The sequence below is a fragment of the Ovis aries genome, chromosome 2 (genome assembly GCF_016772045.2).
Source record: "Ovis aries strain OAR_USU_Benz2616 breed Rambouillet chromosome 2, ARS-UI_Ramb_v3.0, whole genome shotgun sequence".
Lineage (NCBI taxonomy): Eukaryota > Metazoa > Chordata > Mammalia > Artiodactyla > Bovidae > Ovis > Ovis aries.
Genome location: NC_056055.1, coordinates 210473843 through 210618021, shown reverse-complemented (window position 1 = coordinate 210618021; position 144179 = coordinate 210473843). Strand labels below are relative to the sequence as shown.

At 39.1% G+C, this 144179-nt stretch overlaps 1 protein-coding gene across 2 annotated transcripts; it reads right to left on the bottom strand.

The window, feature by feature from the left end:
- Positions 1-40587: 40587 nt before the first annotated feature.
- On the bottom strand, positions 40588-138258 carry PTH2R (parathyroid hormone 2 receptor). 2 transcript variants are annotated; one of them, XM_004004878.6, is made up of 13 exons: positions 137902-138258; positions 131837-131939; positions 117314-117424; positions 117081-117202; positions 108308-108405; positions 107216-107405; positions 106153-106306; positions 101419-101479; positions 89083-89149; positions 48605-48699; positions 44555-44693; positions 43004-43045; positions 40588-41775 (listed from the first exon to the last, which is right to left on the bottom strand). In XM_004004878.6, exons 1-13 carry the CDS (start codon positions 138007-138009, stop codon positions 41380-41382), a joined length of 1686 nt encoding a protein of 561 aa, XP_004004927.4. In that variant the 5' UTR covers positions 138010-138258; the 3' UTR covers positions 40588-41379. The 2 variants fall into 2 exon arrangements, with proteins under 2 accessions (XP_004004927.4, XP_042100056.1); XM_042244122.2 differs by lacking the exon at positions 137902-138258 and adding an exon at positions 132896-133092.
- Positions 138259-144179: the final 5921 nt, after the last annotated feature.

Sequence of the window (144179 nt, the reverse complement as noted above, 5' to 3'; positions counted from 1 at the left end):
TTATATCTTGAGGTTCCCACTCCTATCCCAGTTAAGCCATCTATTCCGTACATTTGTAAGGACCTAAAAACGTTTTCTAAAATTCTCTTTTATTTATCATATGAAAGTCCTCTCAAAGATAGAGATTTTCTAAATGATTCTATTCATACATTCTTGAGTGAGGAGAGCCCTATCCAGGGTCAGCATCTGAGACTAGAAAAGCTGAGTACCTTGCTCTATTCAATTCCCTCTGTCATCAAACTACAGGCTTAAACATATCCCTTCTCAAATCTGTGTCTGAAGGGCAGCTTGATTTATACAGCTTTCAGCACAATTCACTCATCAGTTATTTACCTGGGGCATGCCTGCTGGACAAAGGCTGACTACTTCTCAATCCAGCTGTCAGAAAACTAGGGTTATTTTATTACTACATATCTGGGTATTTAGTTATATCTCATATTGTCAATGGATAGAGAATTAGAGATGACAGTTTAACAAAGCAAAAGACAACATGGCCAGGAGAGGAAGAATTTATGCAGAGTTTGCTCAGGATGAGTCGAATGAGTCTAAGCTCCTACCACTACAGCCTCTTCTTGCATGATTTGAAGTGCCCTGATGAGCAGAAGGTGAGCTGCACTGGATATAGTAATCTTAGGAAGGGGCATAGTGATTTAACCCTACCATGAGAAGAGGAAATATGCCACAAAACATATTAACTTCCAAGATGCTAAAGTAGTATATATACAGTTCAAGTACATGAGACTACACAATTATGGTTAATAAGAATCCTATTATTTTTCACTGGAAAAAGAAAGGGGAAAAAATCATAACCTGAACCACTTTACCCATTGTGAAGAGCAGGGAAAAAAACAGGTAGTTGTAATATCTCTCCAGAAAAACTTGTTTGGTATTATAATTATGTGCAATAGAGAAAATGTCCATTTGAATTTTTCAGACTTTCCCTCTAACATGTTAACCTCACCACACTGTCATAACATTTGGTTCAGAAATGCTTATAAACAAAATAAGCCATCACTTGCAACTCACTTTGATTAATCTTGTTTTGAGATATTTGAAACAGCATTAGGCTAGTGATTAGAGTATACTGGATGATAATGACAAGAAAAAAGGAAAGAAAAGATGCTGATATATAACTCTCTACTAGCCTAGACTCTAATTCTCTGTTTAGACACAAATAGAGAAAATACTTGATCTAAGCAAAACCAACTAATAGCATAGGAAATTTAACTGGGGTCTAAAATCATCATCTTTCAGAAACAAGAAGTCAAGTTTGTCTACCATGAGACCTAAAATGCTGCAGCTCTTCTTTCCTGGAACCTAGACACCAAGTACTTGAATTAGAATGTTACTGGTCCTTTGAAGGGACAGCATGGTGAGATGACCTGAGCCCAGCCCATTCTCAGGTCTACGACTTACTCACTGTGTCACCACGGACAGCTCGCAGAACTTTACTGGACTCTTTTCTCATTTGCAAAATGGCAAGGATACTTGTCTTGAGATAGTTTATATGAAAGCACTCCATTACCTAAATGAAGGATTGAAATTAGTTTATAAATAGGGGACAGAATAATGGGAGATGAACAGAAAAAAGTAAGTTAAATCTGATGAGAAGGAATTTTTCATTATAAATTATGTATTATAATGATAAAGCATTATAATTATAAAGCATTATAAAAGATAACGACCAAATAAGGACAAGCATTCATAGGGACTCATATGTCACAAAGATAGCCCCAATTTATATCTGCTCCTTTTGCCATATGATTTTGCAGTTCCTTTTAGGCTGTATTCCCCACTATGTGCATTTAGTTTGCCCTTGTGACTTTTTAAGACCAAAAGAATGTAAGAGGGACTTTATTCTCTAGGTAATGGAAAAGATGTTGATGACATAATTTAAGAAAATGATTTTGTCTACTCATATTTGACTATACTCATAACTAAATATTGAGTCAATAAATTATTGTTGGACTGTTAATCAAAAGCACAAAGATTCTAAAACTCTTGACTTTAATAATCTCTTGTATTGTACATAGTAAAATATAATGTTTCCTTTCTCTAGACTCTGAATGACCCACTTCTCTTTTTTCTCTGAAGGAAAAAAAGAGTATAGAGAACTTTGAATCAAATTTCAAATGAAAGTGGAATCAGTTAGTGAAAAATCATCTCTTTGATGTAAAAACTCACTGATCTTGTGGGTATAAAATTCTCAAGAGTTAAAGCAGATATTGAAGTCTTGAGATGTATAGCCTGGCTTCCCTTCTTAGAGAATGATAAGTAATAGCAGCATCTCTGCTTTGTTAGTAAATTTGTTTTTTAAAAAGGAAAGCAAATGTACCAGAAAAGTCATTTCTAAAGATTGATGGGAATGATAGCCTTACTTTTATTTCAAAACTGGCTCATTAACTAGCCATTACTGAACTTCCCTATCTATACCCCATTGTGAATGAATGACCTGGACCCTTTATAAACCATTAATGATATTCCTAGGGGAAAGGTTCTACCTATAAAATTTCTTTTAAACAAGATATTCCTAAATTTCTTCACATAAATAAACCTTGAATTTATGGATTCAGGGAGCATGTCTGATTGGAGAATGCAGTAGTCACATAGGCTGTGTGATTAATGAAGTTTAAAATGGAGACTTTTATAATGACTCCTCTGACAAACAATGGTTCTATATACATTGCTCAAAATTTTTGAAACAAATCCATATTAATGTAGAGAAAAGGGATATTTTGGGGAACTGAATATGATGGTTTCAAATGCCTCTAGGGAAAATAAATTTCATCTGTGCCCTATTCTTGCCTGCATCTAGTTAACCATTTGTAAGGTTTCACGTTGGCTAGTTTCAAGTTTCATATGAATCTGCTTTGACTATTCAATATATTATGCTAATACAAGAAAACAATTTAAGAAATACAAAATAGTTAAATATAAGTTTCAATACTATTCAAGGTATCATATAAACATATAATTATTTAGATTCTCTTAAAATTCACCAGGAAATGGCTATACCTCTCCTATCTCTTTCGGGGATGTAGCCAATGAAAAATTTATCTTTCCAACTTCATATAATTTGGACTTTATATATCATGAAAGTAATTAGTAACAAAAATCAAGGGAAAACATTCTACAATGTCATATTTGCAAGTGGGCTGACATAATGATCAACACAAAATTAAAATAACAGGTTTTTAAATTATTGCAGCTGGAGAGCAAGTAATTAATGTCAGTGTATAACTGCAATGCTATCTAATGCACACAACATCTGAAATAGTGAAGTGCTTTATTAGCAAGAGAGGTCAATGACAGCAATGGTAAAAATATTTTGATTTCAAAATCTGGGAGAAAACTGAAAACATAGGACATCTAATAATGAAATGCTAAGAAGATCCAGCTTTTTGGTACTTTCATTACTGATAACTTACTTTCATGAAAAGCAGTAGCATCTTAGTTCTTCAAAATATACTTTGCTTCAGAAAAAGATTGAGGGTAATACTAAAGAATCCCTAGATTGTTAATCAAGAGATGCAGGGATTTTAGTTTCCCTTCTTGATGAAGGAGTTTTAGGGTCCTGAGCTTCAAGGCCAGCCACACTGAGAATGAGCTTTTAATCATAGCCATTATAAGTTCTTTTCTATCAAAACAGCTTCTTTTTCTTCAAACAAATGGGGAGGCAGAATATACATTATTGTTTGTTTTACATCTCTAACTTTAAGTGTGAGCCAATGCAGGGCTCACTATGGCTAACAGTCCAAAATCCATTAGATGATTTAATTAAACCCATAATGACACACACTTTTCCGTTTCTATTGACAATATAGATACATAATCCAATCAGGGCTAAGGTGAAGGAAAGTCTGCAGGAGGCTTCTGAAAAATATTTCCTCACTCTTAAGTAGTGGAGGGACTTCCCTGGTGGTCCAGTGGTTAAGACTTCATCTTCCAGTTCAGGGGTTATATGTTCCATCCCTGGTTGGGCAGCTAAGACCCCACATACCTCGTGGCCAAAATCTCAAACTTAAAACAGAAGCAATATTGTAACAAATTCAATAAAGACTTTAGGAATAATCCACATCAAAAAAAATCTGTTTAAAAAAATGTAGTAGAGAGCATTCCTCTTATTCTTTGCCTATTTTTCTATGATACTTTTATCTTTTTCTTGTCAATTGTTGGATTTTTTACACATATTAGGGACATAAAACTAATTAGATATCATAGTTCTTTTGCTTTGATATGAATTAAAATATTTGTTTAATTTGTTTATGGTTGATTTTGCATTGCAGTTTCTATAATAATCAATCTTTGAAGTGTCTGGCTTTTGTGTCAGAAAGACCTTTCTCACTCTGGTGTAATAGAAGAATTTTTCTCATAATTTCTTCTCTTATGTTTTAATTTTTAAAAGTATTTTATCAATTTTGAATTTATCCCAGTGTAACATATGAGGCGAAACTGAAATGTCTGACTTTCTGCAACCCTGTGGACTATAACAGTCTATGAAATTCTCCAGGCCAGAATACTGGAGTGGGTAGCCGTTCCCTTCTCCAGGGGATCTTCCCAACTCAGGGATCGAACTCAGGTCTCCTGCGCTGCAAGCACATTCTTTACCAGCTGAGCCACCAGGGAAGCCCTATGATGAAACAATAACATGAGATAGTAACCCATATAATATAAGAATCCTATCTTCTTAGTATTATCCAGACTCAGAGCTTTAAATTTTTATTCTTTTTTTCATAGTTAAATATACAATTACTCATCCTAAAATTTCAAATCTTTAATGCCCCCTCCATCTTTGCCTCAAGAATGTTGATTAGATCTATGCAACAAATTATTTAAAATAATAATCATATTTTTCCATTTTCTAATCATTCATTTTCACTAAACAGTAAGGGGAAAATGAGATAAAATATTCAAAAAAATTGCTTGGACAGTATTCTATCAATATGGCAATGCTGCCACAACTGAATTGTTCCCTGGAAGACGTGCTACCAGTATTATAATTTGAAATGCTTGTTCATGAAAGATGAAATGTCACTTGGGCAAAAAAAGAAAGGTAATTTAGGGGCATTATTGAATAATGTTAATTTGGGTCATTCAAAAATCATCAAAAGCAAAATTATATGTACACGAGATAATATATATATGATTTATATTTTCCATAATATTAATAGCTTTAAAGTACATCTGAAAATATTTAAAATTGACTGTAGGTGCAAGGCAACAAAACTCATTATCTCCTGAACTCTGCCAGGTTTAACTGATTCCTCTATACCAGACAGAACTGAGTTTCATGTATTTCTCTAAAGATGGCACGTCTAATGGTTGAGCGAAGGCACCTCTTATACCAACCAAACTATGGATGTCCTGAGTTATCACTTGTCTCCCACCAAGGAGAATGCTTCAGTACTACTTCCTTCAGTGTTACTGCCCCCTAGTTCTTATATCTGGAACTCAGTCAGTTCCCCTGAGCATTGTTTCTGGGATGTTTCATCTCCATGTTAAGTTTAGAGTTTGAAATTCTGAGATGGTCCACATGTTGTTTTTAATTCCCCTTTGAGATCAATTTTGCCATTTATCCTCTTATCCTATGGAAGACAACTTTATGAGGAAATTAAACCACTTTCGCTCATGCAATAACACATATCAAATCCTTAAATAACCTTGCTGCCCAAAGAAATAGAGTGAGAGTGAGGGAGGGAATGAGAGTGGTTCTCAATTTCATCTCCCAGTAGAGGTGGAGTCAGCAGTTTTCTACTGAGATCTTTCTGTTGGTTCCACTTTCTATACAAAATTCAAACTTCATCTTCTTCCAAATTCTTTTTCTGGAAAACCACATCCTATGGAATTTAATCAGTGGGTTTGAATTAAATTACATCCTTTTCTTCAAAAGCGTTTTTCTGTGCTCATAGAAAAAATAAACATAAAAATAAATAAACATAAAGAATTAGACTACACTATGTGCCCATGTTATAAGAAACTACTCGTGGGGATGTACCGCCATACAATCATGAGAAATTATTCACTGAAGTCATAGAAGTCCAGACAAATTTCTAAGAACATATTTTTTAATCCGATCTTTAGTAATCCAGAAATTAAGCAGTCCAGAGTGTTTTTCATCAGTAGCAGGAAATCAGTTAACATACTTGAAAATGTCCCTCTGCTTCTTACATAAGGGGATAAAATCTTTTTAAAATTAGTGTAGAGTTAGAAGTTTATTTTTTGGTGATAACAGCATTGATTCAACTGCTTACACTTTTCTTTGACAAACTCATTTGATGGATTTGACATGCAATGATTCTCATGAGGAAGAATGAAATTTTTCTATTGCTAAGGAGATAGCAATTGAATCTCAGATGACAGAGAAGACTTAGAAACACACTAAACATTTCACAAGTATTGTTGTGGTTGTGTTAGTCGCTCAGTCATGTCCAACTCTTTGCAACCCCATGTACAATAGCTGGCCAGGCTCCTCTGTCCATGGAATTCTCCAAGTTAGAATAGTGTAGTGGGTTGCCATTTACTTCTCCAGGGGATCTTCCCAACCCAGGGATTGAACCTGGCTCTACCCGCATTGCAGGCAGATTATTTACCATCTGAGCCACCAGGGAAGCCATTCACAAGCACAGATTGGCAATTTTGAGGCAAATAAGGAAATTCAAGGAAAAAAAGAAAGGAGGCAAATGAAAAGGGTCATGGCATCTGTTCCCAAAAGAAAAGTAAAGTCAAAGTGAAAGTCGATCAGTCGTGTCCGACTCTTTGTGACCCCATGGACTGTATAGTCCATGGAATTCTCCAGGGCAGAATACTGAAGTGGGTAGACTTTCCCTTCTCCAGGGGATCTTCCCAACCCAGGGATCGAACCCAGGTCTCCCACATTGCAGGCAGATTCTTTACCAGCTGAGCCACAAGTTAATTTCTCCCAAAAGAAAATGGGACCCAAATATGACTATCTCAGTCTTCAGAAAATTACAAGACCTAAAGAGAACCGCACTGAGATATCAGTTTATGCCATTAGAATGGCTATTATCAAAAAGGCAAGAAATAACCAAAGTTGGCATGGATGTGGTGAAAAGGAAACACTTATACACTGTTGGTGGGAATGTAAATTGATGCACCCTCTGTGGAAGATAGCGTGGAGATTCCTCAAAGAATTTAATATAGAACTACTATATGACCCACAAATTCTGCTTTTGGTATTTATCTGAAGAATGCAAAAACATTAATTTGAAAAGATTCATGCACACTGTGTTCCTTACAGTATTACTTGCAATCAGCTCAGTTATAGATGCTCAGTCGTGTCCAACTCTCTGCCACCCCAAGGACTGCTGAACGCCAGGCCTCCCTGTCCATCACCAAATCCCAGAGTTTACTCAAACTCATGTCCACTGAGTCGGTGATGCCATCCAATCATCTCATCCTCTGTTCTCCACTTCTCCTCCTACCCGCAATCTTTCCCAGCATCAGGGTCTTCTCAAATGAGTCAGCTCTTCGCATGAGGTGGCTGAAGTATTGGAGTTTCAGCTTCAGCATCAGTCCTTCCAATGAACACCCAGGACTGATCTCCTTTAAGATGGACTGGCTGGATCTCCTTGCAGTCCAAGGGACTCTCAAGAGTCTTCTCCAACACCACAGTTCAAAAGCATCAATTCTTCGGCGCTCAGCTTTCTTTACAACCAACTCTCACATGACTACTGGAAAACCATAGCCTTGACTAGACAGACCTTTGATTATAAAGTAATGGCTATGCTCTTGAATCTACTGTCTAGGTTGGTCAAAACATTCCTTCCAAGGAGTAAGCGTCTTTTAATTTCATGGCTGCAGTCACCATCTGCAGTGATTTTGGAGCCCAAAAGAATACAGTCTCTCACTGCTTCCACTGTTTCCCCATCTATTTGCCATGAAGTGATGGGACCAGATGCCATGATCTTAGTTTTCTGAATGTTGAGCTTTAAGCTAACTTTTTCACTCTCTTCTTTCCCTTCATCAAGACCCTCTTTAGTTGTTTACTTTCTGCCATAAGGGTGGTGTCATCTGCATATCTGAGGTTATTGATATTTCTCCCGACAATTGATTCCAGCTTGTGTTTCTTCCAGTCCAGCGTTTCTCATGACGTACTCTGCACAGAAGTTAAATAAGCATGGTGACAATATACAGCCTTGACATACTCCTTTTCCTATTTGGAACCAATCTGTTGTTCCATGTCCAGTTCTAACTGTTGCTTCCTGACCTGCATACAGATTTCTCAAGAGGCAGGTTAGGTGGTCTGTATTCCCATTTCTTTCAGAATTTTCCACAGTTTATTGTGATCCACACAGTGAAAGGCTTTGGCATAATCAATAAAGCAGAAATAGATGTTTTTCTGGAATCCTCTTGCTTTTTCAATGATTCAGCAGATGTTGGCAATTTGAACTCTGGTTTCTCTGCCTTTTCTAAAATCAGCTTGAACATCTAGAAGTTCACCGTTCATGTATTGCTGAAGCCTAACTTGGAGAATTTTGAGCATTACTTTACTAGTGTGTGAGATGAGTGCAGTCGTGTGGTAGTTTGAACATTATTTGGCATTGCCTTTCTTTGAGATTGAAATTAAAACTGACCTTTTCCAGTCCTGTGGCCCCAGCTGAGTTTTCCAAATTTGCTGGCATATTGAGTGCAGCACTTTCACAGCATCATCTTTTAGGATTGGAAATAGCTCAACTGAAATTCCATCACCTCCCCTAGCTTTGTTCATAGTGATGCTTTCTAAGGCCCACTTGACTTCACATTCCAGGATATCTGGCTCTAGGTGAGTGATCACACCATCGTGATTATCTGGGTCATGAAGATCTTTCTTGTACAGTTCTTCTGTGTATTCTTGCCACCTCTTCTTAATATCTTCTGCTTCTGTTAGAGCCATACCATTTCTGTCCTTTATTGAGCCCTTTGCATGAAATGTTTCCTTGGTATCTCTAATTTTCTTGAAGAGATCTCTAGTCTTTCCCATTCTGTTGTTTTCCTCTATTTCTTTGCACTGATCATTGAGGAAGGCTTTCTTTTCTCTCCTTGCTATTCTTTGGAACTCTGCATTCAGATGCTTATATCTTTGCTTTTCTCCTTTGCTTTTGGCTTCTCTTCTTTTCACAGCTATTTGTAAGGCCTCCCCAGACAGCCATTTTGCTTTTTTGCATTTCTTTTTCTTGAGGATGGTCTTGATCCCTGTCTCCTGTACAATGTCGTGAACCTCCATCCATAGTCAATCAGACACTCTGTCTGTCAGATCTAGTCCTTTAAATCTATTGGTCACTTCCACTGTATAATCATAAGGGATTTGATTTAGGTCATACCTGGATGGTCTAGTGGTTTTCCCTACCTTCTTCAATTTAAGTCTGAATTTGGCATTAAGGAGTTTATGATCTGAGCCACAGTCAGCTCCTGGTCTTGTTTTTGCTGACTGTATAGAGCTTCTCCATCTTTGGCTGCAAAGAACATAATCAATCTGATTTCAGTGTTGGCCATCTGGTGATGTCCATGTGTAGACTCTTCTCTTGTGTTGTTGGAAGAGAGTGTTTGCTATGACCTATGCCTTCTCTGACCTCGGACGCGGGGTAGCTCCTCCCAGCCGCCGCCACTGACCTTGGACGTAGGGTAGCTCCTCTCAGCCGTGCCCCTGACCTCGGACACGGGGTAGCTCCTCTCAGTTGTTCCTGTGCCGTCGCAGCCTGGCACTCTAGGCTACTGCCCCTGACCTCGGACGTGGAGTAGCTCCTCTCGGCGGCGCTTAGTGAGCTGGCTCGCAGCCACCTGCGCTTAGCCAGCCTGCCTCCAAGGTCAGGGGCGGGGCCGGGAGGAGACACCCTGAGTCCGAGGTCAGGGGCGGCCAGGAGAAGTCACCTCTCGCCCGAGGCCTGGGGCGGTGACCCTAAGGAGCCACCCTGAGCCCGAGGCCAGGGGCAGCAGCTGGGAGGAGCCACCCACGCCCAAGGCCAGGGCCTGCGGCCAGGAGGAGCAACCCAAGGAGTGGTGGCTGTGCAGCAAACGAGGGCCTAGAGAAGCTATCCCACGTTGAAGGTCAGGAATGGTGGCAGTAAGGAGATACCCCTCATCCAAGGTAAGGAGCAGCGGCTGTGCTTTGCTGGAGCAGCCATAAAGAGATACCCCACGCCAAGGTAAGAGAAACCCAGGTAAGATGGTGGGTGTTGCAAGAGGGCATCAGAGGGCAGACACACTGAAACCATACTCACAGAAAACTAGTCAATTTTATCACACTAGGACCACAGCCTTGTCTAACTCAATGAAACCAAGCCATGCCTATGGGACAACCCAAGACGGGCAGGTATTGGTGGAGAGGCCTGACAGAATGTGGTCCACTGGAGAAGGGAATGGCAAGCCACTTCAGTATTCTTGCCTTGAGAACCCCATGAACAGTATGAAAAGGCAAAATGATAGGATACCAAACGAGGAACTCCCCAGGTCATTAGGTGCCCAATATGCTACTGGAGACCAGTGGAGAAATAACTCCAGAAAGAATGTATGGATGGAGCCAAAGCAAAACAATACCCACTTGTGGATGTGACTGGTGATAGAAGCAAGATCCGATGCTGTAAAGAGCAATATGCATAGGAACCTGGAATGTCAGGTCCATGAATCAAGGCAAATTGGAAGTAGTCAAACAAGAGATGCCAAGGGTGAACGTCGACATTTTAGGAATCAGCGAACTAAAATGGACTGGAATGGGTGAATTTAACTCAGATGACCATTATATCTACTACTGCAGGCAGGAATCCCTCAGAAGAAATGGAGTAGCCATCATGGTCAACAAAAGTTCGAAATGCAGTACTTGGATGCAATCTCAAAAACGACAGAATGATCTCTGTTCGTCTCCAAGGTAAACCATTCAATATCACAGTTATCCAAGTCGATGCCCCAACCAGTAACGCTGAAGAAACAAGTTGAACGGTTTTATGAAGACCTACAATATCTTTTAGAAATAACACCCCAAAAAAGAAGTCCTTTTCATTATAGGGGACTGGAATGCAAAAGTAGGAAGTCAAGAAACACCTGGAGTAACATGCAAATTTGGCCTTGGAATGCGGAATGAAGCAGTGCAAAGACTAATAGAGTTTTGCCAAGAAAATGCACTGGTCATAGCAAACACCCTCTTCCAACAACACAAGAGAAGACTCTACACATGGATATCACCAGATGGTCAACACCAAAATCAGATTGATTATATTCTTTGCAGCCAAAGATGGAGAAGCTCTATACAGCCAACAAAAACAAGACCAGGAGCTGACTGTGGCTCAGATCATGAACTCCTTATTGCCAAATTCAGACTCAAATTGAAGAAAGTAGGGAAAACCGCTAGACCATTCAGGTGTGACCTAAATCAAATCCCTTATGATTATACAGTGGAAGTGAGAAATAGATTTAAGGGTCTAGATCTGATAGATAGAGTGCCTGATGAACTATGGAATGAGGTTCATGACATTGTACAGGAGACAGGGATCAAGACCATCCCCATGGAAAAGAAATGCAAGAAAGCAAGATGGCTGTCTGGGGAGGCCTTACAAATAGCTGTGAAAAGAAGAGAGGTGAAAAGTAAAGATATAAGCATCTGAATGCAGAGTTCCAAAGAATAGCAAGAAGAGATAAGAAAGCTTGTTCAGCAATCAATGCAAAGAAATAGAGGAAAACAACAGAATGGGAAAGACTAGAGATCTCTTCAAGAAAATTAGAGATACCAAGGGAATATTTCATGCAAAGATGGGCTCGATAAAGGACAGAAATGTTCTGGACCTAACAGAAGCAGAAGATATTAAGAAGAGGTGGCAAGAATACACGGAAGAACTGTACAAAAAAGGTCTTCACGACCCAGATAATCATGATGATGTGATCACTAATCTAGAGCCAGACATCCTGGAATGTGAAGTCAAGTGGGCCTTAGAAAGCATCACTACGAACAAAGCTAGTGGAGGTGATAGAATTCCAGTGGAGCTGTTTCAAATCCTGAAAGTGTTGCACTCAATATGCGAGCAAGTTTGGAAAACTCAGCTGTGGCCACAGGACTGAAAAAGGTCAGTATTCATTCCAATCCCAAAGAAAGGCAATGCCAAAGAATGCTCAAACTACCACACAATTGCACTCATCTCACATGCTAGTAAAGTAATGCTCAAAATTCTCCAAGCCAGACTTCAGCAGTATGTGAACCGTGAACTCCCTGATGTTCAAGCTGGTTTTAGAAAAGGCAGAAGAACCAGAGATCAAATTGCCAACATCCAGTGGATCATGGAAAAAGCAAGAGAGTTCCAGAAAAACTTCTATTTCTGCTTTATTGATTATGCCAAAGCCTTTGACTGTGTGGATCACAATAAACTGTGGAAAATCCTGAAAGAAATGGGAATACCAGACCACCTAACCTGCCTCTTGAGAAATCTGTATGCAGGTCAGGAAGCAACAGTTAGAACTGGACAAGAACAACAGACTGTTTCCAAACAGGAAAAGGTGTATGTCAAGGCTGTATATTGTCACTCTGCTTATTTAACTTCTATGCAGAGTACATCATGAGAAACGCTGGACTGGAAGAAACACAAGCTGGAATCAAGATTGCCAGGAGAAATCTCAGTAACCTCAGATATGCAGATGACACCACCCTTATGGCAGAAAGTGAAGAGGAACTAAAAATCCTCTTGATGAAAGTGAAAGAGGAGAGTGAAAAAGTTGTCTTAAAGCTCAACATTCAGAAAACTAAGATCATGGCATCTGGTCCCATCACTTCATGGGAAATAGATGGGGAAACAGTGGACACAGTGAGAGACTTTATTTTTTTGAGCTCCAAAATCACTGCAGATGGTGACTGCAGCCATGAAATTAATTTTCTTCCAATTGCTCCTTGGAAGAAAAGTTATGACCAACCTAGACAGTATATCAAAAGCAGAGACATTACTTTGCTGACTAAGGTCCATCTAGTCAAGGCTCTGGTTTTTCCTATGGTCATGTATATATGTGAGAGTTGGACTGTGAAGAAAGCTGAGTGCCAAAGAGTTAATGCGTTTGAACTGTGGTGTTGGAGAAGACTCTTGAGAGTCCCTTGGACTGCAAGGAGATCCAACCAGTCCATTCTGAAGGAGATCAACCCTGGGATTTCTTTGGAAGGAATGATGCTAAAGCTGAAGCTCCAGTACTTTGGCCACCTCATGCAAAGAGTTGACTCTTTGGAAAAGACTCTGATGCTGGGAGGGATTGGGGACAGGAGGAGAAGGGGACGACCCAGGTTGAAATGGCTGGATGGCATCACTGACTCGATGGACGTGAGTCTGAGTGAATTCCGGGAGATGGTGATGGACAGGAAGGCCTGGCGTGCTGCGATTCATGGGGTCGCAGAGTCGGACACAACTGAGCGACTGAATTGAACTGAACTGATGCGTTCTCTTGGTAAAACTCTATTAGCCTTTGCCCTGCTTCCTTCTGTATTCCAAGGCCAAATTTGCCTGTTACTCCAGGTGTTTCTTAACTTCCTAATTTTGCATTTCAGTCCCCTATAATGGAAAGGACATCTTTTTTGAGTGTTAGTTCTAAAAGATCTTGTAGGTCTTCATAGAACCGTTCAACTTTAGCTTCTTTGTCATTACTGGTCAGGACATAGACTTGAATTACAAATGGATAGAGAAGATGTGGCATCTATATACAGTGAAATACTTACTATTCAGCTATTTGAAAAAAAGATGAAGTCTTGCCATTTGCAACAATATGGATGGACCTTGAGTGTATTGTGCTAAGTGAAATAAGTCAGACTGAAAGAGACAAATATTGTATGGTTTCACATGGCAGATAAACAAAACAAAATAAGTGAACAAACCAAAATAAGCAAAAGCAAGCATGTAGATCTAGAGAACAGAGTAGTTACCAGAGGAAAAGGGACAGAGGCAGGAACACTAAATGGGTAAAGACAATCAAATATATGGTGACAATTACCCAAAGTGTGGTCAGCACACTATAGGGTATACAGAAATAGAAATATAATTTTGCACACATGCAACTTATATAATGTCGTAAACCAGTGTTACATCAATGAAAGACAAACTAAAATATGCACAACATATATAAATCAATCAACAAATAAATGAGCTATCAAACCACCAAAAAAGACCAAGATCTGAAAGAAAAGTTGATCATAATTGTTCTTAAAATATATGATGTGTTGAAGTGTGAAGGACTTCCAACCCTCCACATAGTTAATGTCTCTAGAATGAGGGTTTGCTGCTTGGCTCCACATCTCAGATGACTACTTAGATTTGATCACTAGTGTTTATACTATTTCCCAATTTAGACACTGCCCATATCAGTACTTTTCTCTTGGGATCTACTGGTTGGCATTCTCCCAGACAATATCTATGGGAAGAAGAACACTTCTCCTTTCTTGGGTCTCCTTCCAGACATAGCTCAGCTCCTATCTAGAGAGGAGCAAGTGCAGGCAGATAACTCCATTTAAGAGTCTTAAAGGGCTTCCAGGCGGTGCTACTGGTAAGGAACCTGCCTTTCAATGCAGGAGACCTGAGAGATGTAGGTTGGATTCGTGGATCGGAAAATTCCCTGGAGGATGAGATGACAACCCACTCCAGTGTTCTTGCCTGGAGAACTCCATGGACAGAGGAGCCTGGAAGGATACAGTCCATAGGTTCACAAAGTCAGACATGATTGAAGCAACTTAGTGTGCATGCATGCAGGAGTGACAAAATAGGTTTATAGAGGGTAAGTCATCTTACTTCTTTTATCTGTAACCGGAGGGATTTGGAGATGATTAATACCAGAAAAAGGCAGAGGAACCAGAGATCAAATTGCCAACACCCACTGGATCATTGCAAAAGCAAGAGAGTTCCAGAAAAACATCTATTTCTGCTTTATTGACTATGCCAAAGCCTTGGACTGTGTGGATCACAATAAACTGTGGAAAATTCTTCAAGAGATGGGAATACCAGACCACCTGACCTGCCTCTTGAGAAACCTGTATGCAGGTCAGGAAGCAACAGTTAGAACTGGACATGGAACAACAGACTGGTTCCAAATAGGAAAAGGAGTACGTCAAGACTGTATATTGTCACCCTGCCCCTTTAACTTCTATGCAGAGTACATCATGAGAAACGCTGGTCTGAAGGAAGCACAAGATGGAATCAAGATTGCCGGGAGAAATATCAGTAACCTCAGATATGCAGATGACACCACCCTTATGGCAGAAAGTGAAGAAGAACTAAAGGGCTTCTTGATAAAAGTGAAAGAGGAGAGTGAAAAGTTGTCTTAAAGCTCAACATTCAGAAAACGAAGATCACGGCAACTGGTCCCATCACTTCATGGCAAATAGATGAGGGGAAACAGTGGACACAGTGAGAGACTTTATTTTTTTGAGCTCCAAAATCACTACAGATGGTGATTGTAGCCATGAAATTAAAAAACACTGCTTGGAAGGAAAGTTATTATCAACCTAGACAGCATATTAAAAAGCAGAAACATCACTTTGCCAACAAAGGTCCATCTAGTCAAGGCTATGGTTTTTCTAGTAGTTATGTATGGATGTGAGAGTTGGACTATAAAGAAAGCTGAGCACCGAAGAATTGATGCTTTTAAACTGTGGTGCTGGAGAAGAGTCTTGAGAGTCCCTTGGACTGCAAGGAGATCCAACCAGTCCATTCTAAAGGAGATCAGTCCTGGATGTTCTTTGGAAGGACTGATGTTGAAGCTGAAACTCCAATACTTTGTCCACCTGATATGAAGAGCTGACTCATTTGAAAAAACCCTGATGCTGGAAAAGATTGAGGGCAGGAGGAGAATGGGACAACAGAAGATGAAATGGTTGGATGGCATCATCGACTCAATGGACATGGGTTTGTGTGGACTCCAGGAGTTGGTGATGGACAGGAAGGCCTGGCATGCTGTGGTTCATGGGGTCACAGAGTCAGACACGACTGAGCAACTGAACTGAAATGAATACCAGAAAATAACTGAGAATAACTGACCCAAAGGAGTGAAAGTTGGTAGGGGAGAGCCCAGTTTATCCTACATATTACAATTGTTTGTAACCCTCCAAAATTCAATTTTAATCAGCAAAACCTTACTCCTTATTATTCAATTTCTCTCATTGGGGACAAATTAAATTTTAATTTAATTTTTCTTCCTATGGGGCTGACAATGAAAAAAAGACTGAGAAATATTGGTAATAGTTTATAAAATACAATATAATTGTATATGATATCAGTCAACTATATATGAATACTCACAAACCATATTGGCTTTACATACCGTATCACTAAGAATTACCTGGGTGACGAATTTGTCTTGATCTTCTTTCAGATAATTTTGCTGATCTTCCTTTTAATCTCTCATGTCTATGCTAAAATCACTGCCATTTTTTTATCAGAGAATTTATTAGTGACAGGGAAGTCTCAGTCTCTGCTTATGAAACTGCTTTAAATTCTGATTTACACAACTTTAAAGAGATAGGAATGACTTTTCTCTCTGTGCATCACTATAGCTTATTTCTCTTTCTCTATTTCTTCCCCCATCCCCTTCCTTTAACTACTAGCTTTGCTTTCTTATACCACAGACGTGTGGTTTCAAGCTTGAATTCACTTTCAAAATGCTTCCAATTAGGCAGAACTATGGATGCTCATGAACTTTCTATGCCACATCTTCGACCAGACGTGCCCACTCCTGCTGTTTGAAGTTTAACTCCCAATCATTTTATTCTTAATTCTGTGTAAGCTACATCCAGTGTCAAAATGTTTTTGAAAAATGAACAATTATTTTTTGGAAGATACTTCTGAAAGAAAAAAATAATCAGCTTGCCTAAACCAAAATAATTTTTCCCCTTGAGATGACTTTAAAATGAGTCTTTCTATACTGGTCTAGACCTGGCCAATTTTACCAAGATTTTAAGCAAAGAACAGTTTTGCTAACTACTTGATTTCACTGAGTCATCCAATCTCTATGGTATCACATATTTAAAATTTATTGGTATCACATTATTTAAAATTCATGAAATACATACTTCACAGATATGTTTCCAAATCTGTATCTTGAGAAAGGGAACACAGAAAACAAAACAACACACAGACTCAGATGCATTTATACAGACTTATAATTTGAAATCATAACTTATAATTTGAATTTGAGGGAAGCAATAAAAAGCTCAAATTTCTGAAAAGTCAAATTTCCATTAAGTTTAGAAAGCAAGAGGACTGCAAAAACAATCTAGTAACACAAATCTAATCAATGTTCATGCAACTTCCCCAAAAGAACATAATTAGCAGTTTATTCAGTGTAATGTTAATTGCAACAAGTAAGTTTTATAATACTTGGTAAGGACTTCCCTGGTGGCTGAGCTGTAAAGAATCTACCTGCAATGCAGGAGACCTGGGTTCAATCCCTGGCTTGGGAAGATCTCCTGGAGGAGGGCATGCCAATCCAATACAGCATTCTTGCCTGGAGAATCCCCGTGGACAAACGAGTCCGGCAGGCTACAGTCCATGGGGTCGAAAAGAGTCAGACACAGCTGAGACACTAAGCACACAGCACACAGTTCATTTAATAAGCATTAGTTTTGTACCTACTGTGCATTACCATATTTTGTATTTTAAGGTCAACAAATTTGAGCATAAATCTTTCTACAGAATATTTTAATATTTGGAAGGAACAAATCTGACTAAAATGCAACAGATTTTTTAAAAAGTAACTTGATCAAAAAAGAAATTGGATGCCTAACACAATGGCACCCCACTCCAGTACTCTTGCCTGGAGAATCCCATGGACGGAGGAGCCTGGTAGGCTGCAGTCCATGGGATCGCGAAGAGTCGGGCATGACTGAGCGACTTTACTTTCACTTTTCACTTTCCTGCATTGGAGAAGGAAATGGCAACCCACTCCAGTGTTCTTGCCTGGAGAATCCCAGGGATGGGGAAGCCTGGTGGGCTGCCATCTATGGGGTTGCGCAGAGTCGGACACGGCTGAAGCGACTTAGCAGCAGCAGCAGCAACACAGTAAAGAAATAAGCAACAGCAGTGGCAAATGAGGAATAAAGGTAGTGTGGAAGTGACAGCATGTTAAAATATGTTTGGGTCATAATTCTGAATACTCATGTCATTTTACTATGCAATTCACATAACACCAAGGGAATAATTTGGAAATGATAGTGTTAATTTAACTTACATAGCAGTTTATGTTAGATTAGAATAAAAATATATACCTTATGTTCAAAATATTTTTATTTGTTGATTTTTAACAATGATATTCTCAAAACTTTATACTGTTTAGGGCCATGGAGACTATATTAAAATGTATGCATGAGCCAATAAACCCAGAAGTATATTTATTCAGATATTTATTTTAAAGAGAAAAATAGTTTTTCCTTCTGCTTTAATTGGTAGGAGACATTCTCTAGAGATTCAGTTCTCAAACCTTTTGGTTTGGGGATCCCTTTACACTGTTAAAAATTGAGAAACCAAAAGAACTTTTTTTTTGTCTCAGTTATATCATCAATATTTATCATACTAGAAATTAATACTATTGCATTTAAAAATATTTATTTATGTCATTGAAAATAACGGAAGTATATGTATTCTCTATAATATGCAAAATAGTAAACATTTTAATGAAAAATAACTATATATTTTCAAAAAAGAGAGTAGCATTATCTTACATATTTGTAAAATCTATTCAGTGTCTACTTTAACAGAAGACAGCTGGATTTTCATATTTGTTTTTACATCAAATTTGTTGAATGTGTTTTTTTTGTTGTTGTTGGTGTGTACAAAGAAACTGAACCTCACAGACTCTGAGTAAAGTCTTGGGGATGCTCTGGTGGTCCTAAGAACACACCTTGAGAACAGCCACTCTAAAGCAGACCAACCAGCTAAGGTGGAGGAGTTATCCCTGTGATACAAAATAAAAGAATGTTTTCTTTACCAGGAGTTGTGCCCATTTCAGTTCATGCTGGAGCAACAAATTGTGCCACTGACAGCAAAATTAGGCCTGTATTTGCCCATGTGGGTGTTAGCTGGGAGCAATGTTTGCATAATTCCTGTCCTTTTGGCAAAATGCCTGCTGAAAGAGAGGAGCAGCTGACTAAAACATATGTTTTCTAGTTTCTTCAACTTCTACAGTAGTGGGAAGTAATATTGTTGCACCTGCATGAAGAGAAATTGATAAAGTGCACAAAAACAAAACAACCCACAGAAAGGTAAATACAATCTAAAAACTGAATTATTGGATAATTTCACTCATTAGAGAAAATGCATTTAGGAGCATGATAGAATATTGGAGTAGATGTATGCTGAACATGGATATTTCCAGTTCTTATGCTATCACAGCTTCCTCTTTGTGAGGCAATTTCTGCTGAGAGTGATATGATGAATAGCATCATCTCTAAAAGTCCTTTAGCTGATTGATTGATAGTAAGAAGAAAAATAAAAATATTGACAGATGTTTAGAAAAGGGAACATTAAAAGCCTACATCCATGTGCCCTAATTTCATGAGAGGCTGTCCATTTTCCTTCACAGTTTAAAATCACTTTCTTCCTTGATTTAACAAGCATTTAAAATATGAAGCTTTTAAAAACTAGAGAATACATTTAGCATTCCTTCATTTTTCCAACAAAATATTACTGAGGAGAGCCATACCAGAAGACAAACAGTTTTATTTATAACAGAGAACACATGTAATTACACATAGCTTGGTCGTCTTAATCCATTTACAAAATACTAAGCTCTTTTGTTAACCAAGGACCAAATAAAGAGTTAATTGAAAGTATTACTCAAATTTTCAACAGAGATGGAAACTCAGCTTATTTTCATCCCCTTGTACCTAATATTAAACATGATCACTTTGCTTCAAAATGGAATCTTGATGGCCCTGTATTTGAGTTTTCAAAAGGAAATCACTTTTTCTACATGTTAATATCAAAAAAAAGATTCACTGCTTCAATAGAAAATATATCAATTCTATGCACTAATAATATCACATTCATACCTTAAGCATTATCATTGATCTTTGTATTAAGAAATGTTCTAATTAAATTTACATTTTATTAATTTTTACCTTAAGGAAACAAACTATTTCTGACAAAAGGTCTGATTATTATTTATATAGGGAGCATTTGGGTAATCTAAAATCTAGACTAATGACTACAGGCGAGCAAATCAAATATTTACAACCTCCAATGCTATTGTGTGATCGCCACTGCCTGACAGACTCAAAGTGCCCTCGGTTGCTGCCCAGGAGTGCAGCAGATTGTGCTACACAGGGATGCCTGCTCTGGGCTCCAGGAGAACTCTTATTCCACCCAGCAGTTCCCCAGTGTGGTGACCAGTAGTGAAAAACCAGGGCGTGCAGTGGGGCTAGTCTTCCTAGGAGTCATAACATAGTATGTTAACAAAGCTGAACAAAGAAACACTCTGCTAAGTTTGGGATTTTCTCAAATTGTTTTCTAAATGGAAATGGAAAGATTGATGTCATCCAGATAAAATATTTTTAGTCATGAAAGATTTCAGATGGAATGCTGGAATATTGACTCACCTGTTTTAAAATAGAATACCTTGCAAGCTTATGGGAGCTGCATGACCAGCTTGCTCCAGGGCTGAATTAGAACAAGACTTATAAATCCCAGCCCTGAATATCTTCCACTTAAATGAAGTTAGCACTTTCTTTTCTGGTTGAAGTCCCATTGAAATAAAGAGTTAGCAATTATAGCATATCAGTGATCTATGTGAAATTATTAATAACCTGTGGATGCATGCGTTCATGCTCAGTTGCTCAGTCGTCTCTGACTCTTTGTGGCCCCATGGACTGTAGTCCACCAGGCTCCTCTGTCCATGGAATTTTCCAGGTTAAGAATACTGGAGTGGGTTTCTATTTCCTATGCCAAACCTGTGTGTAATGAATTTCAAATCCTACCTTGTCACTTTGTGGGCACCAATTTCTTTATGAGAAAGTGGAGCTGTGGTGAGGATTAACACAAGTAAAACACAAAGTACCTGGTACAAGGCATTTTCTAAATAAGTGGTATTATTTATTGTTTACAAAAGAAATATTTTATTCAAGCTATATATAGATAAGATCCAATGGTACACACGTAAACAATGATGCTAAAGAAGGCAATATTTCATGTCTCAGCAGCTGCTCCATTAAGCCATGAGTTTTTATGTCTAGCATAGAACTCTGAACCCAGTGAGAGGATCCAATAGAGACAGATTAAAGAAAGATGATAAAAATATTTTCCCTTTCCATATAGACAAGCTTTCTGATTTAGGGACTTTCTGGGTGAGGCACTCATTGGCCATATCTCCTATATTTAAATATATTTTACATTTTATTCCCTATTCACATTCAGGTATTTCATTTCATCCAGATTTCATTTACATGAATGAAAGGGCAACATGAAAAGAAGTAAATGACCAGCTCTTACTATATCCTCATCATTCTGAATTGTCTTGATTAAATCTCATTACTATTATTTTGGGATAATGACTCAATTTTTATAGACAATTAATGTCACTGTGCATGAGCCTGAATATATGTTGTAGTATTCTGCTTTAGTTTCCTTTCTATATTTTAATGGCATCTTTCAATAAGCCAATAATTTGCCATTGTGCACATGATTTGATGAGGACAAGTCATTTTCCATTACAGTGTCAATGTAACGTGTTCCAGGTAATTCAGATGTTTAAATTTAAGCAGCAATTTTAAAACTAATCACACTATGGAAATATTCTCACCGAATGTGACAGCTCTTAAAATTAATTCATTACAACATATTTCTGTGTTAATTGAGCTTTCTTTGGTTAGTTTTCAATTTTCAACTTTTAATAAAATCCTTATATATTTACCATGTTTATCAATTGACACTGAATTTAATCAATTATGTCAACTTTATTATATGTACCAATAGCTCTCCCACAGACATTATTTAAAAGCATACCATACAAATACAGACACACACTCTGATACTTACACACACACATACACAGTTAAAATGAGGAAGAAGGAAATGGTTTATACCTATTTCCTTAGTATCTGAGTTTAGTCCTTATTAATTTAGAGTCATAACTTCTTTCCACGACTAGAGTGATTATGTTCTTTTTATATTTCTCAGAAAGAAGTGTATGGATATTGATCCAACAGTACTCATGTAAACAATGTGACATTAATAGATATGTAGAATAAAGTGGTGCTCCTTGACATTTCCTAAAACCTCTTCATCATCCAGGTTCCTAATTGATACTGAAATCACCATTCAGTTTTAATACATGATGTACTTACTCTAATATGAATTATGCATTGTTTGCATATGAATTACATATTAGTGTTCACTTTCAAATTCTAAAGGAACCAGTACAAAGTTTAATTCTTCACTTTACTGCAGCTCAGGATACCCAACTTACCAGTATTCAATCGCTGTGACAGTATATTTGAAGAAAAAAGTAAAACACACCTTATCTTGTCTATTACCTTTGAGTGAAGGTTGTGTGGGAGATTAGTACAGACAAACCATGTTGTCATGTATTTTCTTGGTTCGCAATTCCATGCCTCACTACATTCAATTCCTCTCTTCAACTACTTTTCATTCAGATGTTTAAAACAGATATTAGACACAATACATTGCCATATTTGCTACTTTCTTTTCAGGAAAAGTATGCTTTTAAAAAAGTTACCATGGTTACATGTGGGTCAGTAGCTAGGCTGGTTCTTTTTTAGCTTGCTATAAACCAAATAGGACTGAAATTTATAAAGTGGATGAAGCCTCACAACTTGGAATTTTCAGGCGAGGGCTGTTTCTCTACAAAATATATCTAACTGCTTGCTGTTTACTTTACTATTCCTATTCTACAGTGCCTATCTTAAATCCAACTTCTCTCAGAAAGGTCTTTCCAACTACAAGAAATGTAACATGTCTTTCCCTGGAGCCCTCTTTGGAATTTTTTCTGTCCATTATTTCTCAAAGTGTGCCACTTTCTCCTAAGAAGTACCTGATATGGTTGCTAATTATGCCAACTTCTAAGTTTCACTTGAGGTTTAATTAGTTGGAAACTCTGTTGTAGAATATGGTAATCTAAATAAAATATTTAACAAATGTTCAGAAAATTTTTCTTAAAAAACACATTCTTATGGATTTTTTGAAGTAAAATTCCACAAATGTCATATATCTTACAATATATCATTTTGTGCTTTAGCCAGCAAATAGGTTTTAAAGAAATCTTATGTGTACAATTTTAACAAGTGTAAAGACCCGTGTAACCTATGCCCTTATCATGAATAAAAACATTTCCACAACACCCCAAAAATCCTTCATAGCCATATCCTGTCAATTTCCCCTTTTCCAGAGTACTACACTGATTCTGGGTTTTTGAAATATTTTATGTGATTTCTATCAATGAAAATGCTACCTGAGATTGAATAAGGCTTATATAGGAAAACAACAAAACTCTGAGGAAAGAAATCAAAGAACTAATTAAATGGAGAGATGCTCCATGCCCATAGATAGAAACACTCAATATTGTTAAGATGTTAGTTCTTCCCAACTTGATCGATAGATTCAATGCAATCCCAATAAAAATCACAGAGAGCTATGTTGTAGATGTTGCCAAACCAATTCTAAAGCTCATAAGAAAGGGAAAAGACAGAATAGCCAAAACAATATTGAAAAAGAAGACGAAACTCAGAGGACTGATACAACTTGATTTAAGACTTACCATAAAGCTATAACAATCAAAACAGAACAGTATTGCTGAAAGAATACACAAATAGGTTAATGGAACAGAATAAAAAGCCCAGAAAGAGACCCAGACAACTGATCTTTGACAAAGGACCATAGGCAATACAATGAAGTGAAAATAGTCTTTTCAACAAAAAGTGCTGGAACAAATGGACATCCACATGTGAAGAAAAAAAATGAATCTAGACACAGACCTTATACCCTTCACAAAAATTAACTCAAGATGGGTCATTGACTTATATGTAAAAGGCAAAATTATAAAATTCCTGGAAGACAACATAGGAGGAGAAAAACTATATGACCTGGGGTTTAATGATTAAAAAAATTTTTTTTTCTGGTTATTGTAGACTCATCCAATAAAATACTACCCAGCAATAAAAGGAACAAACTACTTATATCTCAGCAACATAGATGAATCTCAAAAAGCATTCACTAAACAAAAGAAATCTGCACGGTATATGATTACATTTGTATGAAATACTGGAAAAGTGCACCTCATTTCTAGGAACTGAAAGGAAATCAGTGGTTGTCTGGTTCCATGCTGCTGCTGCTGCTAAGTCGCTTCAGTCGTGTCTGACTCTGCGCAACCCCAGAGATGGCAGCCCACCATGCTCCCCTGTCCCTGGGATTCTCCAGGCAAGAATACTGGAGTGGGTTGCCATTTCCTTCTCCAATGCATGAAAGTGAAAAGTGAAAAGGAAGTCGCTCAGTCATGTCTGACTCTTCACGACCCCATGGACTGCAGCCCACCATCCATGGGATTTTCCAGGAGTGACATAATATTGACTGGGAAAGATCACAAATGAACTTTCTGAGGTGATAAAAATATTCATGAGTGTGGTGGTAGTACACAGTTTTATGCTTTTATCAAAACTCTCTGTACAGTCTACTTAAAATAGGTACTTAAAATAAGTACATTAATATGTGCATAAAATAAGTCAATGATATGACGGATAAGAGTTTAATATCCAACATACATAAACAACACACACAACTCAACATCAAAAAACAAACAACCCAATTTTTAAAAATGAGCAGAAGAACTGAATAGATATTTTTCCAAAGAGAAAACACAGATGGCCAACAGGCATATGAAATGATGCTCAACACAGCTAATAATCAGGGAAATACATGTCAAAACTACTATGAGATATTACCTCACACCTAACAGAACAGCTATCACTAAAAAGAACACAAATAACAAATGTTGGTGGGGATGTGGAGAAAAGGGAACCCTTGTGCACAGTTGGTGGGAATGTAAATTGGTGTAGCTACTGTGGAAAACAGTATGGAAGTTTCTTTAAAAACTAAGAAGAGAAATATTATATGACCCAGCAATCCCACTCTGTAGTGGAATATGGGGTAAGTATATAGCAAAACAAAGCAAAACACTAATCTAAAAAGATACATGTACCACAATGTTTACAGCAGCTTTATTTATAATTGCCAAGATATGGAAGTAACCTAGGAGTCCAACAACAGATAAACGGATAAAGAAGATACGGTGTATGTATATATATGTATATGTGTATATATATATATATAATAGAATATATATTATATATATATATATATATATATAATAGAATACTACTGAGTAGAATACTACTCAGCCTTAAAAAGGAATGAAATTTTGCCATTTGCAGCAACATGGATGAACTTAGCATTATGCTAAGTGAAATAAGTCCAACAGAGAAAGGCAAATACTGTATGCTATTGCTTATACGTGGAATCTAAAAAAAATTCAACAAACTAGTGAATATGACAAAAAAAGAAGCAGACTCACAGACAGAGAATTAATTATGGTTACCAGTGAGGGGGAAAGGGCAATATAGGGATAGGGAATTAGGAGGTAAAAACTATTGGGTGTAAGATAGGCTCAAGGATGTATTATAAATGCAACATGGGGAATATAGTCAATATTTTATAGTAACTGTAAATGGAAAGTAACCTTTAAAATTGTATAAAAATTTCAAAGAATTTAATGCACCTTTAAAATAGGTACATTTTATTTTTAAAAAAATCTTTTTTAAAGTGGGGTCACTGGGAAATTTAGCATGAAAAATGTAAATTTTCACTGCTACTTTTCTAGTAATGTCTGCTTTTGTTTATTTTAATATGAAGACAAATGCTTTTAAATAAAATGATGTTACAATCATAATGGTATACTTTAGGGAAAATAAAAATTTGAACATAAAGAAAATAGACTATAGTAGCTCATTAATAGTGGGGGAGATTTAAACTTACCTGCAAAGCAACAATAGAGACTCAGATGTAGAGAACAAACTTATGGATACCAAGAGGCAAAGGGAAGTAGGAGGAATTGGGAAATAGAGGTTGACACATATACACTTGTTGTTTAGTTGCTCAGAGAAGGCAATGACACCCCACTCCAATACTCTTGCCTGGAAAATCCCATGGATGGAGGAGCCTGGTGGGCTGCAGTCCATGGGGTCGCTAAGAGTCGGATACGACAGCCAACTCTTTGCGACCCCATGGACTATAGGCTGTCAGCCTCCTCTGTCCATGGGATTTTCCAGGAAAGAATAAACTGGAGTGGGGTGCCATTTCCTTCTTTAATATATACACTACTATGTATAAAATAGATAACTGTGTGTGTGTGCTTAGTTGCTCAGTTATGTCCCACTCTTTGCAATCCCATGGACTATAGCCTGCCAGGCTCTGCTGTCCATGGGGATTCTCCAGGCAAGAATACTGGAGTGGGTTGCCATGCCCTCTTCCAGGGTATCTTCCTAACTCAGGGATTGAACCCAGGTCTCCCAAATTGCAGGCAGATTCTTTACTGTCTGAGCCACCAGGGAAGCCCAAATATATAACTAATGAGAACCTACTCCACAGCACAGGGAACTCTACTCAATACTATGTAGTGACCTAAATGGGAAGGAAATCAAAAAAAGGGGATGAATGTATACGTATAGCTGATTCACTCTGTTGTACAGCAGAACATTGTAAAGCAACTACGCTGTTTAGTTGTTAAGTCATGTCCGACGCTTTGCAACCCCATGGACTGTAACCCAAAAGGCTCCTCTGTCCATGAGATTTTCCAGGCAAGAATACTGGGGTGGGTTGTCATTTCCTTCTCCAGGGGATCTTCCTGACCCAGGGATCAAACCTCATCTCCTACATCTCCTGCTTGTCAGGCAGAGTCTTTACAACTGAGCCCACCTGGGAACCTCAAAGCAACTGAACTCCAATAAAAATTAATTTACCAAAAGCAATGGGCAGGTTCAAACCACTGAATTCTTCCCTTATCCTATTAGAATATGCAAGCAAACCACAAGAAGCAGCATATGATCTTAGAGGCATAGACCACACAGTTGAAGTGTCATGCTATGAGACAGCATATTTTTGTTTATCATTCTGTTTTGTTCTAACTTTACACACATTTTTAATGTATTCACAAACTCTGTAGCTATCCAACTTTAGTTTATGTTTCATGATTTACATGATTCATTATATGCTGTATTTCATGCTTAATCGCCTTTTGGAGAGTTACATATTCTTTCTTTCTTTTGAACATCACTATTTTTCATTGTGATGTGTCTGTTTGTGATATGCCTTTCATTTTCTTATGCTTTCTGCAAAAGAAAAAGAATAAAGGAGGTGGCATTTAAATTTAAAAGCTATTAATTAACTATATCTACCTACATACATAAAATTCATAGTCATATATCTATATACATCTTGCTATTTGATGACACTTTCTTAGAAACTTAAGGAAAATTAAATAATAAAGGGGAAAAATAAGGTGACACTAATTAAATGTATATTCATTTTCCCACTGGGACCACAGTGTGAAATACCTGTCTTAGCATTCTGAATGACTGCCTGAAATAAAATTTGGTCTGTCTAAGCTTTCGAATATTTCAATATTTGAAACTGTCATGATTCCTCATCATTTTGCCTTCAAATATTATTTTTTTCATAGTTACAACATTACACCCACTGAATAGTCCAATGTCATTCTTGCTTCAGTGCTTTCTGTAAAATAACTATTGATAAATATTTACCAATGAAAATGATCTTATTTGCCTTTATCATTTCTTTTCTAGTGTTGTTTATTATTAATATGTGAAGCATCTTCTCAATGATAAAAATTGCTTCTACTCCTGAGTCTCCTAATTTAGATGGCAGATTTTTGTGTGTGCAACCTTCTCTAGTTATTTCTCATCACCTATCTGCCAGTCTGGCTTTAAGAAAATTTATAGAAATCCTTATATGCATATAACTTTCATCAATGGCATTAAAATAGTCAGATTCTGTACAGAATTCCTGAATTTATTGTTACAAACAAGGCAATTTTAAGATACACTGAAAAAAGTTGCATTAACAAGCATGCATGTGGTAAGACAACAATAAATTATATACCAAATTTGAGGACATTTATGCACTTAAAGCTTTACTTTAGAAAACTGCTTATAGCCCAGAAAGTGGGGAGCTCAGAGGCAAGGATGTTTAAGCCTGACACAGTCACATGAAAGGTGAGATGGGATGGGACACAGGGTAGGAAGACAGTGCGTGGTTCAACCGGTGATGAATGTGGGGACTGGAGGTAGACTTCAAACTCAGGACGCTGAGATGTCAAAGCAGAACTGGGAGAGTGCATGAGAGTCTAGATTTTGCGGGTGAAAAGAACTCTCAAAAACTGTGAGAGCTTCTGGAATAGGAAGTCTGAGTTTTTCACCCCTTTGTTTGCTGTATCTATCATAGAGCCTGGCACATAAACGACCTAAGTGTTAGTTGAATGACTAATATGTGAATGAAGTGGAAATCCATCTGAGTTAAAACAAGGAGTAGGATGTTTTTCTTGGGGGAGGTACACCAAGCTTACCTTTCTTGCTCATTATCTTCAAAATAATACTGATTTTCTTTACATTTTTAGAATGTTCAAAACTCTTCCCTGCTGAAGAATTTGCTCATGCTGAGCCATCTTCCTCAAAAACATTTCCACGGCAGTCTTTTCGGTCTCAACTCAGAAGCCACATCCTCAGAAAAAGGGCTTCCCTGACCTACTGTATCTTAAGCATCTCCCTCAATATGACTCTCTGTCTTTTCACTCTTAATTTTCTTCCTAGCAGCTAATTTAATCTGAAATTATCTCATCTATGAAAAACTTCATTTGTTTACTATGTTCTTTTCCCTAAGAATATAATCATTTTGAGAACAAAAACCCTGTCTATCCTGTTCATTGCTTTAATTTCATTTCCTTGAACACAATGTGAAATATTTGTTGAATGAATAAACTTCTGATAAAGTATGACTTTTTATATCAATATTCGTTGGACTGAAAAGGTAGAAAAACCTCAAGTAGCAAAAAATAAAATAAAATTTATTGGTTTCATCATTAAAGAGCTAATATATGAGTTGAAGAGATTCTTACCACTAAACAATGCCATGAGGATGCAGGCATCAGCTTTGTCTCTTTGGGGACAGCTCCATTGCCAAGTTCTGTGTAATGGCAGCTTTAGTAAGCAAGTGAGTTGCTTTTCCCCAAGAGCTCAACCTATTTCTTCTTGTTTATACCCTTGTCACCAACCTGATTACCTGCCAGAAGAAAGAAGCTGTTTAATCAAAACCTTACAGATGACTCCTGGGAGTCACAAGAGGCATCAGTCCCACCCAAGTCACCTGCCTGAGAATGGGGTAGGGTTGGTTTCCCAAAGAAAATTTGAAACGTTATTTCAATTTTATAATACAAATTCTGATTATATTATTATCAGAATGAAAGAGAACAGATACTGGGCAGTGAACACAAAATACTCTTCACAATATCTTTCGTTGAATCCCTTTGCCATCCATGTGAAGTGGAACTAAAAAGCCTCTTGACGAAAGTGAAAGAGGAGAGTGAAAAAGTTGGCTTAAAGCTCAACATTCAGAAAACGAAGATCATGGCATTTGGTCCCATCACTTCATAGGAAATAGAGGGGGAAACAGTGGAAACAGTGTCAGACTTTATTTTTGGGGGCTCCAAAATCACTGCAAATGGTGACTGCAGTCATGAAATTAAAAGATGCTTACTCCTTGGAAGAAAAGTTATGACCAACTTAGATAGCATGTTGAAAAGCAGAGACATTACTTTGCCAACAAAGGTCCGTCTAGTCAAGGCTATGGTTTTTCCAGTGGTCATGCATGGATGTGAGAGTTGGACTGTGAAGAAAGCTGAGCACCAAAGAATTGAAGCTTTTGAACTGTGGTGTTGGAGAAGAGTCTTGAGAGTCCCTTGGACTGCAAGGAGATCCAACCAGTCCATTCTGAAGGAGATCAGCCCTGGGATTTCTTTGGAAGGAATGATGCTAAAGCTGAAACTCCAGTACTTTGGCCACCTCATGCAAAGAGTTGACTCATTGGAAAAGACTCTGATGCTGGGAGGGATTGGGGGCAGGAGGAGAAGGGGACGACCCAGGATGAGATGGCTGGATGGCATCACTGACTCGATGGACGTGAGTCTGAGTGAACTCCGGGAGTTGGTGATGGACAGGGAGGCCTGACGTGCTGCAATTCATGGGGTCACAAAGAGTCAGACACAACTGAGCGACTGAACTGATAGCTGGATTCAAACCTATCATTTTATTTGATGTTATTTAGATTTATGCAATGCTGCTATTTCTGATCAGAATCAGGAAAACAAAAAGGAGTGTTGAGTCTGTTACTTAATATTCTTTTCATTGTTCATTAATATTTCTGTAGCTCCTGCATGCTTAGTCACTCAGTGGTGTCTGATTCTTTGCGACCCTTTGGACTATAGCCAGCCAGGTTCCTGTCTTTTGGGATTTTTCAGGCAAGAACACAGGAGTGGGTTGCCATTTCCTCCTCCAGGGGATCTTCCCTACCTAGGGATCAAACCTGTGTCTCTTATGTTTCCTGCCTTGCAGGCAGATTCTTAACCCACAGAGCCATTGTGCTGGCTACTACTCTGCCCTAAGACCTCCACAGGGAAGGAGATCAAGATCGCCATCCCCTCTGAGGCTCATCCCATCCTTTATCAGTCTTAAATTACTGGACCACGACTCTTTCCTTTGAGCTGAGACCAGATAATACTTACCAAAGTCTCAGTGGTACAGCCTGCAAAGCTCTGGAGAAATCGTTGCCAGTGCCGTGGCACGCAGTGATTTCTCTGCCTAGGAGGAAATTTCCTCTTTATTTCTTCTCCCATCCTCAGACTACCTTACTTAAAGGGCTCTCAAATTCAGCATGCCCAACACTGAACAAACCAACTTCGCTGAGTAGTACTTCTGCCTGCCTTCTACACTCTAGATACGGTACAGGTTTCCCCCTCACTATCCAAAAGTAGAATGTTTTTATAAGCCGAAGTGGTGTTAAACAAGGAAGCATGTTCCCTAGTGCCGGGAGCCAGCATGGGGAACCCCGCCCGTGGCAAAGGTCATGAGGAAGAGGCCTGACATGCAAAGGCAGGATCAGGCCTCGTGAGGCCCCCCTGGAACTTCTCGAGCATCTACCCCATAACCAGAAATCTGTCTGTCTTATCATTTTGTGCCTTTCACCAACTCTCCTGACATTAACAGGGGGCTATCCCCGACCAACTTTCTCTGGAAAAGGTTAACTTAGAGCTCCAGTTAATAGTCTCCTGCATATAAATGGAGTGTCTCAGCTCAAACCCCTCTGATGGCTCTCTGACTTGCCTGACAGGTTTCCCCGGACTTTTACAACTATGCATGTGATTGTTTATAGCCCCCCCAACTGTGAGAGGCACGGGAAGCCTAAAATATAGAGCTTTTCAAAGAGTTAAAAGCTATTAGAATAGTGCTGGTGTAAGATTTCACTGTTGAGCCAATGCTTGCTGCCAAGTTCTCATATCCCTTATCCACTGTGCACCTGGGAGTGCATTAGTTAACATAGTTGGAATGTAGGAAAAACAAGTGTAGCCTTGAAATTAACCACATCAGATCTTTGAGCTAATTGGTTCTTTCTTGTAACTCACTGCACCTTTACTCTGTGAGAAATGTAACTCTGTTCGGCATTTTCTGAGGCTGATATAGACTAGAAATATAAAGAAAAAACACTTTGAGGGAAAATAAGTTTTCTGGTTGAGCAGCCTTTATCAAAAGAGGGTCATAAAATGTTCACAGGCCTCTGAGGCCAGAAGATAATGTACACAACATCATTTGTGGGAAAGGTTTGCAGAAAAAATCCTAGTTTCAATAAGGGCAAAACTGCTGGAATGTTTGGGCTGACTCTGTATGACCCTGCATCTTTCATTTCCCTCTATGTACAAGTTGAGGTATAAAAGTCCCTTTTGAAAATAAAAGTAATGGGCCTCGCTCACCAAAGAAGCTTGGTCACCCCATGTTTTTCTTTTTTTCTCTCTTTCTCTCTCCCTCTCCCTCCCTCCCTCTCTTTTTCAGGCTGATCCCTTGGAACACAGAGGCTCTCTGCATTCACTTTCCTGCCTGGGCTTCTAAGACTTTATTAGCTTTCTGTGTAAACCAAGGAATATCAGCCTCTTTCTCTCCTCTATTTTCTTATCTGCAACATTCTTTCTTTCTCTCTCTCTCTCTAAATCACTCTTCGCCGACGCCGTCACACTTCAGATACCCTGGATCCAAGCTGGGGCAGGACCTCGGCACCCTAGGACATATCTTACCAAGGGATACACGAAATAAACTGCAGTAAAACACAGATGCTCGCATCCAGTTCAAAGCTGGCAACTTGATGCTGAGATGCTGAGTGTAATTCCTGTGAAGTGGCGTGACAGTCCCACTCTCACTGCTCAGGGTATATGCTGCCTCTGGCTCCAAACAAAGCCTGAATATTATTTTTGCTTTTCACCTTTTTTCATAAAAGTGAAAATTCTCTTCAAATTTCTTTAATTAATACTAGATATATTTATGGGCTTCACAGGTGGCTCAGCTGGTAAAGAATCTGCCTGCAATGCAGGAGAACCTGGTTCAATTCCTGGGTCAGGAAGATCCCCTAGAGAAGGGATAGGCTACCCATTCCAGTATTCTTGGGCTTCCCTGGTGGCTCAGATGGTAAAGAATCTGCCTGCAATGCAGGAGACCTGGGTTTGATCCAGGTCTGGAGAAGGGAACAGCTACCCACTCCAGTATTCTTGCCTGGAAAATCCCCATAAACAGAGGAGCCTGACAGAAAGAGTCAGACAGGACTGAGTGACTAAGCACAGAACACAGCACAGCACAGATATATATAGATGAGCCAAAGGATCCTGGTGTGTGATTTTTGTTATATGTCAACTTGTATTTAAAAATTTAATGGAAATTAGACTAGTGTTTATACTGATTTCTTATATTTATTCCTAACTTGCTAAAATGAGATTTTTAAAAAGATTTTTCTTTTCAAATGGTTTTGTATTTATAAAAACGTTACAAAAATAAGTACACAGAGTTCCAGTATACCCCTTACCTCAGATTGGGTTTCCCTCTTTGTTAACACTTTTTATTACCATTGTACACTTGTCAAACCTCAGGCACTAACACTGCCACATTTACTATTAACAAAACTCCAAATTTTGTTTGGATTTTACCAGTTTTGACATTAATCTCTTCTTTCTGTTCCATGATCCCATTCAGGGTTGACACCTTGCATTTAGTTGTCCTGTCTCTCTGTCCCCTCTGATCGTGACAGTTTCCTCCGTCTGTTCTCTTTTCCTGACCTTGACAGTCTTGAGAAGTACTAGCCAAATATGCTCTAAAACATCCCCAACCGGGGTTTGTCTGTTTTCTCATGACTAAATTGAGGCAAAATGAAAAATTTCAGGGAAATAGCACTTGTTTAAGGGGTCCTATTTTAAGGAGTCCTTTTCTTAGTGTGTGAAAATAGCCTGTGAAAATTTTCTTGGTTTATTCTGCCCATAGTCAGACCCCAAAATAAGATCCAGCAAGATTAAATCATATGTTGCCATTTTTTATTTTAAAGAATTGTTGAAGCATTCTTTTCACATTACAGTGGTTTTGAAAATGTTAGATGTTCTGGCCACCAGTTGGGATGGAATTGGGAGTGCCTCCACTGCCCCTCAATTAACCTGAATTGGGGGTACCTGACTCTTGCCTGCTCAAGTTGGCATTTTTCTAAGGCACTGATCTCTTTTACCAGGCTCTGAGGAGGTCAAAGTCAGACTTTGGAAAAGATTTTGGTCATTAGGAATCTGCTGTATGTGCTAAAATGGTGAAAAGAAAATGTTACACAAACTCAGCTTTGTTTACCAAATGTTTTCCTATTTAGCCACTTTAATCATTAACCAAACGAGCCACATAAGCTCCCCAAATGAAATGTGCTTTAAGAAGAGATTAAGGGTCTAAGTTGGAGTTGAATTTAAATACTAACATCATTAAATTAAGAGTCAATGAGAGAGAAGGAAGTTTACCATTTTGCTTGGTTCTGCACCAATTATAAATTCTTCCATTGCTCTGAGTGACTTTTCAGTTCAGATCAGTTCAGTCGAACACTCTTGTCCAACTCTTTGCAACCCCATGTACTCCACTAGGCCAGGCTTCCCTGTCCATCACCAACTCCCGCAGCTTACTCAAACTCATGTCCATCGAGTTGGTGATGCCATCCAACCATCTTGTCCTCTGTCATCCCCTCCTCCTCCCACATTTAATCTTGCCCAGCATCAGAGTCTTTTCAAATGAATCAGTTCTTCACATCAGCTGGCCAAAGTATTGGAGTTTCACCTTCAGCATCAGTCCTTCCAATGAATATTTAGGACTGATTTCCTTCAGAATGGACTGGTTGGATCTCCTTGCAGTCCAAGGGACTCTCAAGAGTCTTCTCCAACACTGCAGTTCAAACGCATCGTTCTTCAGTGCTCAGCTTCCTTTATAGTCCAACTCTCACATCCATACATGACTACTGGAAAAACCATGTCTTTGACTAAACGGACCTTTGTTGGCAAAGTAATGTCTCTATTTTTTAATATTCTGTCTAGGTTGGTCATCATTTTTCTTCCAAGGAACAAGTGTCTTTTTAATTTCATGGCTGCAGTCATCATCTGCAGTGATTTTGGAGCCCAAAAAAATAAAGTCTCTCACTGTTTCCATTGTTTCCCCATCTATTTGCCCTGAAGTGATGGGACCAGATGCCATGATCTTACTTTTCTGAATGTTGAGTTTTAAGCCAGCTTTTTCACTCTCCTCTTTCACTTTCATCAAGAGGCTCGTCAATGTTTCTTTGCTTTCTGCCATAAGGGTGGTGTCACCTGCATATCTGAGGTTATTGATATTTCTCCCAGCAATCTTGATTCCAGCTTGTGCTTCATCCAGCCCAGCATTTCTCATTATGTACTCTTCATATAAGTTAAATAAGCAGGGTGACAATATACAGCCTTGACGTACTCCTTTCCCATTTTGGAATCAGTCTGTTGTTCTATGTCCAGTTCTAACTGTTGCTTCTTGATCTGCATACAGATTTCTCAGGAGGCAGGTAAGGTGGTCTGGTATACCCATCTCTTTCAGAATTTTCCACAGTTTATTTTGATCCACAGAGGCTTTGGAGTAGTCAATAAAGCAGAAGTAGATGTTTTTCTGGAACTCTCTTGCTTTTTCAATGACCCAGTGGATGCTGGCAATTTGATCTCTGGTTCCTCTGCCTTTTCTAAATCTAGCTTGATCTGGAAGTTCATGGTTCATGTCCTGTTGAAGCCTAGCTGGAAAATTCTAAGCATTATTTTGCTAGCTTTGTGAGACGAGTGCAATTGTGCAATAGTTTGAACATTCTTTGGCATTGCCTTTCTTTGGGATTGGAATGAAAACTGACCTTTTCCAATCCTGTGGCCACTGCTGAGTTTTCCAAATTTGTTAGCATATTGAGTGCAACACTTTCACAGCATCATCCTTTGGGATTTGAAATAGCTCAACTGGAATTCCATCTCGTCCACTAGGTTTGTTCTTAGTGATGCTTCCTAAGGCCCACTTGACTTCACATTCCAGGATATCTGGCTCTAGGTGAGTGATCACACCATCGTGATTATCTGGGTCATGAAGATCTTTTTTGTACAGTTCTTCTGTGTATTCTTGCCTCCTTTTCTTAATATCTTCATCTTCTGTTAGGTCCCTACCATTTCTGCCTTTTATTGAGCCCACCTTTGCATGACATGTTCCCTTGGTATCTCTGATTTTCTTGAAGAGATTTCTAGTCTTTCCCATTCTATTGTTTTACTCTATTTCTTTGCACTTCACTAAGGAAGGCTTTCTTATCTCTCCTTGCTATTCGTTGGAACTCGGCATTCAAATGGATATATCTTTCCTTTTCTCCTTTGCCTTTCATGTCTTTTCTTTTCTCGGCTATTCTAAGGCCTCCTCTGACAACCATTTTATCAGTGAAAAAATGGAAATCCCACATAAAGGTTGTCTTTAAGTGCCATAAAGATGAGTAATCTAAAGGCAAAGTTGTTCAAAGCCATTTCTGCAACAAGAGATAGGCAAACTTTCCACAGTCTCCTAAGGCAGCCTAAGAACAGGATTTAGAGGTTATCAGGACATTTTACCCGTATACACAGAATAACAACACTTACATAATGGCTTGGAAATCTATGTGTCAAATAGAAAAGTAATGTTTCCTATGTTTAAAAATACTTTGTTCAGAAATGAAATACATCATGGGATGCAGATTCTCCTCTACATATTTACTGAAACTACGTTACCTCTAATAGATGTAAGTCATTGATGTTGCACTTAATACTTTATAATAACATTACTTTATAATAAGAGCACCTATTATTTCTCCAGGATTGAAGAATTCAAAATAAAACACGATTTGTGGACTTCCTCTGTTAGAAAACTGTGATTTCATTTGTAAAAATAAGTAACTAAGAACCAGATCATATGAAAGATTGGCGCACTGCATGTTAACTGGTAAAGAATGACCAGATTCCTTAGGAGTCAGTGCTTTTAAAGAAACTCATCCACATTTGTGCCTTTAATTATATGATCTTTTCTTTTTTTATCCCCCCTTATTATTCATAATGAAAACATGACCACATTTACTATGAGGTGAGGTGAGGTGAAGTCACTCAGTCGTGTCCAACTCTTTGCGACCCCATGGACTGTAGCCTACCAGGCTCCTCCGTCCATGGGATTCTCCAGGCAAGAATACTGGAGTGGGTTGCCATTTCCTTCTCCATATATCAAATAAAAATGTTAACAAAATACTCCTTTACATACTCACTGTCAGTAAAGTTTGTGTACATTCTTTAAAAAACAGAATGGGATTTAGATCTTTATAAACTTGAGTTAGATATTTTGGGTGAAATTTTAAAAAGAGCATAAACTGAAAAGTTATTTTTCATTTTGATAGTCATGATATACTGGTTAATAAAAATGCTTGGATCTTCCCTGGTGGCTCAGTAGTAGAGAATCCACCTGCCAACGCAGAAGACATTGGTTTGATCCCCGGTCCAAGAATATCCCACATGCCTTGGAGCAACTAAGCCCATGAGCCACAACTATTGAGCCTGTGCTCTAGAGAGCTGCAACTACTGAGCCCGTGTGCTGCAATTAGTGATGATGCTGTGAAAGTGCTGCATTCAACATGCCAGCAAATTTGGAAAACTCAGCAGTGGCCACAGGACTGGAAAAGGTCAGTTTTCATTCCCATCCCAAAGAAAGGCAATGCCAAAGAATGCTCAAACTACCACACAATTGCACTCATCACACACTAGTAAAGTAATGCTCAAAATTCTCCAAGCCAGGATTCAGCAATACATGAACCGTGAACTTCCTGATGTTCAAGCTGCTTTTAGAAAAGGCAGAGGAACCAGAGATCAAATTGCCAATACCCACTGGAAAAAGCAAGAGAGTTCCAGAAAAACATCTAATTCTGCTTTATTGACTATGCCAAAGCCTTTGACTGTGTGGATCACAATAAACTGTGGAAAATTCTGAAAGAGATGGGAATACCAGACCACCTGACCTGCCTCCTGAGAAACCTATGTGCAGGTCAGGAAGCAACAGTTAGAATTGGACATGGAACAACAGACTGGTTCCACATAGGAAAAGAAGTATGTCAAGGCTGTATATTGTCACCCTGCTTATTTAGCTTATATGCAGAGTACATCATGAGAAACGCTGGGCTGGGTGAAGCACAAGCTGGAATCAAGATTGCCGGGAGAAATATCAATAACCTCAGATATGCAGATGACACCACCCTTATGGCAGAAAGTGAAAAGGAACTAAAGAGCCTCTTGATGAAAGTGAAAGAGGAGAGTGAAAAAGTTGGCTTAAAGCTCAACATTCAGAAAACTATGATCATGACATCCGGTTCCATCACTTCATGGGAAATAGATGGGGAGACAATGGAAACAGTGTCAGACTTTATTTTGGGGGGCTCCAAAATTACTGCAGATGGTGACTGCAGCCATGAAATTAAAAGACGCTTACTCCTTGGAAGAAAAGTTATGACCAACCTAGAATGCACATTGAAAAGCAAAGACATTACTTTGCCAACAAAGGTCCATCTAGTCAAAGTCTCATTTTTCCAGTGGTCATGTATGGATGTGAGAGTTGGACTGTGAAGAAAGCTGAGCACTGAAGAATTGATGCTAAACTGAAACTCCAATACTTTGACCACCTCATGAGAAGAGTTGACTCATTGGAAAAGACTCTGATGCTGGGAAGGATTGGGGGCAGGAGGAAAAGGGGACTACAGAGGATGAGATGGCTGGATGGCATCACCAACTCAATGGACGTGAGTTTGAGTGAACTCCGGGAGATGGTGATGGACAGGGAGGCCTGGCGTTCTGCGATTCGTGGGGTCGCAAAGAGTTGGACACAACTGAGCGACTGAACTGAACTGAACTGAAGCACCCTGGAGTCCATGCTCTGCAACAAGAGAAGCCACCACAATGAGAAGCCCATGTTCCACAACTAGAGAGTAGCCCCTGCTCTTCACAACTAGAGAAAAGCCCATGCAACAATGAATTCCCAGAACAGCCAAAAATAAAATTAAATAAGTAAATAAATACATTTTTAAAATGCTTTATCAAAAACTATTGTCATATTATTTCTTTTTTGCATGTCCTTGATTATTGGTAACTCTACCATCAAAATAGTTGGAATTATTAATAATTACTTTTTATTTCTTCATTGAGTTGGCATACCACTAGGCTCTTGATAAAGAAAATTTAAAAGGGTCACATGGGTGAGAGAACAATCAAGAATTTTAGAGTTAAAGTGAACTGGGTTCAAATCTTGGCTAAGCCACTGTGATTTTGAGCAAATTGTTTTATTTCTGATTATCATGACATTTTTGAGATGGTGATAACTGCATCACAGTGTGTAATGAAGACTATTTGACAAAATATACTGAAAATACCAAGCTTAGTACCTAAAACAAAGCCAATGCATACATATATAATTCTTTGTATATGTTATTTCTAAACTGACCATCCATTCAGAATTGAACTTCCTGGGAGAAATTGCTTCTCTGTTTGTCTCAGGGAGAGGGTTCAAGAGTGGAGGACACATACAGGGCAGGCTGAAATCCAACTCATGGGCCAAAATACTTAATAACTAGAAAAGATGAGAATGTCTTTTAATAAACTCAACCATATAAATATTTATATTTATAAAAATAACTGCTGGTAAGAAAGTGACTTCTAATGACTATATGACCCAAGAAAATCTATAGATTCAATGCAATCCCTATCAAATTACCAATGGCATTTTTCACAGAACTGGAACAAAAAAACTTTAAATTTGTATAGAGACACAAAAGACCCCAAATAGACAAAACAATCTTGAGAAAGAACAGAACTGGAGGAATCATAATCCCTGACTTCAGACTATACTATAAAGCTACAATAATCAAAACAGTATAGAACTGATACAAAAATAGACACATAGATCAATGGAATATGATAGTAATCCAAGAAATAAACCCACATACTTATGGTTAATTAATCCATGACAAGACAAGAATGCACAATAGAGAAAAGATAGTCTCTTTAATAAGTGGTGCTGGGAAGACTGGACAGCTACACATAAAAGAATGAATTAGAATGCATGTAAGAATTAAAGATTTTAAAATTTAAAAAATAAAAAACTAAAATTAAAAAAAAAGAACATTCTCTAACACTATTATAAAAAATAAACTCAAAATGGATTAAAGACTTAAATGTGAAACCAGATAATATTAAACTCCTAGAGGAAGGCATAGGCAGGACACTCTTTGACAAAAATCACAGCAATTTTTTTTTCTTTTGATCTTTCTCCTAGAACAATAGAAAGAAAAACAAAAATAAACAAATTGGACCTAAACAAACATAAAAGCTTTTGCACAGCACAGACAACTATAGCAAAAAAAAACAACCTACAGAATGGGGAAAAATATTTGTGAAGGATTTGACCAACAAGGGATTAATTTCTAAAATATGCAAATAGCTCAGACAGCTCAGTATCAGAAAATAAACAATCAATCAAAAAAAATGGGCAGAGGACCTAAACCAACATTTCTCCAAAGAAGATATGCAGATGGTCAACAGGGACAGAAAAAGATGCTTAAAGTCAGTAGATCTGGGTCTGAAACCATGTTCTCTCAATCACTAGTTGTGTGACTTTGGGCAAGTCAATCTACTTCCATGAGTCACAGTCATTTGTAAAAAGCAGGACAGCAATAAGATTTACTCCATAAACTTTGTGGTGAGGATTAAATAGGTTAATGTGTGTAAAAACCTAGCAGGATATGTGTACCCAACATGCACACAATAAATATCTCACTGCTACAATATACTGACTTGTCAAGCTCAGTGAAGTTCTGGGGCTACATGCTGATCTCTGTAGGTTTGAAGAAGGGACATTTGACTGATTCCTGTAAACAAAGTTAGATGCTAAGAGAACATTTTAAAAAGTGACTCAAAATGTATTTTTAAAACAAACTTTAATTTATCCCACATGCCATTGGGAATACAGTAATAAAACAAAGAAAAACTAATAAATTCAGTGTGACCATCACTATAAATGATTACAAACAAAATCTGTTTGCAGACATAAGCTCACTGACCAAGAAAACCTTGTGTTAAGGCTTACAAGAGAGTGAAGACTTGAGATTTGGCTGGTCACAGAGGGGACATTCAAAAGGAGGAATATGTGCAATATTCTTTTTTGAATAATTTCCCTTTTTCCTAGAATGAAACAAGTTTCTCACACATTTATTATTTTAACAAAATCCAGACAATTTATCTTCCAGTGTGTACTTGTTCTGCACTCTTTAATCTTTCAATGTACATTTTTAGACCCTAATTGTTCCTATGCACAGACAAAATGAATGGAATGATAGAAGTCCCTTAAAGTGGAAAAGAGAATACTGATTTGTTTAAAGGCAAATGTCACACACCAAATGATCTTGATCATATTTACAGTGATATTTACAAGAGAAAACTAGAACCAAGCAACTGAAATGTTTCTCTACCCAAAAAGAGCAGAAGAATGAACATCACAGAGCAAGTACTGCACATCAATTCGAAAAGAATTTGATGCCAAAATAAGGTAATAAACTGCTCCACTGACTTTCTCCTTTTGTGGCTTTAGTATTTACAGGAGTCAATTCTTGGCGCCTGAAAATGGGCTGTGAACACCGGAGCCCTGCCTGCTCACAGGCCTAGCTCCTTTGACACAACGAGATGAACCAGCTCTTCAAAGACACAGATATGGATTCACAGAGCATCCTCGGTTTCTCCTTGGGTTCCTTCCAGACCTGTGTTAAATTCTAATGGCCTGGAAGACTCCTCCATTAGAATCTCATCTCCCTGCCTCCCGCCACTTTCCTTGGTCTCTTCATGGATCAATTGTGGTAGGCAGTCCTGCTCCGAGTTACTCCAGACGTAGCCAGGTAAAGTCACGTGGCTGTCGGGCTGTCGGCTGGCTTGTTTGGCTGCTTTGCCTGAGATGAGCACCACGCGCGTGCTGGCCGCCATCTGCGACTGACTGCTGGTGCTGTGCGTCAACGTGGTGAGCACGGAGCCGTATCTGTGGCCGCCGCACGGGGGCGTCCTTTTCCAGTCCGCGGAGAGATTCCACCGACTCCACAACTTCTTCACCTCAGACTGAACCTAAACGCCACAAGGACCATTTCATGCATCAAAAACCTTCAGAGGCCCTGCAACCTTATTGGATGGATATGTGCCCTGACTTCATTGATAGTAATAATCACTAAATTTCCACTGTATACCAGGGACTTTACATATACAGTTGACACTTCAACAACACAGGGATGAGGGGTGCCCACCACCTGCAGCTGAAAAATTCCCTATGAATTCTCAGTTAGCCTATATCTAGAGTTTCACATGGGTGGACTCAACCAACCCCAGATGTGTGGTACTGTAGTGCATATATAGTGAAAATGTATATTTTCAACTCTGTATTCTCTCAACCTCTTCCTGAGAGGTGTTATTACTGGAGATGAGCAAACTGAGGTTTAGAGAGAAGCAAAAAGATTTGTCCAAGGTTAGTGCTTTAATAGAAGTTGAAATGCAGCCAGTATAAATGGCTCATGGGAGAGGGAGAAAAAGGGATCTGGGCTGGAGGAACAATATGGATACATAGTGCCAGCTGAGGCTGTGGAAGGGCATGGAAGCTGCTTATCTGTGAATGGAACTGTAAACCTATCACTCTGCACAAGCATAATGAAGGAGAGCAACCGGGAGGAGGACTGGACTATGAAAAGTGGGCACTGCAAGGGCATTCTTAGCAGGGTAGGGCTCTTGTTTCCATTCTTGCTGTTGAAGATTGCATTCTGCTACTGCAACTTTCCAGAAGGGAGCTTTTTGAGAGTTCCATGGGAAGCAGTAGAAACCTGATAAGCTGACGTCACCTAGAAGATTGGTACCATTCTTTCTCTCCAGGCAATTCCTAAATGAACTGAAATTGTCCCATCACCATCAGGTAGTTTTAAAAATGTCACAATGTTCTAATGGGTTATTCCCAGAGAGTTATATTTGATTTTCTTACAGAACTTGAAATTAAATGTAAGTTGAAGCACTGACTGGAATATGATGTTCACTGTCCTTCCAAGTATCAATCTGCATTCCAACAAATTGGATTTCTGACATCAAGGTCTGCAACTGAACTGACATTGAAAAGTGCTGGAAGAGGAAGACCTTGGCTTATTTACATCAATTCTTGGTTTCTCAAAATAATTTATGATGAAAATATCTTCTTTCTCCCTGCCCATTCTTTCCTGTAACCCCTGGAGATTCTAAAGAGATTCAGGTCATATTGTGATAGCAATTTATACTCAGAGTTAGACCTACAGGAGGTCTGGGGTTCCTTCAAACTTACCTCTCCATTGCAATAGCAGTAGATGATAGACACAAAGAAACCCTGGAAGAGAAAATAGAATGTTTTAATTAATTAATTTTAATTATGAAGATTATAGCACTAAAGCATCTTGTGTCAAAATGCATATGTTGAAAAACAGGGTTTTTTTAAATGATTCCTCCAGAAAATTATACATTATTCTCTCCTAATATTTCAAAATCCTTAAATATACATGAAATTTGTCTGAGATCTTTCCTTGGTATCAAATTAACCAAATAAATAAATAAAATACTTCAGGATACATGAATAACTGACTTTTATCATGTTAATTTCATGTTTGCCATTCAGAATCACCGAACATCCCCTAGCTGGTAAGTGAAATTTATACACTGTGAATGTTGACAACTGTAGGCATAGGGTATATTATAGCGAAAACACAAACTTTTTTTCCCACTCATTCAAAAATATTTGTTGACTTTACACACTGTGAAATGCTCAGTGTTACAGAGATAAACAATTTAATCAAGACAGATAAAGTCCCTGTTCTCTTACAGCTTATATTCTGGAAGAGAATACAGATGAATAAAATATAAACAAATAGCCACAGAGAAGAATGTAAAATGATGAGATAAAGACTCTTCAGGCAAAACAAGTGGTGTTGGAAGAGAAGAGTGGAGAAGATCTATCAGAGGGGGAACTCGATGAAGACCTCTCTGAGAGGGTGACATTTAAGCTGATTTGAGTGCGAAGAAGCCAGACAATATGAGTATTAGAGGGAAGAGCATTCCAGGCAGAGAAAACAGCAAGTACAGCCCCTGAGGCAGAGGTGAACCTGAGGAACGGAAACTGTGGGTGAGCCAGTGTGGCTCAGACCTAGTGGGCAGCATGGAACATGGTGTGAGGTGAGGCCACAGCTGGGCAGGGTCCCTGCACCGTAGGGCTGTGCACACAAGGAAACAGTGTTTGGATTTCATTCTGACTGCAATGAGAAGCCTCTGGATATGTTCAGCTGATAAGTGACATGGTCAGATTTATCTTTAAGAGTCTTCAGACTATTCTATGAAGACTAGGTTGAAGGCAGGAGGTGGCAGCAAATGAGTAGCAGGAAGAAGAGTTAGGAGGAGTGTGTAGCCGTCCATGTGAGGGATGATAGTGTCGTGCTTTCTACTGAGATCAAATGTATGGAAGCAACCTCTTCCTCTTTCTTTTCTCCCCTTCCCTTTTTTCCCCTCACCTGCCTATCCTGTCTTTTGTTTTCACTGATTTCCATACACACACACAGATTCCTGCTCCAACAGGGTTACATATGTTACAGAAATATGCTTTCTTGTCTCACAGCCCAGGCTCCTGCTGTGGTAAGAGGTTAACCTGACCTCCGGAGGATAGAAAAGTACAGGTGCCAGAAAATAGCCCCTTTCCTGGCCCTTTGGAGACGGGTGGGTGGTGCATGAAAGTCAGAGAAGAGGCAGAGAAATGAGCTTGCAATTTGGCAGCATCGGAGGGGGGTTGGACGAGCGGAGGTGGAGAGGAGGGCAAAATATAGGAATCACATTACTAGATGGCACTCTCTACCTGAAAGGAGTTGAAAAAGAGCTCACAGTGCATCCGAATCTCCCACCCCAGTCCCGCAAAGGAATGGGGCAGACACACGAACACGATGTAATGCACACCAAAGACCAGCACCAGCACCAGTGTGGATTTGGCGAGTTTCCTGGAAGAGAACAGCAAGTCTTTTAATTAGTCAATATAGAGTGCTCTTCTGTAGACACTGGAGAAGGAAATGGCACCCCACCCCAGTATTCTGGCCTGGAGAATTCCATGGGCTGGATAGTCCATGGGTCACAAAGAGCTAGACACGACTGAGCGACTTCACTTCACTTTTCTGTAGACGTGTGCATGCTAAGTTGCTTCAGTCATGTCCAACTCTTTGAGACTCTATGGGCTGTAGCCAGCCAGGCTCCTCTCTCCTCGGGATTCTCCAGGAAAGAGTACTGGAGTGAGCTGCCATTTCCTCCTCCAGGGGATATTCCTGACCCAGGGATTGAACCCACATTTCCTGCATTGCAGGACGATTCTTTACCACTGAGAACTGGGGAAGCCCTCTGTAGACACAGCTTTCTGGGAAAAAATAAAGCTTAGCAGGACTGCTGCTGCTGCTGCTGTCACGTCAATCGTGTCCGACTCTGTGCGACTCCATAGACGGCAGCCCACCAGGCACCTCCGTCCCTGGGATTCTCCAGGCAAGAACACTGGAGTGGGTTGCCATTTCCTTCTCCAATGCATGAAAGTGAAAAAGTGAAAGTGAAGTCGCTCAGTCGTGTCTGACTCAGCGACCCCATGGACTGAAGCCTACCAGGCTCCTCTGTCCATGAGATTTTCCAGGCAAGAGTACTGGAGTGGGTTGCCGTTGCCTTCTCCGTTAGCAGGACTAACAGGGACTAATTTCCCCATCTCTGCCCCACTGCTGCTGCTGCTGCTGCTGCTAAGTCGTTTCAGTCATGTCCGACTCTGCGACCCCATAGACGGCAGCCCAACAGGCTCCCCTGTCCCTGGGATTCTCCAGGCAAGAACACTGGTGTGGGTTGCCATTTCCTTCTCCAATGCGTGAAAGTGAAGTTGCTCAGTCGTGTCCAACTCTTCACGACCCCACAGACTGCAGCCCACCAGGCTCCTTCACCCATGGGATTTTCCATGCAAGAGTACTGGATTGGGGTGCCATCGCCTTCTCCGTTCTGACCTACTACTTCTGCTAATTTTTCCCTGCCTCCCTCTTCTTCCTATTACTTCTATTCTAAATCAGGCAGTTTATTCTCACTTCCAGTGATTACTATCCCCTGAAAGAAGTGAAAGTTGATCAGTTAGGTCTGACTCTTTGCAACTGTGGACTGTAGTCTGCCAGGCTCCTTTGTCCATGGCACTCTCCAGGCAAGAATACTGGAGTGGGTTGCCATTTCCTTCTTCAGAGGGTCTTCCTTACCCAGGGATTGAACCCAGTTCTCCTGCTTTGTAGGCAAATTTCTTTACCATTTGAACCACCAGAGAACAGCACAATTATCCCCTAAGTCTTTCTAATCTCATTTCTACTTTTTGCTTAAAGGATACTATTTTCATGAAATTGTAAAATGCCTTTTTTTTCTGTCCTAAATCTTCAGCTTCAACATTTGAGATGTAAGAAGTGGCTCTTTCTCTAAGAAATATACCTCTTTCTCTAAGAATCATTTAATACCCCAGTAATCTCAAAGTAAAGTCAATCCTAAAGGAAATCAGTCCTGAATATTCATTGGAAGGACTGATGCTGAAGCTGAAGCTCCAATAATTTGGCCACCTGATGGGAAGAACTGACTCACTAGAAGAAACCCTGATGCTGGGAAAGATTGAAGCCAGGAGGGGAAGGGGACAGCAGAGGATGAGATGGTTGGATGGCATCACTGACTCAATGGACATAAGTTTGAGTAAGCTCTGGTGAGTTAGAGATGGACAGGGAAGCCTGGCATGCTGCAGTCCATGGGGTCACAAAGAGTCAGACACAACTGAGCGACTGAACTAACTAGAAAAATCTCAAAGGATTGTAACCTTCCTTCCCTCACTAGTCTTTCCTTCAGTGTTCCTTTCTTTTGTCCTTCCTTCGTTCTTTCCTTTCTTTCTTTCCCTACTTACTTATGTTTTTCTTTTTGGAGGTAAGCTGACTACTCTATCTAGTTTCAAAGATAATCCACTCTTTGTTCTCACCAGAGTTTTTCAAGTCTCTTGGGCAACTTTCTACTGAAAGTATAATTTCACATCATTCAGAAATAAAGGAAATAATAGCTTTTATTCAGAACTAGTAAGCATCTTTCAAACACAAGTGCACTTTTTCATTTTATGAAGATTGAAAGGCTACTTACATTTTTCCATTTCTATCATCCTTTGACCTTTGTCTTCACCAGTGGGATGTGACATGGGACAAGCTATACTAGTATAGCATGGACCCTTTACTATAAATGCTTAGGCACATTTTATAGTACCACCACTTCCACCATACTGAAAATAACTGGAGCTAGCAGCTGATCACTCATTCACACTGTGCGTCCTATTCTAGACCTCGGTCCATCTGTACCTGTAGTCTTTTCTGCCTGACAGTAAATGCTTCCTACATGGTATAGGGGAATGTTTGTGAGAGAAGATGGAAATTCTGGCTATGATTTCTTCCTTTCTGTGTCTGAGATAGCATTTCATGACAACGTGAGGCAGAACATTGCAGAAACTAATCCACATGCTCCTGACTAGTGGGTGTATATGTTCAGTTGCCTAAAAGCCACTTCCAAAATGACTTAGAACCTCTGAAATGATCATTGGGAGAAACAGACATAGTCTTAAAATAGTTTGATAATAATTATAAATACTTAGGATATTCCTGGTGGCTCAGACAGTAAAAAAATCTGCCTGCGATGCGGGAAACCCAAGTTTGATCCCCGGGTCAGGAAGAACTCCTGGAGAAGGAAATGGCAACCCTCTCCAGTACTCTTGCCTGAAGAATCCCACGGACAGAGTAGCCTGGTGGGCTACAGTCCAAGGAATCACAAAGAGTCGGACACAACTGAGTGACTAACACTTTCATATTCACGCTGCTGCTAAGTCACTTCAGTCATGTCCGACTCTGTGCGACCCCATAGACGGCAGCCCACCAGGCTCCCCCGTCCCTGGGATTCTCCAGGCAAGAACACTGGAGTGGGTTGCCATTTCCTTCTCCAATGCATGAAAGTGAAAAATGAAAAGTGAATAAATACTTAATTTGTCCTTTTTTCCAACAAAGACTGAATAATAGACCTCCTTCAATCAGTACATTTGAAGGTTCTTAAAAATTAATTATTTGGGAGGTGCTAATTTGATGGGAAGGCTTCTCAGGTGGCATAGTGGTAAAGAATCTACCTCCCAGTGCCCGAGAGGCAGGAAATGCAAGTTCAATCCCTGGGTCAGGAAGATCCCCTAGAGAAGGATACGGCAACCCACTCCAGTATTCTTGCCTGGGAAAATCCCATGGACAGAGGAGCCTGATGGGCTACAGGCCATGGGGTCGCAGAGTCAGACATGACTGAGCACACAACACACATAGTCTGATGGGCAGACTGGAACCAATATAGCAAATACACTTTCTTGATTTTTGTTGTGTGTGTGTGCAGTCGCTAAGCCCTGTCTAACTTTTTGTGACCTCCTGGACTGTAGCCCACCAGGCTCCTCTGTCCATGGGATTTCCCAGGCAAGAATACTGGAGTGGGTTGCCATCTCCTCCTTCAGGCGATCTTCTTGACCCAAGGATAGAACCTGCATCTCCTGCTTGGCAGGTGGATTCTTTACCACTGAACCACCAGGTAAGCCCTGGTTACAAAGTTTATTATAAAATCCCAATTGCTAAGAACATATTTTTAAAAACATGCTTAGAATTTAAGCATATGGTAAGGTTTGTTGTTATTTATATTTTCCTAAAATATATATACTTTTCTGATAAATAGCACAATTAAACCAAACAAAAATACATGTTCCCAATTTAGTCTCTTAGAGACATTTCAGATCAATTGATACCTGTCCTTTAGTCTAAATAGTAACCAAAATATCTTCTTTTACGGATGTCTGTCCTGGAATTACCTGTATTGTTTTCTCGTGTCATGCCCAACCACATTGGTCTCCCAGATTTTAGTAGCCAGAACTCTAACGGTATTCAGAAACAGGATAAAATTCAGCTGAAAAAGAAGATAATATTACAAAGAATTATAACTTAGTCTTCAAGTTGTTTGCAAAAATTTACATAAATTGAACTTCTTTGTATTCAAAGACTGAAAGTTACTGATTCTGTAAATGTGAATGAGGGAACCTCAGATAAGATATTAGAAAGATAGTGATTCTTGATTTGCCCTTATGATAACACAGAGAAAATTTCAACAACACTAGAAATCAGAAATACCAGAGGATAATCTGCCAGAATCCATAGGGGATTTCCAGGCCAAAGTTCAGATGAAATTCTGTGGAAGACTGGTTAAAGTTACATATAAATGTAACTGACTGCCTTTTCAAAATGAATTACCCATTTCTGTATCTATTTTAGGGAGAATAACAGGGTTGCTCTGGGGATGCTGTCTCTTCTATGACGTATGAAAAGCACTGGGTGAAGTATATATAAGGTTAACGGGGCGGGGGGGAAAGCCAGGTAAGATGCTGTAAGAAAAAGTCCCTGTGTTGGCAGTTAAATTGAGATATGAGCACCACCAGAGACAATCAAGTTCTGGCTTTAAAAAGGAGGGAGTGAGGAAAAGATATTTTATGTCCAAGGGCCTCAAGGATTAGTGAAGAGGTCCAAAATGAAAAAGAAGGAAAGATCTCCAGGTCAGGGTTCATAAAGAGGTGGAAGCCCGAACCCTTCACGATGTCTATAGTCCAGGAAGTGCCAGTACTCAGGAATAATGGAAATGTGGGTTACCAAGAGTGGGTTTGTGTTAACAGCTCAAAGGGAGGACCTATCAACTCTGCATCCTGGGATAACTTATCCTGCAGAGTTTTCAGTCCTTTCTGGTATTTGGAGAATTTCGGTTATTGGGTGATTTATGTGCCCCATTACCAATCGAGTTTATCATCCGCATCAGCCTTTACCATTTTTGCCATCCTACCACTGACTACTCCATAGGCAACTCTCACCAATTTCACAGTTTCCCACAAGAATTGGGGGTCTTGAGCCCCATATCCTAGAGAACAAACAGAGCTGTGCTGTGAACTTGTAGAATAAGGATGTCTTCAGGTTAATAAGAACTACTAAGTATTGAACACTCTCTCTAGTTTAAATGTTCACATAAATATGAGACAGGCATATTTATTATATATAAACAAACTCTAGCTCAAGGAGGTTAGCTGATTTAACCTAGACTACCCAGCTACCAGCTGGAATTTGAACCAGGTCTGTATGAGTCTGTAATATGGAATTCTTAACCATTATCTTTATTTTTTAATTAAATTGAATTTTTAATTTATTGAGGTAACATTAGTTTATAACAATACATAAGTTTTATGTATACAACGTTATATTTCAGTTTTGGTATATACTACAGCATGTTTAACATCAAAAGTCCGTTTCTATCCTTCGCCTTTACCCCTTTCATCCTCCTCACCCTCTTCCTCTCTGGTAAACTCTGTATCTAAGTATTTGTTTTTATTTAGTTTGGTTTGCTCATTTACTTTGTTTGAGGGTTTGTTTTTTTTAAATTTTTCTGTATCCCACATACAAGTGAAATCATTCAATATTCATCTTTCTCTGTCTGACTTATTTCAGTCGGTGTAATATCCTCAAGGTCCATCTGTATCACAGATGGCAAGATTTCACCTTTTATAGCTGATGTATATTCCACTGTGTGCTTGTGTGTAGATAAATATAGACATATAAGTATCACATCTTCTATGTCTATTCATCTATCAGTGGGCACTTGGGTTGTTTCCATATCTTGACTACTGTAAAAAAAAAAAAATGCTGCTAGGACTATAGCGGTGCATATATCTTTTTGAATTAATGTTTTTGCATTCTTTGAGTAAATAGCCAGAAGTGGAAAAACTGGATTGTATATGATAGTGCTATTCTTCATTTTCTACGGAATCTCAATACTGTTGCCATAGTAGCTACACCAATTCACATTCTCCACATTCTCTCCAACATTTCTTATTTCTCCTTTTTTGATAATAGCCATTCTAATGGACATGGAATGATACCTCACTGTGGTTTTGATTTGCATTTCCCTAATAATTAGTGATATTGAACATCTTTTTGGTGCTTGTTGATCATCTGTATATCTATTCAGCTCCTCTACCCATTTTTGTTGTTGTTGCTGGTTAGTTGTGTAAGTTCTTTATATGTGTTGGATATTAGTCCCATTATTAGAATAATGATATATGATTTATAGGTATTTCCCCCATTTGGTAGGCTGTCCTTTTTGCTGCTGATAGCTTTCTTTGCTATGCAGAGGCTTTCTAATTTGATATAGTCCCATTTGCTTATTTTTGCTTTTGTTTCCCTTGCCTGAGGAGACAGACCCAGAAAGAAATTGCTAAGATCCATGCCAAAGAGCATACTGCTTATGTTTACTCCTAGGAGTTTACGGTTTCAGGTCTTACATCCAAGTCTAATCCACTCTGAGTTGATTTTTGGGTATTGTGTGAGATAGTGGTCCATTTTCATTTTGCAAATGGCAATCCAGTTTTCTCAACACCGTTTTTGAAAAGACTATACTTTCTCCATTGCATGTTCTTTGTTCCTTTGTTGTAAACTGGTTGTCAATATATGCGTAGGTTTATTGCTAGTCTTTCAATCCTGTTCCACTCCACTGTGTCTGATTTTCAGCCAATACTCTTCTGTTTTGACTACTATAGCCATGTAATAATTTTGAAATCAGGGATAGAGATATTTCCAGCTTTGTTCTTTTCTCTCAGGATGTCTTTGGCTATTCAGGAAACTTTTGTGGCTCTACATAAAATTTTTTTAATTTTTATGTTCTAGTTTTGTGTATAATGTCCTTGGGATTTTGATGGGGATTGCATTGAATATGTATATTTCTTTGGGTAATGTAGACATTTTCACAATATTATTTCTTCCAATCCATCAGCTCAGTCTGTTTTTCCATTTCTTTGTGTAGTCTTCGATTTCTTTCACCCTGTCTTATAGTTTTCAGTGTAGATATTATTCACCTCCTTGGTTAAATTTGTTCCTAGGTATTTTATTCTTTTTTGCTACAATTGTAAATGGGATTGCTTTCTTAGTTTTTCTTCTTCCTAGTTCATTGTTAGTGTATAGAAATGCAATGATTTAGTATATTGATTTTGCATCCTGAAACTGTACTGAACTTACTAGTTCTAACAGTTCTTTTATGGAGTCATCAGGGGTTTTTATGTATAAAATCATGTCATCCGCAAATAGCATTAGTTTGACTTCTTCCTTTTTAATTTGGATGCTTTTTATTTCCATTTCTGGCCTAACTGCTCTAGCTAGGGCTTCCAATACTATGTTTAGTAACAGTGGGAAGTGTGGGCAACCTTGTCTTGCTCCTGCTCTTAGAGGGATAGGTTTCAGTTTTTCACTGTTGAGTATGATGTTAGCTGTGATTATCATATATGGTCTTTATTATGTTGAAGTACATTCCTTTGATATTTTTATTTTTATTCCTTTGGTTTTTTATCATTGGTGGACATTGAATCTTATCAATTACTTTTTATGCATCTATTGAGATGGACAGGGAGGCCTGGTGTGCTGCAGTCCATGGGATTGCAAAGAGTTAGACACGACTGAGCGACTGAACTGAATTGAGATGATCACATGATTTTTATCTTTCATTTTTTTAATGTGGTACATCATGATAGATTTGCAGTCATTGAACCATCCTTGAATCCCTGGAATGAATATTACTTTATATAATGTATGCTGCTTTTAATATGTTATTGTATTAAGTTTGCTAATATTTTGTTGAGGGTTTTTGCAATATTTTATTGGGCTTCATTTGTTCTTCTTTTCTAGTTCATTTAGGTGTAAAGTTAGATTGTTAGACTGTTTGAGATTTTTCTTGTTTGAGATATGCCTGTATTGCTACAGACTTCCCTCTTTAGTACTACCTTTGCTACATCACATGGATTTTGGTATGCTGTATTTTCATTTTTATTTATCTTAATTTTTTTTCATTTCTACTTTGATTTCTTCTTTGTTGTTGTTGTTCAGTTGACTGATCATGTTCAACTCTTTGCGACCTCATGGACAGCAGCACAGCAGGCTTCCCTGTCCAGCACCAACTCCTGGAGCTTGCTTAAACTCATGTCCATCGAGTCAGTGATGCCATCCAACCATCTCATCGTCTGTCTTCCCCCTTCTTCCCCTGCCTTCAAGTTCCCCAGCATCAGAATCTTTTGTAATGAGTCAGCTCTTTGCATCAGGTGGCCAAAGTATTGGAGCTTCTGCTTCAGCATCAGTCTTTCCAATGACTATTCAGGATTGATTTCCTTTAGGATTGATAGGTTGGATCTCCGTGCAGTCCAAGGGACTCTCAAGGGTCTTCTCCAACACTATAGTACAAAAGCATAAATTCTTTGGCTCTCAGCCTTCCTTATAGTCCAACTCTCACATCCATACATGACTACTGGAAAAACCATAGCTTTGACTATATGGACCTTTGTAAGCAAAGTAGTGTGTCTGCTTTTCAATATGCTGTCTAAGTTTGTCATAGTTTTTCTTCCAAGGAGCAAGCGTCTTTTAATTTCATGGCTCCAGTCACCATCTGCAATAATTTTGGAGCCCAAGAAAATAAAGTCACTGTTTCCATTGTTTCCCTAACTATTTGTCATGAAGTAATGGGACCAGATGCCATGATCTTCATTTTGTGAATGTTGAGTTTTAAGCCAGCCTTTTCACTCTTCTCTTTCACTTTCATCAAGAGGCTCTTTAGTTCCTCTTCACTTTCTGCCATAAGGGTGGTGTCATCTGCATATCTGAGGTTATTGATATTTCTCCAAGCAGTCCTGATTCCAGCTTGTGCTTTATCCAACCTGGCATTTTGCATGTTGTACTCTGCATATAAGTTAAATAAGTAGGATGACAACATAAAGCCTTGACGTACTCCTTTCCCAATTTGGAACCAGTCCGTTTTTCCATGTCTGGTTCTAACTGTTGCTTCTTGACCTGCATACAGGTTTCTCAGGAGGCAGGTCAGGTGGTCTGGTATTCCCATCTCTTGAAGAATTTTCCACAACTTTTTCTGATCCACAGAGTCAAAGTATTTAGTGTAGTCGATGAAGCAGAAGTAGATGTTTTTCTGGACTTCTCCTGCTTTTTAATTTATCCGACAGATGTTGGCCATTTGATCTTTGGTTTTTCTGCCTTTTCTAAATCCAGCTTGAACATCTAGAAGTTCTCAGTACACATACCACTGAGGCCTAGCTTGGCGAATTTTGAGCTTTACTTTGCTAGCATGTGAAATTAATGCAATTGTGCGGTAGTTTGAACATTCTTTGGCATTGCTCTTCTTCAGGATTGGAATGAAAATTGACCCTTTGCAGTCCTGTGGCCACTGCTGAGTTTTCCAAATTTGTTGGCATATTGAGAGCAACACAGCATCATTTTTAAGATTTGAAATCACTCAGCTGGAATTCCATCACTTCCACTAGTTTTGTTCGTAGATATGCTTCCTAAGGCCTTACTTGACTTCACACTCCACGATGTCTGGCTCTACATGAGTGATCACACCATCGTGGTTATCTGCATCATTAAGATCTTTTTTGTAGAGCTCTTCTTTGTATTCTTGCCACCTCTTCTTAATATCTTCTTTGACCCAACAGCTATTCAGTAGCATGTTTTTTAGTCTCAAAATGTTTATTATTTTTTTCAGCTTTCTTCTTGTAGTTGATCTCTAGTTTCATACCAAAGGAGCTTCCCTGGTGGCTCAAGAGAGTAAAGAATCTGCCTGCAGTGCAGAAGACCTGGGTTCGATCCCTGGATAGGGAAGAGCCCCTGGAGAAAAGAACCACAACCCACTCCATTATTCCTGCTTGGAAAATCCCATGAGCAGAGAAACCTGGTTGGCTATAGTCCATGGGGTCACAAAAAGTTGGCAAGACTGAGCAACTAACACTTTCATTTTTCATGCCAAAGAGATTGATAAACTGTTTATGTTTCATGTCTGTGCTCTAGATTTATGTTTTCTGGTCACCACAAGTGTTCTCTTAGCTTCACGGACTAATATACCCCATTCCTTCCTCAGATTTGGGAAATTCTCAGCTATTATTTTTTAAATATAAACTTTCTTCTCCCTTCTTCCATTCTTCTCCTGCTGGGATACCAGTAACATAATTCTTTCCTTCCTAACAGTTCTTATAGAATGTCTTATTTTTTTAAGATCTTCATTCTCTTTTCCCTTCTGTCTCTATCATTTCCAGATTTTTATCTTCAAACTCATTAGTTCTCTCTTCCATATTGGCTGCTGTATTTCCAATACCTTCTTCATCTCATTTAGAGTCCTTCAGGTCCAGAATTTCACTTTGGTTCTTTTTCAGAGTTCCATTCTCCTTGGTAAAATATCCCTTCTGGTCATCAATTTTATTTCTGAGCTTACTTAACTGTCTTTCTATATTTTCTTATAGCTTGTTGAGTTTCTGCATGACAACGATTTTGAATTCTCTATCAGTAAAATCACAATATTCTGTGACTTTAAGTTTGGTTTTGGGGGGTCTGTGATTTTTTTGTGTGTGATACATTGTTACCATGGCTCTTCATGGCTCTTGATGAGTTGTTCTTCTGCCAGCACATGTGAAGTAGTGAACACTCTTCTTTAGGTAAAGTTTTTTGTTGTTGGTTTTTTTTAAACTTGATTCTAAGGATTCAGTGGATTAGTAATTAGTAGAGGCCTCACAAGTTTCTGGTCTCTTACCTGAGCTGCTTCTGGTTATATTTGAGAATCAGCCTTTTCTACCTTCCATCAGCTCTATCAGAGGTGTCACGCATGTCACTGCTTGTGCCCTTGGGGTTATTAGCGCCTTGTTGCTGCTGGCATTGTTACCTCGGACATTAGGGTGGTGGTCACTTCTGCTAGGCCCAGGGTCTCAGTCTCTATTATCCCTGGGGATAGGGGTGACAGGGAGCCAGGGTCACAGCCCCTTTGCCATGGCCAGGGTTGTCAGGCACTACCACTGTGGGTAGGGGCAAATGGAGGAGCCAGAGTAATCGGTATGTCCCAAACTGGAGGGACAGTGTCATAAGCCCACTGCCACTACTGCCTGGATCCCTGTGGCAAGGGGCACCCCTTTGACAGGGAGGCTGGAGTCATATGTTCTGCTCCCTCTGATGCTGCCAGGCTCTCTGGGGCTGCAGGCTCAGCTGCCATGGCGGGGGTTCCAGGATCACAGACATCACCTCTGCTGTTCTCCTGGCTCTGCCTCCTCCATGTGTTCCAGTCCACCTACCTTTGCAAAGGTGCTAAATCACTTCAGCCATGTCCAACTCTTTGTGACCCCGTGGACTACAGCCCACCATCTGCTCTGTCCATGGGATTTCCCAGTGAAGAATACTGGAGCTGGTTGCCATGAACTCCTCCAGGGGACCTTCCAGACCCAGTGATCAAACCCACGTCTCTACATCTCCTGCATTGGCAGGTGGGTTCTTTTACCACTAGTGCCACCTAGGAACTCTGGTGTCCTGCTGTGTTGAGCAGAGGCACCATTGTTGAGTTATGGATGTTTTTACTGGTTGTAAATTGAAGAGAAAAGGCAAAGAGAGTGCCACACACCACAATGATGCTGATGTCATGCTTAATCACAATCTTATACCTTCTTTTCAGGAGGATAAAAAGATGCAAAACATGAGAGCTAAGGATTTTCATTTATCCTCTCCCACCACAATATTTGGTTCACATCTATAGAAACGTTTTCAGTAAGAAGGTAAGAAGATACTGCATGTGTATCATATGAGTGCTACTTTCTGAATGGCTAAACTTACTTCATTCTTCATTAATTCCTCTTTCCCTAAGACTATACTCCCTGGTAATACAATGCAGATGGAAGTGATACTGCGCAGGTGTGAAGGTCCAAGTGCTAGGAGCTGAAGCTGGCAGAGCCATGGAAACAATACTAGCTGGGTACTGCCACTTGCCATTCCCTATTCCTAGAAAATAAATAATTGCAAATGGCTACAGATGAGCCAATCTTTAGCTCCATCTATATTAAGATGCCCATGATCAGGGACTCTGTACTCAAGTTAGTAGACCATACTAAGTAAATGCAGCAAACTTAGGGGCAGTTCCAAGATGCTGGAGGAATAGGGTGGAGAGACCACTTTCTTCCCCACAAATTCATCAAAAGATCATTTGAATGCTGAGCAACTTCCACAAAACAACTTCTGAATGCTGGCAGAGGACACCAGGCACCTAGAAAGGCAGGCTGTTCTCTTTGAAAGTAGGTAGGACAAAATATAAAAGACAAAAAGAGAGACAAAAGAGTTAGGGACAGATACCTGTCCTGGGGAGGGAGTCGTCAAAGAGAAGTTTCCAAACAGCAGGAAGCCCTCTCGCAGGTGGGTCTGTGGGGAGTTTTGGAATCTCAGAGGGCAACATAACTGGGGGAAAACACACACACACAGAATAGGCACCTAACCGCAACTGCCAGCAGAGAAGTAGCCCAGACACTCGGCTGGACAGAGAGATGCGGGCACATCATCAGTCCTTAGGGTAAGGACCAGGCCTAAATGCCCTGAGGACAATCTGAGGGAGCTAACGTGAGATAGCAACCCAAACTGTGGGATCGCCAGAGAGGGGAAAAAAGAAGAGAATTTACCCTCAAAACGCTCTAACCTAATGCGCAACCTGGCCCACTCACAGAACAAAAGATTGAACAAATACCAAAGGAGAGCTAGCCAGCTGTGTACAGGTCCCTCCCCACCCTGGAGGCAGAGAAGCAGGCATGCCACAGCCAGAGCCGGAGAGCAAGGGGCTGCTCCAATCTTGGCCCCAGAGACCGGCATCCTTCACCAAACTGTGAGCAGGCTCCCAGTTGCTAACCACATATTCCTGGGATCCTGGATGGTTGACACCTGCCAGCAGGGTTGCAGCCTGAGATCAGCTCCCCAGAGGATTCACACAGCACACCTGAGATGGTGCTCTTGCGGTGCACCGCGAAACCAAGTGGCCGGGATGGAGGAGGTGATTAAGATACATGGCCCACCTGGGACAGTATGCTTGCCAAGCACCTGGTCATCTGAGCTGCTCGAACCTAGGAAGGGCACAAAATGCATGTCCAACCGAATCTGTGCCCTTGCAGAGTACCCAAGAACCTAAACCTGAGCAGCTTAGGCCTGGAAAGTGCATGAAATGCAGGGCCTGCTTTGGACAGTACCCCTGCAGAGCACCCTGGAGCCTGAGCAGCGTAGACCCGGAAAGCACACACACCGTGAGCTGGGGCAAACCCAGTGTGGTCCATACACTGTGAGCACTCCCCACACACACCCGCAATATTTGTTTGTAGTGTTTCTCCCTTCCCACAACACAAGTGAACAAGTGAACCTAAATAAGTGACTACCTTCACCCCCTTGTGTCAGGGCAGAAATTAGACACCAAAGAGACTTGCAAACAGAGGAAGCTAAAATAAAGAAGAGGGAACCACTCTGGAAGTGACAGGTGCAATAGATGAAAACCCTGTAGTTAACATTGACTAAGCCCCTGATGTGAAGAACAGACTCATTTGAAAAGACCCTGGTGCTGGGAAAGTTTGAAGGTGGGAGGAGAAGGGGATGGCAGAGGATGAGATGGTTGGATGGCATCACCAACTCGATGGACATGAGGTTGAGTAAATTCCAGCAGCTGCTGATGGACAGGGAGACCTGGCATGCTGCAGTCCATGGGGTCACAAAGAGTCAAACACGACTGAGTGACTGAACTGAACTGAACTGAACTGAAGCATTGGAAGGGGCCTATAGACCTTGAGAACAAGTACAAGCTGGAACAAGGAACTATCTGAAACTGAACTGACTCCACACTGCCCACAACAACTCCAGAGAAATTCCTAGATTTATTTTTACTACTATTATTAAATTTTTTAGATTAAGTTCTTTATTACTCCTTTAATTTTCATTTTTATAACCTACTATTACCTTGAAAAAAAAGACCCTATTTTTAAAGCACATTTCATAGAGCCGGCTAGCTCTCCTTTGGTATTCGCTCAATCCTTTGTTCTGTGAGCAGGCCAGGCTGCATGTTTAGGTTAGAGCCTTTCACGGGAAAGGCTTTTTTTCTCTCTGGTGATCCCACAGTTTGGGTTGCTATCTCACATCAGCTCCCTCAGATTGTCCTCAGGTCACTCAGGCCAAGTCCTTACCCTAAGCATGCAGCCTGAGCCTCCCCATCCAGCCCCCACTTGCTGGTGGCGGACATGAGCATCTGGGCTACTTCTCTATGGGGAGTCGTGGTTAGGCACATATTCTGTGGAGTTTTTTCCTCCTGGTTATGCTGCCCTCTGAGATTCCAAAACTCCCCACAGACCCACCTGTGAGAAGGCTTCCTGCTGTTTGGAAACTTCTCCTCCTTCACAATTTCCTCCCCAGGATGGGTCTCCATCCCTAACTCTTTTGTCTCATTTTTTGTTTTTTATATTTTGTCCTACCTCCTTTTGAAGAGACCAGCCTGCATTTCTGGGTGCCTGGTGTCCTCTGCCAGCATTCAGAAGTTGTTTTGTCAAAGTTACTCAGCATTCAAATGATCTAATGGTGAATTTGTGGGGGAGAAAGTGGTCTCCTGTCCTATTCCTCCACCATCTCGGGACCACCACACATAGTGACTTGATTACTGCCTAGATTGCTCTCTCCCTTTTTGACTCCCCCTCTTCTCCTCCTGGTCACTTCTATCTCTCTCTTCCCTCTTTTCTTCTCCATGTAACTCTGTGAACCTCTCTGGGTGTCCCTCACTGTGGAGAATTATTTCACCATTAACCTAGATGTTTTATCATCTGTGCTGTATGCATGGAGAAGTCTTGAGGCTACTGTAAGAATAAGACTGAAAGCCAGAGGCAGGAGGCTTAACTCCAAAACTTGAGAACATCAGGGAACTCCTGATTCCAGGTAACATTAATAGACAAAGCTTAACCAAAAGCCTCCATACCTACACTGAAACCAAGCTCTACCCAAGAGCCAACAAGTTCCAGAGCAAGACATACCTTGCTAATTATCCAACAAAGGAGGAACACAACCCTGAGCATTAAAAGACAGGCTGCCCAAAACCATGTCAAACCCATAGACACCCTAAAACTCACTACTGGACACTTCATTGCACTTCAGAGAGAAGAGCTCCAGCTCCACCCAGCAGAACACATACACAAGCTCCCCTAACCAGGAAACCTTGACAAGCCACTAGTCCAACCACACCCACAAGGAGCATGCTCCACAATAAAGAAGAACCACAAACTTTCAGCTTACAGAAAGAACACCCCAAACATAGTGATTTAAGCAAAATGAAAAGGCAGGGAAATATTCAGCAGGTAAAGGAACATGATAAATGCCCACCAAACCAAACAAAAGAGGAGGAGATAGGGAGTCTATCTGGAAAAGAATTCAGAATAATGATAGTAAACATGATCCAAAATCTTGAAAACAAAATGGAGTGACAGATAAATAGTCCAGAGACAAGGACTGAGAAGATGCAAGAAACGTTTAACAAGGATAGAAGTAAAGATGAGTCAATCAATACTGAATAATGCAATAACTGAGATCAAAAGCACTCTGGATGGAACCAACAGTAGAATAACTGAGGCAGAAGATAGGATAAATGAGGTGGAAGATAGAATGGTGGAAATAAATGAAGCAGAAAGGAAAAAAGAAAAAAGAATGAAAAGAAATGAGGACAACCTCAGAGACCTCTGGGACAATGTTAAACACTCCAACATTCAAATCATAGGAGTCTCAGAAGAATACAAAAAGAAAGGGCATGAGAAAATACTTGAGGAGATAATAGTTGGAAACTTCCCCAAAATGGGGAAGAAAATAGCCAACCAAGTCCAAGAAACCCAGAGGGTCCCAAACAGGATAAACCCAAGGTGAAACACCCCAAGACATATATTAATCAAACTAATGAAGATCAAACACAAAGAACAAATATTAAAAGCAGCAAGGGAAAAGCAACAAATAACACACAAAGGGATCCCCATAAGGATAACAGCTAATCTTTCAATAGAAACTCTTCAGGCCAGAACGGAATGGCAGGACATACTTAAAGTGATGAAGGAGAAAAACCTACAGCCCAGATTACTATACCCAGCAAGAATCTCATTCAAATATGAAGGAGAAATAAAAAGTTTTACAGACAAGCAAAAGCTGTCAGCACCACCAAACCAGCTCTTCAGCAAATACTAAAGGATCTTCTCTAGACAGGAAACACAGAAAAGGTTTATAAAATCGAACCCAAAACAACAAAGTAAATGGCAATGGGATCATACTTATCAATAATTACATTAACTGTAAATGGGTTGACTGCCCCAACCAAAAGACAAAGATTGGATGAATGGATTAAAAAACAAGACCCCTATATATGCTGTCTATAAGAGACCCACCTCAAACCAAGAGACACATACAGACTGAAAGTGAAAGGCTGGAAAAAGATATTTCATGCAAATGGAGACCAAAAAAAGGCAGGAGTAGCAATACTTATATCAGATAAAATAGACTTTGAAATAAAGGCCATGAAAAGACACAAAGAAGGACACTACATAATGATCAAAGGATCAATTCAAGAAGAAGATATAACAATTATGAATATATATGCACCCAACATAGGGGCACCACAATATGTAAGGCAAATGGTAACAAGTATGAAAGGGGAAATTAACAATAACACAATAATAGTGGGAGACCTTAATATCCAACTCACACTTATGGATAGATCAACCAAACAGGAAATTAGCAAGGAAACACAAACTTTAAATGATACAATGGACCAGTTAGACCTAATTGATATCTATAGGACATTTCACCCCAAAACAATGAATTTCACCTTTCTCTCAAGTGCACATAAACATTCTCCAAGACAGATCACATCTTGGGCCATTTATCTACCCTTGGTAAATTCAAAAAAACTGAATTCATTCCAAGCATCTTTTCTGATCACAAACCAGTAAGATTAGATGTCAACTACAGGGGAAAAAAACTATTAAAAATACAAACAAATGGAGGATAAACAACACATTTCTGAATAACAAACAAATCATGGAAGAAATCAAAAAGAAAATCAAAATACGCATAGAAAGTAATGAAAATGAAAACACGACCACCCAAAATCTATGGGATTCAGTAAAAGTGCTAAGGGGAAGATTCATAGCAATACAAGCTTACCTCACAAAACAAGAGAAAATCAAATAAACAACCTAACTTTACACCTAAAGCAACTAGAAAAAGAATAAATGAAGAACCCCAGGGTTAGTAGAAGGAAAGAAATCATAAAAATTAGGGCAGAAATTAAAAAGAAACAGAGAGGAGACTATAGCAAAAATCAACAAAACTAAAAGCTGGAAAGATAAATAAAATAGACAAACCATTAGCCAGACTCATCAAAAAAAGGGGAGAGAGGAAGAATCAAATCAACAAAATTAGAAATGAAAATGGGAAATCACAACAGACAACACAGAAATACAAAGGATCATAAAAGACTACTATCAGCAACTATATGCCAATAAAATGGACAACTTGGAAGAAATGGACGAATTCTTAGAAAAGTATAACCTCCCAAAACTGAACCAGGAAGAAATAGAAAATCTTAACAGACCCATTATAAGCATGGAATAGAAACTGCAATCAAAAATCTTCCAACAAACAAAAGCCCAGGACCAGATGGCTTCACAGCTGAATTCTACCAAAAATTTAAAGAAGAGCTAAAACCTATCATACTCAAACTCTTCCAGAAAATTGCAGAGGAAGGTAAACTTCCAAACTCATTCTCTGAGGCTACCATCACCCTAATACCAAAACCAAAGATGCCACAAAAACAGAAAACTACAGGCCAATATCACTGATGAACATAGATGCAAAAATCCTCAACAAAATTCTAGCAAACAGAATCCAACAACATATTCAAAAGATCATACATTATGACCAAGTGGGCTTTATCCCAGGGATGCAAGGATTCTTCAATATTCACAAATCAATCAATGTGATGCACCACATTAACAGACTGAAAGATAATAACCATATGATTATCTCAATAGATGCAGAGAAAGCCTTTGACAAAAGTCAACTCCCAGTTATGATAAAAACTCTCCAGAGAGCAGACATATACAGAACATACCTCAACATAATAAAAGCCATATATGATAAACCCACAGCAAACATTATTCTCAATGGCAAAAAACTGAAAACATTTCCCCTAAAGTCAGGAACAAGACAAGGGTGCCCACTCTCACCACAGCTATTCAACATAGTTTTGGAAGGTTTAGCCACAGCAATCAGAGAAGAAAAAGACATTAAAGGAAACCAGATTGGAAAAGAAGTAAAATTCTCACTGTTTGCAGATGACATTATCCTCTATGTAGAAATCCCTAAAGACACCACCAGAAAATTACTAGAGCTAATCAGTGATTATAGTAAAGTCGCAGGGTATAAAATTAACACACAGAAATCCCTTGCATTCCTATACACTAACAATGAGAAGATAGAGAAATTAAGGAAACAATCCCATTCACCATTGCGATAAAAAGAACAAAATACTTAGGAATAAATCTACCAAAAGAAACAAAGGACCAATATATAGAAAACTATAAAACACTGATGAAAGAATTCAAAGATGACACAAACAGATGGAGAAATATACCATGTTCATGCATTGGAAGAGCCAATATAATGAAAATTAGTATTCTACCCAAAGCAATCTATAGATTCCATGCAATCCCTATCAAGCTATCAATGGTATTTTTCAGAGAACTAGAACAAATAATATCACAATTTTTATAGAAATACAAACAACCTCAAATAGCCAAAACAATCTTGAGAAAGAAGAATGGAACTGGAGGAATCAACCTGCCTGTCTTCAGACTATACTACAAAGCTACAGTCACCAAGACAGTATGGTACTGGCACAAAGACAGAAATATAGATCAATGGAACAAAATAGAAAGCCCAGAGATAAATCCATGTACCTATGGACACCTTTTCTTTGACAAATGAGACAAAAATATACAGTGGAGAAAAGACAATCTCTTTAGGGAAAACTGGTCAACCACATGTAAAAGAGTGAAACTAAAACACTTTCTAACACCATACACAAAAATAAACTCAAAATGGATTAAAGATCTAAATGTAAGACCAGAAACTATAAAACTCCTAGAGAAAAACATAGGCAAAACGCTCTGACATAAATCACAGCAAGATCCTCTATGACCCACCTCCCAGAGTAATAGAAAGGAAAGCAAAAATAAACAAATGGGACCTAATTAAACTTAAAAGCTTTTGCACAATGAAGGAAACTATAAGCAAGGTGAAAAGACAGCCTTCGGAGTGGGAGAAAATAATAGCAAATGAAGCAACTAATGAAGAATTAATCTTAAAAATATACAAACAGCTCAATACCAGAAAAATAACCCAATCAAAAAATAGACCAAAGAACTAAACAGATATTTCTCCAAAGAAGACATACAAATGGCTAAAAAACACATGAAAAAATGCTCAGTGTCACTCAATATCACAGAAATGCATATCCAAACCACAATGAGGTACCATCTCATGCCGGTCAGAATGGCTGCTATCAAAAAGTCTACAAACATTAAATGCTGGAGAGGGTGTGAAGAATAGGGAACCCTCTTACACTGTTGGTGGGAATGTAAACTAGTACAGACACTATGCAGAACAGTGTGGAGATTTCTTAAAAACGAAAATAGAATTGTCATATGACCCAGCAACCCCACTGCTGGGCATACACACCGAGGAAACCAGAATTGAAAGAGACATGTGTACCTCAGTGTTCACCGCAGCACTGTTCACAGTAGTTAGAACATGGAAGCAACCTAGATGTCCATCAGCAGATGAATGGATAAGAAACCTGTGGTACATATATACAATGGAATATTACTCAGCTATTTTAAAAGAACACATTTGAATCCGTTCTAATGAGGTGGATGAAACTGGAGCTTATTATACAAAGTGAAGTAAGCCAAAAAGAAAAACACTAGTATAGTATATTATCGTGTATGTATGGAACTTAGAAAGATGGTAACCATGACCCTATATTCAAGACAGCAAAGGAGACACAGATGGAAAGACTTTTGGACTCTGAGAGAGGAGGCGAAGGTGCGATGATATGAGAGAATAGCATTCAAACATGTACATTACCATATGTGAAATAGATCACCAGTCCAAGTTTGATGCATGAAACAGGACACTCAAAACTGGTGCACTGGGACAACCCAGAGGGATGGGATGGGGAGGAAGGTGGGAGAGGGGTGCAGGATGGGAGACACATGTACACCCATGGCTGATTCATGTCAATGTACTGCAAAAACCACAATATAGTAAAGTAATTAATTAGCCTCCAATTATAATTTAAAAATTAATTTTAAAAAAGCTTAGGAAGAGAATCAAAGATGGCAGAGGAATAGGACGGGAAGACCACTTTCTCCCTCACAAATTCCTCAAAAGAACATTTCAACGCTGAGCAAACTCCACAAAACAACTTCTGTAGGCTGGCAGAGGACATCAGGCAACCAGAAAAGCAGACCATTGTCTTCAAAAACAGGTAAGAAAAAATATAAAAGACGGAAAAGAAGACAAAGGAGGTGGGGAGGGAGCTCCATCCCAGGAAGGGAATTTTAAGAAGAGAGGTTTCCAAACACCAGGAAACACTCTCCCTGCCGAGTCTGTGGCGAGCCTTGGAAACACAGAAGGCAACATAACAGGAAGGGAAAAATATATAAATAATTAAAACCAACAGATTACAAGCCCAACAGTAACTCCCCCAGCGGAAAAGCAGCACAGACGCCTGCATCCGCCACAAGCTAGTGGGGGCAGGGCAGGGAAGCGCGGGAGGCGCGGGCTGCAGTGCTTTGTAAGAATCGGGCAGGAACGCCCCACGAGCAACCAGAACGATCTAACTGGGGCTAGCAAACCAGACTGTGGGATAGCTACTGCACAAAAAGCTCGAACATGAGACACCGCCAGGACCGAGCACAGAACAAAGGACGGAACGGAAAAAGCCGGCTGCAGACCATCCCCCGCCGGGGACAGGCAGCCAGAGCCGTAAGGACTGGAAAGGGGCAATTGCAGACCCGGAGAGACTTTACTTACCTAACTGCAAGCAGGCTTCTTTGCTAAGACTTCTGGGGGTGCTGGACAGTCACCATATGCCTCACAAGGGGCGCCAGCGGTCCACCCAGAAAACTGAGCAGCAGAGGCAGAAAAGGCGACAAGTCCTAGCGATCGTGCTCGCCAAACTCCTGAGCTACTTGGACCTGGGAAGGGCACAAAATTCAGTCCCAACCGAATCTGTGCCTCTGAGGGCTACGTGAGCGCCAAACCTGAGCAGCTTAGACCGGGGAAGTGCATGCAGCCTAGGGCCGGCCTCAGACGGTTCCCGGCTGAGCTTCGTAGAGCCGGAGCGTTTGTGCGCCGCGAGAAGGGACAGGTCAAGCAGGGCTGAGACACTGTGTGCACACAACAGTGCTATTTGTTTGCAGCATCCCCCCTCCCCACAGTGCGACTGAACTAGTGAGCCTAAAAAACCAGCAAACAGAAGAAGTTAAACAGAGGGAACCACCTTGGAAGTGACCCCACACTGCCCACAACATCAGAGAAGGGCCAGGTATATTTTTACTAGTTTTAAAATCATTCCTTTTTTTTTCTTTTTTTTCCTAACTTTTTTTTATTGTTAAGTCTTTTATTTCTCCTCTAATTTTTATTTCTATAACCTACTATTACTATTTTAAAAAAAAAGAAGAAGACTTTTTTTTTTTAAGGCAAACACCATATATAGTCTTTGGATGGTTGTTGGTGCGTTGTTTTTGTTTTTGTTTTTTTCTTAATAATTCTTCGTTTTTTTTTCTTTCTTCCTTTTTCCTTCTGCTTCTTTTCTTTAATATTGTATTTTTGAAAATCCAACCTCTACTCTAGATTTTTAATCTTTGCTCTTTGGTTTTTGTTGTCAATTTTGTACATTTAAAAACCCAAACTTCACTACCCAATATTACCTGAGAGCAAGATTTCTGGCTTGACCACTCTCTCCTCCTTTGGACACTCCTTTTTCTCCACCAGGTGGCCTCTGTCTCTTTCCTCCCCTATCTCTTCCCTATCCAACTCTGTGAATCTCTGTGTGTTCCAGACGGTGGAGAACACCTAAGGAACTGGTTACGGGCAGGATTTGTCTCTCTCCTTCTCATTCCTCTCTCTTATCCTCCTGGCCACCTCTGTCTACTTCCTCCCTCTCCTCTTCCCCGTATAACTCCGTAAATACCTCTGAGCGGTCGAGACTATAGAGCACACATAAGGAAGTGACCACTGGCTAGCTTGCTCTCTCCTCTTTTGATCTCACTGCATCTCATTCCAGTCACCTCTAACTACCCCCTCCTTCTTCTCTTCTCCTTGTAACTCAGTGAACCTCTCTGAGTGTCCCTCAATGTGGAGAAACTTTTCATCTTTAACCTAGATGTTTTATCATCGGTGCTGTATAGATGGAGAAGTCTAGAGGCTACTGTAAAAATAAAAGTGAAAACCAGAAACAGGAGGCTTAAGTCCAAAGCCTGAAAACATTAGAGAACTCTTTAATTCAGGGAACATTAACCAATAGGAGCTCATCAAATGCCTCCGTACCTACACTGAAACCAAGCTGCACCCAAGGGCCAACAAGTTCCAGAACAAGACATACCACGCAAATTCTCCAGCAACACAGGAACACACCCCTGAGCTTCAAAATACAGGCAGCTCAAAGTTATTTCAAAACCTTTGATGTCTCATAACCCATTACTGGTCACTCCACTGCACTCCAGAGAGAAGAAACCCAGCTCCACCCACCAGAACTCCAACACAAGCCTCCCTAACCAGGAAACCTTGACAAGCTACTGATAGAACCCCACACAGTGAGGAAGCTCCATAATAAAGAGAACTCCACAAATTACCAGAATATAAAAAGGCCACTCCAAACGCAGCAATATAACCAAGATGAAGAGACAGAGGAATACTCAGCAGGTAAAGGAACAGGAGAGTTGCCCACCAAACCAAACAAAAGAGGAAGAGGTAGGGAATCTACCTGAGAAAGAATTCCAAATATTGATAGTGAACATGATCCAAAATCTTGAAATCAAAATGGAATCACAGATTAATAGCCTAGAGACAAGGATTGAGAAGACGCAAGAAAGGTTTAACAAGGACCTAGAAGAAATAAAAAAGAGTCAATATATAATGAATAACACAATAAATGAGATCAGAAACACTCTGGAGGCAACAAATAGTAGAATAACGGAGGCAGAAGATAGGATTAGTGAAATAGAAGATAGAATGGTAGAAATAAATGAATCAGAGAGGAAACAAGAAAAACGAATTAAAAGAAATAAGGACATTCTCAGAGACCTCCAGGACAATATGAAATGCTCCAACATTCGAATTATAAGAGTCCCAGAAGAAGAAGACAAAAAGAAAGACCATGAGAAAATTCTTGAGGAGATAATAGTTGAAAACTTCCCTAAAATGGGGAAGGAAATAATCACCCAAGTCCAAGAAACAGAGAGTTCCAAACAGGATAAACCCAAGGTGAAACACCCCAAGACACATATTAATCAAATTAACAACGATCAAACACAAAGAACAAATATTAAAAGCAGCAAGGGAAAAACAACAAATAACACACAAAGGGATTCCCATAAGGATAACAGCTGATCTTTCGATAGAAACTCTTCAGGCCAGGAGGGAATGGCAAGACATACTTAAAGTGATGAAAGAAAATAACCTACAGCCCAGATTACTGTACCCAGCAAGGATCTCATTCAAATACGAAGGAGAAATCAAAAGCTTTACAGACAAGCAAAAGCTGAAAGAATTCAGCACCACCAAACCAGCTCTCCAACAAATTCTAAAGGATATTCTCTAGACAGGAAACACAAAAAGGGTGTATAAACCTGAACCCCAAACAATAAAGTAAATGGTAACAGGATCATACTTATCAGTAATTACCTTAAACGTAAATGGGTTGAATGCCCCAACCAAAAGGCAAAGACTGGCCGAATGGATACAAAAACAAGACCCCTCTATATGCTGCTTACAAGAGACGCACCTCAAAACAAGGGACACATACAGACCGAAAGTGAAGCGCTGGAAAAAGATATACCATGCAAATAGAGACCAAAAGAAAGCAGGAGTGGCAATACTCATATCCGATAAAATAGACTTTAAAACAAAGGCTGTGAAAAGAGACAAAGGCCACTACATAATGATCAAAGGATCAATCCAAGAAGAAGATATAACAATTATAAATATATATGCACCCAATATAGGAGCACCGCAATATGTAAGACAAATGCTAACAAGTATGAAAGGGGAAATCAACAATAACACAATAATAGTGGGAGACTTTAATACCCCACTCACACCTATGGACAGATCAACTAAACAGAAAATCAACAAAGAAACGCAAACTTTAAATGATACATTAGATCAGTTAGACCTAATTGATATCTATAGGACATTTCACCCCAAAACAATGAATTTCACCTTTTTTTCAAGTGCTCATGGAACCTTCTCCAGGATAGATCACATCCTGGGCCATAAATCTAAACTTGACAAATTCAAAAAAATCGAAGTCATTCCAAGCATCTTTTCTGACCATAATGCATTAAGATTAGATCTCGATTACAGGAGAAAAACTATTAAAACTTCCAACATATGGAAGCTGAACAACACACTTCTGAATAACCAATAAATTACAGAAGAAATCAAAAAAGAAATCAAAATATGCATAGAAACTAATGAAAATGAAAACACAACAACCCAAAACCTGTGGGACACTATAAAAGCAGTGCTAAGAGGAAAGTTCATGGCAATACAGGCATACCTCAAGAAACAAGAAAAAAGTCAAATAAATAACCTAACTCTACACCTAAAGCAACTAGAAAAGGAAGAATTGGAGAACCCCAGAGTTAGTAGAAGGAAAGAAATCTTAAAAATTAGGGCAGAAATAAATGCAAAAGAAACAAAAGAGACCATAGCAAAAATCAACAAAGCCAAAAGCTGGTTCTTTGAAAGGATAAATAAAATTGACAAACCATTAGCCAGACTCATCAAGAAGCAAAGAGAGAAAAATCAAATCAATAAGATTAGAAATGAAAATGGAGAGATCACAACAGACAACACAGAAATACAAAGGATCATAAGAGACTACTATCAGCAGTTATATGCCAATAAAATGGACAACGTGGAAGAAATGGACAAATTCTTAGAAAAGTACAATTTTCCAAAACTGAACCAGGAAGAAATAGAAAATCTTAACAGACCCATCACAAGCATGGAAATTGAAACTGTAATCAGAAATCTTCCAGCAAACAAAAGCCCAGGTCCAGACGGCTTCACAGCTGAATTCTACCAAAAATTTCGAGAAGAGCTAACACCTATCCTACTCAAACTCTTCCAGAAAATTGCAGAGGAAGGTAAACTTCCAAACTCATTCTATGAGGCCACCATCACCCTAATACCAAAACCTGACAAAGATGTCACAAAAAAAGAAAACTACAGGCCAATATCACTGATGAACATAGATGCAAAAATCCTCAACAAAATTCTGGCAATCAGAATCCAACGACACATCAAAAAGATCATACACCATGACCAAGTGGGCTTTATCCCAGGGATGCAAGGATTCTTCAATATCCACAAATCAGTCAATGTAATTCACCACATTAACAAATTGAAAAATAAAAGCCATATGATTATCTCAATAGATGCAGAGAAGGCCTTTGACAAAATTCAACATCCATTTATGATAAAAACTCTCCAGAAAGCAGGAATAGAAGGAACATACCTCAACATAATAAAAGCTATATATGACAAACCCACAGCAAACATTATCCTCAATGGTGACAAATTGAAAGCATTTCCCCTAAAGTCAGGAACAAGACAAGGGTGCCCACTTTCACCGCTACTATTCAACATAGTTCTGGAAGTTTTGGCCACAGCAATCAGGGCAGAAAAAGAAATAAAAGGAATCCAAATTGGAAAAGAAGAAGTAAAACTTTCACTGTTTGCAGATGACATGATCCTCTACATAGAAAACCTTAAAGACTCCACCAGAAAATTACTAGAGCTAATCAATGAATACAGTAAAGTTGCAGGATATAAAATCAATGCACAGAAATCCCTTGCATTCCTATACAATAACAATGAGAAAACAGAAAAAGAAATTAAGGAAACAATTTCATTCACCATTGCAAAGAAAAGAATAAAATACTTAGGAATATATCTACCTAAAGAAACTAAAGACCTATATATAGAAAACTATAAAACACTGATGAAAGAAATCAAAGAGGACACTAATAGATGGAGAAATATACCATGTTCATGGATCGGAAGAATCAATATAGTAAAAATGAGTATACTACCCAAAGCAATTTACAAATTCAATGCAATCCCTATCAAGCTACCAGCCATATTTTTCACAGAACTAGAACAAATAATTTCAAGATTTGTATGGAAATACAAAACACCTCGAATAGCCAAAGCAATCTTGAGAAAGAAGAATGGAACTGGAAGAATCAACTTGCCTGACTTCAGGCTCTATTACAAAGCCACAGTCATCAAGACAGTATGGTACTGGCACAAAGACAGACATATAGATCAATGGAACAAAATAGAAAGCCCAGAGATGAATCCACACACATATGGACACCTTATCTTTGACAAAGGAGGCAAGAATATACACTGGAGTAAAGACAATCTCTTTAACAAGTGGTGCTGGGAAAACTGGTCAACCACTTGTAAAAGAATGAAACCAGATCACTTTCTAACACCGCACACAAAAATAAACTCAAAATGGATTAAAGATCTAAATGTAAGACCAGAAACTATAAAACTCCTAGAGGAGAACGTAGGCAAAACACTCTCTGACATAAATCACAGCAGGATCCTCTATGATCCACCTCACAGAATTCTGGAAATAAAAGCAAAAATAAACAAATGGGATCTAATTAAAATTAAAAGCTTCTGCACAACAAAGGAAAATATAAGCAAGGTGAAAAGACAGCCTTCTGAATGGGAGAAAATAATAGCAAATGAAGCAACTGACAAACAACTAATCTCAAAAATATACAAGCAACTTATGCAGCTCAATTCCAGAAAAATAAACGACCCAATCAAAAAATGCGCCAAAGAACTAAAAAGACATTTCTCCAAAGAAGACGTACGGATGGCTAACAAACACATGAAAAGATGCTCAACATCACTCATTATTAGAGAAATGCAAATCAAAACCACAATGAGGTACCACTCCACACCAGTCAGAATGGCTGCGATCCAAAAATCTGCAAGCAATAAATGCTGGAAAGGGAACCCTCCTACACTGTTGGTGGGAATGCAAACTAGTACAGCCACTATGGAGAACAGTGTGGAGATTCCTTTAAAAATTGCAAATAGAACTACCTTATGACCCAGCAATCCCACTGCTGGACATACACACCGAGGAAACCAGAATGGAAAGAGACACATGTACCCCAATGTTCATCGCAGCACTGTTTATAATAGCCAGGACATGGAAACAACCTAGATGTCCATCAGCAGATGAATGGATAAGAAAGCTGTGGTACATATACACAATGGAGTATTACTCAGCCGTGAAAAAGAATTCATTTGAATCAGTTCTGATGAGATGGATGAAACTGGAGCCGATTATACAGAGTGAAGTAAACCAGAAAGAAAAACACCAATACAGTATACTAACACATATATATGGAATTTAGGAAGATGGCAATGACAACCCTGTATGCAAGACAGCAAAAAAGACACAGATGTGTATAATGGACTTTTGGACTCTGAGGGAGAGGGAGAGGGTGGGATGATTTGGGAGAATGGCATTGTAACAGGTATACTATCATGTAAGAATCGAATCGCCAGTCTATGTCCGACGTAGGATACAGCATGCTTGGTGCTGGTGCATGGTGACGACCCAGAGAGATGTTATGGGTGGGGGGGGGGGGGGGGGGGTTCAAGTTTGGGAATGCATGTACACCCGTGGTGGATTCATGTCAATGTATGGCAAAACCAATACAGTATTGTAAAGTAAAATAAAGTAAAAATAAAAATTAAAAAAATAAAATCTTTTGGTTATCATGTAAAAAAAAAAAGCTTAAATGAGAAAATAACTGTTAGAGCAACATTCCGTAAATAAAACATACGATGTACTTAAGCACAGTGCAATGCACATTTTTAAGTCTCTTCTGAGTGGCTGGCACTATGATAGACCTAAAGATAGATGAAGTAATATGCTTAACAACTCAGTCTTTGTCTGTCTTTCACTCCAATAAGACAATAATCTAGACAAAACTGATTTAAACTGTAGGTGATCTTGTATTCAATGACAGTGAAAGGGAACTTTGGCCACCTGATGTGAAGAGCTGACTCATTTGAAAAGACCCTGATGCTGGGAAAGATTGAGGGCAGGAGAAAAAGGGGATGACAGAGGATGAGATGATTGGATGGCATCACCGACTCAGTGGACATGAGTTTGGGTAAACTCCGGGAGTTGGTGATGGAAAGGGAGACCTGGTGTACTGCAGTACATGAGGTCACAAAGAGTCAGACATGACTGAGCGACTGAACTGAACAGAACTGACCTGAAAGGGAACTAATACTTATTTAGTGGATACCAGGCTCTTTATCCACAAACATTATTCATTAAACCTTGTAACAGTGTTAAAAAAAAAAATGGAGCAATATCCCAAAAATGTGATTAAAGAAGACAGCCACCAATCAGTCCATCAATTTGATAGCTAAAATGACAATCAAGTAGATTATGGAAAGAATTAAGAAAAGTACGTCAAGGCTGTATATTGTCACCCTGCTTATTTAACTTATATGCAGAGTACATCATGAGAAACACTGGGCTGGAAGAAGCACAAGCTGGAATCAAGATTGCCGGAAGAAATATCAATAACCTCAGATATGCAGATGACACCAACCTTATGGCAGAAAGTGAAAAGGAGCTAAAAAGCCTCTTGATGAAAGTGAAAGAGGAGAGTGAAAAAGTTGGCTTAAAGCTCAACATTCAGAAAACAAAGATCATGAAATCTGGTCCCATCACTTTATGGGAAATAGATGAGGAAACAGTGGAAACAGTGTCAGACTTTATTTTGGGGGGCTCCAAAATCACTGCAGATGGTGATTGCAGCCATGAAATTAAAAGATGCTTACTCCTTGGAAGAAAAGTTATGACCAACCTAGACAGTATAGTCAAAAGCAGAGACATTATTTTGCCAACAAAGGTCAGTCTAGTCAAGGCTATGGTTTTTCCAATGGTCACATATGGATGTGAGAGTTGGTCTGTGAAGAAAGCTGAGCGCTGAAGTATTGATGCTTTTGAACTGTGGTGTTGGAGAAGACTCTTGAGAGTCCCTTGGACTGCAAGGAGATCCAATCATTCCATTCTGAAGGAGATAAGCCCTGGGATTTCTTTGGAGAGAATGATGCTGAAACTCCATTACTTTGCCCGCCTCATGCGAAGAGTTGACTCACTGGAAAAGACTCTGATGCTGGGAGGGATTGGGGGCAGGAGGAGAAGGGGACGACAGAGGATGAGATGGCTGGATGGCATCACTGGCTCGATGGACGTGAGTCTGAGTGAACTCCGGGAGATGGTGATGGACGGGGAGGCCTGACGTGCTGAGATTCATGGGGTCACAAAGAGTCGGACACAACTGAGCGACTGAACTGAACTGAACTGAAGATTAAGAGGACTTGCTGCCTTAAAAAGCAGGTAAACAAAATAAACACATGCATGCACACATGCACATACACTCACATAACAGCTGAATGAAATTCAAAAAAATAAGTATAGACTATAGGTTAGTCAAAAACTGAGTTATTGACTATGTACTATCCTAAGTATTTCAGGTGAATCGACAGTCTTCACAACAGCTCTATGAAACAGGCACATTATTCTCCCCATTTTGCAGGTGAGGAATCTGAGTCACAGCTTACACAAATTAGGTATGGTCACACAGCTGGCAAGTTGCAGATCCCTAATGAAACCCATGCAGCCTAGGTATAGAATGGACTCAACCACTGCACCAAACTGCCCATAAAATAGAGTTAATGGTGGACTGAGATAAAGAAATTTTTTAAAGAGTAGAATGAATTAAGAAAAGTTTGGAAAGATTCTAACTTATCAGTTCAGTTCAGTCTCTCAGTAGTGTCCAACTCTTTGCAACCTCATGGAATGAAGCAGGCCAGGCCTCCCTGTCCATCACCAACTCCCAGAGTTTACCCAAACTCATGTCCACTGAGTCGGTGATGCCATCTAACCATCTCATCCTCTGTCATCCCCTTTTCCTCCTGCCCTCAATCTTTCCCAGCATCAGGGTCTTTTCAAATGAGTCAGCTCTTCCCATCAGGTGGCCCAAGTATTAGAGTTTCAGCTTCAACATCAGTCCTTCCAATGAACACCCAGGACTGATCTGCTTTAGGATGGAATGATTGGATCTCCTTGCAGTCCAAGGGACTCTCAGGAGTCTTCTCCAACACCACAGTTCAAAAGCATCAATTCTTCTGCATTCAGCTTTCTTTATAGTCCAACTCTCATATTCATACATGACCACTGGAAAATCCATAGCCTTGACTAGACAGACCTTTGTTGGCAAAGTAATGTCTCTGTTTTTTAATATGCTATCTAGGTTGGTCATAACTTTTCTTCCAAGGAGTAAGCATCTTTTAATTCCATGGCTGCAATCACCATCTGCAGTGATTTTGGAGCCCAGAAAAACAAAGTCTGACAGTTTCCTACTGTTTCCCCATCTATTTCCCATGAAGTTATGGCATGATCTTCGTTTTCTGAATGTTGAGCTTTAAGTCAACTTTTTCACTCTCCTCTTTCACTTTCATCAAGAGGCTCTTTAGTTCTTCTTCACTTTCTGCCATAAGGGTGGTGTCATCTGCATATCTGGTGTTATTGATATTTCTCCCAGCAATCTTGATTCCAGCTTGTGCTTCATCCAACCCAGCATTTCTCATGATGCATTCTGCATATATTACTTATATATGCTGCTGCTGCTACTAAGTCGCTTCAGTCGTCTTCGACTCTATGTGACCCCATAGACGGCAGCCCACCAGGCTCTGCTTTCCCAGGGATTCTCCAGGCAAGAACACTGGAGTGGGTTGTCATTTCCTTCTCCAATGCATGAAAGTGAAAAGAGAAAGTGAAGTCGCTCAGTCATGTCCGACTCTTCGCAACCCCATGAACTGCAGCCTACTAGGCTTCTCCGTCCATGGGATTTTCCAGGCAAGAGTACTGGAGTGGGTTGCCATTTCCTTCTCCAACTTATAATGATAATTTCTCAAATTATTTATAATTTTTTTTAATTTCATTCAACCGTTAAGTGAGTGTATGTGCATGTGTGCGTGCATGTGTGCATTTTGTTTACCTTTTAAGGCAGCAAGTTCTCTTAATCTTAGTTTTCCTTAATTCTTTCCATAATCCATTTGATTGCCATTTTAGCTATCAAATTGATGGACTGATTGGTGGGTGTCTTCTTTGATCAACTTTTTGAGAGTTTGCTGGATTTTTTTTTACAGTGTTACAGGTTTAATGAGATAATGTTTGTGGACAAAGAGCCTGGTGTATCCACTAAATAAATAAGCAGGGGACAAGATACAGCCTTGACTTCCTTTTTCTATTTGGAACCAGTCCATTGTTCCATGTCCAGTTTTAACTGTTGCTTCCTGACCTGCATACAGGTTTCTTAAGAGGCAGGTCAGATGGTCTGGTATTCCCATCTCTTTCAGAATTTTCCACAGTTTATTGTGATCCACACAGTTAAAGGCTTTGGCATAGTCAATAAAGCGGAAATAGATGTTTTTCTGGAACTCTTTTGATTTTTTTGATGATCCAGTGGATGTTGGCAATTTGATCTCTGGTTCCTCTGCCTTTTCTAAAACCAGCTTGAACCTCTGGAAGTTCATAGTTCACATATTGCTAAAGCCTGGCTTGGAGAATTTTGAGCATTACTTTACTAGCATGTGAGATGAGTGCAATTGTGTGGTAGTTTGAGCATTCTTTGGCATTTCCTTTTTTGGGATTGGAATGAAAACTGACCTTTTCCAGTCCTGTGGCCACTGAGTTTTCCAAACTTGCTGGCATATTAAGTGTAGCACTTTCACAGCATCATCTTTCAGGTTTTAAAACAGCTCAACTGGAATTCCATCACCTCCACTATCTTTGTTCGTAGTAATGCTTTATAAGGCCCACTTGACTTCACATTCCAGGATGTCTGGCTCTAGATGAGTGATCACACCATCGTGATTATCTGGGTCGTGAAGATCTTTTTTGTACAGTTCTTCTGTGTATTCTTGCCACCTCTTCTTAATAACTTCTGCTTCTGTTAGGTCCATACCATTTCTGTCCTTTATTGAGCCCATCTTTGCATGAAATGTTCCAGTGGTATCTCTAAGTTTCTTAAAGAGATCTCTAGTCTTTCTCATTCTATTGTTTTCCTCTATTTCTTTGCATTGATCACTGAGGAAGGCTTTCTTATCTTTCCTTGCTATTCTTTGGAACTCTGCATTCAAATGGGTATATCTTTCCTTTTCTCCTTTGCTATAACCAGGTTTTAAAATCAATATTAGAAACACAAACATTAGGTCTAACAAAGAAGGAAAATGGATTTTGCAATTTAGAAGACACTTGAAGAATCTCTCCAAATGGAGGAATGAAGAACAAAGACTTTTTTGATGAGAGTTAGATGTCTACATGGAGGGCACAAAATTGAAAGATTATTTCCTTTTCTGAAGAAAATTATAAATAGAACAAATCAATAAAGACATAAAAAGAAAAAATCCTGCTCTAGAGAAAGATTTGAGCTTACAGAAGGAAAAATGACACTATATATTGGGAAATGGAATGAAAAATAACAACTCACATTCTGGGGAGATTTTAAAATTTCTTTTAAATAAAGAAATATCATTTAGAGAGAGAGAAATCACTTAGAGGATCCTTGCATATCTCAAGTAACCTTCTTGAAGGGAAAATTTTGCTTAATGTCATTAATAAGCCAGTGAAAGAAAGTGAAAGTGGCTCATTCGTGTCTCACTCTTTGCCACCTGTGGACTATAGTCCATGGAATTCTCCAGGGCAGAATACTGGAGTGGGTAGCCTATCCCTTCTCCATCAGATCTTCCCCACCCAGGAATCGAACTGGGGTCTTCTGCATTGCAGGCGGATCCTTTACCAACTGAGCTCTCAGTTCAGTTCAGTCTCTTAGATGTGTCTGACTCTGTGACCCCATGAATCGCGGCATGCCAGGCCTCCCTGTCCATCAGCAACTCCCAGAGTTTACCCAAACTCATGTCCATCAAGTTGGAGATGCCATCCAGCCATCTCATCCTCTGTCATCCCCTTCTCCTCCTGCCCCCAATCCATCCCAGCATCAGGGTCTTTTCCAATGAGTCAACTCTTCACATGAGGTGGCCAAAGTATTGGAGTTTCAGCTTCAGCATCAGTCCTTCCAATGAACACCCAGGACTGGTCTCCTTCAGGATGAACTGGTTGGATCTCCTTGCAGTCCACGGGACTCTCAAGAGTCTTCTCCAACACCATAGTTCAAAAGCAACTGAGCTCTCAGGGAAGCCCAAAAGAGAACTCCAAGGAATTCAACAAAAGCATTCCTTGGAGGGATTTCCCAGGCAAGAATACTGAAGTGGGTTGCTATGTCCTTCTCCAGGGGATCTTCCTGACCCTGGGATTGAACCTGGGTCTCCTGCATTGCAGACAGACTCTTTATCGACTGAGCCACCATGGAAGTCCTGTAGCACACAGAGTAAGCCAGTAGCACACAGAATACATTTTATGGAAATGTGGCTTTAGAATAATGCAAATATAAACATTAGATTCTCTCTCAATTACGTTTTTAAAGATTTATTCAAAGTGAAGCATAGATAAATTTCAAATTCAAAATTTCAGCCATGAAACCTGTGGCTCCTTAGGCCATCTCAAAGACGGCTCCTAGAATCACCTTTGCCAGAATATTCTCCCCACTCCCTCTGCTCTCCCATCCTTACTGCTGCTGCTGCTGCTGCTGCTGCTAAGTCGCTTCAGTCGTGTCTGACTCTGTGCGACCCCATAGATGGAGGCCCACCCGGCTCCCCCGTCCCTGGGATTCTCCAGGCAAGAACACTGGAGTGGGTTGCCATTTCCTTCTCCAATGCATGAAAGTGAAAAGTGAAAGTGAAGTCGCTCAGTCGTGTCCGACTCTTAGCGACCCCATGGACTGCAGCCCACCAGGCTCCTCCATCCATGGGATTTTCCAGGCAAGAGTACTGAAGTGGGATGCCATTGCCTTCTCCCTCATCCTTACTAGGACAGCTCATTCTCAGGCTTTAGCCTGAATGTCACTTTCTCTCAAAAGCTATTCCTGACACCCCAGTCCCACCCTAGCATTTGTCACATTTAAATCTTATCTCACCCCCATGGGCTTCTCAGGTAGTGCAGTGGTAAAGAATCTGCCTGCCGGTGCAGGAGACACAGGCAAGGCAGGTTTAGTCTCTGGCTCAGGAAGATCCCCAGGAGAAAGAAATAGCAACCCACTCCAGTATTCTTGCCTAGAAAATTCCATGTACAGAGGAGTCTGGCGGGCTACAGTCCATGGGGTCACAGAGTCAGACATGACTCACTTGCATGCATTAACCGACTATGGTTAAGTTTAAGGAGAAACTGGTGACTGTTTTCCCACCATCTCAACCCCACTGCTCACACAGCATCTGCAGTGTTCTTGGTCTTAAACAAGATTTGTTAAATGAGTGAATGAAATGTGCACTCTCTAAACCCTACTTATATTAAGGTAAATTAGCACATCCACTTCAGTGTAGAATTTTCACCTCTAAATGTCTATCACAAAAGATTTTAGTAGAGAAAGAAGTCAAAATTTATGTATAAGAAAGTCCACTGTTTTAAAATATCTTTAAAGATATCTGAAACTGAAACTGTTAGTCTCTCAGTCCTGTCCAACTCTTTGTAACCCCATGGACTGTAGCCCGCCAGACTCCACTGTCCATGCGGTTCTCCAGGCAAGATTACTGGAGTGGGCTGTCATTTCCTTCTCCAGAGGATCTTCCTGACCCGGGTCTCCTGCACTGCAGGGAGATTCTTCACTGTCTGAGCTAAAGAATATGTAAAGCTATCTATTTACACTTAAAATTTTCATCAGTGTCTTTGGATACATAATGGGGAGGGTTCTCTTTCTCCCCATTCCTGACCTTTCCTTCCAGGGAAGATAGCTCAAGTGATGTGCACCTCTGTTCTCCCCACTCCACCTTACTGTCTCCATCCCTGGAGAAGATGGACTAAAGTATTTGATGAGTGAATGCGGGAAGAATACTAAATCTGTTTAATTCAACTCATCCTTCTTTACTTTGGCAGCTTGCAGTGAGCAGACTTGCTCTGCAGCATCTCAGCATCTGAACATCCTGTGCTTGAGTGGGCAGATACTGCCTAATTACGGACTTCTTCAACAGGCCCACTGCACCGACAGATTAAGATCACCCCAGACTCCAGCAGCTCTAAGGATTTTGCTTTGGTTCTCTCTCTCCTCCTTTGTTTTATATCTCGACTTGTTTGGAATCTGAGCAGCAAAGAGGGATGCGATGTATTAGCTGTCCTCAGAGATCCTCTGAACACATCACACCTCACCCCATATACTGGTTTCTTTTTCAGTATCATGAACATAGGAAATGTGTCTGCTTTGTTTATATGTACATCAGTTCTAAATATTAAACTTTTAATGATAGATAATAAACTCCTTAATCTTTATCAATTATTATCATTTGGTTATCTTTATAACAGGCATGATGATAAAATATTTAATTCAATTCTTATCAGTTGGAATTCAATTTGTAACTTATGGGTAAATGCTTGAGCTTTAATTTCACTTGAAGTTCTATATTTGACTTATTTAGAAGAGGAAAGGGATTATGGAGCAGAGATTTTCCTCTGGGGGGAAGAAAAAACAATTTTGTATTTGCAATTCCATCAAAGATTAGAAATTAAATTTCATTCACTTTACTTTAAATTCCTTCCTTATCAGTCATTCCTCTCACCCTCCCCTCTTGTGCTTCATCACTGAGTTTTCTTTAATAACCACTGGGCGGAAATGAATCATTGACTCAACAGCAGCTGAGGTGCTTGTACTCTGCTTGTCCCCTTCTTTTTATATTTCATAAAGTGCACTGGGTATTATTTTTTTTAACTCATCATTGTAAAATTTTTCTTAAAGGAACTAGTAAAAGTACCATCTTATTCCATTTTCTGGAATTCCCCGAAATATCTTTTGACAGGTACATGAACAAAACATGTATAAGAAAAAAATGAAAGTCTGGAGCCTCTTCATTTAACTCTAAATAGCATACAGTCTCTTCAAGGGCCACGACTTACTCACTCAAATTAGATCATTACTCATAGGATGAGCAAGCCCATGACAAACATCACAAACTCCTTGTTGGCCAGAGATTAGTCCTTAGCTTGGGTACACAATGGTGCTGTAATCCATGACAGACATCTAAAAACAGGCAAATATACCAATAACAGAAAGAAAGGGGGGAGGGGAGGGGAGAGAGAGAGGGAGGGGGCTGAAGGAAGGAAGGAACTGTTGCCCTGTAATTTCCTAAAATCCATCAACATGTATAAACCAAACTATATGCTCTCACAGTTAGCAATTTTCTGTAGGATTATTTAAAGATCAAAATCTCTGAAATAGTGTTGACAGATTATCATCAGGCAAGAGATCTCCAAAATGCTTTCCAACATGTACATTTTTTAATTTTATGGATTATTTGGGGGGTGTTACCAGGAAATAAACTGCTGCCTGTAAAAAAACAAGTACATAAATTCTAGCATCTCAGCAAGTAACTGGCCCTGATTTCACATTTCAGTCTCTTTAATAAAAGTTTTGGATTGCTTTAAGACTGAATTTTGGATTTTCTATTTCACCCCTCCCACAGTACTTAGATGTACGTACCATAAGAAAAGTAACTCAAAGAAATTTATACCCTACGAATATAAAAGTTGTATGGCATGTATGCTCAGTCATATCTGACCCTTTGCAATTCCGTGGACTATAGTCCACAGATTCCTCTGTCCATGGGATTTTCCAGGCAAGAATACTGCTGCGGTTTGCCATTTCCTACTCGAGGGGATCTTTCAGACCCAGAGACTGAACCTGCATTTCCTGTGTCTCCCGCATTAGCAGGCAGATTCTTTACCACTGAGCCACCTGGGAAGCTCCCAGGTTTAAAAGATGTATTATTAAATATTAACTAAATCAGTAATACTTTTTATCAATGACACGTACCTTTTCTTGGTTCCTTAAAAATAAATAGTTTTTATTACATGTACATTTTGGTTCTGCTAAGATGAAGCAAAACATTGTACAGAAAAATATTTTGAGAGTTTGTGACGCCTCAAAAGGAATGGTTTTATGTGAATGGAAGAGATGGGACTGACTCCTATCAGAAAAAGAAAAAGCCTTGGATTGCTGTCACCCTCCTCACGGTCACCAGCTACTGAAGCACTGATGTCCCTTTGCTGCCCACCTTAGTTTAACACTCTTCATGGTTTTTCCAATTTTAACATAATTCTTTAATGCTTGTATCTTTCTTTGGAAACCTACATGAAGAAAATGACCTCTCATAGTGAAATCTAAGGACCTTCAAAATATTGTAATTGATGTGAGAGTTAATCGGATAGAATTATGTACTTAAAAGTGAATAGCTAATAGCTCTCTTAAACAGATGTCCATACCTCCAGACTAGTTCATTTAACCCCTGTTCTTGATCTTTCCTTCCAGGGGAGGCAGCTCAACTGATGTGCACTTCTGCTCTCCCCACCTCCCTTACTCTCTCCAGTCCTGGAGGTGATGGACTAAAGCATCTGATGAGTGAACGTGGGAAGAATACTGAGGTTGCTTGACTCAGCCCACCCTTCTTTATGGAGGGAGCCTGCGGTGACCAGACTTCCTCTGCAGTTATCTCCAGGGTTAGGAGCACCCTGTGCCTAGACACCATCCCCGTTATGTCAAAGCCCAAATCTAATCTGATCACTAACCTGCTTAATATCTTCCAAAGTCTCATTACAATTTTAAGGAAAATTCCAGTGTCCTTTTAGCACAGAATACAAGGCCAATCACAAATCAACCCCTCTCCACTTTCAGTCTACTCTCCCGCATCTTCCACAAATGCACCCATCCAGCCAGCCACAGAAAACATGACCCGTCCTTTTATATTTTTAAAATTCCTGATCACATGAAACATAGCTAGTCTTCCACAACTACTGGTTACACTTGTCATGTCTTTTGCAGCCGCTTCAAATTTAATTGTCAAGGGAATTTGTCTATTTCAGCATTTTCCAAGTGGCTTAGAGTGCCATCACCATAATTTTGCTATATCAATATTATTCATCCACTATTATTTACTTGATACCCTTCTTCAATCTACTTTTATTAAAGTTTAAACTTTTAAATTTCATATCATTACCATAAATGGAAATCCAGTAGAAGCTGCTATAAGCAAGTGGCAACTGTAAAAATAAATACAATGGAAACAAGTCACATGAAATTTTATGTAGACTGGGTTGTCTGTCCCCCACCTCCATCCCCCAAAGGAAGATATCACACATAATAGAAGAGTATTAAAGACCAGTACCAAAATGAGACTGTCTCTGAGATGTGTTCAGAAGAGTTGGAGAAGGACCAATACTCTCAATATATGACTGCACATTACTTAATAATATTGCATGTACTACTTAATCAGTCCTCTATGTCCAAGGGTATGTGCTCTCAATCTGGTAAACACTGGCTGAGCTTAAATTCAATTACCATGAACAGAGAAATCTGTGGGCTCTGTAACTATAATGCATTGCCTGAATTTGAGTACTCTTGCCTGGAAAATCCCAAGGACGGAGGAGCCTAGTAGGCTCCAGTCCATGGGGTCGCTAAGAGTAGGACATGACTGAGCGGTTTCACTTTCACTTTTCACTTTCGTGCATTGGAGAGGGAAATGGCAACCCACTCCAGTGTCCTTGCCTGGAGAATCCCAGGGACAGGGGAGCCTGGTGGGCTGCCATCCATGGGGTCGCACAGAGTTGGACACAACTGAAGCGACTTAGCAGCAGCAGCAGTCAGCACTTTATAAATGTATAGTTAGTTAGTTCAGTAGCTCAGTTGTGTCCGACTCTTTGCGACCCCATGAATCACAGCACGCCAGGCCTCCCTGTCCTTCACCAACTCCTGGAGTTCACTCAGACTCACATTTATCGAGTTGGTGATGCCATCCAGCCCTCTCTCCTCCTGCCCCCAATCCCTCCCAGCATCAGAGTCTTTTCCAATGAGTCAATTCTTCGCATGAGGTGGCCAAAGTACTGGACTTTCAGCTTTAGCATCATTCCTTCCAAAGAAAACCCAGGGCTGATCTCCTTCAGAATGGATTGGTTGGATCTCCTTGCAGTCCAAGGACTCTCAAGAGTCTTCTCCAACACCACAGTTCAAAAGCATCAATACTTCAGCGCTCAGCTTTCTTCACAGTCCAACTCTCACATCCATACATGACCACTGGAAAAATCATAGCCTTGACTAGACAGACCTTTGTTGGCAAAGTAATGTCTCTGCTTTTCAACATGCTATCTAGGTTGGTCATAACTTTTCTTCCAAGGAGTAAGTGTCTTTTAATTTCATGACTGTATCACCATCTGCAGTGATTTTGGAGCCCCAAAAAATAAAGTCTGACACTGTTTCCACTGTTTCCCCATCTATTTCCCATGAAGTGATGGGACCAGATGCCATGATCTTCGTTTTCTGAAGGTTGAGCTTTAAGCCAACTTTTTCACTCTCCACTCTAACTTTCATCAAGAGGCTTTTTAGTTCCTCTTCACTTTCTGCCATAAGGGTGGTGTCATCTGCATATCTGAGGCTATTGATATTTCTCCCAGCAATCTTGATTCCAGCTTGTGCTTCTTCCAGCCCCACATTTCTCATGATGTACTCTGCATATAAGTTAAATAAGCAGGGTGACAATATACAGCCTTGACATACTCCTTTTCCTATTTGGAAACAGTCTGTTGTTCCATGTCCAGTTCTAACTGTTGCTTCCTGACCTGCATACAGGTTTCTCAAGAGGCAGGTCAGGTGGTCTGGTATTCCCATGTCTTTCAGAATTTTCCACAATTCATTGTGATCCACACAGTCAAAGGCTTTGGCATAGTCAATAAAACAGAAATAGATGTTTTTCAGAATAGATGTTTTTCAACTCTCTTGCTTTTTCGATGATCCAGTGGATGTTGGCAATTTGATCTCTGGTTCCTCTGCCTTTTCTCAAACCAGCTTGAACATCTGGAAGTTCATGGTTCACGTACTGCTGAAGCCTGGCTTGGAGAATTTTGAGCATTACTTTACTAGCATGTGAGATGAGTGCAATTGTGCGGTAGTTGGAGCATTCTTTGGCATTGCCTTTCTTTGGGATTGGAATGAAAACTGGCCTTTTCTATATATTATAAATGTATAAACCTAAGGTATTAATAGTTATATAACTGCTCTTGGACTCAAACTAAGAATAATGAAAATCCCAGTCTCAAAGCTGTTTTCAGGTTAAGGAAGAAAAGGTTTTGTGATAAAACCTGAAGCAAAAAAGACCCTAAAATATTCATTTATCAAATAAATAGAAAGTAGATCCAACCAGTCCATCTTAAAGGAGATCAGTCCTGGGTGTTCACTGGAAGGACTGATGCTGAAGCTGAAACTCCTATACTTTGGCCACCTGATGCGAAGTATTGACTCTTTTGAAAAGACCCTGTTACTGGGAAAGATTGAAGGCAGGAGGAGAAGGGGATGACAAAGGATGAGATGGTTGGATGGCATCACCAACTCAATGGACAAGAGTTTGAGCAAACTCTGGGAGATGGTGAAGGACAGGGAAGCCTGGCATGCTGCAGTCCATGGGGTCACAAAGAGTTGGACACAAATGAGCGACTGAATAACAACGGTTTTAGATTTCATGAGTCCAAAATCAAGTGGGTGGTTTCTTCCAAACTTGTACTTGTCTGTAATTATCTCTAAAATTCAATTCTATTGATATGACTTCAAGTCAGAAACTATGAATTCTCATTCATACTATATGCAATGCAAGACTAAAAAACAAAATTTATCCTGAATTTAACATATAAAAGCTATAAATGCAGCCATAAAAATAAAAAGATTATTTCCCTATAATTTTGAGGAAAAAATTTTTACATGCTTTGGAAATGTAAGTGAAAAAAATATGGTCCAAAAATGCAGGTTATAGTCTTTGTTTTGTCTCACTGGCTGTGTGACCTTTATGTGTGTGGACTTTAGTTTCCTTTTTAAGAAAATAAAAAGATTGTGTGACATGAACTCAAAAGTTCTGCAATTATACTGGCTTTGCGCTCTTATTTCACTTCTTACTTCTTACTGTTTCTGCAGATTAATTACTTTGTACACAAGTTTTATTTTTTTCAGCAAGTGTTTATGAAGTGGCCACTCCATTTCAGGCAAATTGCTGGACATTAGAATATAGACATAGAGAAAAATATGGTTCTTATTCTCATAAACCTTGCAGTTTAGTGGGCAAGAAAGGCATTCAACAAATAAGCCAAAGCATTATACTAGATGATGATCTTGAAGAGGAAAAAACCTCACCAGGCTCTGTGGGATATAATACTGCTGCTGCTAAATCGCTTCAGTCACGTCCAACTCTGTGCAACCCTATGGACTGCAGCCTGCCAGGCTCCTCTGTCCATGGGATTCTCCAGGCAAGAGTACACCAGTGAGTTGCCATGCCCTGCTCCAGAGGATCTTCCCAACCCAGGGATTGAACCCAGGTCTCCTACATTGTAGGCAGATTCTTTACCACTGAGCCACCAGGTAAGCCCTCGGGTTATAACAGGTGAACTAATTTAGATGGACAGTATAAGGGAGGCCACAATGGAGAGGTGACATTTAAAGTGAGGAGTAGGAGGCAGCACCTCCCAGCCTTTCGGGAGTATAGTGCAAAATGAAGAACAGCCCTGAGAGGGGCAGACGTGGAAAAGTTCAAGGAACCGAAAGAGAAACGAGGCAAAGGCAGAGCACATAAAGGCATGTGGGCATGAATGAATGTGGGTCTCCTCTGAACTATCAAGAATGCCAGCTTTTATCATAAGTGTATGGAGCTCACTAGGTAGGGACACTGGCCCTGATGTTCAAATCCGAGCCCTACCACTTACTAGCTGAGTGACCTTGGGCAGTTTCCTCATTTAGAGTTATTGGTAGGATTAGATCAATGTAAATCAATGTGATCAATGTAAAGAGAGTATATAAAACAGTGCCCAGTGGTGGTAAGCTCTTGGCTATGTATGTTGTTATTATTAGCATCATCTTTCAGGCTTCAGAAAAGCTCAGAGGAAGGAGAACTGCACTCCAGGAGCTGAGACCTGGGCTCTAGGAGCATCTCTTCCCATACAGGCTGTTTCCACCATAAAATGAGGAAACTAAAAGGAATTGAGATAACCCCTAATTGTAATAAAGAAACAAAAAGGTAGCTTCAAGTGAACAGAAAAAAAAAAAAACCTGATTTTTGAAATTAAATGGATGTTCTAATAGGGAAAAAAGATTTAAGAGTTTTTGATTTGTATAATTTTAGTTCTAGAAGATGAAAATGACATCCCACTCAAGTATCCTTCAAAATGTATTGACTGTACCATCATTTCTGGTTCCTTTTCACCAATGGTGAATCTTTCAGAATCTCTGTAATCACCTAGGGGCTTCCCAGGTGGCACTAATGGTAAAGAATCCACTGGCCAATGCAGGAGACGCAGGTTCGATCCCTGGTCAGGAAGATCCCCTAGAGAAGGGAATGGCAACCCACTCCAGTATTCTCGAAGAGGAAAAGTTAAAATTATACATAACCTCCTGCTCCTTCTGCCTCTGTAACTCAGCTTGCTCCTTGCAAAGTCTGGATCACATAGGTCACATAGTCTCAGAAAGTGGGAACTTACAATACTAGGAACTGGAGCTTATCTCACACACCCATGTCCTGCTGTTTGCAAAAGCCCAGCCCCTGTAAACCTGCTTAATCATGCCTGTCTGTGTAAAGGTCAGGCATTCCCCTCCCCATCTTGACTGCTGTTCCCCCCACACTCGCAAAACCCCTTAGCTTAAATCAGCCTATTAACAGCTAGTGTTGCCCATTATAGTCTGTCCATAAAAACTCTGTAACCCCTTTGTTCAGGGCTCAGAGCTTACAGTGTTAACTCTGTTGGGCCTGCTGGCATAATAAACATGAGTTCTCCAACTCTCCAAGTGTGGTGCTTGGTTTCTCGATTACTGGTTTCTGCAATATTCTCACCTGTAAAATCCCATGGACAGAGGAGCCTGGTGGGCTACAGTCCATGGGGTCACAGAGTCAAATATGACTGAACGACTTTTAACTCCCTCAGTCATAATCACCTAACTTAACTGTTTCGCATTGCAATCTAGAAAACTCAGCATATAAACTTCTCATCCACATTGGTGATGTGAGTAAGGTGGCTTAGTGAGTAAAGAACCTGCCTGTCAATGCAAGAGATGTAAGAGATGCAGGTTTAATCCCCGGGTTGGGAAGATCCCCTGAAGGAGGGCATGGCAACCCACTCCAGTATTCTTGCCTGGAGAATCCTCATGGACAGAGGAGCCTGGAAGGCTACAGTTCATAGGGTCACGAAGAGTCGGACACAACTGAGCAACTGACATACATAAAATCTGTAAACAAACGACTGACCTTCAGATAAAAATCAACTGTACTATATACTTGAAATATTACAAGCAGATAAGGTCCCATGCAATATCACTGCCAACTCTAGTCTTTTTCTTAGTACCTATTAGAGGCTACACATCAGTGTGGAATTCTCTTAACTCCTTTTGGAAAATATGTCAAATAAAAGCTTCACGCAATGCTTTATAATAAATCATACTCCCATATTTCCCTCTCGATAATTCCTGTTCTCTTGCTCTTCCCTCTTGACCTCTCCTCGTGACCTATTACCAGGTGATCAGAACATTATAAAATAATGGCTGAAAAAAGGGAAGAGTGTAAGGACCTCCCAACTGCTTGAACTTGCATAAGTTCATAGATATTTTGAAGTCCCAGAATTTTTCCTATGTGCTAGAAGATTAAAGGGAGCTTTCTTCATGGATCTTCATGGATCTCAGTGTCAGCCAGGAATAAGGATCCAGGAATAAGGAATAAGGATTCCCAACCCAGAGTTTCTCAACAGCTATTATATAACATGAGGTTTCCTAAACTTTTATAAACAAAGTGACCAACATATTTTCTCTGGATTTTAGCACCAGTTTAATTATGCATCTTGTTTTTCTTTTTTTAAAACTATACAGGCTTTTAAACTTACCCCAATAGCGGCTAATATTGGGGCTTGGTAAATCCACTTGATGTCTCCAGCACTAAGCTCCCAGCATCTGAGACATGAAAAAGAACTTCCATGAATAGACTGGCAAAGCAAATAAGCAATAAGAATTAAGTACCATTTTAAGTTTTACCAAAAACTCCATACCCAGGATTTTGATTAAGAAACAAGCAGACCGAAAAAAAAAAAAAAAAAGCTCCTAAAACTCCCAGTGGGGAAAAAATGTAGTGAGTCCTGCTTTCTATACTATTAGCTACCCTTTGGGGATAAGTATTATAAACAGTGGTGTATTATTTTTATAACAAGAGTCAAAACTATGTTTCCAGAGCCACAAAAAATTAGTCTTCTAAATGTGGTACCATTGATTCTTTACTTTTGTTATCACTGGAATGAGCCATTTTTTAACAGTTGACCGAGAAAGTCCTCCCATTTTCAGAATTTACTCCATTGGCTGTAAGACACTGACATTAATACATTCTTATCCATAGACATGCAACATAAAACTAACAATAATGCAAATGATCCTTGTTAATAGGAATGGAGAAGAAAACTGAATACGAATGATTTTTATCCCTAGAAAGGAAAATTAGCTGTTTGGTGAAATGTAAGTGACTAGTGATCTGTGAATATTGACCAGTTTTTACATTTATTTGTAAAATCATTTCAGCATTCACAGTACTAAATATAAACATGCAATTCTTTTATTTCTCCTTTGAGCCAGTTATAATAGCTTACTGGTTACTAAGCTAAGCTTATTGGTTAGCTTACTAATCAGTGAGTCAAAAATTCTCTGACAGATAGTCATTTCATATTTGCATAACATCATGACTTTTATCTTCTTTTTTTAAGAGTGTTTTATAGCATTAATAAAAATACATTAGTTGTTCAGTCATGTCTGACTCTTTGCAACCCTGTGGACTGTGCAGATCACCAGGTTCCTCTGTCCACGGAATTCTCCATGCAAGAATACTGGAGTGGGTTGGCATTCCCTTTTCCAAAGATCTTGGATCTTCCTGACCCAGGAGTTGAACCCGGGTCTCCTCCTACATTGCAAGCAAATTCTTTACCGTCCGAGCCACCAGTATGTAATTTACCTATTTGCTATACTTATTTTCTGCTTCCTGCTCACTCCAACTAGAATTTAAGTTTAGATAGGCAGGGATTGCTGTTGTTTTTGTTTTCTGTTATAAGTGCCTAGAACATACACAGGATTTAGGTAGCCAATAAACATGTTTTGAATTAACTGAATTCAAAGTAAGTTAAACTTCACCCGATTTGGTTTGTGGTAAAGGTCTTACACTAGAATAAATGGAACAGAGTTGAGAAAAACTAGTTCCACTTGAAACTTCAACATCACACTTTAAACAGTTTTTTAAAATTAAAGATACGTAAATAAAAGCCTTCAGTTTCTTTCTCCTTAGACCTAGCATTGATTGTAGCATTAGTAAATAAAATCTTATGAAGAAATTTTAGTGATATAATGATAATTTTTTAATTCTAGATGATAAACTTATATTAAGAAGTTACTTTTAAATTAATGAACAAATTATGGATAATAAAAAGCTATCTCAACTATTTCTTGAAAGTAAAACATTTTCAGCATACATATAATAACAAAAATTTTAATTTTTTATGTAAGCAATATATTCTCACTTCAAAAATCAACCTATATAAAAAGACAGACATTGAGACATTTCAGTCCTCCCCATCTTCCTGTCTATATCTGACCTTGCCCTTCTGCTTACAGGTTAATATCTTTTATTACTTTATTGTGCATGCTTTCAGTATTCTGTTGTGCATAAACAAACACATACAGATACTATAATCTTATTTTCCCCATCTTACAAAAATGCAATGTACACTCTGTTCTGTAACTTGCCTTTTCCTTTTTATAGCATATCTTTAATTTCTTTCCACGTCAGTACTGAGAGAGCTCAGTAGCCCAGCATTCCATTGGAAGGAGGTACCACAGCTAAATCGACCAAACTCCTACACCAAAGTGTAATTCTGATCCAGCCACACTGAAATCAGCAAAATCAATGGGCTTGAAGACTGAATCAGAATGGACATCAAACATACGCTACTTGTTTACACAAGTAACTTGCGTACATTACTTGTTTACACAGTATTGAACCCTGCCCAATATTATCTGCATGCACTATTTTCCACATTGTTCAGCCAGACAAGAGAAAGACAGTGTTATGGAGTCATGCAAAACGTCTATCACACTGCTCTAAAAAGGCTTCCAACTGTAAGGAAAGTGGCACATATTGTGAAAATATAAATTGAACACTGATTCACTAGCTATGAGACTCTTGGATTTCATAAATTCTCTTTTCAGCTTTGACATTTGATAATCTCTTTATAGTCCTCTTTCTTTTTGCCACAATGACATTTCATTGTGGTGTCTCCTAACACACTGGAATTCAATTATGCAATTTCAGTGAAGGAGGAAACAGAACAGGCTTTATCTTGAAAGCACGACTCCATCTTGGGCCTGACTGGACTTTGAGCTATATGCGCAGTATCTATGGAAATGACATACCAACTGGAAAACCAGACCCCCCGGATGGAAGAGCCCCAGGGCTCATACCTAGACTCCTCACCTAAAAGAATACCCTAATTATCTGTGTAACTGAATAGAATCATAAATTCTATTGACCACAGGCCTATTGATAATTGTCCACTGTTAACTACCTAGGCTTAAGGCATATGAATCACGGGTTATCCTTGACTGTATCTTTCTTTTCCTTTGTTCAGACTAGTTTCAGGGAATTTGGGGAGGTGGGTTTGGGCACATACACTTAAGGTATATAAGGTTTTCACAAGGACTGGTCAGGGTCCTTGGCTAAGAGGAGACTCTGCCTTGGGCCCGCCGGTGTAATAAATTGCACTCCACTATCTGCATTGTCCTTCTGAGTGAGTTTGTTTCCCGGAATGTGTGGCTACAACATCAGCTCTACAAAATACTCGTATCTGGAAGTAGGTCAAATCAGCTACTTCTAAAAACAAGAAAAACTTGACTTTGATCATTTTCAATGTCAAAGTTTTAAATCTGCCCTTTGATAAGAGGCAACTGAGGTTTCTTTTTTTTTTTTAAGGAAATGCTGTTGATTCTTGTTTTTCATCAATTATTCAATGACCCAGCTCATACTGTGTTTGTGAACATGGCCAAGAAACTACCTCTGTTCATATTTTTTAAAATAAATTTTAACACCCTAGGAAATGCAGGAATAAATGTCAGTAAATATGTAACTCTGAATGGTAAAGCATAAAATACAGTAGTCTTGAATAGTAGAGCATAGACAGGAAAGTAGGTCCTTCTGCAGCCAAGCTGGGAGCAGGAAATGCATTGTTCTGCCAGAGAGACCCAGTATTGGAATACTGTATTGCCTCCAACACTCACACTCTGATAAGAGAAGAGGAAGTGAAGTAACCTCAAAGCCATGCAGATTTCCCAGGAATGATAGAATGTAACATTTCTTGGTCCTTTCCACTGCAAGCCTTAATGTTCTTATTGGCACCTCTTATCTCCTTTGAGTGAGCAGGGAAACAGTCATAAGGTATTTTGCTTTTGTAAGTTAAAAAGAAAGAGAAAATTATTCACTCTCTAAGTCATTTGTCCAATCTAAACTGCAGGAAATTTCTTAAAGGAAATCAACCCTGAATATTCATTGGAAGGATTGATGCTGAAACTGAAGCTCCAATACCTTGGCCACCCACCTGATGCGAAGAGCTGACTCATTGAGAAAGACGCTGATGCTGGGAAAGATTGAAGGCAGGAGTAGAAGGGGACAATAAAGAACGAGATGGTTGGATGGCATCAGCAACTCAATGGACATGAGTTTGAGCTAGCTCTGGGAGACGGTGAAGGACAGAGAAGCCTGGCGTGCTGCAGTCGCAAGGTGTCGGACATGACTGAGTGACCAAACACAACACAAACTACAGGACTCAGTTATCTTACCCTGCGTTAGTCAACACTTCACTAGAACTTTAGAACTGGAAGAAAACTTTTTGTATATTCAATAGTTTAAAGTACCTTCTAAAACTGGGTCTTATCTGCTTATTTCTAAATGTCCAAGATACAGAGAAAATAAGAGTTCTAGCTTTGAAAGTCCATATCAGAAAAAGATAAATCTCAAGTGTAAGAGACATGAACCAGGACCCCTTCTGGCCTTTGGAGATGCTCCCAGTCTGCTCTCTCCACCTGAACTTTGTGACGTGACACTATACGTAGGTCAGAAGACACTCAAGAAAACCCAAAAATCTTTTTATCTTAGACATGCTGAATTTCACGAGAAATCAAATCAGGCAATTATGAAATTATGCCATGAATGTGGTAACACAGTTTTATTTTCTATGCAAAATAAATGCTAAATGACCTCTTAACCCAGTTATCACACTCAGAGCACTATAGAATTCAAGATTTTAATCTAAGGTAAGGTAGGAGTAAATATGCTATGCAGAGGAGTCATATGATCTAACTTATAGTTAATATTTTTACATTAATTCGTCTGTTTTAGAGCAATATTTAGCATCAGTTGTAGTTTTGCAAGTATCATGTACCTAATGGATTTTTTCTCAAAATAATAAACTCATATTTCCCATTTGTTCAGCAAAAGAACTGAATTATTAATAGCAATACCTAGTTTATAATTTTTGAGAAAAAATGCACGATAACTAAGGAAACTACCTGCTACTCCTACTGCTAAGTCGCTTCAGTCGTGTCTGACTCTGTGCGACCCCATGGACTGCAGCCTACCAGGCTCCTCCGTCCATGGGATTTTTCAGGCAAGAGTACTGGAGTGGGTTGCCATTGCCTTCTCCTACCTATTTAATTCAATATATAATGCACTATGAATATATTTGCTTTCTTTCCATGCTCAAGTCCTGGAAGAGCTAATGGAATGGATGAGTGGAGTCAAAGTGCTCCAGGATATGTATAGGCAATCAGGTCTCATTCTATTCATCTCTCACAAGAGAGGACTGGACCAAACAATGCTTTTGGGTCTACCCTCTCTAAAATTCCAAATCTGAGTGATTTGGTTACATATCTCAGGGTAAAATTAGTTAGCATTATTTAGCACCTCTTTCAGGAGAAGGCAACGGCAACCCACTCCAGTACTCTTGCCTGGAAAATCCCATGGACGGAGGAGCCTGGTAGGCTGCAGTCCATGGGGTCGCACAGAGTTGCACACGACTGAAGCGACTTAGCAGTACCTCTTTACTGACTCAACCTCCCTCTCTCCTTCAAGAAATCAAACAGCAAGGCTGCAGGTTTTCTTTGAGATTTCCAATATTGCTGTGTAAACATAACAATAATGATAACAATGTAGATAACATTAACCCCCATGTGTGTGTTAAGTCACTTCAGTCATGTCCAACTCTTTGTGGCCCCATGAACTGTACACTGCCAGGCTCTTCTGTCCATGCGATTTGCCAGGCAAGAATATTGGAGTAGACTGCCATTTCCTTCTCCAGGGGATCTTTCCAACCCAGGGATCAAACCTCAGGTCTCCTGCATTTGGCAGTCTGGTTCTTTTCCACTAGCGCCACCTGGGAAGCCCTCATTAACCCCCAAGTGTCAGCAAATCCAAATAGCAAAAAGAGATAAAGGTAAGTAAAGATGAAACCCTGCAGGATCCTTCTGGGTACAAGCCCCTCCACATTCCCACTTCTTATTTGGGAAAAAGCTTTAGCCTTGTGAAATGAAAACATCTCCTGCCATATCAATAAACAAGAAATGTCACAGCCTTCAGCAATTTCTGGCCTCCAAATGTGAATGAGGGCTCTCAAAACTGTGATCCAACAGATGCTGCCACTTCCCCCTTCCCCCTCGCTGAGGTAACTGCTGAGGAACTAAGGGAATGCAAGAAACAGCCAACAGCCACTCCTAAGGTTGAATGAGGAAATAGGATTTGGCACCAGAGAGCTGAGCTGCATATGAAAAGAATGAATTCAGTGAGCTCAGAGGCTTGCATCTTTCCATACATAGAATGCTAAATTCCTTAACTTGATATCTAATCTTTGATGTTCAGACTGCTTACTCCCTTTGTTGCAAACTTGTATATAGCCAAACTCCCCTCTCCTGCCTCCTTGGAGCAGTTTTCTCAGAGCTACTGAGATACTGTCTCCCAGGCTCTGAGTCCTAAACATGCACACCAAACAAAATCATTCTGCTTTCAGGTTGTGACTATATTTTTCAGTCTACAGTCTTCAAGGGCTTCCCCAAGTTTCAAAGAGCAGACTCAGTTACTAATTAGGAAAGTGAGAAAATGCAGAAACAAAGGAAAAGCAGTCAAGCAAGAAAAGTAGTAACAACATGAACGACAGAGTTGCAGGACTCCTAGTTTCTCCTAAAGAAATATAGATAATGATCTAATGATCCAGCAACCCCACATCCAAGGAGTGGTGGCTGCGCAGGCGCAGGAGGGCCTAGAGAAGCTATTCCACGTTCAAGGTCAGGAGGAGGGGGGTGGTGAGGAGATACCCCTCATCCAAGGTAAGGAGGAGCGGCTGCACTTTGTTGGAGCAGCCGTGAAGAGATACCCCACGTCCAAGGTAAGAGAAACTCAAGACAGTAGGTGTTGCAAGAGGGCATCAGAGGGCAGACACACTGAAACCATAATCACAGAAAACTAGTCATTCTAATCACACTAGGACCACAGCCTTGCCAACTCAATGAAACTAAGCCATACCCATGGGGCCACCCAAGACAGGTGGGTCATAGTGGAGAGGTCTGACAGAATGTAGTCCACTGGAGAAGGGAATGGCAAACCACTTCAGTATTCTTGCCTTGAGAACCCCATGAACGGTATGAAAAGGCAAAATGATAGGATACTGAAAGAGGAACTCCCCAGGTCAGTAGGTGCCCAACATGCTACTGGATCAATGGAGAAATAACTCCAGAAAGAATGAAGGGATGGAGCCAAAGCAAAAACAATACCCAGCTGTGGATGTGACTGGTGATAGAAGCAAGATCCGATACTATAAAGAGCAATATTGCATATGAACCTGGAATGTCAGGTCCATGAATCAAGGCAAATTGGAAGTGGTCAAACAGGAGATGGCAAGAGTGAACGTCGACATTCTAGGAATCAGCAAACTAAAATGGACTGGAATGGGTGAATTTAACTCAGATGACCATTATATCTACTACTGAGGCAGGAATCCCTTAGAAGAAATGGAGTAGCCATCATGGTCAACAAAAGAGTCCAAAATGCATACTTGAATGCAATCTCAAAATGACAGAATGATCTCTGTTCATCTCCAAGGCAAACCATTCAATATCATGGTAATCCAAGTCTATGCCCCAACCAGTAACACAAAGAAGCTGAAGATGAACAGTTCTATGAAGACCTACAAGACCTTTTAGAACTAACACCCTCAAAAGATATCCTTTTCATTATAGGGGACTGGAATGCAAAAGTAGGAAGTCAAGAAACACCTGGAGGAACAGGCAAATTTGGCCTTGGAATGCGGAATGAAGCAGGGCAAAGACTAATAGAGTTTTGCCAAGAAAATGCACTGGTCATAGCAAACACCCTCTTCCAACAACACAAGAGAAGACTCTACACATGGACATCACCAGATGGTCAACACCAAAATTATATTCTTTGCAGCCAAGATGGAGAAGCTCTATACAGTCAACAAACACAAGACCAGGAGTTGACTGTGGCTCAGATCATGAGATCCTTATTGCCAAATTCAGACTTAAATTGAAGAAAGTAGGGAAAACCACTAGACCATTCAAGTATGACCTAAATCAAATCCCTTATGATCACACAGTGGAAGTGAAAATAGATTTAAGGGACTAGATCTGATAGATAGAGTGCCTGATGAATTATGGATGGAGGTTCTTGACATTGTACAGGAGACAGGGATCAAGACCATCCCCATGGAAAAGAAATGCAAAAAAGCAAAATGGCTATCTGAGAAGGACTTATAAATAGCTGTGAAAAGAAGAGAAGCCAAAGCAAAGGAGAAAAGGAAAGATATAAGCATCTGAATGCAGAGTTCCAAAGAATAGCAAAGAGAGATACGAAAGCTTTCCTCAGTGATCAATGCAAAGAAATAGAGGCAAACAACAGAGTGGGAAAGACGAGAGATCTCTTCAAGAAAATTAGAGATACCAAGGAAACATTTCATGCAAAGATGGGCTCAGATGTCCTCAGATAAAGGACAGAAATGGTATGGACCTAACAGAAGCAGAAGATATTAAGAAGAGGTGGTAAGAATACACAGAAGAACTGTACAAAAAAGATCTTCATGACCAAGATAATCACAATGGTGTGATCACTCATCTAGAGCCAGACATCCTGGAATGTGAAGTCAAGTGGGCCTTAGAAAGCATCACTATGAACAAAGCTAGTGGAGGTGATGGAAGTCCAGTTGAGCTGTTTCAAATCTTGAAAGATGATGCTGTGAAAGTGCTGCACTCAATATGCCAGCAAATTTGGAAAACTCAGCAGTGGCCACAGGACTGGAAAAGGTCCGTTTTCATTCCAATCCCAAAGAAAGGCAATGACAAAGAATGCTCAAACTACCGCACAATTGCACTCATCTCACACGCTAGTAAAGTAATGCTCAAAATTCTCCAAGCCAGGCTTCAGCAATATGTGAACCGTGAACTTCCTGATGTTCAAGCTGGTTTTAGAAAAGGCAGAGGAACCAGAGATCAAATTGCCAACATCCGCTGGATCATCGAAAAAGCAAGAGAGTTCCAGAAAAACATCTATTTCTGCTTTATTGACTATGCCAAAGCCTTTGACTGTGTGGATCGGGCTCTACTACAAAGCCACAGTCATCAAGACAGTATGGTACTGGCACAAAGACAGACATATAGATCAATGGAACAAAATAGAAAGCCCAGAGATAAATCCACACATATACGGCAAGAATATACAATGGAGTAAAGACAATCTCTTTAACAAGTGGTGCTGGGAAAACTGAAAAATAAACTCAAAATGGATTAAAGATCTAAATGTAAGATCAGAAACTATAAAACTCCTAGAGGAGAACATAGGCAAAACACTCTCAGACATAAATCACAGCAGGATCCTCTATGATCCACCTCCCAGAATGCTGGAAATAAAAGCAAAAATAAACAAATGGGATCTAATTAAAATTAAAGCTTCTGCACAACAAAGGAAAATATAAGCAAGGTGAAAGACAGCCTTCTGAATGGGAGAAAATAATAGCAAATGAAGCAACTGACAAACAACTAATCTCAAAAATATACAAGCAACTTATGCAGCTCAACTCCAGAAAATAAACGACCCAATCAAAAATGGGCCAAAGAACTAAATAGACACGGATGGCTAACAAACACATGAAAAGATGCTCAACATCACTCATTATTAGAGAAATGCAAATCAAAACCACAATGAGGTACCACTTCACACCAGTCAGAATGGCTGCAAGCAATAAATGCTGGAGAGGGTGTGGAGAAAAGGAACCCTCCTACACTGTTGGTGGAATGCAAAATTGCAAATAGAACTACCATATGACCCAGCAGCACTGTTTATAATAGCCAGGACATGAAACAACCTAGATGTCCATCAGCAGATGAATGGATAAGAAAGCTGTGTACATATACACAATGGAGTATTACTCAGCCGTTAAAAGAATTCATTTGAATCAGTTCTGATGAGATGGATGAAACTGGAGCCGATTATACAGAGTGAAGTAAGCCAGAAAGAAAACACCAATACAGTGAGACACAGATCTGTATAACGGACTTTTGGACTCAGAGGGAGAGAGGTGGGATGATTTGGGAGAATGACATTCTAACATGTATACTATCATGAATCATGTTTGGGAATGCATGTAAGAATTAAAGATTTTAAAATTTAAAAATAAAAACTAATAAAAAAAAAAAAGAAAGAAACTGTGGAAAATTCTGAAAGAGATGGGAATACCAGACCACCTGACCTGCCTCTTGAGAAATCTGTATGCAGGTCAGGAAGCAACAGTTAGAAGTGGACATGGAACAACAGACTGGTTCCAAATAGGAAAAGGAGTACGTCAAAGCTATATATTGTCACCCTGCTTATTTAACTTACATGCAGAGTACATCATGAGAAACATGGGGCTGGAAGAAGCACAAGATGAAATCAAGATTGCTGGGAGAAATATCAATAACCTCAGATATGCAGATGACACCACCCTTATGGCAGAAAGTGAAGAGGAACTAAAAGCCTCTTGATGAAAGTGAAATTGGAGAGTGAAAAAGTTGACTTAAAGCTCAACATTCAGAAAACGTAGATCATGGCACCTGGTCCTATCACTTCATGGCAAATAGATGGGGAAACAGTGGAAACAGTGTCAGACTTTATTCTTTTGGGCTCCAAAATCACTGCAGATGGTGACTGCAGCCATGAAATTAAAAGACGCTTACTCCTTGGAAGAAAAGTTATGACCAACCTAGATAGCATGTTGAAAAGCAGAGACATTACTTTGTCAACAAACGTCCATCCAGTCAAGGCTATGGTTTTTCCTGTGGTCATGTATGGATGCGAGAGTTGGACGGTGAAGAAGGCTGAGCGCCCAAGAATTGATGCTTTTGACCTGTGGTGTTGGAGAAGACTCTTGAGAGTCCCTTGGACTGCAAGGAGATCCAACCAGTCCATTCTGAAGGAGATCAACCCTGGGATTTCTTTGGAAGGAATGATGCTAAAGCTGAAACTTCAGTACTTTGGCCACCTCATGCGAAGAGTTGACTCATTGGAAAAGACTCTGATGCTGGGAGGAATTGGGGGCAGGAGGAGAAGGGGACGACAGAGGATGAGATGGCTGGGTGGCATCACCGACTCAATGGACGTGAGTTTGAGTGATGGACAGGGAGGCCTGGCATGCCATGATTCATGGGGTCACAAAGAGTCGGACACAACTGAGAGATTGAACTGAACTGAATTAATGCATAACTTTGCACTGTTCTGCAGAAATTAAGCACCAGCCCAGAGGAGGATGTTGACTACATGCTGACTACAAGCATGTAGTCCCCGGGTTGGTTAAAACCAGAAGACTTGTAATTAAGATTCCCAAAACATCATCCTGTTACCTAACCACTAACCAATATCCATGACACCATCTTGCTGTGTGCTCATAAAACGTTTACTTTATGTACACAGAGAGAGAAGGCACCCTCTGGTTTCTCCTCTCACAAAGACACTAATCCTGTTATATCAGAATCCTACCCTCAGGACTTCATTTAACCTTAATTACCTTCTTAAGGGTACTATCTCCAAATACAGCCACATTAGGGGTTGGGGTTTCCCACATATGAATTTGGGGGAGATACATTCAGTCCAAGCAATAAGTTTGACAGTGAAAGCAATGAGCAGGAACTGAATATTTCTCTATGTTCTCCTTTCCTTTCTGACTCATCATCACTAAAAACAGAAATAATATGAAGCAATGAATGTTTCAGCATCCATGCGTCATGTAGCATCATAAAAGAAACAGGCAACTGGGAGGCTAATGATTCCCTAGGATGGATTCCACTTCTAATGTGCACTTGTTTTATCATTTTAATATATTTACCTATGCTATACAAGACAAGAAAACAAAGAGGTGGATTAAACCTATACTTGACAACACATATATGGAAGTAGTAAGTAGAACACGTGTGTGTTAAGCATAGGTACTATATATTTAGGGCAACTGAGCATTAAATATCCACAGTTCACCAAATATATGAGACACAAAGTATCCCTTGATACACAGGGAGTCCTTGATATTCTTGATGTCTTAATTAAGCACCAATAGGTGGAAATCATGGCCACATATCCTTTGCCCAAAGAAGGCAAATAAAACCTAGGACTGCTGAGTAGGCTACGTGCCCTACATCTCTCTGAGACAGCAAGTGCGTGTCCCTGGCCCAGGGCACCTTCTGTCTGTGGGTCTCTTGCCGCAACCTTATTTCTGGCCCTCGTAACCACACCATCAGTGGGGAATGCTAATGTGGCAGAGAGTAAGAGAAAGGAGATATGGATATTGCCTAAACTCAATTACTGCGGTCCTTTCACCCGTGTGCACAACATCCTAAGTATGTTAACTAACCCATCTCTTTCCCCCAGCTTCTTATGGTATGTTTCAAATTGATTTCATAAACCATGGGGTTCAAGCATCCCAACTGGGTCTGTGAGTCCTTCTGTCCCATGACTCTGGAATGGATAGCTGGCTGGTAATATATGAGAGGCTACAGGGTAATCCCTAAAGGGAAATGTCATCGAGAACAGCCACAAATGCGAACTCCAAGCAGGAAGCCAGCCTTGAGAAAATCTGAGGCTCTTGCTTTAGCTATTCCTTTTCACCCACCTTGCATCAGCCAGAGTTGCTCGTGCTACAGCCCAGACTGTCACAAAGGCCGCTGGGAACCCTGCAATCAGAAAAGAATTCAGACACAATATTTGTTTCAGGATTAAGGTATCTTTTTCTTATACTCATCACATAAAAATATACTATTAAAAGGTGAAAGAGAAAAATTGGACATGAAAAATGTTACTATGTAAACAAGAAAATTCCACTTAATTTTCATCTTGTCCATTTGAGAAGAGAGCTGGTACATTGATGTTATTTGTTCCCAAAAGTATGAAGAAGAAGATTGGCCCTATTTTCATTTGAGGGGTATAAGGTTAAGCTATGTGAGGAGGGGACTGGAGTTCCTGGAGTCAAAGGCAGGCAGTGGTCGGTGCATATAACTTTTACCTCTTGCCACTCCAACAGTCACATGCTTTCCAAGAAGCATGAAGCAACAAGAGGGACTCATGAGAAGTGACAGGAAGGCTATTGTTTTTAAAAATTTGAATTTTCTCATTCTAAAGGTGGAAGGCATAGAGAGCCTACACTGAAAGTTACAAAATTAGGACGTTTTGATCAGTTTAGCCTCTTCTTTATTGTTCATATTGGCTGCAGACAGAAGCATTTGCAGGTACTGAAAACTTACCAAAGAATGGTGCTATGTTAGCTTGATGATTTGAGCATGACATATTTGTCTTTCATAAGTAATAATCACCTATGAGCTTGCAACATCAAATCTATTAATTATACTGACTTTCTATGAGTCTTTGCTTCCAGTAAAGATGGACTGTTTAGTTCATGCTACATTCAGTTAGACTCCGACATCATGAAAAAAAACACAAACCATACTTTTATAGAACTCTGCAATAGAAGATCAAAGGATTTAATGAATATGTGGCCTTTTAGAAAGAAGTTTTTAAAAAAGGAAAGAGAGGCCACAGGAAGCACCTTACAAAGAGAGAAAAAAATTTAACTCAGAACACTTTTAACACAATATTTTTTACCTTTTAAAAAACACATTTGTAATTTTTCAGATATCTTTTCTAAGCAAAGGAACATAAAAATAGATGTAGATTAAAAATTTCAGAAAAATTAAAATAAGGTGATATCCTACAGCAGGGAATTTCTTTGGTTTTCTTAGTGATCTAGTTGAATTTAACCTCAGTCTGCCTGTGTGGCTATTTAATTTTATAATTCTATATTCCAGTTTTATTTATTGTTTTTATATAACTCCCTCTTTTAAAAATTCTGCTCAAATTCTATGTTTTAGGAAATTTTTGTCAAAATGAAAGTGAAAGTGTTCGTCCCTCAGTCACATCCAACTCTTTGGGACCCCATGGACCGTAGCCTGCTGGCAGCTTCTCTGTCCATGGAACTCTTCCAGACAAGAATACTGGCGTAAACTTCCATTCCCTTCTCCAGGGAATGTTTGTGACCCAGGGATTGAATCCCCAATCTCCTGCATTGCAGGCAGATTCTTTACCATCTGAGCCACCAAGGAAGCTCAGTGTGCTATGCTGTGCTTAGCTGTGTCTGACTCTTTGAGACCCCATGGACTGTAGCCCACCAGGCTCCTCTGCCCATGGGAATTATCCAGGCAAGAATACTAGAGTGGATTGCCACGCCCTCCTCCAGGGGATCTTCCCAACCCAGGAACTGAACCAGGGTTTCCTGCATTGCAGGCAGATTCTTTACCAGCTGAGCTACTAGGGAAGCCCAAAGGTAAAGTGCTTTTATATGATAATACACACATTCTGGCATCTCATCTGACAGGTGAAAATTAAGAATAGCTACTAATACAGAGGTAAATTACCACAATCAATAAGGATAAAGAAGCAAGATTGAAACTTTTTTTTCTATCTTATACATTACTTTAGGTCTAAATCTTATTTAGACCCAATTATAACTTAAGGCTCCCTCTAGGTAGGTAAACGGGCTTTCCTGGTGGCTCAGAGGTTAAAGCATCTGCCTGCAACGTGGGAGACCCAGATTCGATCTCTAGGTCAGGAATATCCCCTGGAAAAGGAAATGGCAACCCACTCCAGTATTCTTGCCTGGAGAATCCCATGGATGGAGGAGCCTGGTAGACTACAGTCCACGGGGTTGCAAAGAGTCGCACACGACTGAGCAACTTCACTTCACTCATTTGGTAGGTAAACACTCAGCACGTTATTATTCACACTGTAATGATGTGTGGAGCTGCTTTTATTTACATTGATTTTGCTGGTTCTTAATAATAAATTGGCAAGGAAGGAAATTACCATCTAAAGAGGAACATATGCTGTATCTGCCTTTGTAAATTGAAAACGGATATTTAAAATGACTGTTTTTGTACATCCTTATCACAAAACAAGATGTACAGAGAAGCAAAAGCAAATTCTAATGATAACTATGTTTCTATTCTTTCAACCCATCATAGCCTTAATTTTTCCTATCCCTGCCTCAATTTTCTCATAAATAAGGCACTTTATTCTTGGCTCCAACTGCACATTTTAAAATTGCATTTAATTATATACTTAAGAAAAGAAAAGAAAGCAAAGTCGCTCAGCTGTGTCCGACTCTTTGCAACCCCATGGACTATATAGCCTACGAGGCTCCTCCATCCATGGGATTTTCCAGGTAAGAGTATTGGAGTGGGTTGCCATTTCCTTCTCCAGGGGATCTTCCTGACCCAGGCATCAAACCCGGGTCTCCCACATTGCAGGCAGACGCTTTACCGTCTGAGCCACCAGAAGGGTCAGTCAAAAAGTACAAACTTCCAGTATAAGCACAACAAAAGGTACAAACTTCCGGAAATAAGATAAATAAGTACTAGAGATGTGATACAATATAGAAAAAGATTAGTTGTTACTGTTTTAAATTGTGGTTAAGTGAGCATAATATTGCATGTAATATGATTTATAAAAGTGAGCTTTCATGTAAATCCTACTTGCTTGCATGCATGTTATTAAACCATTCAATGAAATGATGATTTCAAGTTGTGATGGTTATCTACTATAATTGTCACTCCTATGCCAAAATGTTTCTGGGGAAATTAATACAAGTTTTAAAGAAAGGTAAGAAACTAAAACTTGTATAGAAGCTCACTGGAATCCTACTTTTTTTGTTGTTACATTTTATTTTTCATAGAAAGATTTGAAAACTAGTTTCCTGGGTTTCAGAGCTTCCCTGGTGGCTCAGATAGTAAAGAATCTGCCTGCAATGCAGGACAAGCTAGAGACTCGGGTTTAATCCCTGGGTCAGAGAGATTCTCTGGAGAAGGGAATGGCAACCCACCCCAGTATTCTTGCCTTGAAAATCCCGTGAACAGAGGAGCTTGGTGGGCTACAGTTCATGGGGTTGCAAAGAGCTGGACACAACTAGAGCCACTAACACTTCCTGGGTTTCAGTGAGACAAATCCCTGACTTTATGAAGCGACAGACTGAGTGATACAGCCCAAATAAGAGCTGATAAGGGACTGAGCAGCTAACTATCAAACCAATTCGTAAATAAAGAAAAAACAAGTTTATTACTAGTGTGACCAGTGTCATAGCAAGCCAAAAAATAAAATCAAACTCAGACAAAGTCACTGTTGAATTTTCTATCAACAACTTTATCAACTTCTACTAATGATGTGAGTACACAGACATAATTTTGATTTGAAGGTAAACTACAAAAACTGTTAAGAAAATTACCAAAGTACCCCCCCCCAAAATATTAAATGTATCTTTTTTATTTTAGTAATTGGTAGTCAAAGATAAGGGACAGCTTGAAACCAAACTGTTTTCAGAAATAGAATTTTATTCACAACAATTAGTATTTCATAATAAATAAAGAGTAACAGTAAATTGACCCTTTGTCTTCTTCAAGGTTATTAACTAACAGGAAATTCAATATCCCTTACTTTACGCTTTTAAATGTTAAGACAATGTTAAGGCCAAACAGGCAAAAAACTTTCTTATTTTGAAGGGGAAAAAAAGCTTCAAATTTAATCTTGAGCCACTTAGTTAATTTTTTCCCTCTGCTGACCACCTGATCATTTACAAATTAAAATAACAGTTGTTAATCTTGAGACTTCTTAATTTTAACCACATATGAGTTTTAATTTCTCTTAAACTATAACAAACAACATTCTTTCTCCATATCACATTGAGTTAGTGCCTGGTTCAGTAATCCCTCTAGGACTGAAAAGGCATTTTGGAATGTGAGTTCAATCTTTTTTTTTTAAATTACCTATGCCAAAAGTAATTCTAACTATTTCCTTCCAAAAGACGTGGTAAGTCTACATAATTAGCTTGTAATTTGTATTGTTAAATACAGCCAAGATGGTTCTATAAATTTCTTTCTGTCATTCTCATCATATGACCCAGAATTTTATATCAAAGATGCATCATTATGGATTAGAAATTCAAAAATCAAAATTTGTAGAATGGAATTACGGTTAAATCAAGACACTGGCATAAGACATGATGAGCACAGCAGTTCTAAATGTGTAAGGCAAACAAGGTGTTTCCCCCAAAGAATCCTCTCAAGAATCTGGTCTAAGAACAGTAACCCTAAGTTAAATGTGACAAGTTTGTTACCACTGGGAGAATCATACACTTGATTTTAACGATTTTCCTCAATAAATAATTAAAGAGAAAGGAAACATAAAGATGGGGTGGGGAGAGACTATTTCAGGAAAAGAGCTGAAGAATGCTGATGACAGGCATGACACAAAGCCCTGAAATCCATAATCCACTTGAAAAGGAAAGGAGACAGAAATGCCTTACCCCAGCCTATCAAGGTGAAGCCCCACAGGTACTTGGTGTCCGAAAAGAATGCCACAAAGATTAAACTATGCAGATAGAGACCTTCCACCAAAATCCAATAGTAGTTTGTAGCCAAGAAGTAAATAAACATCACAACAGCCATCTTGCACCCAATCTGTTACAAATAAACCAACATGGCACCATATTAGAACGCCTAATCATTCTGTTTCTACCACTAAAAAGCAGTTCCTCCATTTCTTTTTTAGAATCTAATGTCTCTTATAAATGGGGAAGCCAAGACTTTTGAAAGAGGCCAGAACAATGTTATTTAAATATAGCATTTCTAAGACTGCTGTCTTGATTTTATTTTTAAAATAAGTTTTTTTTTTCCTTTAGAAGTAACAAGAAATCACTTTTCCTCAATTTATTCAAAAAAGAATACTTGATCATCAGAGAAAATTAGGAAAGTACAGAAAAGCATAAAGAAGAAATTTATCTATCATTCTACCATGAATTTATTTTATTCTGGACTTTGTTATACTCCAAAAGTTAAATGGCTTAAAACACTAAACATTTAATGTGTCTTATGAATCTATGGATTGGCTGGGTAATTCTACTGATCTGGGAGAAGCTCAGGTAATCTTGACTAGGTTCACTCATAGAAGTCTACTTTCAACTGGCATACCATTACACCCACTTCATCCTTCATTTTAAACAAGTCACAAAGCCAATGCAGAATTACAATCAGCAGAGACGATAGTGAATTACAGGGAAAAGGACAAAGATAATGATGGCATTAAGAAAATCAGTCTACTCTACCTAATTTCCAGATATACCACTTCAAGGTGATAATGCTTTCCATTAACTGAATGACTGGGTAATTCTACATACTTAATAACACTAGGATATCTAAGAGCACAATCAAGTACTATGGAATCTTACATGGAAACAAGTCTTTGGGTTTCTAATAAAGGAACTAAATCCCCTGGGTTTTTAAATCCCAACCTTCTGGTTTTGCAGGTAGGTTTTGCTTTTATTTCTAGAAGTGGTGAGCCATGTAAGGGGTCATGAGGAAAACACTTACATATTGTGATTTGTCCACAGCAGGCACTTCTATGGAGCTTTGTAGGTCATCCTGCAGTATCAGGGACCGCAGCTCCTTTACTCCTATGTGAGCATGGACCACTCTGTCCTTGACAAAGATGCTCGCAGCTCTCAGCATGAAAGACACAAATAAATGCATGTGGATATAGTTCCTAGTACAATGCAGTCGTCTACAGAGAAAATATTTAGTATTTAGGTTTGAATAAAATTAGAAATGGAGACAGAAAATATGTAAATGAGCTCAAACTTCCCCCCCCAAAAAAGAAATATAATAAACCTGAACAAAAAGAGCAACAATTGGAGTCAAAAGCTAAAATATAATTTTTTGAGAGTTAATTTCAAATATATCCTGAGCAGCTACCATGTTTATCCAGATTATGCAGTGTTAAATATTATACTACAGTATAATATTATAATATACCATTATATTATATGTGCATACATGCTAAGTTGCTTCAGTCATGTTCAACTTTTATGTGACCCCATGGACTGTAGTCCACCAGGCTCTTCTGTCCATAGGATTTCCCAGGCTAGAATACCAGAGTGGGTTGCCATTTCCTTCTCTAGGGGATCTTCCCAACCCAGAGATCAAACCCACATCTCCTGCATTGGCAGGCAGATTCTTTACCACTGACCCACCTGAGAAGCCTCTATTTCTTCCTGTATGGTATTGAATCATCTAGAGATTATTTAAGATGAATTTCCGTCCTGTGCCACCAAAATCATTTGGAAAAGGTGAAATAAGCTTTCACATCATGAATGAAAATTTTCTAACTCCTTTGACAATACTCTGCATCACTTAGCAAAAACAGACCGCAATGCAGACCCACTGTTTTAATGGTTTCATACTGCTTTGAGGCTTTAAGTCTTTAAACAAACAAACAACGAAGAGTAACCCTGAATTTTTCATCAAAAATAACTTCTCAAAGTCAAATAATATAACGCAAGGTTGAATTCAGAAGCTTATGTTTAGGGACAGTATCTGGAGGCACAGATTGTGAGAGGTCTGTGTCTTTGATGCATAAGAAACAGACCAGCCCCTTCACGGAGGAAGTGATTGAGAATTACTCACCTGAAGTAACCAATGATGAGAATAGCCACAGCCAGGGATGCAAAGGAGACAGAGTATCCGACAGTGTACATGACATAGAGGCGTTCAAAGAACTCTTGCTGCAGGGCAAGAGATTTAATCAGAAAAGCATATTTGATGGAGGTAAATTAAGAGTGTGCATTTAAAAGATAGGCAATCTGTTGCCACATTCATATAATATATAAATTATGTTTATGGCCTTCCTTTTACTCCCCAGATTGAAGTCAGGATTAACATATAATAAAATAATTGGCACTTCTTCTTGCTTTAAGTGAGGCCAAACTCAATGTTTCAAGATTCACTTCATGGATTTTTTGCAGTGTTCATTTTAACTAGTTGGAATTGTATATCTAATGTGATATTTGGAGTAAATAAAACACACTGAAGGATGATTTTAAAACTAGTCAAAAGGATATATCACTTTTGGAATATTATTTCTAGTTTTCTTTTGCTTTTCTACCAAGCTGTAGTTTCTATGAAAGCAAAATGTGCAGATTTTAAATGAGCAGTTTGATGGGTTTTGACAAACTGAGTTCTTTGTGCCACTAGCTAGTCAAAAATCCACCCACCATCCAGCTCCCAGGTTAACTACTGTTCCAATTTCTGTCATCACAAATTGGCTTTATCTGTTCATGTACTTCATATATTTCTTGACTCTTCTCAGACTTCTTAGAATTATATAGTGTATACTCTTTTTTGTCAAGACACTGTTATGATATTCACTGATATTATTACATGAATCAACAGTTCATTCCTTTTTCTTCTTTTGTATTTCAAAATGACTATAAATTCAAAAGAAGTAGGAAAAGACAGTAAGAAAGGTCCTCTGTACCCCTTCACCAGTATCCTCCAATGCTTGCATTTAATTACACTAAAATACCAAACTAGGAATTTGGCATTGGTGCAATTCATGTGTTTACAGTCTGTGTCATTTTATCACACATGAAAAAAATTTTTAAACATCTCTGCAGTTGAACTACAAAAATAGTCCATCACAACAAAGATCTTCCTCCTGCTGTTCCTTTTATAGTCATACCTACCCTATTCCTCTCCACCATCCTTATCACCCACCAAACATTAATCTGTTTTCTATCTCTGCAATTCTGTCATTTCATAAATGGATAAATGAAATCCTATAGAACATGAACTTTGAGTCTGGCTTTTTTCACTCAGAGTAATAACCTCAAGATCCATTCAGGTTGTTATTCATACCAAGTCTGTACTTTTTTATTGCTGCACAGTTTGTGGCAAATGATTAGAATAATTAAGAGATATAACTAAACTAGGGCCTTCCAGGTGGCGCGAGCTGTAGAGAACCTTGCTGCCAATGCAGGAGACATAAGAGACACAGGTTCGCTCGTTGGGTCAGCAAGATCCCCTGCAGGAGGGCATGGCAACCCACTCCAGTATTCTTGCCTGGAGAATCCCATGGACAGAGGAGCCTGGAGGGCTATAGTCCATGGGGTCACAAAGAGTCGGACACGACTGAGTAACTTAGCACACTGCATGGTATGTACATAACCACCATTATATTTGAAATGAGTTTCAGACTTTGTAGATAACATACAAAGTTGGGTCATGTTTCTTATAGACTCTTCTATGTTAATTGGTATCTTAAGATATTTGTTTTTAATATAACATTGATATACTATTAAGGCTAAGTCCATTTTATATTTTTATTTTCTGTTATGTTTTTCATTTCTGTGTTTTAGTTTTCTGACCATCCCTGAATTACTCGAACAATTTGTAGAATTCCATTTTGATGTGTATTTTTGGTGGTGGCTTTTGGTGGTGGCTCTAGGTATTATACCATATAACAATGTGGAAGATTTGACCACTGAATTTTCAACTTTCTTCTTTTCTAATTAAGTATTGAGAGCTATAAATCTATCTCGACATCTGCTTTTGCTGTTTCCCACAGTCTTTGATATATATTGAGCTTTCATATTTATCCAAACTTTTGCCATTGGTCACATAATTTTCAACTATTTGTGAATTATCTACATATTTTAGTTGATTTTCTATTGATTCTTTTGTGGTCAGAGAACATACATAGGCTATGTGGTTTTATTTAAATTTTTTTTTTTTTTTTTTTTTTGGCTATGTGGTTTTAATCTTGAGATTTACTGAAACTTGTTTTATACCCCAGCATATGTTTTATCTTGATAAACTTTGGTGAGTACTTTAAAAGAATGTGAATTTTTCAGTTATTGTGAATGAAGTAAAGTGAAGTGAAAGTCTCTCAGTCGTGTCTGACTCTTTGCAGCCCCATTGACTGTAGCGCGCTAGCCTCCTCTGTCCATGGGATTCTTCAGACAAGAATACTGGAGTGGGTAGACATTCCCTTCTCAAGAGGATCTTCCCAACCCAGGGATCAAGCTCTGGGTCTCCTGCATTGCAAGCAGATTATTTATCACCATCTAAGCCATCAGGAAGGAGAAGGAAATGGCAACCCACTCCAGTGTTCTTGCCTGGAGAATCCCAGGGATGGGGGAGCCTGGTGGGCTGCCGTTTATGGGGTTGCACAGAGTTAGACATGACTGAAGCAACTTAGCAGCAGGGAAGCCTTTGAAGCTCCTAAACGCATGTATATTTAGGATTATTTCCTCTTGGTAAATTGATTCTTCGTAATTTTAAATATTGCTCTGTATTGGTAATGCTCTTTGTCTTAATGTCTACATTTCTCAAAGACAGCATACAGTTGAGTGGTACTTTTATTATCCATTCTATCAATCTCTGCCTTTTAAGAGAAATGTTTAGTTCACTGACCTCAAATACAATCATTGCTGTGACTGGGTTTAGATCTAACATATAAGTATTTGCATTCTATACGTCTTATCTTTTCTCTGAGCTTCTGTACCTACTTCCTTACCTTTTATTGGGGGTTGAGGGATGGGGAACTCAATCAGGTATTTATTAGTATTTCACTTGTGTTATCTTTTAGCAGTTACTATAGAGACTTGGTTATGCATCTTGAACTTATCAGACCTACCCTGAATAATATTGAACTATTTCACCATATAAACAGATATTTGCAATTATGTCCCTAATTTTGCTCCCTTAGCCTTTGTCACATCTAGATTTTGTTCTACATAGTTTATAAACCCTAATGAGAGGTTATTATGTTTGCTTTAAGCAGTCAGCAGACTTTTAAGTGAATTAAATTATAGATATGAAGATGGATATAAACATAGTAATAAATAAGGATAGGTATATAGTTTTGCTTATTATTTTAGTCTGTCATTTTTATCCACATATGTATCTATTCTGGTACTCCTCATTCTTTCCTGTCAATCTTGGCTTCCATCTGATATATTTCTCTCCCATCTAGAGAATTTTTTTTTTAGCTTTTCTTATACAGAAGTCTGATAAAGATGAATTCTCTCAGATTTTTTTCTGTCTGAAAAATATCATTATTTTCCCTTTATCTTAATGCATATTATCACTTTTAGAATGTCATTCCATTGTATTCAGGCCTCTGTTGTTTAACTAAAAGATAATCATCCTTTTAGTTTTTGTTCTCCTGAATACCATGTGCGCTTTTCCTCTCACTGCTTTTAAGGTTTTCTTCTTACCCTGATTTACAGCATTTTAACTATGATGTGTCAAAGTATGGTCTTCTTTTTATTTAAACTGCCTAGGGTTTCCTGAATGCCTGGGACCTGTGATTGATTTATTTCAGCCACTTTATAAAATTACCGGCCATTGCCTTCTGAAATATTTCTTTTGTCCTATTCTTTCCCTCTCTTCTTACCCTAATTTCACATATCTTAAGCAATTACATATTATCTCACAATCTCAGATGCTTTTGTTTATTTAATTTACTTTTTCTCCTAATGTGTCACTTGGAAAATTTCTGTAGCCTTCTTTTCAAGTTCACTGATCTTTATCATTCTGTGTCCAGTATTCTGTTGAGCATATCAAATAAATTCATTTTGAATTGAATATTTCAATTCTAGAATTTCCTTTTTAAAAAGTTTTCATTTCTCTGTAGTTTTCCCATCTGTTTATGTACTTTTTTCACTAAATCAGCTAACATATTTATGAGTCATTACCTGGAAATTACAACATCTGGATCATCTATTTTTTCTGCTTTGTTTTTACTCTAGATTTGCGGTCCCTACCCTGTAATTTTTTATTATATTATGTGCACTGTAAGTAAAAGAAGAGTTGGGACTGAAGCATGTAATATTGAGGCAGGAGGCAGATGGGCCCCCTCTCCCACCAGGGTAAAGCAAATTGGAGATCCATTTTCTATTGACCAAAATTCTAAGATAAGAATAGCGGGGCAATTAAGGGAAGAGGCTGGACCCTGCACAGACCACATAGTTCTCATTTCCGGAAGTTGGGAGACCTCCTGGACCACATATGTGCAGAAAAGGCCACTTGGAGGCCAAAGGGGAGTCATGTCAAGGGATGTTCCACCCAGATGCCTTTTTAGTAGGATCCATCTTGGCTAAGGGTTGCATATGCACACATGGGAGGATTCTGAGATATTACAAATACGGACTGTGAACCAGGCAAATCACAATGATTGGCCAAAGGAAACCCGAAAGAAATGCCCCATATTAGTGATTTAAACTGCCATGAAGGTACCACTCAGTGACTCTCCCTCTGGGTCTGCCTGCATGTCTATCCCACATGCACTGTACTCTCCTCCTAATAAATACTTTACTTGCTTCACTACTTTCCATCTTTGCGGAAACTCTTTTCTGCAAAGCCAAATGGCTAGGGCCCTTGTCACTGACCACTGGTCTAAGTGACTAGGATCTGGTGCCTTCACTGCTGCAATCCAGCCCATGTCTGGCTGGAAATCCAAGTCCCGCCCCAAGTCACTGCAGACAGAGGCCACCCAAGATCAGTATTAACAGGCTGAAAAGGGCATTCATCTTCCTCTATCAGGCTTCTTGGGTAGTGAGGATGGATTACTTTGTTTTAATCTGAGGTTGGGTTTGTGGTAGTTTTTCTCAGTTTGTTGTTCTTTCCATGATTCTGTTTATCCTGATTTTAGGTTTTGAGAGCAGAATTCCGAATTTTCCTTCAGTAGATGATGGGATCTTAGCACCAGCAGCCTCTAGCGGCCATTATATGGGTTTTTGTCCATCTGAAGGTTTTGTAAGCTGCAGAGAAACTCTTTCTGCTTTCTGAACCATCCATCAGCTATATAAAATTCATATAGCCTTTAGACCCAAGAATATATGATAATTTCTACAGTATGCTGCTGTTTTAAATATAATACTCTAAAGAATTTAACAACCTCATGGCCTCTCATAAGCATTCCCTGCCTTTTTTGTCTTTTAATTTCACTTTGCTGTGAATTTCGCTTTGCTCTCTAGCCTGCCCTGGGCTTCCTGCATCTCAGAACGCGTCTGTCCATTATGCTGCTCTGCTCCAGTTCTCAGCTAGCCACTGCCTCATTTTAGATGAAGACCTCTTGGGCCTACTAAAGATCTTTTTCAGCTCTATTTTGTCAGGCTTTTCATTCACTGAGATTTGTCATCTCGGGGGTTTCTCTCAGCTTTCCTGCCCTCCCCCAGCAGTCATGCTCTAAGTGAGGGCCCCAGATAGCCCAAGAGATATCTCTCAGCTCCTCTGTTTCTGTCCCATGCCTTCAGCTAACAGCTACCTCTCACCCAGTGAGGGTCCTACATACATCCTGGGAAGTTTCTCTGCGTCCACCTACACTGCCCCCAGCCTTTAACTCACTGCCTCCAGAAATTCAGTGAAGGCTCATGGGTAAGAACTGGCTGATGAGTAATAGCTCACCCTGAATGGGCTTCATTTCTTGGAATTCTAAGCCTTTATTCTAGTCCTCGTCTGATGAAAGTTCTTTTAAAAATGGTTCTTTTCTTTTTATCCCCTCTATAGCCTGGTTGCTCTCTTCTAGCACAGAAACAGGGATAAATACAGCTACAGGTCTCTTCTGTCATAAGAAGAGGCTTTCCTCTTTCTGCAATTAGCTCCATTTAGATTTCTTGGCATCTTCAGCTCACTGACAGGCTTTTACAAATTATTAATGTTGCATCTTACTCAGCTTTTTCTTAATATTGCAACTTCTCACACACTGACTAGAAGCAGAAGACTGCCTTTTTAAAACATTTATGACATATTTTCTCTTAATAAAATGTTAAACTTCTGTAGAAAATATTTGGATAATGTGTAAAATAAAAAAAAAAAAAAGAGAGAGAGAGAGAAGGGAAATAACTCCATAATTCCCACACAAGCAAAAAGAAACACTGCATTTCGTATATTTCTTTTCATGCTATTTCTGTGTATCATTTCCCATTGTTTTGAATATTTGCATCCCTAATTTATATACAACTTTATTATCTGATTTTCTTCCAAGTAACTGAATAACAAAAGGATTTCCTAAGACCACAAACTCTTTACACAAAATATATATTTCAGCTGACTTAGCCAATTCTTCATTGGAAATTTAAATTCTTCAAAACATTCACTATAATAATTAATGGTTCAGTGAACACTATTCCATTCAGTTCCCCCCAACTCCAAATCTTTATGCTTGAATCTCAGAAATGAAATTATAAGATCAAAGGACAAGACCCTCTTGAAGTCTCTTAGTATATATTGTTAAATTGTTGTCCAAAAATTCATAGAGCCTTTAGACAGAAGGATATATAATTTTTACAGTATGCTGATGTTTTTAATATAATACCCTAAAGAATTTAACAACTTCATGGCCCCTCATAAGCAATCCCTGCTTATTTGTTCTTTAATTTTTGAAATCGTTTTCTGGACAAGATTATTGGAGCGGGGTTGCCATTTTCTCCTCCAGGGGAACTTCATGACTTAAGGATCAAACCTAAATCTCCCCGTCTCCCACATTACAGGAAGATTCTTTACCACTGATCCAGAGGAAGCCATTTTCCCTTTTTTTATTGAAAGTAATTCTCTCATTGTCAAGTCAATGATATGAAAATTATTTAAAGAACAAAACAATAGATATTTTAAAAATCTTTGGCATGTATTCTTAATTCACTGTCTTTACTTTTATCTTTTGTTTCTTATACAAAAATTCTGATTACAACCATCAGTAATTAATATCTCATAAATAAGTAATATCATTTTGCCCTACAGCATATCAAAACTTTAGGACATATCCAGTTTTCTTATTAAAAGATTTTTTTACATTTCTTAAGTTTTCTCAAATTATTACTTAAGGGTTGTAAACAATAGAAAACACTCTGTATTTTTAATTAAGGAGATAAAATTACTTATGGCTAACAAAATTAGTCAAATTTTTCAGTTAAATTTTAAATCATGTTCATATAAAACAGTATATATTTTGGATATTTTACCTTCCTTTGATACTTTGACTCTTGGAATACAGAGTAGTCAAAAAGAATGGTTGTAATATTAGAGTTCAATGTAAATAAAATCATGATACAATTTAATGCCATTTAAAAGCTATGAAAGACTTGCATTTGTCATTTAATCCACAAATTTATAACACAGAACATGAAACACTGTGAATGTTTATCTATTTTAATGAAATTGAAATTATTTTAAAGTGTTTTACATTAACTTGGCTTTGGCTCCACTGTAACATACACAATAATCTCCTCACATTAACTAATTTTATCTGAGAAGCATGTCAACAATGACATACAAAACTGAAGTCTTTTAGCAACTTACTAAAGAGTCCTTAAGGTGGTAGGGTTTTGTGTTAGAAAAAAAATTAAGGAAAGAAGTCCTGACTATTAATGCCTAATCAAACAAGGAACTCTCCAACTCACCAATTCTCATGCCACTGCTCCTCCTCCCCCACAACCAAAAAAGACCACCAAGCATAAAGAAAAATGTCTGATGTTAGGAGAGTTATGTATTATGACTGTTCTCAGGGGCCTCATAAAATCATTTATACTTCAACTTATGTTCACCCCTACCATCATATGACTATGGTGAAGTTATGCTCATCCCTATAGCATCAAGCATTTTATAGATGAGGTCTGAGTGATAGGAATTTAAGCATGACTTTTAATCTATCTACCATATATAACCTAAAAGTAACTATCTAGAAGTTTCTGAAGTTTACATGTGATTACCATATCAGAAATAGCACCGATAAAGAATGTGGGGACCAGGGCCCTGCTCTAGACCCTGTCATAACTGAGCTGTGTCACTTTGATCGACCCCTCATCTCTGGTTCTAAGTTGACACACATGTGTACAATTGAGGTATTATGTGAGAAGATCTATAAGACACCTCCTCGCTCCTCTTTAACTCTACATACTCTGATTTTTCCTATGCTAATGAAATCACCTACTGGCAAATCCTATGAGATGAAAAACACATCTATACAATATAAAGTTACTCCAGGAACATAGAGTGAGACAAGATGTTTCTATTCATATGTAACCAAGAAAAAAATCATGAATTATATTGCTGACTACCTATTTGGAATTTTACACATAATACACCATCATAGAATAGGGTCATAAAGAGTCAGACATGACTGAGCAACTGAACTGAATGTAATATAAACATAATGTAAGATAAGTGACACATATTCACAAGTATACATACATATATCTCAGCCAGGTAATTCTAACCAAAAGAAGATATCAAAATGCTTCAGGACCTAGACCTCTCCTTAACCAGGTATCTGAAAAGCTTTCAACCTTGCTTTTATCCTTTTTGATATTTGTGTCAGATAATATAAGAGTTTTTTGTACAGTGGTTGGTAATCATTTTGTTTTCCTTTAGGGATTCACAAATACAAAAATACCATTACCTTTCCTATGTTGATATCTGGTTGCAGAAAGCGAAGGCAGTCTGAATAATTAGACCATGTTTTATTTAAACTGTGCATAAAATCCCATGTTCCATTGGGGTTACAGTGTCGGAAAGCAACTCCTATAAAGATGTGAAGAAAAACACTGAGATTGCTCAGTTCCTGTAGAGTCTATTATTTTTAAAAAAGGAAGTTTCTATTCCAAATGAGTCATTTCACAAAAAATTAAATACCTTTATGATTGAAGTCGTAAATATAAGGAGGACATGGGACAGCCAACATTTTCCCCACCGTTCCTCTAGGCCAACAAATGAGTCCATCCCATTCTGGGAAACAGTTTCCTTCTGATAAGGAAAAAATTTAAAAACAAATAAACAAAAATGCAGTTAGAACCAGAGAGTTATTGTGTTCAAAATACAAAATTTCAAGTCACTGCCTATAGCAAAATGTAAAGCAAATTGGTAGTTTTGTAAACTAGAATCGGATGGACATATGATACAAACATCTCAAAATTCATCCACCTAGCCTCATCAAAGGCCCATTGCTAGGAATATTTGATTTGCATAAATTAAAACTAGTGATTCTAATATATATGAATCATAGCAAGGAATATGTAAGAAACACCAAAATTCATTGAGAACAATTTCCTTTAGTAAAATTCTATCATAGTTGTAGCTACATTTTTTTACCCTAAGTTTTTCAAATTACTGTTGAAAAATATTACCCATGAAAAAGATTGAACTTCACAGATAAGTTCCAAGATCTGGGTTTGCCTTTTTACAAATAATTAGTAATTTATTTGAGTCTAACAATCATCTCAGACAAAATTCTCATGAACTTTACTCTCCTCCAGATGAATCCAGAACCCTATGACTTTTCACAATCTCAACTGCCACCACCACCCCCACCGCCCATCCACACTACCACAACTCCAGCCTTAATTATTGCAATGGCCCCCGACTGGTCTTCCTGATTCTATTCTTGTTCCCCTCATGCAATAGCCCAAAGGCTTCCCACCTCACTCTGAGGAAAAGCCAAGTCTCTTCAACATCTAAAATCCCCACAGGGGGAATGCAAACTAGTACAGCCACTATGGAGAACAGTGTGGAGATTCCTTAAAAAATTGCAAATAGAACTACCATATGACCCAGCAATCCCACTTCTGGGCATACACACCGAGGAAACCAGAATTGAAAGAGACACATGTACCCCAATGTTCATCGCAGCACTGTTTATAATAGCCAGGACATGGAAACAACCTAGATGTCCATCAGCAGATGAATGGATAAGAAAGCTGTGGTACATATACACAATGGAGTATTACTCAGCCGTTAAAAAGAATTCATTTGAATCAGTTCTGATGAGATGGATGAAACTGGAGCCGATTATACAGAGTGAAGTAAGCCAGAAAGAAAAACACCAATACAGTATACTAACACATATATATGGAATTTAGGAAGATGGCAATGACGACCCTGTATGCAAGACAGGGAAAGAGACACAGATCTGTATAACGGACTTTTGGACTCAGAGGGAGAGGGAGAGGGTGGGATGATTTGGGAGAATGACATTCTAACATGTATACTATCATGTGAATTGAATCGCCAGTCTATGTCTGACGCAGGATGCAGCATGCTTGGGGCTGGTGCATGGGGATGACCCAGAAAGATGTTATGGGGAGGGAGGTGGGAGGGGGTTCATGTTTGGGAATGCATGTAAGAATTAAAGATTTTAAAATTTAAAAAATAAAAAACTAATAAAAAAAAAATAATAAAAAAAAAATAAAAAAAATAAAATCCCCACAGGATCTGCTCTCTTCTCTGGCTTATCCCTCATCCTCCCACCCCAGGCTACACTCTTTATCCCTCTGTGAGCTTTCTTTTTTCTTCCACTATCAAGTTTTATTATAATTTTCTTAAACCATAGGATTTAAGGGCTTTGAGAGTGGGGAATTTTGTCACATACATTTGCTATTCTGTGTTGTTCAGGACTGTTCTCCATTAGTTGTGCATAAAACTTCCAAGAAGAGAGCCCATCAGGCAAGTCATATTCAAACTTCCCCAAAAGAGACTTTTAATGATTTCTGTATTCATCTTCCCTTGTTACTATAACAAATTACCACAAACTTACAGCTTGAAATAACCCAAGCTTATTATCTAGCTATTTCTGTCCGTCAGATGTCTATTGAGCTCGGCCAGACCTCTGCTTAGGTTCAGTTCAGTTCAGTCGCTCAGTCGTGTCTGACTCTTTGCGACCCCATGCACGCCCTTTGCAGCACGCCAGGCCTCCCTGTCCATCACCAACTCCTGGAGTTCACTCAGACTCATGTCCATCGAATCAGTGATGCCATCCAGCCATCTCATCCTCTGTTGTCCCCTTTTCCTCCTGCCCCCCATCCCTCCCAGCATCAGAGTCTTTTCCAATGAGTCAACTCTTCACATGAGGTGGCCAAAGCACTGAAGTTTCAGCTTTAGCATCATTCCTTCCAAAGAAATCCCAGGGCTGATCTCCTTCAGAATGGATTAGTTGGATCTCCTTGCAGTCCAAGGGACTCTCAAGAGTCTTCTCCAACACCACAGCTCAAAAGCATCAATTCTTCAGTGTTCAGCCTTCTTCACAGTGTAACTCTCACATTCATACATGACCACTGGAAAAACCATAGCCTTAACTAGATGGACCTTAGTCGGCAAAGTAATGTCTCTGCTTTTGAATATGCTATCTAGGTTGGTCATAACTTTTCTTCCAAGGAGTAAGCATCTTTTAATTTCATGGCTGCAGTCACCATCTGCAGTGATTTTGGAGCTCAAAAAATAAAGTCTGACACTGTTTCCACTGTTTGTCCCATGAAGTGATGGGACCAGATGCCATGATCTTCATTTTCTGAATGTTGAGCTTTAAGCCAACTTTTTCACTCTCCAATTTCACTTTCATCAAGAGGCTGTTTAGCTCCTCTTCACTTTCTGCCATAAGGGTGGTGTCATGTGCATATCTGAGGTTATTGAGATTTCTCATGGAAGTCTTGATTCCAGCTTGTGTTTCTTCCAGTGCAGCGTTTCTCATAATGTATTCTGCATATAAGTTAAATAAGCAGGGTGACAATATACAGCCTTGACATACTCCTTTTCCTATTTGAAACCAGTATGTTGTTCCATGTCCAGTTCTAACTGTTGCTTCCTGACCTGCATACAGATTTCTCAAGAGGCAGGTTAGGTGGTCTGGTATTCCCATCTCTTTCAGAATTTTCCACAGTTTCTTGTGATCCACACAGTCAAAGGCTTTGGCATAGTCAATAAAGCAGAAATAGATGTTTTTCTGGAACTCTCTTGCTTTTTCCATGATCCAGCGGATGTTGGCAATTTGATCTCTGGTTCCTCTGCCTTTTCTAAAACCAGCTTGAACATCTGGAAGTTCACAGTTCACATATTGCTGAAGTCTGGCTTGGACAATTTTGAGCATTACTTTACTAGCATGTGAGATGAGTGCTTGCTGCTGCTGCTACTGCTGCTAAGTCGCTTCAGTCGTGTCCGACTCTGTGCGACCCCATAGACGGCAGCCCACTAGGCTCCCCTGTCCCTGGGATTCTCCAGGCAAGAACACTGGAGTGGGTTGCCATTTCCTTCTCCAATGCATGAAAGTGAAAAGTGAAGTCGCTCAGTCGTGTCCGACTCTTCGAGATCCCATGGACTGCAGCCTACCAGGCTCCTCCATCCATGCTAGATACTCACAAACCTAAATCAAGAACTATACAGGGTTAAAAACCCGTTTCCTTACTCATTCCAGTTGCTAGTAGAATTTAGTTCCTTGCAGTGATGACTAAGATTCTCATTTCCTTCCTGGCTGTTAGGTGAGGGTTGTTCCCAACTTCTGGAAGCCACTTGCATTCCTTGGTTCATGGTCCCCTTCCTCTGTCTTCAAAGTCAACAAGGGAGGTCAAGTCTTTCTCATGTTTTCAATCTCTTCTCCACTCTTCTTTTCTCTTACCAACTATTTTTTTGTTTTGTTTTTCACTTTTAAGAATCCATATATTTTGCATTAGTTCCACCCAAATAATGCAGGCTAATTTTCCTATTTTAAGGTTGATAACCTTAATTCCATTTGCAATGCCCCTTTGCCTTGTTACATAAATACACAGGCAGAACACCAGAGATTAGGGTTTGCACATCTTTGAGGGGACATTATTTTGCTACCAGAAGTACCATTACAGCTCTCAATCTTTTAGTTACCAATTACACTAACTGCGGCTGAAGATTTTGTTCTAGCTAAGGTGGCAGAGTGGTAAAGAAACTGCCTATCAATGCAGGAGATGCAAGATGCAGGTTTGACCCCTGGGTTGGGAAGATCCCCTGGAGGAAAAAATGACAACTTGCTTCAGTAATTTTGCTGGGAAATCCCATGGACAGAAGAGCCTGGTGGGCTAAAGTCCAGTTCAGTTCAGTTCAGTTCAGTCGCTCAGTCATGTCCGACTCTTTGCAACCCCAAGGACTTCAGCAGGCCAGACTTCTCTGTCCATCACCAACTCCAGGAGCTTGCTCAAACTCATGTCCATTGAGTCGGTGATGCCATCCAGCTATCTCATCCTCTGTCTTCCTCTTCTCCTTCTGCCTTCAATCTTTCCCAGCATCAGGGTCTTTTCCAGTGAGTTGGTTCTTCACATCAGGTGGCCCAAGTATTGGAGCTTCAGCTTCAACATCAGTCCTTCCAATCAATATTCAGGGTTGAGTTCCTTTAAGACTGACTGGTTGATCTCCTTGCAGTCCAACAGACTCTCAACAGTCTTCTCCAACACCACAGTTCAAAACCATCAAGTCTTCAGTGCTCAGCTTTCTTTATGGTCCAACTCTCACATCTATGCATGACTACTAGAAAAACCATAGCTTTGACAAGACAGACCTTTGTCAGCAAAGTAATGTCTCTGCTTTTTAATATGCTGTCTAGGTTTGTCACAGCTTTTGTTCCAAGGAGCATGTGTCTTTTACTTTCACGACTGCAGTCACCATCTGCAGTGATTTTGGAGCCCAAGAAAATAAAGTCTGTCACTGTTTCCATGTTTCCCCATCCATTCTCCATGAAGTGAGGGGACCAGATGCCATGGTCTTAGTTTTTTGAATATTGTGTTTTAAGCTAGTTTTTTTTCACTCTCCTCTTTCACTTTCCTCAAGAGGCTCTTTAGCTCTTCTTCACTTTCTGCCATAAGGGTGGTGTCATCTGCATATCTGAGGTTATTAATATTTCTCTCAGCAATCTTGAATCCAGCCTGTGCTTCATCCAGCCTGGCATTTTACATGATGTACCCTGCATATTAAGTTAAATAAGTAGGGTGACAATATACAACCTTGACGTACTCCTTTCCCGATTTGGAACCAGTCCATTGTTCCATATACAGTTCTAACTGCTGCATCTTGACCTGCATACAAATTTCTCAGATGGCAGGTAAGGTGGTCTGGTATTCCTATCTCTTTAAGAATTTTCCACAGTATATTGTAATCCACACAAAGGCTTTAGCGTAGTCAATGAGAGAAGTAGATGTTTTTCTGGAATTCTCTTGCCTTTTCTATGATCCAATGGATGTTGGCAATTTGATCTCTGGTTCCTCTGCCTTTTCTAAATACAGCTTAAATATCTGGAAGTTTTCAGTTCATATACTGTTGAAGCCTAGCTTGGGGAATTTTGAGCACTATTTTGCTAGCGTGTGAGATGAGTGCAATTGTGCTACAGTACATGGCTACAGACCATGGGGTCAACAGCCATCTAGTCCATGGGGTCACAAACAGTCAGATATATTGAGCGCACAGACACACACACACACAGAGCATTCATTATGTCAAGTTGTTTGTTTGGTTTTGAATATTCACCATAACAGAACCTCATGGAAACACCAGTATCTACAGCAAAGAATTCAATGTGAACCTGAAATTGACTTGCTAATGTCCACCATATCATATGGAAACAAATACTTGATTTTTTCTGTGGATAGCTAAAACAATAAGAAAATGAGAATATCTTCCCTCATCCACACTGTTCTCACAGAAGAGAATGTTTTCTTGGAAACAGCCTCACCTTGCTCTCATAACAAAAGCTTGGATTTACATACTGCTAGTAACCATGGAACTCATCACACTGGCTCCCATATTTGGTACATGGCTTTACCTGCTTCTTTCCACCATGACCTACTTTTTGTTTATCTTTCTTCTTGTTTAAATAGAGTATAATGAATCAATCTCTTCCACCAGCTTCAGTTCAGTTCAGTCACTCAGTCGTGTCCAACTCTTTGTGACCCCATGGACTACAGCACACCAGGCCTCCCTGTCCAGCACCAACTCCCAGAGTTTACTCAAACTCATGTCCATTGAGTTGGTGATGCCATCCAACCATCTCATCCTCTGTCGTCCCTTTCTCCTCCTGCCTTCAATCTTTCCCAGTAACAGGGTCTTTTCAAATGAGTCAATCCTTCACACCAGGTGGCCAAAGTATTGGAGTTTCAGCTTCAGCACCAGTCCTTCCAAAGAATATTCAGGACTTATTTCCTTTAGGATGGACTGGTTGGATAGCCTTGCTATCCAAGGGACTCTTAAGAGTCTTATCCAACACCGCAGCTCAAAAGCATCAATTCTGTCCTGAATTATTTTTCTGTCTTGATAGCATTCAATATGGTTTCCCATTCATTTACTTTATATTTAATAAGACATGTTTCCTTATTTTTCTGAAACTGATACTTTCGCAGATATCTATCATATAGTCTACATAAAATGGCCCCAGACACATATTCTTTTGTTCTTGTAACTAGTTGTCCTTCAAAATGTGTACTTCAGTGTCACATGAGATTTTCTAAGAGTTGGTCATGTGAGGGACTAAGGTCTTCATAGAAGCCTGAATCAATGATCAATTTATTTTTTAATTATGCAGTTTTTAAGCTGCAATAGAGAAAACTGTTGCTATTTTGCTTATGCTTTAAAAGGGATAGTTTTTGGTTCCTTAAAAGGTTGTTGGTGGTGTTCAGTCACTAAGTCATGTCTGACTCTTTGCCACTCCATGGACTGCAGAATGCCAGGCTCCTCAGTCCTCCAATATCTCCTGGAGTTTGCTTAAATTCATGTCCATTGAAAATGTGATACTGTGTAACCATCTTACCCTCTGCAGTCCCCTTCTCCTTTTGCCTTCAATCTATCCCAGCATCAGGGTCTTTTCCAATGGGTTGGTTCTTCATAAAAGGTGACCAAAGTATTGGAGCTTCATGCCATTCCCAATATACAAATAGCTCATACAGCTTAATGTCAGAAAATAGCAACCCATTCAAAACATGAGCAAAGGGACTTGCCTGGTGGTCCAGAGGCTAAGATTTCATGCTCCCAAAGCAGGACGCCCAGGTTCAATCCCTGGTCAGGGAACTATCCTGCATGCCACAACCCAATAAGTAAACAAATAAGTATTTTTTTTAATGAGCAGAAACTCTAAATAGACATTTCTCCACGAAGACATGCAGATGGACAACAGGCACATGAAGAGATGCTCAATATCACTAATTATTAGAGAAATGCAAATCAAAACTACAACAAAGTACCACCTCAGACCAGTCAGAATGGCCATCATTTAAAAAATCTACAAATGATAAATGCTAGAGAGGTTGTGGAATAAAGGGAACCCTGCTACACTGTTGGCAGAAATGTAAGCTGGTGCAACCACTATGTAAAACAGTATGGATTTTCCTCAAAATACTAAAAATAGAGTTGCCTTTTGATCTAGCAATCCCACTCCTGGGGATATATCCAGAAATAAATTATATTTCAGAAACTTACATGCATCCTTCATAGCTGCACTAGTTAGAATAGCCAGGACATCAAAGCATCAAAGCAACCTACACATCTATCAACAGATGAATGGATAAAGACAATGTGACACTTATATATGTATGGTGGCGGTTTAGTCGCTAAGTCCTGTCTGACTCTTGTCACCCTGTGGACAGTAGCCTGCCAGACTCTTCTGTCACGGGATTCTCCAGGATCCCATGCTGGAATGGGTGGCTCCATTTCTTTCTCCAGGGGATCTTTCTGACCCAGGGTCTCGAACTCAGGTCTCCTGCATTGCAGGCAGATTCTTTACCAACTGAGCTACAAGGGAAGCCCATGTGTGTATGTGTGTGTGTATATATGTGCGTGTGTGTGTGTGTGTGCGTGTGTGTAATGGAATACTACTTAACCATAAAATAGAATGAAATAATGCCATTTGCAACAACCTAGAGATTATCATACTAAGTGAAGTAAGTCAGAAAGAGAAAGACAAATACCATATGGTACCAATTATATGACACAATCTAAAATATGACACAAAAGAAATTACCTATAAAACAGCAACGGACTCAGCCATGGAGAACAGACTTGTGGCTGCCAAAGGAAAAGGGGGATAAGGGAGGGGTGGATTGGACATTTGGGACTAGCAGAAGCAAACTGGTATATACAGAATAGATAAACAGCAAGGTCCAATTGTATAGCACAAGGAACCATATTCAACATCCTGTGATAAACTACAATGGAAAAGAATATGAAAAAACTCTAATTGGAAAAGATATATGCACCCCAATATTCACAGCAGCAGTATTTATAAAAGCCAAGATGTGGAAGAAACCTAAATGTCCACCAACAAATGAATGGATAAAGATGTGATACCTACATAGAAATACACACTGGTATAGTACTCAGCTATAAAAAGTATAAAATAATGTCATTTGAAGTAACATGGATGGACCCAGAGATGATCATACTAAGTGAAATAAGCCAAATGGAGAAAAACAAATATTATATGATATCACTTCTGTGTGGTATCTAAACAAATGATGCAAATGAACTTATTTACAAAACAGAAATATACTCCTGGACACAGAAAACAAACTTATGGTTACCAAAGGAGATGTGAGGGAGAGATAAATTAGGAGTTTGAAATTAACATATACACACTATTATATATAAAATAGGTAAATAACTAGGTCTTTTTGAATAGTACGGGGAACTTATACTCAATATCTTAATGATAACCTGTAATAGAAACTTACAATGTAAATATACATATAGATAGATATAACTGAATCACTCTGCTATAATCCTGAAACTAACACAACATTGTAGATTAACTATACTTCATTATTTTTAACTTTTTAAAAATAAAATAGTATTTCTCTTTTAAAAAAAATACCATCCCATACACATACACACATAGATATACTCTAAAACTGAGAAAACCAACACTCCCTAAAAATAATGTTTCTGTAGATTGTAATAATTTCTCAGCTGGCTATTTGACAAAAAGAATAATCAATATTCACAAAAGATTGAGAAGAATGGGAAAACCATGCCCTCATACACATAATACAGAGACCTTAATTAGCATCTTCTCTTTGATCAACATTTCACAATCTGTATGAGTAAATACTTTCATTATTTATCAAGAAACTAATTAATTGCCCAATGTGTCACCAAACTCCCTTTATAAATTAACACCATTAATTACATTCCATGCAATCTTTTCTGTGTGCCAGGAGGAACTGATCATTAGTGAAACTTGTCAAACCATGTTTACACAAAGCATTCTAAAATTTGGAGAATCTGACTTTGACTCTTTTCAGTTCTACAGTTTCCACAGCATAATATGACCATACAATTATGAAATAAACCTAGAATCATAATATTTGGGGTTTTGTTTTTAAATACTTAAATAGTTTTATAATTAGATATTTTTATATTTTCTTTTCTTTCTTTCATAGAAAAGAGGAAAATTTTTACTTCCTTTTTATTATAAACATTTTTACAGAAATAAAACAGAAGATATCATATACCCAGTATTTAAAATTTACAGTTAGTAATATTTTATCAAATTTATTTCATCTAACTTATTTTTCACTGTGGTATTTTAAAGTAAGTTGCAGACAGTATAACAGCTCACTCCTAAATATTTTGATATACATCTCTCAATTTAAGAGAATTTTTAAATGAAAACTTCTTAAATAAGTTAGTGAATTCAAATTGTCATTTATCTTTTTAGTTGTACATGAAGAAATGTTGAATCAATTTACATATAATTAGACATTTTTCATTGAAAGTAGACCAAAGTTTGTCCAGATTTAATTCTAGCATTTTTAATGGAGAAAGATCTCAAAGAACGTATCTTTTCTCTTAATATTTATTCCTCTACATGTTTCCCATGAGGTGCACCTTCACAAATTTTAGGTGTTATATAAGTTTACATCTAGATCATTTACTCTTTTTATGTCTAACTCTCAAGATGTGTTACTGATTGTCAGTTGCTTGTCTTTGACGACTTTATTCTGTCTACATGGAATGTCTCTTTACTTCCTCCTTTACACGTCTAATTCCTACTCCTTTAAGGTTACTTGTCCATAAAGCTTTCTCTGATTCCACTGTGATGAATTAAGATGCTTTTTTTCAGTGGTTCCACAATTGTGATACTTCTGTTGTTAAACTTAGACACCATCTGAGGGGTATCTACTTCCTATACTATTAGATAATCATTTCCATGGAGTAAAGATAGAACCTGATTTGTTTCTTCCAGTGCTCACTACAGAAGCAACACACTGTAGGCACATAATATATTTGTTGAACTGTTAAAGGGACACTACAGATAATCATGTTAGACTAGATAATTTCTAAGACATCTTCCAGCTCAAAATTTCATGAGACTTCATGTCTGAAGCAGGATACAGCATGCTTGGGGCTGGTGCATGGGGATGACCCAGAGAGATGTTATGGGGAGGGAGGTGGGAGGGGGGTTCATGTTTGGGAACGCATGTAAGAATTAAAGATTTTAAAATTTAAAAAACAAAAAACTAAAAAAAAAAAATTTCATGAGACTTCATAAAAGATAATTCATTTAACTCTCATAGATAACAATCTTTATAAATACCTTCATGGTAATGTTGCCCCTCATTAGTAGACGTAAATGTCTGAGATATCAGGGTCAGTGTTCTTTAAAGATAACATTAGTGAGTCCCTTTCCTGACATTATTAGCCTAGCCATTCAGAAAACTCTTTCCTAGTGCAAGACATCTACAAAGGCTGAATTAATACAAAAATTTTCTTGCTTAAAACATGGCTTAGGGAGGGAGGCTCAAGAGGGAGGGGGGTACATATATATATGACTGATTTGTGTTGTTGTATGGCAAAAACCAACACAACGCAATTTTCCTCCACTTAAATTTTCTTTAAATATGGTTTATGGCTACAAATTTAAAAATATGAGGCCAGAAAATATTCCACAGGATCAGCAATCACCACACTGGGGCTTACACTAGAGGCCTCTACTGACTTGTTGGCTTAAAAATGGATTTTGATGGTATTCTGATTTAAAAAAAATTAGTCTGAGACCTGATGAAGTAGGAAGCTATACTGGAAACTCCCGTATAAGGTCAGGATTCCCAAAAGATGAATCACTTAGTGGGTGAACAAAACACAAAAGAATCCTTTAGAAAGAGACTGGCTGTTTCACTGCTGGCTGCATTTAGAGGTAGAACAGGTAACAATAAGAAAAAGATTCTTCTCTGAAAATTTCTAACCACAAGCTCACACTTAGGTGTGGCCTAATACATGGTCTTAGTTTAAAGTGGAGTTATATCAATAGTTCTACTAGGCACCTTGCAGAAAACAGAAATTTTCTCTAGAAGAATGGATATTAAATGAGGATCTCATACATCCTTTATCATAAGTCATTAGACACACAAGGAAATAAGCCCCCATGTGTGGTAGTCAGTATTGACAGGCAAAGTCTGTGGTTATCTTAATATCAAATGCAGAATATAAAATATTTCTAGTGAGAAAAAGAAAGAGATTAAAATTATATTTAAGATTAAAAAATCAAAATTAAATAGACTTCAAAACTGAAAAATAGAATAATAAAAATTAATTTAATGGATGGATTAAAGAGCCTTTAGACAAAGCTCGAAAAAGAGTTGATGAACTGGAAAATACATTTGAAGAAATTACCAAAACAGCAGTAGAAAAACAAAGAAAAGGAAAACATGCAAGATACAAAGGGTAATGGAGAAAACAGGAAAATGAGGAAGAGCAAATTTTCAAAGACAAAATAACAAAACATTCCCACCACTGAAGAAAGACACAGATCCTTAGACTCCAGAAATCAAGTGAACCCATACCTAGACACACTGTGAAATTGCAGAACCTCAAAATCAAAGAGAAAATCTGAAAAGGAGCTAATAAGAAAAATTAATGACCAACAAAATTTGCCAGCAATAACAATGGAAGCCACAGTGGAAAAATAAAATCTTTAGGAGCTAAAAGTAAATAATTCTCATCCAAAGATCATTAGCCCAGAAAAAATATCTCTGAAGATTGAGACTGAAATTAATACCTTGTCAAACAAACAAAAACACAGAGTTCATTATGTGTTCATGAGTGCTCCCTTGCTTCAATTGTGTCCAACTCTTTGCAGTCCTAGGAACTGTAGTCTGCCAGGCTCCTCTGTCCACAGGATTTTCCCAGCAAGAATACTGGAGTGGGTTGCCATGCCCTCCTCCAGGGGATCTTCCTGACCCAGGGATTGACCCTTGCATCTGCCCATGGATTCTTTACCACTGAACCACTAGGGAAACCCAGAAGCAGTGATGCTACTTATAGTATCATTATAAGTAAATTCCAGTGTAAGGAAATCTCTTAAAAAGATGTATCTTAGGAAGAAGAAAAATTATACAAACTTACACTTAATATAAAACTGTATGATAACAGCATATAATTTGGAAGCAGTTAAGGTATTTCAAAATGCTTACACTATTTGATAGAGGGAAGTTATTGATAACTTTAAACTTTCTTTAATATAACATGAAAAATTCTAGGCTAATCACTAAAGAATTAAATATAACATATACCTTCCAAACTAGTAGGGGAAGGGAGGATGAAATAAGGAAAAAAGTCTCGATCAATTCAAAAGAAGCCAACAGAAGGTGGAAGTAGAGAATGGAAGGAATTATAGGAAGAGCTGGTAAAATGAAAAGCCCAGACAGACGGTAAATTCAAATAGAGTGTATTCATAATCATAATTAATGCAATTGGCTAAATTCTTTAATTATAGACAAAGTCTATCAAAATGGATAAGAAAAATCCCACCCGTGTCTTGTTTATAAATGAAACTCCCAAAGTATAAGTACACAGAGAAGTTTAATAAATAAATAGGAAAAGATAAGGAATTGCTTAACAGAGTTAGAGTGTCAGTTTTGCAAAATGAAAATTTTCCGGCTATTGGTTTATCATAACAATGTGAATATACTTAACATTACTGAGCTGTATGCTTAAAATATTTAAGATGATTAATTTAATATTATGCACATTGTACCATAATTAAAGATTTTTAAGGATAGGAAAAGGTGTGCAAGGCAAATATGAAACAAGAGAGAAAGAACTAAGTTATTTTTTAAATATTGTTATTTTAATATAATAATTTTAGTATTTAGTATTTAAAGCAAAAGTAAAAAAATAAAAATAAAACAAATAAAGCAAAAGTAAACTAGAAACAAAGAAAGATGCTTCATATCAATAGAAGGTTTGACTTACCAGGAAATATAACATTTCTCAATTTGTATATACCCAATAACATATTTTCCAAATATATGAAGCAAAAATTTCATCATCATTGTAGGCTATTTTAAGATATATATATCAGAAAAGAGTAAGTCAAATAGATGAGAAATCATAGATACAGAATACATGAGCCATACAACCAATAAGCTTAACCTAGTGGATACTATAAAACACTATGCTCAGAAACTGAACAGAACACATTCTTTTGAAGACCACATGAAACATTTATCAAAATTGACCGCAACAGAAGCCAGTAAGTCTCAGCACATTTTTGAAAATTAATATCATGCAGACCACGTTCTCTGATCATAACCAACTGCGAAATCAATCACACGTCTTTTTAAAGCTCAGCTTTAAGGACATCGTCTAGTGCATGCAGATTTAGGGAACTCGGTAAACAACACCTCTCTGTCTTTAAAAAAATGTCTCTGAATACAATCAACTATCAAGACAAGGCATTTCCCTATTTACAACATTGTAATTTTCATACTACTCAATTCAATACATGACTTTATCCAATGGCCCTAATGAGAGCTGTGAGTGACCACCAGACCCCAAGGAACACAAGCCACAGGTCCCCAGCTGCAACAGTAGAGACGCCTGAGACCACCAACATCACCACAAACTCGTCAGCAGTTCTGTAGCTTTGTTTTTACAGTTTACCACTTGGAACTAATTGAAAAATTACATAAGGAGTCGGCAGATGAAGATAAAATGATCACTTTATTGAGAAGAAAGTTTTTGGAGAACATAGTCTATGCATGCATCAGTCAGCTTGCCTATTGACTCCTTTGAATTTTACCTACTAAAACTGCAGATGAACACCTTGAAGCTCCTTGAAGCTGACTGCACAGTCAAGGGCAAAACAATATGCATGCTCTCTGCAAACAGACAGATCCCAAAGACAGGTCTGAGGAAGAGGCTGGCATATACATACCTGGTCTATTCCCAAACTCACAAACCAGGCAAGTCACTCACCCACAGGGAGGGAAGAGATGATGGTGAAAGAGATGAAAATAGTGTTATTCTGCCACACACCTCTCCACACACAAACATGGAATGACTGATGAGAAGCTCCCTAATACTCAGTAAGGAGGAGATTTGCAGTCTTTGTGAGGATTTGGGTGGGACACATGGGGGACACAGTTTCTTCAGCATCTTTACCTCCTTCCTGGAGCTGGGCTGTGATGTTGAGTTCACACTGTACTTTAGCTCTCAGCACAAGGACAATCTGCTCCTCTATAGTGATGGTGCCATCAGAATCCAGCTGTAGATATGAACAAAATACAAACAGAGAAAAACATGCCACTATTTTTTTTAAGCCATGACACAATCTTTCATTATTTCACCTTCTAATTAAAAATTACTTCGATATCAAGCTACCTTGATATAGTTCTTTATAGAACTAGTTCTAAAGAAGTAGTTCTTTATCTGAATCAAAATTCAAAATCCATCAATGTATAACATTTTAGAATAATCATATTTTACCTGCTTAGCCTAAAGAAAAAAAACCATTTTTTAAAAATTAAAAAGCTATAGAAATTTTAATTAGGTAACCCGATATAATATAATCAGAAAAAATAATAAACATATTGAAAATTTCCTGGAATGTTACAAAGACCCAGAATGTTATTAGTCCTCTTATAATATGTCAATTATGGCACATAAAAAGGAGAAATGGACTAAAAGATTCTGTTTAGCTCTACTGAAAAATTACCAGTGAAACTGGACAATCATTCCATGTTTTGGGGTTTTGGTTTACTCATCTATGAAATAAGAGAGTTACTACAAATGGTTTCTAGTTAATTTTTGCCTTTTTCCCTCCAGTTTTATTGAGATATTACTTACAGACAACATAAATTAAGTTTACAGTGTACTATGTAGTGATTTGATACATTTATATATTGTGAAATGACTACCACAATAAGATTAGCTAACACCTCCCCCCTATAATTACCTTTAACGTGTGTGTGATGATAACATTTAAGATCTACTCTCTCAACAATCTTTTGAGTATATAATAAAGTACTGTTAATTATAGTCACCATATTATACACTAGATCCCCAGAACTCAGTCACCTTATAGCTAGAAGTTTGAACCCTTTGACCAACGTCCCCTCATTTCCTCCACTCCCCAAGCCCTGGCTGCCACTATTCTACTCTCTCTGAGTTCAGCCTTTTCAGGCTCCATACAAATGAGAACATACAGTATTTGTCTCTTACTTATTTCACTAAGAATAATGGCTTTAAAGTCAATCCATGTTGCACAAAAGGCAAGACTTCCCTCTTCTTTATGGATGGATCATATTCCTCTGTGTGTGTGCATCGCATTTTCTTCATTCATTCATCCCTTCATGGACTCTTAGATTTTTCCCATGTCTTGGCAATTGTAAACAATGCTGCAATAAACAAGAGGGTACAGACACCTAACCTTTGAGATAGTGATTTCATTCCCTTTGGGTATTATCTGGAAGTGAGACTGCCCGATCACACAGTAGTTCTATTTTCATTTTTTGAGGAACTTATTTTTTCCAGAGTGGTTTTACAAATTTACATTCCCACCAATAGTGCACAAGCATTCCCTTTTCTCCTCATCCTCTCCAAATCTTGTCTTTTGTCTTTTTGATGATAGCCATTCTAACAAGTGTGAGGTGGATACCTCATTGTGCTTTTGAGGTATACTGCCCTCATTATTAGTGATGTTGAGAATCTTTTCATGTACCTATTATTTCTTTTGCTGTGCAGAAGCTTTTTAGATTGAGGTCATCCCAGTTGTTTATTTTCTGTTTTGTTGCTTGCATTTTGATGTTATATCCAAAAAATAACTGCCAAGATCAATGTCAAGAAACTTTACCCCTGTTTTCTTCTAGTAAGCTTAGAGTCTTAAATTTAAGTCATTAATCCATTTGGAGTTAATTTTTGTGAGTAGTATAAAATGGGGGTCTAATTTTATTCATTTTATATGAATCCCATTTTCCTAACACCATTTATTGAAGAGACTGTCTTTCCCCAGTAGGTATTCATGGCTCTCTTGTCAAAAAGTTATTTCTGGGCTCTTGATTCTGCTCTATTGGTCTATGCGCCTGTTTCTATGCCAGAATTCTGCAGTTTTGATTACTGTAGTTTTGTAATAACGCTTGAAATCAGGTAATAGAGTAGATTAGTAATTAGGTATATAGTCTTAAATATTTCTGCATAGTATTCATGGGCTTCCCCATGGCGAGGTAAAGAATCTGCCTGCCAACGCAAGAGACACAAGTTTGATCCCTGGGTCTCAAAGATCCCTGGAGAAGGAAAAGGCAACCCACTCCAGTATTCTTGCCTGGGAAATCCCATGGACAGAGGAGTCTGATGAGCAAAGTCCAGGGGTTGCAAAGAGTCGGATACAACTTAGCAAGTATACAACCCACATTTATTTTAACGTGAAAGGAGAAAATAATCAAAACTAACTTTTTGGATTGAAATACACACCATAATTTAGCTAATAGACTAACACAATGCAGATTGTGAGTTAAAGGCAGCTACACTAAAAAGTTTGCCATAAAATCTAACTTATCAAAAACAGAGAACAAAATGGAAAGAGATGAGTCACCTGAGTGGGCAGGGAGGAAAATCTGACTTCTTCCAATATTCTCTAGAAACAGTCAGGCACCATTCAAATTGTTTTGGTTTTTTGTTTTGTTTTTCCTGGCTGTTTTTCCAATTCAATAGTTACTTTCTTTTACTTTAATTCCAGAAAACACTGGGTAACCTATGACCAAGTTTCAGAACTATAAATTTGATTGAGAGAAATCTGACCTCAATTATTAAACATGAACATTTCAAATCACACTGTGTACTGTTCTTACCTGAACACATTTGTTTTTGTTTCCTTTTGTATAGATGTAGCATTTTTACTGGGATAATCTTTTCAGGAACATAATCCTCATGTAAACTACAGCTTCTAAAGATAATTTTGTTCTAAAAAAAGAAATGTGGCCGGTTTAACCAGGAGGTAAGTTTGATTAGCATGTGCTGATGATCTGTTAAATTGATCTTTATTTATTTCATCAAGTGAAAGTAAGAAAATGTTCATCTTTTACATTGTTTTCTCTTCTACCTATGTTACAGAAACACATGTTCTTTACCATAAAGGGACACTATTATTCACAGTGTATTTAAACCAAAAGAGCAGTTTTCATATTCAGCGTCTGTTACTCCAAAAGCAACACCTACATCCAAAACAAAGCAGTACATTTAGAAAAATACATTTTAGCAATGTTTCCTGTGCAAATGATCATTTGTAATAGGGAAGAACACATCTGACTCCATAGTGGATCTCTTTTTCTTTAACCTTTGTGTTCTGTTGCCTATGCTTAGTCAAGCTGGCTCTGCACCTTTGTGAAAGAATGCTGCCTACAGCCTAAAATATTAATACATAGGATAGCCCAATCTCAAGACTCTGACCTTTAAAGATATAACACTCTTCCATTCATATAGTGACAAAAAGTTTCAGTTAAAGGATTAAAAGAATATGTTTATTGAATTCTGTTTGTCAGTTACTAAGACAGGAGAGTTCTAGAAACACCCAACTCTTTTAGATATATGCTTTGCCAGTAGCTCTCTTCTCCCTAGCTTTGTGACCAGATGTGCGTTCCACTGCGTAATTTTGTACCCAGAGCAGGCACCTCTGCCCTTAGAACAGAATGACATTTTAAAATTAAAACTGGAATAAATAATAAGAGACTTGAGCTCCCTAGGGGCTCAAAAAGATTTTCTTGGAATGAAAGAAATACAAATTACCTTAGTCAATGGAGTGATACCACTCCAAAGGTGGTACCTTATGGAGAAGCTACCACCCAAAGCCACCATGCTAATTGTCACAGGGGATTCCAAACTGCTTACTACTTCTCCATGGGGTTGGCCAAGACTTTGTCAGGCTTGCATCCCAGTCTGAGGTCTCCTCATGCAACCCTGCTTCCTCACCCAGTTATCTTTCTCAGGCATTACCCTCCAATAAACATGTATACCCCTATTCTCAGTCTGTTTCCAGGAGGATTCACTAACAGTAAAGAAAAACTACAGACATTAATACAGTTGTCCTCATTACCATGTGAAAATCTGACTGGGAAATGTATTGCTGGGCTCTGCAATGCTGCTGGATGCATGAATTCATAGCCTCTGAACTGATCTGAGGGAAAGGAGAGGGTGCGGTAGCTTCACCAACTAAAGACCACAGAGTTATTCAAAACAATTGAAAGAACTGGCCTATGTTATCTATTTTGTAATGTGATCCAGTGTTCCCCAGGTACTAAGCATTTATTATACACAAGCCACAAGCTAATTCTGCTTAGATGAGTTCCCTCTGTTGTTCCATCAATATATTAAAACTTTTAAATATATGTCTTGGCTGGGAATGAAGAAACTGAACACCAAACAAGGTGTCAATGTGTCTATGCAAATCTCTTTAATGTAACCTTCAAATTTTGTTTAAAGTGCCAAAAATGTAAATATTATCACAAACTGTCATTTTATATAACTCAATCTATAAACATAAATGGAAATCATTGTTAAGCAACGGGTCTCAACCAGAGGCAATTCTACCTCCCAAAGGACCATGGGCAGTATCTGGACACATTTTTGGTCGTCACAGCCAGGCAAGGGTTGGGGTTGCAACTGGACCTAGTGTAAAGAGGACAGAGATTCTACTAAATATCCTACAATGGACAAGTCAGTTCCCATAACAAAGACTTACATGGCCCAAAATGTTGAGAAACTTTGACTTAAAATTATAGAAAAAGTGTTCAATGTCCTGAGTTTTCTAAAGCTAAAAGGAAATATCCTTCCCATGGCAGCATAGTGATTTTTTTTCTTTGTTGTGTTAAACAATGTCTCTCCATTTCCTTATAAAAATTAATCTGGGACATTGAATAAAATAAATGGTTAGAGGTCATTTGCCCCTTATATAAGCAAGCTGCATTTTCAAGCACATTATCCAAATACCTTATGAGACAGAAACATTAGTGACCACCCGAGTTCTATCACTGTCACCAAATTCTTCGTTTTTTACATTCTTTCACATTCTTTCTGTTATCTGGGTGAAATTTTTCAGGTTTGAGCATACCCTACTTTTGAGCATTCGTTGACAATTTTATTGCTCAATGACAGCGTACCTCGTTTGATTTTTTTTTTTAACAGATTTATTTCACATGAACTATTCTGGTCATATCAGCAGGGCAAAAACACACACACACACACACACACACACACAAAAACTGCACGTTTAGAATAACTGAAATTTAAACTGGCCGTTTGAAAGCCAAGAACATAGTATTAAGTTTAGACAGTATCGGTGCATAAATTAATACCTTAATTTTCTCACGGGGAAAGAAAAAAAAAAAAACTAACTAATTTGGGGCTTTATTTGACGGTCAAAATGCGCCCCCTTCCGAACAAAAGAGAGAAATAACATTGGTTTCAGTCATTCAGTCACAGGGCTCTTAAACTGCATTCCCCTCGACACTACAAGCATCTCTTTCTAGCTCGTCTGAAAAGCTGAGTGTAAATCCTACATTTTATTTGATTCAAAACAATGTGAGGATGAATTATGACTTGTACATTAGAGAGGCTCCTTTGTGAAAGATAACCCAGAAACTCTCTGAAGGATACTAGCAGTCCGAAAATGACAATTGCCACTTATTCTAAAAACGAACTCAGCTTTAACAAGTTACGTATATTTTTCTACCTAGTTTCCTCTCTTTAATGATGCATGATTCTGTATTAGCGAGATCCAGTCATCCTTTCAGGCAGTAGTCACAAACAATCCTAGAAATTTAAGTTCTCAAAACGGACGGTAAATTGCCAGCAGACAAAAAACAATTTAATTAAACGGGGAAGCAAGAAGTCTAACAGTAAGAAAAGTTCCTCACCTCTCAATCTCACTCTACTGATCCAGAAAGCCGTGGTTCCTAAATATCCTCTGACTTAGCAGATGCCAAGATGCTGGCCGGAATACCACCCCAGGACATCATTCGCCTAAAGTATATCTCTGCAGCCTGTCACTATATGCCTGTCAAACCTTGCCGGGTGCACCTCTGTGTGTGCGTGTCTGTCTGTCTGCCTCTGTGTGCGTTAGTGCGTGGATGTGTAAGGATTCGCGCACCTTGGTCTCAGCCAAGTCCCGGCGGCCCTAACGCCGGATTCCGGCGGGTGGCTCCGGGAAGCAGGTACCTCGGGGCACTGGCTCTTACCTGGGCTCCGGCGAGAATGCAGCAGCCGAGCAACAGCCACCCCCAGAAATGCAGCGAGGCCCCTGGCCCGGCCATACCCAGACCAGCCCGAGCCAGGAACTGGAACATTCTTCCCAGAGCCCGGGATAAGCTCCACACTCGCAACTTGGCCGGCGCGAGGCAAACTTGAGACTGGGAACGCGGCGCAACTGGGAGCCGGGTTCGAGGCTACCGGCCGGGAAGCCCTGGACCAGGCTGTCCGCACCGCGTGCGTTTGGGGTTGGGTCTTGCCTCTCGGAGGCTCGCGCCTTGGTCGGTACTTCCAGGCTGAGCTGCTGGAGTCCCGGCCTTAGCTCGCTGGCCCCGCGCCGGGTGGATGCGCGCGCGTCCCCCGCGCGGACGCTGGAGCGGCGGGAAGGCGCTTGCGCTTCTCTTCCGAGTCACTCTGTCCCGCAGCTCAAGGGAACCCGAGGGCCACGGCTGCGGAGCGCCGCTGCTGCCACCCGCAACTCGCACTGTCCCTGCCTCCCTCCACTCTGTCCCACGTTCCAATGCCCTGTCTCTATGGGCACCCTGGGTCGCTGAGAAGTGCCCGAACTTTCCCTCCTGTGCAGACGCGGGCTGACCACCAGCCGCTTAGACCCGAACAGCGTGGTTAAAGGTTTCGGAGGCCAGGTGCATTCCCCATCCACGACTCTAAGCTGAACAGTACCTACACCTCTGAAGTTCTGATTGCCTTTCTCTTTAACCACTGTACTAATACTGTGCCTGTGGGGCGCGGGGGCAGAGAGAGGTTCCTCTCCAACAGAAATATCTAGGTCAAAATTTTTTTTGGATCTTTATATTTTTGGATCCAGACATTTAAAAAAAACTAATATTCTTTAATATTTTTCTGTGTGTAAACACTTTCGTTTGAGACAGTCTTTTTCTTTATTTTTCTTAGAGGCATAATCTTCAAGATGCCAGAGACTTTGCTTCACAGACATTGAATTGAAGAATATTCAGTCTCCCAGCATCTGATAAAATTTGAAAAGAATGATTCCCATAGATGAAACACAAATTCACTCATGTCCTCTTGACAATAAGCGTCCGACGTGTTACCACTGGTTTTCATTTGAATGCCGAAGTGAAAACGGAGTTTGCTTTTAAAACGCAGATTGCTAACAACTGCGTGCTCAGTCGCTCAGTCATGTCCAGGTCTTTAGGACCCCGTGGACTGCAGCCTGTTAGGCTCCTCTGGCCATGGGATTTCGCAAGAATACTGGAGTGGTTGCCATTTTCCTCCTCCAGGGATCTTCCCACCAGGGACAGAACCCAGGTCTCCTGGGTTTCAGCATTGGCAGATGGATTCTTTACCACTGAGCCTTACTAATAATGTACTGGAAATTCTAAAATTCTAGTGATAGTATAACTCTTATTTCTAATTCTGGCATATCTTTGAAAGTTCAAGGATCCCACAAGCTGCATGGAGGAAAAAATTTAGTCACATTTTTATTATAATACATATTCAAGAGAAAATTTTGCAAATGCATAAAATCACAGAGGAGAATAAAAATCAAACAAAATTCCTCTACCCACCACAAGCTAAGATATGTGGTCTGCTCATAATTATTTTGAAATAAGATTGGCCTTTACTGATTGATTATAACATTTTTAAAGGATGAAAAACAAACACACTGAATAAGTATGTTGGGTTGGGTGGGTTTTATTATTTAATTTTCTATACTTTCTATATATTATATGATACAACATTCTGGAAACAAAGAGTTATCACTGGGATGACTATCCTTGAACATGTATTTTTATGTAAATCATTGAATATTGCCTTAAAATACATTTTTAAATCAAAAATTTTTCTTTAAAAAATATGTTCAAATTTAAGACTTATTGCAGATATTTATAAACTGAACTTGAACTTGTTTATAATTTTGCTGAAGCATTTCCTTACACTCTTGCTTTTGTTGGTATTACATTTTAGAATCTTGTCCATTTAGCAAAGATGCAATGTCTTTACTGTTTTTATTTTTAGTGTATTAATAAGGTTGACTAATGCATGTATGTATTGTCCAATAGTATCACTTCTTTTTGAAATCTATTCTTGGTTCTTGAGGGAAGAGATGAAGGGACACACAATCTGAAGCAAGAAAGCCTGGGTTTGAATTCCAGTTCTGTCACTTCCTCGCTGAGTAACCCCGGGGAGATTACATAAAGGCCTTCCTTTGCCTTAATCTCCTCAATCATAAAAATGGAGAAAATAAGAGTACCTCCTTCAAAAGTTTGTTGGAAAAGTTAAGTGAGTTAACAAACATAAGCAGTGAGAAACTACCTGGTTCAGGGGAAATACTCAGTAGATGTTAGTTACAGTAATTGTACTGCTTTATTTCCTATTACTATTATTAATGATTTTAACCCTGTGACCAGTGTATGAATGAGCAAAGGACTGTGGTGAGTTTGAGTGATTCTTATTTATGGGAAGCACTATCTCTATTTAGAATATTAAATATTTTTATTAGAAATACCAAAATGTCTTTTCGACTTTCTCTTTGGCTTAATTTGAAATGTCTGAATCAGTGCAAAAGTTTAAAAAAAAAAAAAACTTTTATGGATCTGAATCTCAGTCTTTTATAGTTTCTGCCTTAGCTTTTAAGTCAAGAAAGAAACAGCATTCTAAAAACTAGAATATCTTTTCATCAGATCTTTTTCTATTTTTTCACTATTTCATAATTTCACACTTAAAACTTTAGAAGTATTGACTTTTTTTAAATGATGATTTAACAATTTTCCTAAATACCTAACCAGTTAACATTGCATAATTTATCAAAGAATCCACTTGTTTAATGAGAAAGATATTTTGAAGAGAGGTGGAGGATGGACTTTGCTGATGATTCCAAAATCACAACTTGGGCTCCACATGTGGCCACTATACTAGAAGAGGTTTAAAATTATAGCAGCGTATAGGGCTTCCCTGGTGGCTCAGAGGGTAAAGCATCTGCCTGCAATGTGGGAGACCTGGGTTCGATCCCTGGGTCGGGAAGATCCCCTGGAGAAGGAAAAGGCAACCCACTCTGGTACTCTTGCCGGGAAAACCCCATGGATGGAGAAGACTGGTAGGCTACAGCCCATGGGGTCCCAAAGAGTCGGATATGACTGAGTGACTTCACTTCACTTTGAATAGAGCATCTGTCCATTTCATCCAGAGTAGAATCCCATCCATCAAACCCAGATGTTTTGGAAGCAACCAAAATGTCCATTGACAAATGAATGGATTAAAAGATGTGGTACATTTATACAATAGAATATTACTGGGCCATAAAGAGGAATGAAATTGGGTCATTTGCAGTGATGTGGATGAGCCCAGAGTCTGTCACACAGAGTGAAGTAAGTCAGAAAGAGACAAACAGATACTGTATATTAACATAGATGAAATCTAGAAAAATGGTAGTGATGAACATATTTGTAGGACAGGAATAGAGACGCAGATGTAGAGAACAGACTTATGGACATGGTGTGGGGGTAGAGGAGAGTGGGACAAATTGGAAGAGTAGCATTGACATATATATACTACCATGTGTAAAACAGATAGCTAGTGGGAAGTTGCTGTATAGCACAGGTAGCTCAGCTCATTGCTCTGTGATGATCTGGAGGGGTGTGAGTGGGGAGGTGGGTCAGCTATATGTTTACATATATCCCTTCCCAAAGCCTCCCTCCCACCCACCTCCCCACTCACACCCCTCCAGATCATCACAGAGCTATGAGCTGAGCCACCTGTGCTATACAGCAACTTCCCACTAGCTATCTGTTTTACACATGATAGTGTATATATGTCAATGCGACTCTTCCAACGAAAGAGATGGGAATACCAGACCACCTGACCTGCCTCTTGAGAAATCTGTATGCAGGTCAGGAAGCAACATTTAGAACTGGACATGGAACAACAGACTGGTTCCAAATAGAAAAGGAGTATGTCAAGGCTGTATACTGTTACCTGCTTGTTTAACTTATATACAGACTACATCATGAGAAACGCTGGGCTGGATGAAGCACAAGCTGGAATCAAGATTGCTGGGAGAAATATCAGTAACCTCACATACACAGATGACACTGCCCTTGAAAGTGAAGAGGAACTAAAGAGCCTCTTGATGAAAATGAAAGAGGAGAGTGAAAAAGTTGGCTTAAAGCTCAACATTCAGAAAATGAAGATCATGGCATCCGGTCCCATCACTTCATGGCAAACAGATGGGGAAACAGTGGAAACTGGCAGACTTCATTTTGGGGGGCTCCAAAATCACTGCAGATGGTGACTGCAGCCATGAAGTTAAAAGACACTTACTCTTTGGAAGAAAAGTTATGACCAACCTAGACAACATATTAAAAAGCAGAGACATTACTTAGCCAACAAAGGTCCCTCTGGTCAAGGCTATGGTTTTTCCAGTAGTCATGTTATGGATGTGAGAGTTGGACTATAAAGAAACCTGAGCGCCGAAGAATTGATGCTTTTGAACTGTGGTGTTGGAGAAAACTCTTGAGAGTCCCTTGTACTGCAAGGAGGTCCAACCAGCGCATCCTAAAGGAGATCAATCCTGGGTGTTCACTGGAAGAACTGATGTTGAAGCTGAAACTCCAATACTTTGGCCACCTGATGTGAAGAGCTGACTTATTGGAAAAGATCCTGATGCTGGGAAAGATTGAAGGCAGGAGAAGAGGGGGACGACAGAGGATGAGATGGTTGGATGGCATTACAGACTCAATGGACATGAGTTTGAGTAAACTCTGGGAACTGGTGATAGACAGGGAGGACTGGAGTGCTACAGTCCATGGGGTCACAGAGAGTCCGACACGACTGAGTGACTGAACTGAACTGATAGCTAGCTGATTCACACTGTTGTGAAGCAGAAACTAACACAACATTGTAAAGCAAGTATACTCCAATAATAAAAATTTTTTAAATAGAAAAGCAATTGATGGTATTTGTTGTCCATAATAAAAATCAAAGTTTTCAAGTAAAAAAAAAATCCAGATGTCAAAGGCCCCTGCCAAACAGTTGGCAGTGTTTCTTCCGAATATCTGACTGTTAGATTTGGAAAGCTATAAGAAATTAGGCCTCTGAAGTCAGTCCTGAAGGCTTTCTGGCTGGAACTCTGGAAGTAGGCAGACAGCAGCAGGAAAAACCTGGCCATTTAAACACAGTTATGGGCTTCCCATAAGGTAAAGAATCTGCCTGCAATGTGGGAGACCGGGTTCGATCCCTGTGTGGGAAGATCCATGGAGAAGGAATGGCTACTCACGCTAGTATTCTTGCCTGGAGAATCTCATGGATAGAGGAACCTGACAGGCTATAGACCATGGAGCTGCAAAGAGTCAGACACAACCAAGGAATTAATACTTTATGGGCTTCTTTCGTAGCATCGTGATCATCTGGGTCATGAAGATCTTTGCACAGTTCTTCTGTGTATTCTTGCCACCTCTTCTTAATATCTTCTGCTTCTGTTAGGTCCCTACAATTTCTGTCCTTTATTGAGCCCATCTTTGCATGAAATGTTCCTTGGTATCTCTTAATTTTCTTGAAGAGATCTCTAGTCTTTCCCACTCTATTGTTTTCCTCTATTTCTTTGCACTGATCACTGAGGAAGGCTTTATCTCTCCTCGCTATTCTTTGGAACTCTGCATTCAAATGGGTATATCTTTCCTTTTCTCCTTTGCTTTTGGCTTCTCTTCTTTTCACAGCTATTTGTAAGGCCTCCTCAGACAGCCATTTTGCTTTTTGCATTTCTTTTCCTTGGGGATGATCTTGCTCCTCGGACATGACTGAGCGACTGAACTGAACGGAACTGAACTGGTGGCTCAGATGGTAAAGAATCTGCCTGCAATGAGGGAGACCCAAGTTTGATATCTGGGTTGGGAAGATCCCTTGGAGAAGGAAAGGCTACCCACTCCAGTATTCATCCCAAGAGAACTCCATGGACAGAGGAGCCTGGAGGGCTACAGTCCATAAGGTCGCAAAGAGTCAGACACGACTGAGCAACTAACACTTTCACTTTCACTTCATTGGTAAGTTACCCCAAAAGAGAAAACATGTTCCACAAGGAAAGGGCTGACCCCAGACTGACTTTCAGTGGCTCATATGCTAGTCTTTCTCATCTGGGAAATTTATTATTCGTAATAACCACTCACCTTTCAATGTTTGATAATTAGACAAAATAATGACAACATCAAAGAAACTTTTACCAGCTGTACAGAATTACACAGATGATAGTAACTTTGGTATTTACAGAATTCTTTCATGTACACTATCATACTCA

Bases quoted from the DNA above. Each gene is read 5' to 3' on its own strand.
- PTH2R (XM_004004878.6), bottom strand. From the start codon at position 138,009: ATGTTCCAGTTCCTGGCTCGGGCTGGTCTGGGTATGGCCGGGCCAGGG. The intron at 48,700-89,082 runs GTAAGTTTAAAA...CTTCTTTTTCAG, and splicing joins CAATATTAGCCGCTATTGGG to CTGAATTTTATCCTGTTTCT. The intron at 44,694-48,604 runs GTAATTCCAGGA...GTTCTCTTCCAG, and splicing joins GACACGAGAAAACAATACAG to GAAACTCGCCAAATCCACAC.